This window comes from Coregonus lavaretus (genome assembly GCF_964263955.1).
Source record: "Coregonus lavaretus genome assembly, chromosome: 30".
NCBI classification, from domain to species: Eukaryota; Metazoa; Chordata; class Actinopteri; order Salmoniformes; family Salmonidae; genus Coregonus; species Coregonus lavaretus.
In genome coordinates, this window is record NC_140017.1 from 26,829,649 (window position 1) to 26,951,544 (window position 121,896).

At 42.8% G+C, this 121,896-nt stretch overlaps 4 protein-coding genes and 1 pseudogene across 8 annotated transcripts; 2 read left to right on the forward strand and 3 right to left on the reverse strand.

Annotated features, from left to right (window-relative positions):
• Positions 1-37,748: 37,748 nt before the first annotated feature.
• On the reverse strand, positions 37,749-60,049 carry LOC311106184 (annotated as a pseudogene). The gene is made up of 9 exons: positions 59,976-60,049; positions 57,529-57,608; positions 55,887-56,201; positions 48,784-49,072; positions 48,223-48,360; positions 46,480-46,504; positions 42,709-42,797; positions 42,317-42,387; positions 37,749-37,863 (listed from the first exon to the last, which is right to left on the reverse strand). The product of its transcript is annotated as an uncharacterized misc_RNA (transcript).
• Positions 60,050-60,798: 749 nt separating this feature from the next.
• Positions 60,799-71,716, reverse strand: LOC311105877 (adapter SH3BGRL-like; the record flags this gene model as incomplete). Of its 2 annotated transcripts, XM_084148100.1 has the most annotated exons (12): positions 60,799-60,819; positions 62,408-62,437; positions 63,332-63,358; positions 63,728-63,751; positions 64,522-64,548; positions 67,003-67,029; positions 67,124-67,153; positions 67,852-68,022; positions 68,884-69,102; positions 69,504-69,584; positions 69,738-69,923; positions 71,672-71,716. In XM_084148100.1, the coding sequence occupies 12 exons, from the start codon at positions 71,714-71,716 to the stop codon at positions 60,799-60,801; spliced, it is 888 nt and encodes a 295-aa protein (XP_084004226.1). The 2 variants fall into 2 exon arrangements, with proteins under 2 accessions (XP_084004226.1, XP_084004227.1); XM_084148101.1 differs by lacking the exons at positions 62,408-62,437; positions 63,332-63,358; positions 63,728-63,751; positions 67,852-68,022; positions 68,884-69,102.
• Positions 71,717-78,500: 6,784 nt separating this feature from the next.
• LOC311105878 (guided entry of tail-anchored proteins factor 1-like) lies at positions 78,501-85,626 on the reverse strand. 2 transcript variants are annotated; one of them, XM_084148102.1, is made up of 5 exons: positions 85,532-85,626; positions 83,588-83,753; positions 81,239-81,306; positions 79,374-79,488; positions 78,501-79,062 (listed from the first exon to the last, which is right to left on the reverse strand). In XM_084148102.1, exons 1-5 carry the CDS (start codon positions 85,619-85,621, stop codon positions 78,989-78,991), a joined length of 513 nt encoding a protein of 170 aa, XP_084004228.1. In that variant the 5' UTR covers positions 85,622-85,626; the 3' UTR covers positions 78,501-78,988. The 2 variants fall into 2 exon arrangements, with proteins under 2 accessions (XP_084004228.1, XP_084004229.1); XM_084148103.1 differs by lacking the exon at positions 85,532-85,626 and adding an exon at positions 84,149-85,522.
• A 704-nt stretch (positions 85,627-86,330) lies between these two features.
• Positions 86,331-89,570, forward strand: LOC311105879 (uncharacterized protein). The gene is made up of 6 exons (XM_084148104.1): positions 86,331-86,484; positions 87,829-87,852; positions 87,953-87,982; positions 88,100-88,144; positions 88,260-88,394; positions 88,609-89,570. The coding sequence occupies exons 1-6, from the start codon at positions 86,467-86,469 to the stop codon at positions 88,672-88,674; spliced, it is 318 nt and encodes a 105-aa protein (XP_084004230.1). The 5' UTR covers positions 86,331-86,466; the 3' UTR covers positions 88,675-89,570.
• A 3,717-nt stretch (positions 89,571-93,287) lies between these two features.
• On the forward strand, positions 93,288-112,868 carry LOC311106083 (bromodomain and WD repeat-containing protein 3-like). 2 transcript variants are annotated; one of them, XM_084148384.1, is made up of 41 exons: positions 93,288-93,481; positions 93,584-93,642; positions 93,749-93,778; positions 93,995-94,054; positions 94,996-95,146; positions 95,273-95,371; positions 95,526-95,686; positions 95,789-96,010; positions 96,321-96,421; positions 96,516-96,586; positions 96,832-96,932; positions 97,113-97,153; positions 97,247-97,348; positions 97,438-97,591; positions 97,911-98,045; positions 98,142-98,270; positions 98,368-98,593; positions 98,821-99,030; positions 99,269-99,458; positions 101,192-101,282; positions 101,385-101,528; positions 101,641-101,711; positions 105,287-105,494; positions 105,625-105,741; positions 105,994-106,101; positions 106,248-106,372; positions 106,479-106,561; positions 106,660-106,771; positions 106,876-106,937; positions 107,046-107,201; positions 107,341-107,587; positions 107,676-107,742; positions 107,829-107,876; positions 107,971-108,096; positions 108,181-108,333; positions 108,549-108,718; positions 108,826-109,118; positions 109,220-109,381; positions 109,527-109,853; positions 109,994-110,149; positions 110,249-112,868. In XM_084148384.1, the coding sequence occupies exons 1-41, from the start codon at positions 93,445-93,447 to the stop codon at positions 111,700-111,702; spliced, it is 6,759 nt and encodes a 2,252-aa protein (XP_084004510.1). In that variant the 5' UTR covers positions 93,288-93,444; the 3' UTR covers positions 111,703-112,868. The 2 variants fall into 2 exon arrangements, with proteins under 2 accessions (XP_084004510.1, XP_084004511.1); XM_084148385.1 differs by having other exon boundaries at positions 93,346-93,481; positions 98,821-99,009.
• The last annotated feature ends 9,028 nt before the right edge of the window (positions 112,869-121,896 follow it).

Consider the following 121,896-nt stretch of genomic DNA (forward strand, 5'->3'; position numbering starts at 1 on the left):
CTGCTAAATGATGTAAATGTAAATGTAAATGAATCACGTCGACAATCTACTGGCAAATCCTTTTCAATCCTTGTCATGGAGAGAAATTCTAGATAAAACGTATCGGTGCTCATCGGCCATTGGACATAAACATTACCCAACAAGTTGGAAATAGCAAATTCAACAATGAGTGGTTTGGAAGGAGTGAGAAGCTAACTGCAAGCGTTGCAAAGCAATCACTATTTTGCTTCCCCTGCCTGCTATTCGGTGGAGAAAATGTGTGGTCCAAGTCTGGGTTTAAGGATTTAAAACATCTGTATGAAAGGGGCTCTTTTCCAAGCTTAAAAGGATAAACATTCACACACAACACCATGGGCCAGAAAAGGTTGAATACATTGGCCATGCTGTCAATCCAGCATGACTTCTGCCACGTTCAAAACAACTGGAAACTCGGAACTGGGAAATCTCAGACTTCAGTGAGTTCAAGACAACTGGGAACTCTGAAAAAAACTAGCTCCAACTCAGAATTCCAAGTCGGGAACTCTGGCCGGGAACTCTGGCCTCTTTCTAGAGCTCCGACCTGAAGATCACTGATGTCATGATTCAACCTTGTTTTTTTAGAGTTCCCAGTTGTCATGAAAGCACCATAAATCCAGAAAATGCCCCACTTTAATGACAAAGTTTGATGACAAAATTTGTCCACAAGAAGGACCGCCACGCCACCTTCCTGTTCAAGTGAGCACAGCACAACAACGGTGAGTCCAAAAATGTCTTGTATGCTGCTGCATAAATTATGTAATATGCCAGGGATATATGTTTACTGTAGCTAAGAAAGTAATACTAAGTGTATGTTGTGTACTATGCTGTTAGTAGCCCATGTGCCTCAACCTAATAATTTGGCCCCTTTCCCCCTCAGAACTTAGCCTACTGTTCTGTATTGGACACATGTAGCCTATAGCCTGTTTTAGAAAAATGTAATCATCAAATATTGTATAGAGCTTTCGTTGTCTGCTTATATGCCCCCTTTATTTATCCTACGGTTCTGACTTGGTGTACAGGGAGAATACTGTAAGAACGGCCCATGTTCTGAAATATGTCACTGTACATTTCAAAAGTGCTGAACAAATAGTTATATTGACTACGTCCATCTTAGCTCGCTCATTGTGTTAATCGAAATTACGGATGGCCTCTTATCCACTAATCGTTCCCTTATGCCATAGTTTGTACATCTCAATTGTTATAGGCCTATCTAATTAGTATCTTATTCATCATTTTAGGCAATGTTGGAATTATTCCATTGTTTTGCTTGTGTTATAATTAGCTCATGTGCTTTTCTTGACGAGGAGGAGATACTATATATTATGTTGTTGGGTCTGTAACCATGTTTGCCAGTGACAGTCTCTTCCCATTCAAATATTAGTTTTCAACAAAAAGTTCAGATGTTATTGCGGGTGTAGAGAAATGCTTGTGCCTCTAGCTCCGACAGTGCAGTAATATCTAACAATTTTACAACATATACCCAATACACACAAATCTAGTAAGGAATGGAATTTAAGAATATATACATATATGGACAAGCAATGACAGAGCGGCATGGACTAAGATACAGTAGAATATTATAGAATTAAATAGAATACAGTATATACATATGAGATTAGTAGTGCAAGATATGTAAACATTATAAAAGTGACTAGTGTTCCATTTCTTAAAGTGGCCAGTGATTTCAATAGGCAGCAGCAGCCTCTAATGTGCTAGTGATGGCAACAAAATACCGCAAAGTTTCCTAAGAGTTAGTCGCGAAGTCGCCATCTTCGTCGTCGCAAGTTTCAATATAAAAGTGGATCCTCATGATTATATTTTCCTTCCTTTTTAGACCACAGAGGCCTAATAAAATAGTTCAAATGGTAGACTAACTGAGTCTCTCTCTCTCTCTCTCTCTCTCTCTCTCTCTCTCTCTCTCTGTGTTTGTGTAGTGACTTAAAGAAGAGTAAAGTTAAGGCCTCAACATCTTGCTGAATTTATCTGAACTAACGTCTATCTGAATTTCTGTCGGTGTCCATTTTGAAAGTGCTGAACGTATAGGCATACCTCGTCGCAGCTTGTTTGCTTGCACTTGCTTATACTTAGAGCTACAGTTGAAGTCGGAAGTTTACATACACTTGGGTTGGAGTCATTAAAACTTGTTTTTCAACCACTCCACAAATTTCTTATTAACAGACTATAGTTTTGGCAAGTCGGTTAGGACATCTACTTTGTGCATGACACAAGTAATTTTTCCAACAATTGTTTACAGAGATTATTTTACTTATAATTCACTGTATCACAACTCCAGTGGGTCAGAAGTTTACATACACTAAGTTGACTGTGCCTTTAAACAGCTTGGGAAATTCCAGAAAATGATGTCATGGCTTTAGAAGCTTCTGATAGGCTAATTTACATCATTTGAGTCAATTGGAGGTGTACCTGTGGATGTATTTCAAGGCCTACCTTCAAACTCAGTTCCTCTTTGCTTGACATCATGGGAAAATCAAAAGCAATCAGCCAAGACCTCAGAAAAAAATGGTAGACCTCCACAAGTCTGGTTCATCCTTGGGAGCAATTTCCAAACGCCTGAAGGCACCACGTTCATCTGTACAAACAATAGTACACAAGTATAAACACCATGGGACCACGCAGCCGTCATACCGCTCAGGAAGGAGACACGTTCTGTCTCCTAGAGATGAACGAACTTTGGTGCGAAGTGTAAACAGGTACAAAAGTATCTATATCCACAGTAAAACCAGTCCTATATCGACATAACCTGAAAGGCCACTCAGCAAGGAAGAAGCCACTGCTCCAAAACCGCCATAAAAAAGCCAGACTACGATTTGAAACTGCACATGGGGACAAAGATCATACATTTTGGAGAAATGTCCTCTGGTCTGATGAAACAAAAATAGAACTGTTCGGCCATAATGACCATCATTATGTTTGGAGGAAAAAGGGGGTCCCTTGCAAGCCGAAGAACACCATCCCAACCGTGAAGCACGGGGGTGGCAGAATCATGCTGTGGGGGTGCTTTGCTGCAGGAGGGACTGGTACACTTCACAAAATAGATGGCATCATGAGGAAGGAAAATTATGTGGATATATTGAAGCAACATCTCAAGACATCAGTCAGGAAGTTAAAGCATGGTCGCAAATGGATCTTCCAAATGGACAATGACCCCAAGCATACTTCCAAAGTTGTGGCAAAATGGCTTAAGGACAACAAAGTCAAGGTATTGGAGTGGCCATCACAAAGCCCTGACCTCAATCCTATAGAACATTTGTGGGCAGAACTGAAAAAGCGTGTGCGAGCAGGGAGGCCTACAAACCTGACTCAGTTACACCCGCTCTGTCAGGAAGAATGGGCCAAAAGTCACCCAACTTATTGTGGGAAGCTTGTGGAAGGCTACCTGAAACATTTGACCGAAGATAAACAATTTAAAGGCAATGCTACCAAATACTAATTGAGAAAGAAATAAAAGCTGAAATAAATCATTCTCTCTACTATTCATCTGATATTTCACATTCTTAAAATAAAGTGGTGATCCTAACTGACCCAAGACAGGGAATGTTTACTAGGATAAAATTTCAGTAATTGTGAAAAACTGAGGCTAAAACTGGCTAAGGTGTATGTAAACTTCCGAGTTCAACTGTAAGTGTTAATGATATACGAATAAACATTATGAATTTACTGAACATAAATGTAATAATGTTTGTGTATGGTTCAAAAGTCAAAAGTCATTTTGGCGTTCGTTATTATTGAAGAAGAATGTTGTTCTTAACGACAGTGGCTTGCGAAAGTATTCACCCCCCTTGGCATTTTTCCTATTTTGTTGCCTTACAACCTGGAATTAAAATGGATTTTGGGTGGGGTTGTATCATTCGATTTACACAACATGCCTACCACTTTGAAGATGCAAAATAAAAAAAATTGTAAAACAAACAATAAATAAGACAAAAAAACAGAAAACTTGAGCATGCATAACTATTCACCCATCATTCACTCCATCATTCCTTCAATTCTGACCAGTTTCCCAGTCCCTGCCGATGACAAACATCCCCACAGCATGATGCTGCCACCACCATGCTTCACTGTGGGGATGGTGTTCTCGGGGTGATGAGAGGTGTTGGGTTTGTGCCAGACATAGCGTTTTCCTTGATGGCCAAAAAGCTCAATTTTAGTCTCATCTGACCAGAGTACCTTCTTCCATATATTTGGGGAGTCTCCCACATGCTTTTTGGCGAACACCAAACATGTTGGCTTATTTTTTTCTTTAAGCAATGGCTTTCTTCTGGCCACTCTTCCGTAAAGCCCAGCTCTGTGGAGTGTAAGGCTTAAAGTGGTCCTATGGTACGCCAATCTCCGCTGTGGAGCTTTGCAGCTCTTTCAGGGTTATCTTTGGTCTCTTTGTTGCCTCTCTGATTAATGCCCCCCTTGCCTGGTCTGTGAGGTTTGGTGGGCGGCCCTCTCTTGGCAGGCTTGTTTTGGTGCCATATTCTTTCCATTTTTCAATAATGGATTTAATGGTGCTCCGTGGGATGTTCAAAGTTTCAGATATTTTTTTTTATAACCCAACCCTGATCTGTACTTCTCCACAACTTTGTCCCTGACCTGTTTGGAGAGCTCCTTGGTCTTCATGGTGCCTCTTATTTGGTGGTGCCCCTTGCTTAGTGGTGTTGCAGACTCTGGGGCCTTTCAGAACAGGTGTATATATACTGAGATCATGTGACAGATCATGTGACACTTAAATTGCACACAGGTGGACTTTATTTAACTAATTATGTGACTTCTGAAGGTAATTGGTTGCACCAGATCTTTTTTAGGGGCTTCATAGCAAAGGGGGTGAATACATATGCACGCACCACTTTTCCGTTATTTATTCTTTAGAATTTTTTGAAACAAGGTATTTTTTCATTTCACTTCACCAATTTGGACTATTTTGTGTATGTCCATTACATGAAATCCAAATAAAAATCCATTTAAATTACAGGTTGTAATGCAACAAAATAGGAAAAACGCCAAGGGGGATGAATACTTTTGCAAGGCACTGTACACAAATCCATAAGGAGTCAGTAATAACTACATTTGTTTAAGCAAGTCAGCCATATCAGCTATGGTTTTTTAAAAGGCAGTAAATGAGGCTGAATGAACTGTTTCGCTGCCAGACAAGGCTCCGCTGATAGCCAGGTGTAGTGGTGGTAAGGATTCACTCCATGATGCTGAAAAGAAAGCTCTGCTGTAGGGACAGCTTTCTGTAGGCCCTAACAGTTTGTGTTGTGTTGTGTTGTGTAGTGTAGTGGCTTTGGTGGCATGCATCTAAAACATATTTATTTTTTTGCCCCACCAAGATTTACATGCTAAAATTGCCACTGTGTCCGTAAACTAAATACTACTGTAATAATACTAATACTACACATGCACAGTGTAGCACAGAGGATGATAATAAAAAGACCACTGTATTGTGTTGTAGTGAGCCAAACTCTGCATGCTGACAGCTGATGTAGAGCACTGCTTTTGTGATAGCAGCCTCTTTTATGTATTCCATAAATATGGCATGCAGTCTTCTCCAACCCCTTTAGGAATCTAAATACACAAGCAGTCCATCTATTTAAATTACAAGATAAACTACACATGGATTGATGGAAAGAAAACTGGTGAAAACAGGGATATAAGGCTAATATTATTTTAAATGTTATGTGCGTACACTTTTGGGGCCCTGCTATTATGTGCTAATGTTATTACTATGTGAACACATTGTTTTAGCAGCACATGATATTTAATATGCAAGGTGTAAGAATGTATCATTCAAATAGTGTGAAATTCCCACAATAAATCAGTAGCGAAAAGAGAATGAGATTTGGTGAGAGCAGTTTAACACTTCAGACCCTATTTTTGGCACATGAAATTTCATTATAAGTATGACTTGAATGTGGTTCAAGCCTTATACAGAAGTAGGATCATCATAGACTGTTCTCTCTGCTACCGCACGGCAAGCGGTACCGATGCACCAAGTCTAGAACCAACAGGACCCTGCTAAATAGATATATAGTGTCTATAGCCAAGTTAAAAAATGTAAAATAAAAGTTATCGTTACTCATTGTGTATTTATTCTATTTATATTTTTCTCTATGCATTGTTGGGAAGGGCCCGTAAGTAAGCGTTTCACTGTTAGTCTACTCCCATTGTTTACTAAGCATGTGACAAATGCAATTTGATTTTATTTGAATTTTAGCCAGTTTTCCACAGCAGGAAAATTATCCTGCAGCAACAGGAAATGTGAATTATTATGTGGATTATATTCAATGGACATTTTTGTAGGGGCTGATACATTTTTCATAAATGCGAAAATCAAGTCTGAAATTTCAGGTGGAAATTACAAACTTCAGAAGCCTTTTTAAACCTCAAATACACCACAAGTTTTAGATTTCTTGCAGTTCAGAAAACATATCCTGCAACTGGCTGATCAAGTTAAGATCCTACATCTGTAGTTATTGACAAAGAAGAGAGTTTAATCAGTGGCATCATTAGGGGAATGCTCTTGGCTTTTCTCACGGATAAATACTTGGCTTTGATTAACCTAAATTAACCACTAATGTTATCTTCCTTTAATTCATTCACTTAGATTAGTTTATCATGGAAATGTATCTCCACTGCAAATATGGTGGGGACATTTGGTCTATAGCAATGGAATTACCTAGCTAGATCATCGATCGTGGAATGGATCTTAATGGTTGGTTGTTGTTTTTCTCATCATAATGAGAGTTTAATTTGTTTGCTTAATCGCTTTGGTTTTACTTATATGGTAATATTCAATGTTAATTCTAGATCTAATGTTATGCAGATGTTTAAAGGTCAAGGGGTAGATTAGTTACTGCTACATGCAAATATTTATTTCATTGATAATTTAACATCACATTTAAATGCTTTTTTTTTTACCTAAATGATACATTGATATAATTCTGAACATGTAAGAAAAAACATCTCCATGTGGATTGACACATACTGATGTATACAGTCCAGGCCTTATTGCTATGTCTGTCCTCCTCAATATTGGTATCTAGCTCTGGGCCAGTTTGACCGGTATTAGCTTGGTTATATGTCCATGGACTCTCTCTCTGTGCCTTCCCCCATAACCGTAAGGATGGTGCGTGGGTGTTTGTGTGCGTGCATGTGCACGTGTCTGTGTATGTCTTGTGTGTGTGCCTTAACCTTTACCCTCCCTACATAACCTCTCTCCTCTCTGTATACTGCCCTGCATACAGAGACCCTGCATCCAACACTGGTGTGCCTCTCTGTGCACTCTCCAAATAAACAATGTGTCAAAAGAGCCTGGGGACATTCTTTGTGTTTTCATGACTATGGCAGGAAACTTAATTTAATCCTGTGAGCATGGGCAATGCCAGCAAGCCCGAGACAGCTGCATAATGAAACCTCACACAGGGAAAGCCTGACAGCCCTCCCTGGGCCCTGCTGGGCCCAGAACTATTTTAAGGCTCTGCGGGCTGTCTCTGCTGTCTCTGCCGCTTGCTCTTCCTCCCTTCATCCTCGCCTGTTGTGTCTCCTAATTGCTAGTTGTTCAATCAGATAGACCCCGTTTGGACAGTGAAGCCCAAGAGTTTGTTTGGGCCAAGTCCCTTCTATGGAGAATCCTCTTCATCAGAATGTGCACAGTGATTGGCTTAACAACTGTTATTTATTTGTATTTATTTGAACCTTTATTTAGCTAGGCAAGTCAGTTAAGAACAAATTCTTATTTACAATGAAGGCCTACCCTGGCCAAACCCGGACGACGCTGGGCCAATTGTGCGCCACCATATGGGACTCCCAATCACGGCCGGTTGTGATACAGCCTGGAATCGAACCAGGGGGTCTGTAGTGACGCCTCTAGCACTGAGATGCAGTGCCTTAGACCACTGCACCACTCGGGATGTCTGTTCCTTGGCGGTGCATCCGCTCCCATTACCTCAAAGCTCATTGAAGGAAAAGTAGGGTGCCTTTAATGCGATGCAATTTGTCTTCCCTCCCGTGTTCATGATCAATACCAAGCCTATCTGTACTGTGAGCCGATGTATATTGATTGATGTGTCCAGAAATATTGGCATAAGCGGTGTATTTCCCCTATCCAAATGGCACCTGGCTCTCATTAAGTAATTCCATGCAAGAACCCTGAAATTGTAATTGGATCCATTTCATGTCGGTCATTCAGGAAATGCATCGTTATCAGGGATTATTGGTGTGTATGTCATGCGGATTGTTAATGGGGTCAATAGACATTTTCTGATTGCATTTGAGTGAGCTTCTTTGTGGTGATGATATTGAATTGCCTGATACATCCAATGAGAAAACTCAGGTCAACAAAACCCGAACAAAAGCATGCGAACAACAATTTAGAGAGACGTGATATCTAACACAGAAACTCAAAACATATCTTGTAGATATTTCAGAATCTGAATGCAGCTCGACCCACAGGGCACACACTGGTTGATTCAACGTTGTTTCCACGTCATTTCAATTAGCAACTTGCATGCTCCGCCAACCTGAGGATCTGTCTTTTTCAGACATCTATTTCCTGTGTTTGAGGGGTAAAAAAATCCACTTGTCACTTAAATCTCGCTGGATTGATTGCTTTCATTTTACACCTGCGACTCTCATACTCTTGCTTGTGCCTGTCGTTTTTTCCCATTAACGTTACGACCGTGAAATGTTTGTAATGACCTGGCAAACACACATAGCTGAAATGGGCTCAATGTTGCCTAAACATCAGACTGTTACCATGGTTACTCCATGGATATCAGTCTGAAAGAAGTCGCTGTAAAAAAGACGCAATAGTATCTACAAGCCAGTATGTTCAATACAATTATATTTGACATTACTTAAGTTACCGGTTGTACATGATGTTGGTCCTTTTGGCATTAGGAGGTGGAGATAGGGTATCCACAGCAAAGTGTTGTTTACCTGACTTTTTGTGGCATTGGTAGTTTCTGTCCCATGTATTTTTTATCTCTTGACTCATTGCACGTGATGCACAATATGTAAAAAATAGCCGAATGTAACCGAACGTAGTCGACTGAAGCACGTTTCCTCGCAATCAGCTGGAAGTGTTTGCCATTTGGTCTGTGGTTCAGTTAGGCCATATTGTGCAAGTGTTTGTCACATGCAAATTGCATCAGTATTGAAAATAAAATCCGGAAGTACAAACCGATATAGAGACCAGCGTACAGAAAGTCGAGTTAATAACACTACTCTGTTGAAATTTGATCAAATTTTTCGAGCAGCAGAAGGACAAATCACACAGACAACCGGTAGAGCAAGTATAAATGTAATTTTATTCAACATTCTGGCTTGTAAGGAACATTTACATAATTTTGCACACAAATATCTCAGGCTGTATATACCAATTAATTGTGCATTACAGCTTGATTAATCAGACTAGGCTCAATGGAATACATTGCGTTAATGTTGAATCTATAAGAACACTAAAGCTTCATCGGGGATTTAACGCATCATGTCAACACTTACATCACAAGAAAGAGAAGAAAGATTACATTATTTTGATGAGTTAAAAAAATATTGGGAATAGATTTTTTTATCATTTAATACAGTTGAAATGTTAACAAATTAGATGCGCTGAAATGAAAGCAACTTCCAAAAATGAACAATCGGATTATAGTGATATTATGTTTGATCTCGCAAACAATATAAAGTATGTTTAGATACAGAGCCTTGCAAAAGTATTCATCCCCCATGGCGTTTTTCCTATTTTGTTGCATTACAACCTGTAATTTAAATGGATTTTTATTTGGATTTCATGTAATGGACATACATAAAATAGTCCAAATTGGTGAAGTGAATTGACAAAAATAATTTGTTTCACAAAATTCGAAAAAATTAATAACGGAAAAGTGGTGCGTGCATATGTTCTGAAAGGCCCCAGAGTCTGCAACAACACTAAGCAAGGGGCACCACCAAGCAAGCGGCACCATGAAGACCAAGGAGCTCTCCAAACAGGTCAGGGACAAAGTTGTGGAGAAGTACAGATCAGGGTTGGGTTATAAAAAAATATCCGAAACATTGAACATCCAACGGAGCACCATTAAATCCATTATTAAAAAATGGAAAGAATATGGCACCACAACAAACCTGCCAAGAAAGGGCCGCCCACCAAAACTCACGGACCAGGCAAGGAGGGCATTAATCAGAGAGGCAACAAAGAGACCAAAGATAACCGTGAAAGAGCTGCAAAGCTCCACAGCGGAGATGGGAGTATCTGTCCATAGGACCACTTTAAGCTGTACACTCCACAAAGCTGGGCTTTACGGAAGAGTGGCCAGAAGAAAGCCATTGCTTAAAGAAAAAAATAAGCCAACACGTTTGGTGTTTGCCAAAAGGCATGTGGGAGACTCCCCAATATATATGGAAGAAGGTACTCTGGTCAGATGAGACTAAAATTGAGCTTTTTGGCCATCAAGGAAAACGCTATGTCTGGCACAAACCCAACACCTCTCATCACCCCGAGAACACCATCCCCACAGTGAAGCATGGTGGTGGCAGCATCATGCTGTGGGGATGTTTGTCATCGGCAGGGACTGGGAAACTGGTCAGAATTGAAGGAATGATGGATGGCGCTAAATACAGGGAAATTCTTGAGGGAAACCTGTTTCAGTCTTCCAGAGATTTGAGACTGGGACGGAGGTTCACCTTCCAGCAGGACAATGACCCTAAGCATACTGCTAAAGCAACACTCGAGTGGTTTAAGGGGAAACATTTAAATGTATTGGAATGGCCTAGTCAAAGCCCAGACCTCAATCCAATTGAGAATCTGTGGTATGACTTAAAGATTGCTGTACACCAGCAGAACCCATCCAACTTGAAGGAGCTGGAGCAGTTTTGCCTTGAAGAATGGGCAAAAATCCCTGTGGCTAGATGTGCCAAGTTTATAGAGACATACCCCAAGAGACTTGCAGCTGTAATTGGCTCTACAAGGTATTGACTTTGGGGGGAGTGAATAGTTATGCATGATCAAGTTTTCTGTTTTTTTGTCTTATTTCTTGTTTGTTTTACCCCCAAAAATATTTTGCATCTTCAAAGTGGTAGGCATGTTGTGTGAATCAAATGATACAACCCCACCCAAAATCCATTTTAATTCCAGGTTGTAAGGCAACAAAATAGGAAAAATGCCAAGGGGGGTGAATATTTTCGCAAGCCACTGTAGGTGTAATCTAGAGCAAAGCGTGTAGATTTTTTATCCGAAGGTATCCTGCTATTGACACACTTGTTGAATTATGCAAGAGAACGTGACAACAACAGTATTTAAAGATGCAGTCTAGACAGCGCAGGTGAGTGCAGGTAGGGTAGACAGAGCAAGTGTTTGGTAGTTGCAACCCTGTCCCACCCCTTTATTTTAATTTATTCATTTATGAATATACACCTGGTGTATTTATGCAAATTAGGCACATATCGTTTTCTTTATTTTAACACAAAATATTTTTTCAAAATACCTTATACAATAACAAAATGTATATATGAGTGCATTCTAAGAAAAAATGTGAAATTTTTACAATACATTGAATACCTGAATTCCCACTAAACTCCCTAAACTCCATTCATTATTTGTTTGTGCCAGTCAAATGTTTTATGTGCTATAATTCAGTCAATATCTGATGGATTATAAAAAAGCAAAATTTTTGGAGTATCTTCATCCATTGTCCAACTGTTACATTTACTATAATTGTTTTTAAAACCTTTGAACAATTTTGATGACCGTTGCTATTTCAATGAAATTACGATGAACAAATGTGGAATAGATGTTGAATTGACGTCTGTGCCCAGTGGGAAGGCATCATTGACCACACAATTTATGTGCATCTATCATTTAACAAAATGTGTCAAAGAAAGCCAGAAGGAGAAGGCTGTTTATTATTGTGATAGGCAAAGCAGAAAACATGTTGGGTAAGTTGAGACATTTTTCACATTCAGCATCACTACGTCAAGGGAAATATATTATTATTTCTAACAAATATGTCTACATATATATCAGGTTGTTGTGTATCCTAGAAATAATCAGAATTTATGTTAACATAACAGTTTTGAGAGCATAGCTTTTTTTTTTAAAGTGGTCTCTTGGCACAACCTACCCCAGGTATGGGGTAAATTGAGCATAGGGACAGCGTAAATTGAGCCACCTTGGGGTAAGTGGGTGATGGTGTCCTGTGGCTGATGGTGCTGGTAGGTCAAAGTTTAATTCTATCACGTTTCAGGAGAAGACCCAGATGCAGACAGTGTCAAAGTAACAAAAGTTTATTACAAAAACAGGGTGGTGTGACAAAGTACAGAACAGCAGGCAGGCTCAGGGCAGGCAGAATGGTCAAAACGGGGAAACAGGAACTTAGAGAAAGACAGGAGCAAGGGGAAAACCGCTGGTAGGCTTGAAGAAACAAACTGGCAACAGACAAACAGAGAACACAGGTATAAATACACTGGGGATAATGAGGAAGATGGGCGACACCTGGAGGGGGGTGGAGACTATCACAAAGACAGGTGAAACAGATCAGGGTGTGACAAATTCATGGCATGGGGGTGTGGTATATTGTATATCTTAAATGTATACCTACATTCAGATATAGATATATCTGTTCAATATCACTTACCCTTCCATTTCTTGACCAGTTGTCTGAGACAGGGATGTTGTTTCAATGTGCCAATTTGTAAGCAAGTTCTCTGCATTTGAGGCTACTAAGCCCATGAAACTAGTCTAAATTCTTGATAGATTTAGCAAGCTCAGACTCCATGTCATCATAGAAGACCTTGTGTGCCTTGCTATAGCCTCTCTTTCGCACAGGTAGATGTTCATTTTCCTTTTCGTCAATGTACCTCTTCAGTGTCATTCAATCAATTTTTTCATCCCTTCCTGCTGCTCGAATGGACATCTTCCCTTCTCTCACTTCCTTGGCTGCTCTCTCAAGAACCTTAAGGGGGGCTAGGCCCCTGCTTGTTTTACATTTGTATACACGGGGCATGATTAAGTCTGCACTGTAACAATAAAAATGCACTATCTTGAGTTCATATGCATGAGACATTGCAAAACTACTATGCATATTATGCATAAAACTGACCAAATGTAATCATAATTTGTATGGGGTATGGTGGCCATTGGCTCAACTTACCGCATGGCAAACATTTTGACTATATTAGTGTCACGTTCGTCTAATGACGGGTCAGACCAAGGCGCAGCGTGATATACGTACATGTTTATTTACACTGAATAAACACACGACAAAACAACAAACAAACGAAACGTGAAGTCCTAAGGTTGTACAGTGGGGGAAAAAAGTATTTAGTCAGCCACCAATTGTGCAAGTTCTCCCACTTAAAAAGATGAGAGAGGCCTGTAATTTTCATCATAGGTACACGTCAACTATGACAGACAAAATGAGGAAAAAAAATCCAGAAAATCACATTGTAGGATTTTTAATGAATTTATTTGCAAATTATGGTGGAAAATACGTATTTGGTCACCTACAAACAAGCAAGATTTCTGGCTCTCACAGACCTGTAACTTCTTCTTTAAGAGGCTCCTCTGTCCTCCACTCATTACCTGTATTAATGGCACCTGTTTGAACTTGTTATCAGTATAAAAGACACCTGTCCACAACCTCAAACAGTCACACTCCAAACTCCACTATGGCCAAGACCAAAGAGCTGTCAAAGGACACCAGAAACAAAATTGTAGACATGCACCAGGCTGGGAAGACTGAATCTGCAATAGGTAAGCAGCTTGGTTTGAAGAAATCAACTGTGGGAGCAATTATTAGGAAATGGAAGACATACAAGACCACTGATAATCTCCCTCGATCTGGGGCTCCACGCAAGATCTCACCCCGTGGGGTCAAAATGATCACAAGAACGGTGAGAAAAAATCCCAGAACCACACGGGGAGACCTAGTGAATGACCTGCAGAGAGCTGGGACCAAAGTAACAAACCCTACCATCAGTAACACACTACGCCGCCAGGGACTCAAATCCTGCAGTGCCAGACGTGTCCCCCTGCTTAAGCCAGTACATGTCCAGGCCCGTCTGAAGTTTGCTAGAGTGCATTTGGATGATCCAGAAGAGGATTGGGAGAATGTCATATGGTCAGATGAAACCAAAATATAACTTTTTGGTAAAAACTCAACTCATTGTGTTTGGAGGACAAAGAATGCTGAGTTGCATCCAAAGAACACCATACCTACTGGGAAGCATGGGGGTGGAAACATCATGCTTTGGGGCTGTTTTTCTGCAAAGGGACCAGGACGACTGATCCGTGTAAAGGAAAGAATGAATGGGGCCATGTATCGTGAGATTTTGAGTGAAAACCTCCTTCCATCAGCAAGGGCATTGAAGATGAAACGTGGCTGGGTCTTTCAGCATGACAATGATCCCAAACACACCGCCCGGGCAACGAAGGAGTGGCTTCGTAAGAAGCATTTCAAGGTCCTGGAGTGGCCTAGCCAGTCTCCAGATCTCAACCCCATAGAAAATCTTTGGAGGGAGTTGAAAGTCTGTGTTGCCCAGCGACAGCCCCAAAACATCACTGCTCTAGAGGAGATCTGCATGGAGGAATGGGCCAAAATACCTGCAACAGTGTATGAAAACCTTGTGAAGACTTACAGAAAACGTTTGACCTGTGTCATTGCCAACAAAGGGTATATAACAAAGTATTGAGAAACTTTTGTTATTGACCAAGTACTTATTTTCCACCATAATTTGCAAATAAATTCATTAAAAATCCTACAATGTGATTTTCTGGATTTTATTTTCTCATTTTGTCTGTCATAGTTGACATGTACCTATGATGAAAATTACAGGCCTCTCTCATCTTTTTAAGTGGGAGAACTTTCACATTTGGTGGCTGACTAAATACTTTTTTTCCCCACTGTACATACAACGAACCTTACCCGGAACAAGATCCCACAACCCACTAGTGCCAATAGGCTGCCTAAGTATGATCCCCAATCAGAGACAACGAGCGACAGCTGCCTCTGATTGGGAACCACACCGGCCAACATAGAACTACACATACTAGAAAAACACCCACTGAATAAACACCACAAAGAATATACACACCCTGACTCAACATATAAGAGTCCCCTGAGTCAGGGCGTGACAATTAGCCCACACAGCTACAAGGATGCACTTTAATGCTAGGTTTAGGACCTCATATTGTAGATTATAGAGACCCCAACTGATGTATAAAACAACCTTAAATCGACCTACTTTGGTTTAGATACAAGCATCATGAAACCTATAACACAAAATTCATTTGACTTGGTGAAAATCAGTTTTTTGGACCTAAATTACCACTTTTTCCATTTGGTTTCTTCCTCCACACAATCCATGAAATGATGACATCTTCCTAAATATTTGGTCACATGATTAATTTTGTGTATGGTTTCCTAGAAACAAGGGGTGAGTGAACTTACCCCACTCTCCCCTATAGTTCTCCCTCTAAATGAAATGCATTATGCATACTCCAACAGCACTGATAATTGTCTGCATAAATCAGCCCCTACATTATGTTCCCTTTAGATGTAAACAAACACCCGCCACTGTTGAGTCTCCGGGCAGCTTTAAAGTACCACAATAGCGAAATTCCAGCTGAAAGACCATACCCAGAGCTTGATGTTGCACAACTATTTAAGTCAATAAGTCATTGTTTTAGTCAAAGTATGATATATTTGGGCTTGAAGTGGGAAATTCATGGAAATCTGTGTCAATCATGTGTGTTTCCCCAATGAGATGACGTGCAAATACTTTATAGACTACGTTTCTTTTCAGGCCTGGGTTTTATTTGAATGTTACCACCCACCAGCATGGCATTGTTTATTAATCAGAAACACCTGCAAAGTTCTTCCCCTTTGCAAGTCGTGACTGAGCCAAAGCTTTTTATAACTAAACCAAGATAGACCACATTCTGTCGTTTCCAATAGGAACAAATTAGTCATAGTGGGCAGAACAAGCAAGGAGGTGGGCAGAGCCAAGCACGAGCTAGTGAGATCCTATTGGCAGCATCTGCATATTTCCGTTAGGGAACGCCTACTCTGTGAAGTGTGCATGTGCGACAACTCAATTCGCCTTTGCACTCCTTCTAAACAACACGATTTAATAAAACTTAGTCCGCTCTGTTCATAACAGTTTTAGTTTTGGGAACAGAAAACTTTATTGAGATCAAATGTTTAATCGATGAGAAAATTTGCAGAATGTTGGACAAAATCTATCTCGCTCCATCTTCTCGCACTGCTGGCCTGTGGGTTTCCTCTCACTACCATTTTTGGTAGTGAGTGGAAACGCCAAGCGGATGCTTCACATTTATACATCCGGTGATATATCTGTCTCATTGTTCTATCTGTGACTGAGCCGAGCCAAACAGCCTTTTGAAGTCCACTTTGGCGTATGAGCCCTGGAGTTGATTAAAATGTATCGGATCATCAAGAACTTCAAGGAGAGAGGTTAAATTGTTGTGAAGAAGGCTTCAGGGCACCCAAGAAAGTCCAGCAAGCGCCAGGACCGTCTCCTAATGTTGATTCAGCTGCGGGATCGGGGCACCACCAGTGCAGAGATTGCTCAGGAATGGCAGCAGGCAGGTGTGAGTGCATCTGCACGCACAGTGAGGCGAAGACTTTTGGAGGATGGCCTGGTGTCAAGAAGGGCAGCGAGGAAGCCACTTCTCTCCAGGAAAAACATCAGGGACAGACTGATACTCTGCAAAAGGTACAGGGATTGGACTGCTGAGGACTGGGGTAAAGTCATTTTCTCTGATGAATCCCCTTTCCGATTGTTTGGGGCATCCGGAAAACACCTTGTCCGGAGAAGACAAGGTGAGCGCTACCATCAGTCCTGTGTCATGCCAACAGTAAAGCATCCTGAGACCATTCATGTGTGGGGTTGCTTCTCAGCCAAGGGAGTGGGCTTACTCACAATTTTGCCTAAGAACACAGCCATGAATAAAGAATGGTACCAACACATCCTCCGAGAGCAACTTCTCCCAACCATCCAAGAACAGTTTGATGATGAACAATGCCCTTTCCAGCATGATGGAGCACCTTGCCATAAGGCAAAAGGGATAACTAAGTGGCTCGGAGAACAAAACATCAAAATGTTGGGTCCATGGCCAGGAAACTCCCCAGACCTTAATCCCATTGAGAACTTGTGGTCAATCCTCAAGAGGCAGGTGGACAAACAAAAACCCACAAATTCTGACAAACTCCAAGCATTGATTATGCAAGAATGGGCTGCCATCAGTCAGGATGTGGCCCAGAAGTTAATTGACAGCATGCCAGGGCGGATTGCAGAGGTCTTGAAAAAGAAGGGACAACACTGCAAATATTGACTCTTTGCATAAACGTAATGTAATTGTCAATAAAAGCCTTTGACACTTATGGAATGCTTGTAATTATACTTCGGTATACCATAGTAACATCTGACAAAAATATCTAAAAACACTGAAGCAGCAAACTTTGTGAAGACCAATACTTGTGTCATTCTCAAAACGTTTGACCACGACTGTAGATGTTGAAGTGGATGGTCCAGGCAGAGTAGCTATGGAGGGGTGCTATCAAGTTATCACCAGAGAGAGAAGGAAATAGATGGAGAGAAGAAACCACAGACACTCTACCTGTCTCATCCTCCTACTTCTAGTTCTGGTAGAGCTAAACACAAAGCCCATGCAGTGCTGACAGAGAGAAGCAATAACTGCCATCTCCCAGTCAGCATAATGAGATCAAAGGGAAAGATGGGTCAATGCTTAATTACTGCGCAGCCAGAAGACCTTGGGTTTCTTCATTATCCCAATAATCAGGCCTTTATGGTAGAGTGGCCAGATGGAAGCCACTCCTCAGTAAAAGGCACATGACAGCCCGCTTGGAGTTTGCCAAAAGTCACCTAAAGACTCTCATACCATAAGAAACTAGATTCTCTGGTCTGATGAAACCAAGAAACCAAGCGTCACGCCTGGAGGAAAACTGGCACCATCCCTAAGGTGAAGAATGGGGGTGGCAGCATCATGCTGTGGGGATGTTTTTCAGCGGCAGGGACTGGGAGACTAGTCAGGGTTGAGGAAAAGATGAACGGAGCAAAGTACTAAGAGATCCTTGATGAAAACCTGCTCCAGAGCGCTCAGGACCTCAGACTGGGGTGAAGGTTCACCTTCCAACAGGACAATGACCCTAAGCACACTGCCAAGACAATGCAGGAGTGGCTTCGGGACAAGTCTCTGAATGTCCTTGAGTGGCCCAGCCAGAGCCCGGACTTGAACCCGATCTAACATTTACATTTACATTTTAGTCATTTAGCAGACGCTCTTATCCAGAGCGACATACAGTTAGTGAGTGCATACATTATTATTATATATATATATGTTTTCATACTGGCCCCCTGTGGGAAACGAACCCACAACCCTGGCGTTGCAAGCACCTTGCTCTACCAACTGAGCTACACGGGACTACATTTGCACACACTGTATCTAGATTTTCTATTGTGTTCTTGACTGTAAGTTTTGTTTATCCCATATGTAACTCTGTGTTGCTGTTGTTTTTAATCGCACTGCTCTGCTCCATCTTGGCCAGGTCGCAGCTGCAAATGAGAACTTGTTCTCAACTGACCCACCTGGTCAAATAAAGGTGGAACAAAAAACAATCATAATAATAATAATAATAATGGATTCACAATTCTTCACAATTTCTCAAAGTAGTAAAAAATAAAATAAGTGATTCATTTAATTCATATGAATTGATTATATTTAAACAATTATTTTTGACTAACTGAGTGATGTGCTTCGCCATTGTAGTAGTTGGGGTTTGGTTAAATCGTGGTGAATCGAATCATGGGAATCAAAATAATCATTTGTGAATAGCAAACAGGAAAAGGAAAGAATTTAGCTGTAGCCTTCCTTTCAAATTGTGTCGCTGCAAAACTCATTTTGTAGATACTTTAAGTTGATTTGGAAATTGCAATTCAATAGGTGCTAGTAGTAAGCCTGAAGTAAACACATCTAAAGGTAAGATATATATAGCCTATCGGCTCTATAAAATCCGCTATGCATTCTGAAAGTCATTTTCAAAAGGTTTTTCCCAAAAAACCTTTACAATTAAATGTTGACTGCAAAGTAGGCCTACCTGGCAGAATGATATCATGATGATTTGTATCAAATCGGGTGCACCTTTGTTTAGCATACTCTGCCATCATATGTGCAGTTCAAAAACCTGACAGGAGCACCGCTAGCCTAAAACAAATGAACTGTGACTAAAACTCAGCTGGGACATGCTTTCAATGGTGCTCTCCAACACCTGACACCAATGTAGTGGATTAGGAGGGTAGCCTGACTGGGCATCAAACCCTAGTCCCTGTGACTGTCATTCCTAAACCATTATACTGTCACAATCATCGCTATATGAGCCATGATACAATTCCTACCAAGTGGGTTAACCCTATTGGCACGATGCATAGGGTGTTTGCCTTTCACGCCAGTGACCCAGTTTTACTTACTGGTCCTGCTACATTGGTGTCAGAAGTGGGAATACCAAAAGGCTAAAATCTCTTGGTGAGGTTATTTGTTATACAGGTAATTACATTTGTATGGCCTTGGGGACAATACAATTATCCTACCTAGACTAGCCTACAACACCACAATGCAATGAATATTGCATTATTGTTTCAAGTGAGTACAATTGAGTACAATTCTACTCTAGGCTGTAAACTGCAGTAAAAATGGCATTTGAATAATGGCGCAAAAGCCCTGTTATTTGAACGTTTCATTCCATTTGGGTCAGTTGGGGGTCTACTCTAGACAGATTATAAATTCTAGAAAGGTACAGTATAGGACGGTCTGGCTGTATTTTTACTTCTGATACGGATCATCATTCTCCCATAGTCCTATGCTCCAAGCAGGCCCAGTTATTCAGGAAAGCTTAACATGCCTCCTTTCCTATCCGAGCGGCTATTCCTCGACCTCGAAACGTCAATATAACCCTAAATATTTGTGATTTAACTTTTAAAATGTATTACCTTTTATGTGTGGCATAAACACGACCAGTCACATTGTTTTAATCTGATTAGGCTACTTCAAAAGGCTCCTGTAGGCATGTTCATCCACTACACCTTCAGAAACCATTCAGACCTCTTGACTTTTTCCACATCTTGCTAGGTTACAACCCCATTCCAAAATTGATTAAATTGTTAGTTTTTTTCCAATCAATCTACACACAATACCTCCTAATGACAAAGCAAAAAACATGTGCTACAAGCTTGGCACACCTGTATTTGGGGAGTTTCTCCCATTCTTCTCTGCAGATCCTCTCAAGCTCTGTCAGCTTGGAACTCAGTCAGAGTGATCTGGAGAGACCTGAAAATAGTTGTGCAGTGACGCTCCCCATTCAACCTGACGGAGCTAGAGAGGATCTGCAGAGGAGAATGGGAGAAACTGCCCAAATACAGGTGTGCCAAGCTTGAATCATCATACCCAAGAAGACTTGAGGCTGTAATCGCTGCCAAAGGTGTTTCAACAAAGTACTGAGTAAAGGGACTTATGTAAATGTGATATTTCCACACAAAAAATCTTCATAAATGTGAAACAATTTCTATAAACCTGTTTTTATCAGAACTCAGGATAAGACCCAGATGCAGACAGTTTGAATCACAGACGTTTATTTACAAAACAGGGGTCAGGCAAACGACAGGTCAAGAGCAGGCTGTGGTCCGTAATCCAGGGCAGTGTCAGTAAGGTACAGAACGGCAGGCAGGCTCAGGGTCAGGGCAGGCAGAGGTCCGTAATCCAGGGCAGTGTTAGAAAGGTACAGAACGGCAGGCAGGCTCAGGGTCAGGGCAGGCAGAATGGTCAAAACCGGAAGAACTAGAACAGGGACTAGACAGAGCAGGAGTATGGGAAAAAACACGGTGGCAGTCTTGACGAGACAAGACGAACTGGCAACAGACAAACTGAAAACACAGGTATAAATGCACAGGGGATAATGGGGAAAATGGGTGACACCTGGAGTGGGGTGGAGACAAGCACAAGACAGGTGAAACAGATCAGGGTGTGACAATTGTCATTATGGGGTATTATGTGTAGATTGATGAGGATTTTATTTTTTTAATCCATTTTAGAATAAGGCTGTAACGTAACAAAATGTGGATCAAGTCAAGGGGTCTGAATACTTTCCGAATGCACTGTACGTACTGGAAACAAGGTTAGTCTACTTAGCCCGCATGAGACCTCAGACGGTAAAAGGAGCAACACGGAGAATCAATGGCTCCAGTGGGAGTCAATCATATCCTCCTTGCCCCATTGCTCAGCCCCTGTCTTCAATAGCTCTGTCCGCTCATCTGTGGAAGAAAGGCTATAGGGTTGCATGTCTTCAGAGCCAGGGCTGACACATAGCATAGGAGCCAGAGATGATGCTAAAGGGACAGGCTTCAACTAAGGTACTCACCCCTGGAATCCAGTCTGATGCATACAAATTGTCTATTTAACTATATGATAATAATTGAGGCCAATGATTAACTGTGGAGTGGGATTCACCCAGGGGTGATGCTTTCTATCTCTCTTTCTGTCTGCTAATGGCTAGAGATGGGATGACCCCAGCACCTCCCCTGCAGCCTCACACTTAGGCTGATCCTTGATGATGGTCTGCATAGCATAGGGAAGGTGTATTGAAACCAATACCTACACCAAAAATGTCAAATTGACTTCGACAGCAATTGATCAACTCTCTCTGGTTAGTGCAATAGGTAACTACTGGATCAACTATACATTTCCAATATATAACTCTTATTTTATTTGTATTTCTTATATATTTTTAATGTTTTATTTTATTTTATTTTGTTTAATTTAATGTCCTTGTCTCTAAATGTTCTGTACTTTGTAATGTATTTGTACATTTTATGTGGACCCAAGGAAGAGTAGCTGCTGCATTTGCATATCGATTGCCAATCTTGGTCACTGACATTTTGTAAATGGATAAGAGGAGTAGCTTTGGTTCTCCCTGAAGGTAAGATAGATCCCTAATGTAAATACATGTTCTGCATACAAAGAGGGAGACAATTTCTACAGTAAGCGACTGTACATAAAAACTAATATTGTTTACTACTGAAAGGAATCAAATCAAACAATTGTATTTCCACTTCAGGCAAATACTGTTCTTATGGCATTTTGTAGAATATTTGTCAAATTAGGGCTGCAGGATGTTGCTTGCCAAAAGTGGTTAAAAAATGAAATATTAGGAGATTGACAAGTTGTGACAACAAATAAGGGTGCTATGGCAATAACCCTTCCTGTCACCAGTCATGAATATATTTGTCACTACACTGTCATTTATTGGTGTGTTTGAGTTAAGCAGAAAGAACTGCTCAATAGCACTGGGATTTGGAGTTTTGGAGACTTCGGAGAGCCATGGCATATTGATGATTAAGCAGTGTTAAGAAAAACCTTTACACACTAATTCCACACAGCCTTGCGGTTTGACAATACTTGTGCTTTCTGTCATTGATAAACCCATGCAGATTACTCAAAGTGCAAGGCTTTGACATTATGATTTGCAATGATGATCATTCAGATCAGGGATTTAAAGATTGTTTAATGGCACCTCTAGTCCAGAGGTTAGGCTGCTGAACCAAAACAAATGCTTCATTTTAGCGGACCAGACAAATGTACATTTACAGCTACAGTAGATGCACTTCAAATGAAGTATTGGTGTTGGTGTGCAGAAGTGTGGTTCCGGTCTAACGCACTAACCTTGCGGTGTGGGGGGGGGGGGGTGGGGACTGTAAAATATTTTAACCTTGGCTTTGGGTTTTGACAAACTTGAATTTTGGGCATGTGCTGCTCAAGTGGAGAGCAGAGAGGATCATCAAAAAGGACAGCTGTGTCTGTTGATAAAATACTGCCCATTGCTAAGCTCTGCTTGCATGTTGTGATAAACCTGGAAAGCTTCTTTCAGAAACATCTAAATGTTCCAGACCAGTGTGCACCTTTTAAAATACCTGACACAGCACTTGAAGTGAACATAGAGGAAATTCATCAAAAAAGCTTGAAAACTGCCACCTCGAATGGTACCCTATGTACTTTACTGGCATGTATGCATCCTTATCTTGACATAGCTTTACAGGGGGTGTCCAGCCCAGCTGCCTTCACGGTTTCATTTCGGTTTGATGTGATAGAACACAGTCTGTGAGAGAGGTTCACCCATTGGTTTTAGTCTGCATCCTGCTGACAGTGCAGCTACAGTAGCTGTGCAGCGTCGCTCCCCATCCAACCTGACAGGCTTGAGAGGATCCGCAGAGAAGAATGGGAGAAACTCCCCAAATACAGGTGTGCCAAGCTTGTAGCGTCATACCCAAGAAGACTCGAGGCTGTAATCGCTGCCAAAGGTGCTTCAACAAAGTACTGAGTAAAGGGTCTGAATACTTATGTAAATGTGATATTTCAGTTTCTTATGTTGAATACGTTTGCAAAAATTTCTAAAAACGTGTTTTTGCTTTGTCATTATGGGGTATTGTGTGTAGATTGATGAGGAAAATAAACAATCTAATCCATTTTAGAATAAGGCTGTAACGTAACAAAATGTGGAAAAGTGAAGGGGACTGAATACTTTCCAAATGCACTGTATGTGTCCAGGTCTAAATCCATGGGAAATATCTCATCAGATGGTCACAGAGAAACCACGTCACCACCGCTATTACAAAAGGTCCCTCCAATATCGCAGCTCTCTGAAAATACCAAAGTCTGTTCTTTCTTTCATACCATTGAGCACACCTTAGATTTTTTCCCCTCCTCTTTTGAAGCACACAGATGTTGGCTCCAACACTCCAGGCAGATGGTGTGCGTGGGTGACTTTCCTCGCAGAGCCAGAGGTGAACTCTCTCATAACCTACTGTAAGGCATCCTTCATCTTCTGGGTCTCTCTGGAGATTAGAAATAATTGAATCCTGGTCCAAAAAAAGAAGAGGCCCAAGTGCTGGATGCCTACATACAGTACTGTAGAGTACAACACAGAAGCTATATCTGCTGGCCATCTCAAAATAATACAAAAACAGCTAAGAGATGGCTTTATGAAGAGTTTTTCAACTCACCTTAACAAAACAGTTTTTTGAAATTTTAACTCTGGGATAGTACTAATAATTCCAATCCAGGTATAGGTATGTGCCATTACTGGTCATGGTATGTGTCTCTAATCTGTTGCTCATGGGCTAATACCGGAGTTAGCAAACTAATCCACACATACTGTATGAGGTCAAAACATCCTACCTAATGCTGTAGGTCTCCGTTTGGGAGTTGTTTTACTAAGCTACATCTGTGATGTGGAGTGAGCAACGATGAGTCAATGCAGATTTGTTATGAAGAGCCTTTCTATTAGGGGCTCTAGTGTTGCATAAGTATTTTGCCTATTGCCCAGTGACGGCTGGGTGCCATTTATCAGGACAAGAGCTGTCAGCCCCCTTTCTGCCAAAGCCCCTGCCATCTGAGCCCAGCAGTGACAGATGAGCAGGTTGGGACATATGGAAATGGGTCTGCAGAATCTGCAGAGTTTATCGGAGCAACTCTGGGTGGACTCAGTGTAAGGATGATGAAGTGTCCATGCACCCAATCTAACCGTGTTAATATTCAAATACATACAGGGTAATAAAAAAATATACAATAGACTGGACATCAGGAGATAACAACATCTGTTAGATAAAATATGTTCTTATTTGTCCAAAATGGGTGCAATTGAAGTGATAAAAAACTACAGAAAAATGTGAATCAAATGCAGTCTACACTGATAAAAAAAATTGATCCATCCTTGGTTGGCTGGTGATATAATCGATTCTACACCCTGGTTTGAAACAGCAGGGTGCCCTTAGCAACACACTACAAAGCAATTCCCCAAATCAAGGGCCTGTATTTATTTTCTATTTTTGTCTCCAGAAACAAAATACTTCTCTCCAGTTTACTTATGCTTCCCAGAGAATCACCAGGGGTAATATAAAGACATGCTGCCCAAAAAAATTAAAAAGCTTTCACTCTTGAAGAAATGAACCAGAAAATATTTGACTGCAAATAATTATTTGAGTGCACATGACATGAATCGTCCCCAAGGCTTAACTTGTACCACATAAGTCGAATAGCGCTTTCTTGCCAGCTACCATTCAGTCATTAATGTGATTACAGTCTGTTGACACATAGGAAAAGGGGAAAAACAAAGCTAAGATGTAAGAGTTGTCATGCAATGATTATGCTATGATTTCGCAATGCACCATTAGATTATAGGGAACACCATACTGTATAATAATATTCTTCCTAGAATGGCTAAAAGGTGACCTTGATGTTCATCCCATGCTCTTTCAAGATGCATCCCACTAGAGGGCTTGTTGTTTTTATTCTGGTGATAACCCTCGTGCAGCTAAAAATGTGTTTCTGGCTACAGCTAATGTTAATGATAAGATATGAAATTGAATCTGACTGAAAGCACTGTGAGTCAGAGACACATACTGGATAGAGAGGGAAGGCTGGGCAGGATTGGAGACGCCTCAGAGGCCATCCCTTGACCCTGCTCCAAATTCAGCCACAACCAGTTAAAGTGATGTTCCAGAGCTTTTGTATAATTTCAGCCAGTAGTTTTGTTAGCCAAAATGTGTCCTTTTATTTATTATTTATTTTTACTGTTTTTGCAATTCGTATGATATGTTACGAATTCCTAAGTGCTTAAGATCCCGGACTTCGTCTTCAATCAGCCACTGGGGCCTGGAGCGAAACGAAGAGACGTGTACCGCTCTGCCTCTCACAGAGATCTCTCATAGAGAATTGACCACCACATGCAGCTCTCACTCTCTTGCACTCTGGTAAAGGGCTGCCACATCTATTTCTAAATTGCATTAATCAGCTAATTAAGAGAGCCTTGATTATGTTAACAGGGTCACGTCAAGGATGTTTTGCTTCAGTTGCCTTTAATAACCCAGACACATAATACAGTAGCAAAGGGTTGGTTTGGAAGCCCTTCACTCGTGCCCAGGCCAGTGAAAGATGCACTTGAGAGCATTGGCTTTCAATAACGAGAGGGAGGTCGTGCTAAGTTATTCATCAGCATTGGCTCTGAGAGGCACAAACCGAACACAATTGTTTTATTTGCCCTGACCAATGCCAAGAGGCCCCATTTAATTCAAGTCAATTATATCAACTCAAGACCCCTCCTGAAGAGACAAAATATTTTATGTCGCTGGGGTCTAATATGCATGAATACATATTTATAGAAATGGTGAAGAGCTCTCAGGCTTTACATCCTATTATTATATTAATATTATGTTCATATTGGAGTGACTGAGTTGCACTCATATCTACATTCATGGGTCAATGAGGAGAGATGAATCTGGTGCCACCTTGCCTTGTATTGACTCAATAGAATAATCTGTGTTGCTATATCTGTGCAAGCCATGTTTCTCTCCGGCACCAGCAGTTCAAGATTAAGGAGATACTTACTGTATGCACACTGTTTAAATTGGCCTGAAATAGCTGTAAGCACAGCTCTAAATGGTACTGTGGCATTTTGAGGTCAGCTATCTCTGTTTTTCTGTTGCATCAGTGCTCTGCTCCCTCTCCTCTTCCCTCCTCACTGACTGAGTCCTCCATAATGGACACAGCAGTCCTATAGGAAGTAGAAGTTCCACATAACAAGCCACTAGAGAGAACCTAAAAAGCTCCAGAGAGCCATTAGCAAAGGCTCCATTTATTTATTCATACATTAGGAAAGGGCTTGGGCACCCTGGATAATTGCGAGGGCAAGCCATGAAAGGTACCTGGGAGCTGAAACCTTATCACTGCTTCTCCTCATTGGTCTCTTTTAATTGTGGAACATCTGCTGAGATCTCCTGTGTTCTGTTCGAGAAGGAGGAAAAAAACACCCTGCCGAAACGACAGAAGCCCTTTGAAGAAAGGAGTGTTTATTACGCAAGAGCTGCCCCTAAAGGCTGAGAGACGGGACGGCACCTGAGAGAGACTGTGCAATGTGGCCGCTGCCTTACACAAGAAGCTGAGCAGGTGGAGAGCTAAGAAAGGAAGGAGGAGAGATGGAGAATGAGTGAAGGAGAGACAGAGATGGCTTAAGAGACCGCCAAGACGTTGATGCTGGAAAGGCACACCTTGCCTGGCAAACTCTTGGGGTTTTAGATGACTTGCAGCGATATGAATACACCGTTTGTGAAGGGTAACTGAAAACCTTGGAGCTCAAGTGAGCTCCAGAGAGGGTAACGTTAGTCTGGAAAACAAAACACAGAACAGGGTCATGTAATAGGCCTCTCATCTCACACCTCTCTTTGTGAACCCACTGGAGGATGTTTAATTTATTTAATAGCCACCGCTTTGACGGCACGGCAGGCGTTTGGTGCGGAACAACAGAAGGACAATGAAAGCAGGAGAGGACAAACACGCTAGGGCTAGGCCACTTTCCTCTCATGTGATTTATGAGATGGAGAAGATCTGTACTATCACTAATCTGGTGAAATAGAATTGCAGTGAACAAAATGCTATTTCAAATCAAATCACATTTTATTTGCACCGAATACAACAGGCACCGGTGTCAAGGCGTCAGTGTAATGCGGTAGGACGGAGTCAGGCGCAGGACACAGAGCTAATCGAAAAACGTACTTTACTCGTAGGTATCTTAATGAACATACCTCCACGCAGGGAGGAACAAACCCGCTCACATACGACAACCAAAACATGAACAAACACGCACAACACACAGTGTGAGCCAGAGGGTTAAATAGGGAATACATAATTACATGATGGGAAACAGGTGAGACCAATACAGACAAAACCAGTAGAACATAGAAACATGGATCGGTAGCAGCTAGTACTCCGGTGACGACGAACGCCGAAGCCTGCCCGAGCAAGGAGGAGGGGCAGCCTCGGCTGAATTCGTGACAACCAGGTACAACCTTACCGCGAAATGCTTACTTACAAGCCCTTAACCAACAATGCAGTTCAAGAAATAGAGTTAAGAAAATATTTACTAAATAAAATAAAGTCAAAAATAAAATAAAACGTAACACAATAAAATAACAATAACGAGGCTATATACAGAGTCAATGTACGGGGGTATAGGTTAGTCAAGGTAATTTGTACATGTAGGTAGGAGTAAAGTGACTATGCATAGATAATAAACAGCGAGTAGTAACAGTGTCAGTGTAAATACTCCGGGAGGGGACAATAGGAGGGGACTACGCACGCACCTCTGAGGGGCCCCGTGTTGAGGATCAGCGTGGCAGATGTGTTGTTGCCTACCCTTATCACCTGGGGGCGGCCCATCAGGAAGTTCAGGATCCAGTTGCAGAGGGAGGTGTTTCGTCCCATGGTCCTTAGCTTAGTGATGAGCTTTGTGGGCACTATGGTGTTGAACGCTGAGCTGTAGTCAATGAACAGCATTCACATAGGTGTTCCTTTTGTCCAGATGGGAAAGGGCAGTGTGGAGTGCGATCGAGATAGCGTCATCTGTGGATCTGTTGGGGCAGTACGCGAATTGGAGTGGGTCTAGGGTTTCCGGGATGATGGTGTTGATGTGAGCCATGACCAGCATTTCAAAGTACTTCATGGTTACCGATGTGAGTGCTACGGGGCAGTAGTCATTTAGGCAGGTTACCTTCGCTTTCTTGGGCACAGGGACTATGGTGGTCTGCTTGAAACATGTAGGTATTACAGACTCGGTCAGGGAGAGGTTGAAAATGTCAGTGAAGACACTTGCCAGTTGGTCCCCACATGCTCTGAGTACACGTCCTGGTAATCCGTCTGGCCCCGCGGCCTTGTGAATGTTGACCTGTTTAAAGGTCTTGCTCACATCGGCTACTGAGAGTGTGATCACACAGTCGTCCGGAACAGCTGGTGCTCTCATGCATGCTTCAGTGTTGCTTGCCTCTAAGCGAGCATAAAAGGCATTTAGACCGTCTGGTAGGCTCGCGTCACTGGGCAGCTCACGGCTGGGTTTCCCTTTGTAGTCACTAATAGTTTGCAAGCCCTACCACATCCGTATGGTCATTGTGGGAACAACGTCGTCGATGCACTTATTGATGAAGCCAGTGACTGAGGTGGTATACTCCTCAATGCCATTGGATGAATCCCGGAACATATTCCAGTCTGTGCTAGCAAAACAGTCCTGTAGCGTAGCATCCGCATCATCTGACCACTTCCGTATTGAGTGAGTCACTGGTACTTCCTGCTTTAGTTTTTGCTTGTAGGCAGGAATCAGGAGGATAGAATGATGGTCAGAATTGCCAAATGGAAGGAGAGGGAGAGCTTTGTACGCGTCTCTGTGTATGGAGGAAAGGGGGTCTTTTTTCTCTGGTTGCACATGTGACATGCCGGTAGAAATTAGGTAAAATTGATTTAAATTGGCCTGCATTAAAGTCCCCGGCCACTAGGAGCACTGCTTCTGGATGAGCATTTTCTTGTTTGCTTATGGCCTTATACAGCTCGTTGAGTGTGGTCTTCGTGCCAGCATCGGTTTGTGGTGATAAATAGATGGCTACGATTGGTAGATAGTGTGGTCTACAGCTTATCATGAGGTACTCTACCTCAGGCGAGCAATACCTCAAGACTTCCTTAATATTACACATCGCGCACCAGCTGTTATTGACAAACAGACACACACCACCTGCATTAAAGACAGAGGTACATGGGGCGGAGATCGGGGTGTCCTGTGAGCAGCAACAGTATGTACAAAATATGTTACAAACACACAAAATAGCACAGTTGGTTAGGAGCCCGTAAAACGGCAGCCATCCGCTCCGGCGCCATTGTCACATCCTTATTGGGTGGCGTCTGAGTGAATATGTTTCAATAATGCAATAGATGTTGGCCCTGCATAATTAACAATAGGGGAAAGATATTCCCTCAGACACCACCCAATAAGGATGTTATGTCTTTCATTTACTTTCTATTAAAAGTTCTCACTCACTCTCTGACAGCAAGTGTAATCTTCCAGCTGCAGGCTGCACATATACAATTACTGTACCATTTACAGATAGACAAATTAGACTAGAAAACCACATCATCTGCATATAAAGAGGTATTAAGGTCAGGGCCCTAAACATTTAACTTTGTGGCGTTTTTATGTCCCATTGTGGTAGCACTTACAATTTCATATTACGCCAATCACCAAAGGTTTCAGGCCCCTTGTTCTCCACCAAGGTCACAGACACTGATAAGTCAAATAAATGTGCTAAACAGGTCTATAAGAATGCTTACATACACTGAGATGTCAGTGTATTTTCTATTCACAAAGCATAAGACACTGATTGCATTCCTTGCCACTTTCTGCCCCCATACTGTTAAAAGATTTAGCAAATCAAGCGCCTCTACCTCTGAGATAGAAGTCATAGGCATGTCATTATTTTTATGCATGCCGACTCTGTAAATGACAGTAATGCATGTGTGACTATAAAATTGCTATGACAGGTTCATATACCTACACCACTCGCGACTATTCTCCTTTACCATTGGAAAATGTTATATCATCCCTTCTGTAAGAATATCCACTTTCCAATGCATTGCTGAGCCTCTCTCTCACATGAGCAGCAGCAGCATACCACTCCAAGCTTTTCCATGGCTGTTGTAGCCGTTTCCTCTCCTGATAAGATAATTAATTTAGTTAGAGATATAAGGAGGCGGGGGGAGAGGTGCTGACACATATTGGATTACGGTTTAGTTGTAAAAAAATATTATATGAAGCAAAGGGAAGAGGGGGGAACAATGTTCTCTGACTAGCTATTGTTGGTGAAAATGGCTCTTTCGGCTTAAACGTTTTATGACACTCTGGTTCCTCCTCATTTAATTTGTGAGGGACACTGACTGACCAACCACTGTGGCTCTGCAAGTTAACTGGGGTTTGGTTGCTCCTTGGTTGCTTAGCTCTATTCAGGGGTAGATAGAGACAGTGAATGGTCTTCCTAGTCATGCCAGTATTGTGTATTGAATACATTTTTGAGTTCCAGCATGGTCATATTGTGTAACACAGCTTCTTTCATATAATATAGGACATGCTTTATTTTTTATGTTTATATCATAAGCAGCTTTTGAAGAGCAAGTCTACATATTGCATGTAATAAAAAGCTATTTCTGTCTTCCTTTTTGTTGAATGTCACTTGCATCCGCTTTCAATGGAAGGGATAGCATACAATATTAATGTTGGCATCATTCATCGATGAACACAAGAAGGTATCCCTATCCTATATCACCTCAACTGCAGGAAAATACCACTAGAATACCTGCTGTCACTCACTTCCCAGGCCTTGTCATTGACCATTGTGATGATTGGTCAATACAGATAACTTGCCGGGATAACTTCTACTTACGAGGAGGTCTTGGGACCATGCCACTACATTGCCGAAAATTGTCCCATGCTTTATCTTTTCCGATCCCTGTCACCTATGAGAATGTGAAACCTAGCTGAGCATTGTGATGATGGTGAGTTGGCCATGTAACTGTTGACAGGAGGATTAACATAGGCTTACAGATCTCAATGATGAACCCATTACTCAGTGGGTTCCAGGCTATTGGGTTTCTTAATCCATATCACTATAGCCAGTGGATGGGGGTGTGATGTGGTGATTTAAAGGAGTCAGGCGCAGGAGAGTAAATCACAGAATAACAGGATTTATTCTGGAATACAGAGTTACGCAATAAAGCATCAAAACAGTCCAGTGCGCAAAACAGGCGCACTGAAACCAAGAAGGCACACGGGAAAATAACCTGGTGATACAAAATACAAGGAGCTCCACCGAGCTTCACTAATCTCACAATATACAATCACACACAAAGACAAGGGGGCAGAGGGAACACTTATACAGGTACTGATGACGGGATATGAACCTGGTGTGTGTAATAAACAAGACAAAACAAATGGAATGATGAGATGAGGAGCGACAGTGGCTAGAAGGCCGGTGACGACGAACGCCAAAGCCTGCCCGAACAAGGAGAGGAGTTAATACGATAATCTGGAGGAAGAAATAACCTATAAGTAATCTCGTTTATTCTTCTCAGGACTTTGAAGGGCCCCACAAACCGCGGGCTCAGCATCCGGCAGGGCAGGCGGAGGGCCAGATTCCGGGTCGAGAGCCAGACCCGATCACCCAGTACGAAGACCGGGGCCTCACTGCCCCGGTGGTGGTCAGCGTTGGCCTTCTGGCGACGCACGGCACGTTGGAGGTGGACGTGGGCAGCGTTCCACATCTCCTCTGCGCACTGAAACCAGTCATCCACCGCAGGAGCCTCGGTCTGGCTCTGATGCCACGGTGCCAGAACCAGCTGATAACCTAAAACACATTGAAATTGCGTTAATTTGTGGAGGAGTGGCGGAGAGAGTTCTGAGCATATTCGGCCCATGGCAAGAACACCGACCACTCCCCCGGCCGGACCTGACAGTAGGACCGCAGGAACCTACCACACATCCTGATTCACCCGTTCTACCTGCCCATTAGACTTGGGGTTTAAACCAGAGGTCAGGCTGACCGAGACCCCCAGATGTTCCATGAACGCCTTCCAGACCCTGGATGTGAACTGGGGACCCCGGTCAGACACTATGTCCTCTTGTACCCCGAAGTGCCGGAAGACGTGTGTAAACAGGGCCTCCGCAGTCTGCAGGGCCGTGGGGAGACCGGGCAGAGGAAGGAGGCGGCAGGCTTTGGAAAAGCAGTCCACAACGACCAGGATGGTGGTGTTACCTTGAGAGAGGGGAAGATCAGTAAGGAAGTCAATACAGTGGGACCATGGCCGTTGTGAAACTGGTAATGGCTGTAACTTACCCGCTGGGAGGTGCCTAGGTGCCCTACTCTGGGCGCACACAGAGCAGGAGGAGACATGCATTTGAAGTCGGAAGTTTACATACACTTAGGTTGGAGTCATTAAAACTTGTTTTGCAACCACTCCACAAATTTCTTGTTAACCAACTATAGTTTTGGCAAGTCGGTTAGGACATCTACTTTGTGCATGACACAAGTCATTTTTCCAACAATTGTTTACAGACAGATTATTTCACTTATAATTCACTGTATCACAATTCCAGTGGGTCAGAAGATTACATACACTAAGTTGACTGTGCCTTTAAACAGCTTGGAAAATTCCAGAAAATGATGTCATGGCTTTAGAAGCTTCTGATAGGCTAATTGACATCATTTGAGTCAATTGGAGGTGTACCTGTGGATGTATTTCAAGGCCTACCTTCAAACTCAGTGCCTCTTTGCTTGACATCATGGGAAAATCAAAAGAAATCAGCCAAGACCTCAGAAAAAAAGGTAGGACCTTGTGAAGATGCTGGAGGAAACAGGTACAAAAGTATATATATCCACAGTAAAACCAGTCCTATATCGACATAACCTGAAAGGCCGCTCAGCAAGGAAGAAGCCACTGCTCCAAAACTGCCATAAAAAAGCCAGACTACGGTTTGCAACTGCACATGGGAACAAATACTTTTTGGAGAAATGTCCTCTGGTCTGATGAAACAAAAATAGAACTGTTTGGCCATAATGACCATCATTACGTTTGGAGGAAAAAGGGGAAGCCGAAGAACACCATCCCAACCGTGAAGCACGGGGGTGGCAGCATCATGCTGTGGGGGTGCTCCCCCAACTTATTGTGGGAAGCTTGTGGAAGGCTACCTGAAACGTTTGACCCAAGTTAAACAATTTAAAGGCAATGCTACCAAATACTACTTGAGTGTATGTAAACTTCTGACCCACTGGGAATGTGATGAAATAAATAAATGCTGAAATAAATCATTCTCTCTACTATTATTCTGACATTTCACATTCTTAAAATAAAGTGGTGATCCTAACTGACCTAAGACAGGGAATTATTACTAGGATTAAATGTCAGGAATTGTGAAAAACAGAGTTTAAATGTATTTGGCTAAGGTGTATGTAAACTTCTGACTTCAACTGTACATACACCCTCACGTCCTTAGCCAAGGTAGGCCACCAATACTTTCCGGTCAGGCAGCACACTGTACGACCGATACCTGGGTGATCAGAGGAGGGGGACATGTGTGCCCAATAGATCAGATGGTCACGGCCAAGAGAAGGCACCTACTGCAGCCCAGCTGGACACTGAGGTGAAGATGGCTCTGTGCGTAACGCCCGCTCTATGTCCGCGTCCATCGCCCATACTACCGGCGCCAGAATGCAGGAGGCCAGGAGTATGGGTCGTACAGCCGTGACAGTGCGTCTGCCTTCACATTCTTCGTACCCGGGATGTAAGATAGCGTAAAGTCAAACCGGGTGAAGAATAGGGCCCAGCTGGCCTGGCGAGGGTTCAGCCTCCTCGCTGTCCGGATGTGGTCCGTCCAGACGAGGAAAGGGTGTTTCGCCCCCTCAAGCCAGTGCCTCCACACGATCAGGGCTTGGACAACAGACAACAGCGTCGTAGTTCTGCTCCGCCGGGCTGAGCTTCTTGGAAAAGAAGGCACAGGGGCAGAGCTTGGGTGGCGTGCCCGAGCGTTGAGATAGGACAGTGCCTATCCCTACCTCGGACGCATCCACCTCCACTACGAATGGTAATGATGGATCGGGATGGGCCAGTACCGGGGCTGAGGTGAACAGAACCCTCAGGTTACTGAAGGCCCTGTCAGCCTCAGCAGACCAGCGGAGCAGGGATGGCCCACCCTTCAACAGTGATGTGATGGGAGCTGCGACCTTGCCAAAGCCCCGGATAAACCTCAGATAGTAGTTGGAGTCGGCCAATTACGCACGGCTGAAATGCGATCTCCCTCCATCTCCACACCTGAGGTGGTAATGCGGTATCCGAGGAAGGAGATGGACTATTGGAAAAACAGACACTTTTCTGCCTTGGCATGAAGGTGATTTTCCAACAGTCGGACCAGCAGTTTGTGAACCAGGGACACATGCTCGGGCGCGCAGCGGAATACACCAAAATGTCATCGATGTAGACCACTACACCTCAACCAAGCATGTCCCGAAACACCTCGTTCACAAAGGACTGGAAGACGGATGGAGCATTCATCAAACCGTAAGGCATCACCAGGTATTCGTACTGCCCCGTGGTGGTGCTGAATGCTGTCTTCCTCTCGGACACGCACCAGGTTGTACGCACTCCGGAGATCTAATTTGTGAAGAAGCGCGCACCATGCATTGACTCAATCACAGATGGAATGAGGGGTAGAGGATAACTATAATGTACTGTCCCATGTTCAGTGCTCGGTAATCAATGCAAGGACGCAGACCTCCGTCTTTCTTCTTCACAAAAAATAAACTTGAGGAGGCGGGTGAAGTGGAGGGACGTATGAACCCCTGGCGCAGGGACTCGGAGACGTATGTCTCCATAGGGGATACACATGACTCCGGGGAGGCACAGCGTCTACCCGGAGGTTTATCGCGCTCCCCTGCCCGATGAAGTGGTAATTTGGTGTCCTGCGTTTTGGAAAACGCGTGCGCCAAATCGAGGTATTCGGGCGAATGTGCACGGTGGAGGTACTGTCTGGACTTTCCACCGTGGTTGCACCAACAGAAACACCTAGACACCTACCCTGACACTCTCGCGACCACCCCGTGAGAACCCTATGTGGCCATGAAAAGGTGGGGTTGTGTAGTGCTAAGCAGGGATCTTATAACACAAAACAAGGAAATCAGGAGACTCAATCATAAAAAAAACTGAATTGCTCTCGATGAGTCTCGTGCGTAACCATAGTGACTGGTGCTGTAACTTTTCTAATGAACCCGGACCCTAATGGTCGACTGTCAAGTGCTCTAATGGGGAGTGGAATGGATAGGGGAACCAATGTAATGCCTAGACTATGTGAAAATGACCTGTCCATAAAGTTCCCAGCTGCGCCTGAATCGACCAGCGCCTTACACTGAGGAACTACAATGTAATCAGGAAAGTGGAAGGGTAGGGTACAGTGCGCTGCAGAGGGCTCTAAACGAGTGTGGGTGTTCGATACCTGGGGTGACGCGAGAGTGCCCTGCCTACCGCCTCCAGACCCAAAAGAACGCTGAAAACATAGTGAAGGAGAATTTCCTCTCGCACCATGAGAGTGACACTGGCGCTGTCGTCCTCTGCTCTCCTGGATCGCCGCTCCACCCATCTCCATCATCTCGTGATCCGGGTTGGGGAGGGTGGAATGGGCAGGCCCCTTCCAGGACGTCCTCTAGCAGCCAGCAGGTTGTCTAACTGGATGGCCATGTCCACCAGTTGGTTGACGGACAACATGGTGTCCCGGCAGGCTAGCTCCCTTCGGACGTCCTCTCGCAGATGGCACCGGAAGTAGTCGATGAGGGCCCGCTCGTTCCCCCCGGACCCAGCCACTAGAGTCCGAAACTCCAGGGCGAAGTCCTGCGCGGTCGTCGTCCCCTGTCTCAGGCGGACTAGCCGCTCGCCCACCTCTCTACCCTCGGGCGGGTGGTCGAAGACTGCCCGGAAGAGGCGAGCGAACTCCCCGTAGTTGTCCAACACGGCTCTTCCTTCACTCCAAACTGCGTTGGCCCACTCCAGGGCTTTCCCCGAGAGACAGGAGACTAGGGCGGACACCTTCTCCCGCTCCGATGGAGCCGGGCTGATGTTTGAATAATATAGCTCCAGTTGTAGGATGAATCCCTGGTAGAGAGCAGCTGCCCCGTCGAAATCCCGTGGTCGGGAGATATGGATCCCTCTGGGTGCTGGGGTGTGGGTGGCTGGATCCGGTCCAAACATTGGACGACCTGGAGAACCCGATCCATCGCTTCTCCCAAGCTGGCTAGCATCGTCGAATGCTCCCGGACCCGTGCCACGACTCCAGGCACGTGCTGCTCTCCTGCTGACTCCATGGCTGGTGTGTGATTCTTTGATGTGGTGATTTGAAGGAGTCAGGCGCAGGAGAGTAAATCACAGAATAACAGGATTTATTCCGGAATACAGAGTTACGCAATAAAGCGTCAAAACAGTCCAGTGCACAAAACAGGCGCACTGAAACCAAGAAGGCACACGGGGAAAATAACCCGGTGATACAAAATACAAGGAGCTCCACCGAGCTTCACTAATCTCACAATATACAATCACACACAAAGACAAGGGGGCAGAGGGAACACTTATACAGGTACTGATGACGGGATATGAACCAGGTGTGTGTAATAAACAAGACAAAACAAATGGAATGATGAGATGAGGAGCGGCAGTGGCTAGAAGGCCGGTGACGACGAACGCCGAAGCCTGCCCGAACAAGGAGAGGAGGCAGCCTCGGAGGAAGTCGTGACAGGGGGTTAACTCTGGAAGAATATGTGAGTGAGAACAAAGATGTATGAGAGAGTCAGTCATCTGATGCCTTGGTCTGTGTGAACACAAAAACCCGCAAACAAGCAATGTGTTGAGAGTTAATTCTATGGGATTAGGTATCCTCAATATGCAGTGACAGTACAAAAATGTAAAAATAGTTTACATCAAGCGAATATACCTAAAGTATGGTCCTCTGTAGCTCAGCTGGTAGAGCACGGCACTTGTAACGCCAAGGTAGTGGGTTCGATCCCCGGGACCACCCATACACAAAAATGTATGCACGCATGACTGTAAGTCGCTTTGGATAAAAGCGTCTGCTAAATGGCATATTATATAATTATTATATTATAAAGTATGTACAATAATGTCTTAGATAAAAGTGTGATACATTCCATGTCATGAAAAGCATGTTGTGTAGGATAATTGGCAATGATACACAAATGTAACAGCAAAATCAAGCATATCTTGTTTGGACCCGATACGACGATCACACCATAGTCACTCTTCTGATGGTCTTGGAGCCATCTCCACTGTGGTCTGTTGGGACATTACTCTGACTAGTGTTTAGCAAATAAGTTACTGGAAGAGACAACTTCTGGGATCTGGAATATAGAACAAAAGGTGGATTCATCACTTTAATATTTTGTGACAGTTGAACTTTTGACCTTGTGCAAAGTTACTTGAAGGACAAGGCAAGGGGGCAAAAGAAACTCAGCACCAATCTAAGGACAGTGTGGTTGCCATGTCATTCTCCCATCACCATTAGTGATCATGCAACAACTCTGAACATTCCTTTGATCAATATGCCAATCAGTTACTGGTGTTATTTCTTAACAATCTTTACAAGAGCATCTAAGAAGCTCCATTAGCTCATCAACATTGATGAACTAATATCCAATATATTATTGACTAACTAACTTTAATTTATACAGTACCATTCAAGGGTTTTTCTTTATTTTTACTATTTTCTACATTGTAGAATAGTGAAGACATCAAAACTATGAAATAACACATATGGAATGATGTAGTAACCAAAAAAGTGTTAAATAATTCAAAAATATTTTATATTTTAGATTCTTCAAAGTAGCCACCCTTTGCCTTGATGACAGATTTGCACACTCTTGGCATTCTCTCAACCAGCTTCATGAGGAATGCTTTTCCAACAGTCTTGAAGGAGTTCCCACATATGCTGAGCACTTGTTGGCTGCTTTTCCTTCACTCTGCGGTCCAACTCATCCCAAACCATCTCAATTGGGTTGAGGTCGGATGATTGCGGAGGTCAGGTCATCTGATGCAGCACTCCATCACTCTCCTTCTTGGTCAAATAGCCCTTACACAGCCTGGAGGTGTGTTTTGGGTCATTGTCCTGTTGAAAAACAGGACCAACCAGATGGGATGGCGTATCACTGCAGAATGCTGTGGTAGCCATGCTGGTTAAGTGTGCCTTGAATTCTAACTAAATCACAGACAGTGTCACCAGCAAAGTACACCCACACCATCACACCTCCTCCTCCATGCTTCATGGTGGGTACCACACATGCGGAGATCATCCGTTCACCTACTCTGCATCTCACAAAGACACAGCGGTTGGAACCAAAAATCCCAAATTTGGACTCATCAGACCAAAGGACACATTTCCACTAGTTTAATGTCCATTGCTCGTGTTTCTTGGCCCAAGCAAGTCTATTCTTCTTATTGGTGTTCTTTAGTAGTGGTTTCTTTGCAGCAATTCGACCATGAAGGCCTGATTCACGCAGTCTCCTCTGAACAGTTGATGTTGAGATGTGTCTGTTACTTGAACTCTGTGAAGCATTTATTTGAGCCGCAATCTGAGGTGCAATTAACTCTAATGAACGTATCCTCTGCAGCAGAGGTAACTCTGGGTCTTCCTTTCCTGTGGCGGTCCTCATGAGAGCCAGTTTCTTCATAGCGCTTGATGGTTTTTGCGACTACACTTGAAGAAAATTTCAAAGTTCTTTAAATTTTCCGGATTGACTGACCTTCATGTCTTAAAGTAATGATGGACTGTAATTTCTCTTTGCTTATTTGAGCTGTTCTTGCCATAATATGGACTTGGTCCTTTACCAAATAGGGCTATCTTCTGTATACCACCCCTACCTTGTCACAACACAACTGATTGGGTCAAACGCATTGAGAAGGAAAGAAATTCGACAAGTTAACTTTTAACAAGGCACACCTGTGAATTGAAATGCATTCCAGGTGACTGCCTCATGAAGCTGGTTGCCAAGAGTGTGCAAAGCTGTCATCAAGGCAAAGGGTGGCTACTTTGAAGAATCTCAAATATAAAATATATTTTGATTTGTGTAACACTTTATTGGTTACTACATGATTCCATGTGTGTTATTTCATAGTTTTGATGTTTTCACTGTTATTATACAATGTAGAAAATAGTAAAACTAAAGAAAAACCGTTGAATGAGTAGGTGTGTCCAAACTTTTGATTGGTACTGTATATCCAGCAAATCACATTTTGAACAGTCAGTTAGTTAGTCTGTTAATATATACAGTACAGTAGGTGTATTTGTATTTGTATTTATTTGGGATTCCATACACATTAAGGCACTTACATTACATATCAAACAAATAATAAAACAGTACATCATATAACATTATTACACCACTAGATATCTACAATACTAAATGTATAATACCACCATACAACAATATTACAATTTCCGTGTGTGTAGAGTGCGTGTGCTAGCGCTTCTGTGCGTATGCGTGTGTCTGTCCCTGTGTGTGTGTCTCTTCACAGTCCCCGTTGTTCCATAAGGTGTATTTTTACCCGTTTTTAAAAATCTGATTTTACTGCTTGCATCAGTTACCTGATATGGAATAGAGTTCCATGTAGTCATGGCTCTATGTAGTACTGTGCACCTCCCATAGTCTGTTCTGGACTTGGGGATTGTGAAGAGACCTCTGGTGGCATGTCTTGTGAGGTATGCATGGGTGTCCAAGCTGTGTGCTAGTAGTTTAAACAAACAGCTCGGTACATTCAGCTTGTCAACACTTCTCACAAAAACAAGTAGTGATGAAGTCAATCTCTCTTCCACTTTGAGCCATGAGAGATTGACATGCATATAATTAATGTTAGCTCCCAATGTACTTTTAAGGGCCAGCCATGCTGCCCTGTTCTGAGCTAATTGTAATTTTCCTAAGTCTCTCTTTGTGGCACCTGACCACACTACTGAACAGTAGTCCAGGTGCGACCAAACTAGGGCCTGTTGGACCTGCCTTGTTGATAGTGTTGTTAAGAAGGCAGAGCAGCGCTTTATTATAGACAGACTTCACCCCATTTTAGCTACTGTTGTATCAATATGTTTTGACCATGACAGTTTACAATCTAGGGTTACTCCAAGCAGGTTAATCACCTCAACTTCCTAAATGTCCACATTATTCATTACAAGATTTAGTTGAGGTTTAGGGTTTAGTGAATGATTTGTCCCAAATACAATGCTTTTAGTTTTGGAAATATGTAGGACTAACTTATTCCTTGCCACCCATTCTGAAATTAACTGTAGCTCTTTGTTAAGTGTTGCAGTCATTTCAGTCGCTGCAGTAGCTGACGTGTATAGTGTTGAGTCATCTGCATACATAGACACACTGGCTTTACTCAAAGCCAGTGGCATGTTGTTAGTAAATATTGAAAAAGGTAGGGGGCCTAAACAGCTGCCCTGGGGAATTCCTGATTCTACCTGGATTATGTTGGAGAGGCTTCCATTAAAGAACACCCTCTGTGTTCTGTTAGACAGGTAACTCTTTATCCAAAATATAGCAGGGGGTGTAAAGCCATAACTCATACGTTTTTCCAGCAGCAGACTATGATCAATAATGTCAAAAGCCGCAATGAAGTCTAACAAAACAGCCCCCAGAATATTTTATCATCAATTTCTCTCAGCCAATCATCAGTCATTTGTGCTGTGCTTGTTGAATGTTCTTCCCTATAAGCGTGCTGAAAGTCTGTTGTCAATTTTTTACTGTAAAATAGCATTGGATCTGGTCAAACACAATTTTTTACAAAAGTTTACTGAGGGTTGGTAACAGGCTGATTGGTCAGCTATTTCAGCAAGTAAAAGGGGCTTTACTATTCTTGGGTAGCGGAATGACTTTTGCTTCCCTCCAGGCCTGAGGGCACACACTTTCTAGTAGGCTTAAATTGAAGATATGGCAAATAGGAGTGGCAATATCATCCACTATTATCCTCAGTAATTTTCCATCCAGGTTGTCAGACCCCGGTGGCTTGTCATTCTTGATAGACAACAATCATTTTTTCACCTCTTCCACACTCACTTTACGGAATTCAAGAGTACAGATATAGTTGGACAGATATAGTTGGATGTGTAGTGTCAGCGTTTGTTGCTGGCACGTCATGCCTAAGTTTCCTAATCTTGCCAATTAAAAAATAATTAAAGTAGTTGGCAATATCAGTGGGTTTTGTGAAGAATGAGCCATCTGATTCAATGAATGATGGAGCTGAGTTTGCCTTTATGGCCAAAATGTAATTTAAGGTGCTCCAAAGCTTTTTACGATCATTCTTTATATCATTTATTTTTGTTTCATAGTATAGTTTATTTTTATTTAGTTTAGTCACATGATTTCTCAATTTGCAGTATGTATGCCAATCGGTTGTGTTGTCAGACTTATTGGCCATACCTTTTGCCTCATCCCTCTCAACCATACCATTTTTCAATTCCTCATCAATCCAAGGGGATTTAACCGTTTTTACAGTCATTTTCTTAATGGGTGCATGCTTATTAGTACCTGGAATAAGCAATTTCATAAATGTGTCAAGTGCAGCATTATGAGTGACTCATGGGCCCTGGTCAAAACTAGTGCACTGCACAGTGAATAGGATCCCATTTCGAATGCAGCCATTAAGAGTTAACTGTCCCCCGGCCGGGGGAGGAGGATCTTGGCAGTCCCTGCAGTCCCCGTCAATGTGAGAGCCTGGGAGGTGTCAGGGGCTCCGGCTGCAGTATGGAGACTGACTGACTGCATTATTCAGCTGCGGTAAGTTTCTCTCTCTCTCTCTCCTTACCTTGTGAGTGCTGATGGAGCTCATCTGGCTGGGGGTTCCCCCAGTGACGAAGAGGTCACTGCGGCCAGCGTCTGTCGAGTGAGAAACAGGCGTTTACCTGACCTGACATCCCTTCTGACCATTTCACTGTACCACACTGTATGCTCAGGGGAGGAAGTATAGTACAGCGGCTCCAACATAGAACATGGCATTGTGATTACATCATAGTCAATTATAGCCTCTAATGCTATTAGTAGTCTGTAATACTTTTAACAAATAAAATAAATCACAGATAAAATAAAATAGCCTATCCATTCTGATTTTCCATGCCAACATACCTCACTGATCTCATTAGATGTTGAAGATAATGTGTCCTAATGAGGAGCAGGGGTATTTGTCACCCTGACTCTCACCTGAGTGGCCCTCTGTTGTGTATCCCAGGTTGACCTTACCCCCTGTTGTCTCAGGAATAGAGCTTCTCCCACTCTGTGATTCATCTATCCTGTGGAAACCCAGAGGAACAGTCCAATGGAAAATATGACCAATTCCTACAGATGTAGGATCTTAAATTGAGCCAGTCACCTACAGCAGGAAAATAGTGCAACCTTGAAAGAAGCAACAGTTTTGTGAGCTTTATGTTATGTTGGTACTATCAATTGTCTTGCCAGTCTACAGGTTATAGTGTTTTTTTCAATGTAATGCGCTGATACTTATGAAAAACCATTATCATTATTCAATTCATTTAGACTTAACCACTCTTAAGTCAGTGTGTTCACTGCTTCAATAGTAAAATGGTATCATTAGGGACATTAAAACTGCTGACAAATGGTATAAAACTTGATCTACTAGCTACAGTTGAAGTCGGAAGTTTACATACTCCTTAGCCAAATACATTTAAACTCAGTTTTTCACAATTCCTGACATTTAATCCTAGTAAAAATTCCCTGTCTTAGGTCAGTTAGGATCACCATTTTATTTTAAGAATGTGAAATGTCAGAATAATAGTAGAGAGAATGATTTATTTCAGCTTTTATTTATTTCATCACATTCCCAGTGGGTCAGAAGTTTACATACACTCAATTAGTATTTGGTAGCATTGCCTTCAAATTGTTTAACTTGGGTCAATCGTTTCAGGTAGCCTTCCACAAGCTTCCCACAATATGTTGGGTACATTTTAGCCCATTCCTCCTGACAGAGCTGGTGTAACTGAGTCAGGTTTGTAGGCCTCCTTGCTCGCACACGCTTTTTCAGTTCTGCCCAAATATTTTCTATAGGCTTGAGGTCAGGGCTTTGTGATGGCCACTCCAGTACCTTGACTTTGTTGTCCTTAAGCCATTTTGCCACAACTTTGGAAGTACAGTGGGGAAAAAAAGTATTTAGTCAGCCACCAATTGTGCAAGTTCTCCCACTTAAAAAGATGAGAGAGGCCTGTAATTTTCATCATAGGTACACGTCAACTATGACAGACAAAATGAGAAATTCACATTGTAGGATTTTTAATGAATTTATTTGCAAATTATGGTGGAAAATAAGTATTTGGTCAATAACAAAAGTTTCTCAATACTTTGTTATATACCCTTTGTTGGCAATGACACAGGTCAAACGTTTTCTGTAAGTCTTCACAAGGTTTTCACACACTGTTGCTGGTATTTTGGCCCATTCCTTCATGCAGATCTCCTCTAGAGCAGTGATGTTTTGGGGCTGTCGCTGGGCAACACGGACTTTCAACTCCCTCCAAAGATTTTCTATGGGGTTGAGATCTGGAGACTGGCTAGGCCACTCCAGGACCTTGAAATGCTTCTTACGAAGCCACTCCTTCGTTGCCCGGGCGGTGTGTTTGGGATCATTGTCATGCTGAAAGACCCAGCCACGTTTCATCTTCAATGCCCTTGCTGATGGAAGGAGGTTTTCACAAAAAATCTCACGATACATGGCCCCATTCATTATTTCCTTTACGCGGAAATTCTCTCAATTTGTCTGTCATAGTTGACGTGTACCTATGATGAAAATTACAGGCCTCTCTCATCTTTTTAAGTGGGAGAACTTGCACAATTGGTGGCTGACTAAATACATTTTTTCCCCACTGTATGCTTGGGGTCATTGTTCATTTGGAAGACCCATTTGCGACCAAGCTTTAACATCCTGACTGATGTCTTGAGATGTTGCTTCAATATATCCACATAATTTTCCTTCCTCATGATGCCATCTATTTTGTGAAGTGCACCAGTCCCTCCTGCAGCAAAGCACCCCCACAGCATGATGCTGCCACCCCCGTGCTTCACGGTTGGGATGGTGTTCTTCGGCTTGCAAGCCTTCCCCTTTTTCCTCCAAACATAACGATGGTCATTATGGCGAAACAGTTCTATTTTTGTTTCATCAGACCAGAGGACATTTCTCAAAAGAGTACGATCTTTGTCCCCATGTGCAGTTGCAAACCGTAGTCTGGCTTTTTTATGGCGGTTTTGGAGCAGTGGCTTCTTCCTTGCTGAGTGGCCTTTCAGGTTATGTCGATATAGGACTTGTTTTACTGTGGATATAGATACTTTTGTAGCTGTTTCCTCCAGCATCTTCACAAGGTCCTTTGCTGTTGTTCTGGGATTGATTTTCACTTTTCGCACCAAAGTACGTTCATCTCTAGGAGACAGAACGCTTCTCCTTCCTGAGCGGTATGACGGCTGCGTGGTCCCATGGTGTAAATACTGCATACTATTGTTTGTACAGATGAACGTGGTACCTTCAGGCGTTTGGAAATTGCTCCCAAGGATGAACCAGACTTGTGGAGGTCTACAATTCTTTTTCTGAGGTCTTGGCTGATTTCTTTTGATTCTCCCATGATGTCAAGCAAAGAGGCACTGAGTTTGGTAGGCCTTGAAATACATCCACAGGTACACCTCCAATTGACTCAAATGATGTCAATTAGCCTATCAGAAGCTTCTAAAGCCATGACATCATTTTCTGGAATTTTCCAAGCTGTTTAAAGGCACAGTCAACTTAGTGTATGTAAACTTCTGACCCACTGGAATTGTGATACAGTGAATTATAAGTGAAATAATCTGTCTGTAAACAATTGTTGGAAAAATTACTTGTGTCATGCACAAAGTAGACGTTCTAACCGACTTGCCAAAACTATAGTTTGTTAACAAGAAATGTATGGAGTGGTTGAAAAACAAGTTTTAATGACTCCAACCTAAGTGTATGTAAACTTCCGACTTCATCTTTATGTTCGACCCTGCCTGGAGTATGCCGCACCAGCTTGGCACAGCTCCTTGACTCAAGCCCTCTGAACAACTCGAGAGCATACAGAATTGTGCTTGCAGAATCATCGTTGGCACAGCATATCCTGGATACAACAATGCTCTGATGTCAATATCACTGCCCTCACTTCATGAGAGAATAGACAAACTGTGCTTGGACTTTGCTTCAAGTCCCCCTTCAGAGACTGGTTACCTGCCTGCTGGGGACAAGTGTTAGGAAGCTCCACCCACAGTATACACCTGCTTTCAATTCCACAGGCCAGGACTGAGAGATTTAAAAAGTCGCCCATTCCATACCTATGCAAATGTATTTGATTCTCCTGAATGTACTGTACATATTGTCATGAATTTCACTTGTTTTTACTGATATCCACATGGCAATCAATGCAGTCAATGAAACAGAAATACATGGATATTACGACACATACACAATAACAAATTCAAGTTGAAATCACATCATTATTTTGTAAACTAGAATTTCAATCTTAATGTGGATGTTATAATCTAATAACCATCTAATGTTCCAAATTATTATTCTCAATTCTTTATTTTAATTAACTATAAAATCCCAGTATCTTTCTCAGACACAAGGCAGACTCAGAGCCATATAAATACATGTCTTTGGGTAGACTTATTTACTAAGATTTATGCCGAGTCCCAGCAGTAACTTGTGTAAAGGACTAATGGAATTTTGAATCAATAGGATGAGGCTGTATTAGTTCCCTCTCACAAATGTTTCCCATAAATCGTTTCATGGATGGTTAGTCACATCCTCTGAAGTAGCTACACTTGATCCTGGATCTTCATTCGTCAGCTCTTGCCAATACAAAAACCGCCAAGGTCTGTACCTTTTCAAACATTGTATAATCCCACATTAACAAGCAGGTTGAGAGGTTAGAAAGAACGGCACTAAGAGCATCAAACTCTCACCTTTTTGTCTCTGGTTGGCTTGATTCTGAAAGACAACCAAATACAGAAAATTACAACAGTCATGATCTTATGTGATTTTATATTATGGCTATCGTACAGGATTTTCACTGTCTCAATGTTCAATCTAGACCAATACAGTAATCCTGACCTTGCTTATGGTTGCATAGACCATAGCATCATTTAGTTTGCTTTGTGTCTGAAGCTCCAAAATACACTCTCCCCATAAGATAACCCTTTTTGGTTCCAGGTTAAACCCTTTTTGGTTTCAGGTAGAACCCTTTTGGGTTCCATTTAGAAAGGGTTCTACCTGCAACCAAAAAGGGTTCTTCAAAGGGTTCTTCTATGGGGACAGCCGAAGAACCCTTTAAGGTTCTAGAAAGCAAACATTTTTCTAAGCACACACTCACTCAAGCCTGAGGTCACTTTAGAAATGTTAGAGTGAAAGCCTGAGCTGATTGTTAATGAATCTTATCACACAGCATCATTACCTTTCTTAGCCCAAGGCCCTGGCCAGAGCCAAAACTATTCTATAACAATGGTGGTACAGACGGTGCCGGCCCAGGAGAAGGATAAACCAGACTCATTTACAGGAGGAGAAATTGCCACACTGTCCAACTTTATTAAGGTGAATATATTTAATCCCCATTCTATCCGAATAATTGCAATGCATACATTACTCTTAAGTGTGTTGGATTAGCCCACAGAGAGCAGTACTGAATTGGAGCCATGCCATTTTGTTAAATGTGAAAAATCCTGATTATATTGATTTGACGCTTTGCTGCCTGGGATTTATAGTAAGGAAAGCGGGGAAAGGAACTGGACCAAATCAAGGACAGTGAAAAAGATATCAGACTATTGGGTGAATACTGTAAATGTACTAAGGAGGGCACACCTGCCTTATTAAAATAATCCTACAGCTCCCAAATCATGGCCCTGATTTGCACTGGTCTGCAATCAGTCACAGGGATTAGAGCAGTCTAATGCATGACTCAGGGGCAGGTTTTGTTATCACACACAAACAGCCAGACGGCCGCCTCGTCGCCCACAACAACGATCCCCTCTGAGATGGCTCTCCAGAAACTCCTCACCAACCGTCTCTACTCCGAAAGCCGCCAAAGACTCACAAAACCTTCTATTCACTGTCTGCTGGTAACCCAGTAAGACATTAATCCCAGGAGTAGGAAGTTTAAGATTTTTTGGGGTCACTTCAGAGACATGTTTGTGGGTTGTGGCCCCAATTAGAGTCATTATGAATCTGTCTTGGTATTTGTAACACCAGATCATAAGAGTGTTGATGATTGACATAACTCTCAGATTATTCAACGTAGCAAATGGAAAATAAACTGAATACGATAGGTTAATTACTGCCTAATGTAATTAAGTATGTCTACCTGTGTTACTTAGTGACAGAGTAACTGCATTTTCATAGAGTGACCACCAGGAGGTGCTATGTCCAGTGTGTCTCTCCTGGACAACTGTCTCTCCATGGTGGTGCTCCTGTGTTTTATGGACAGGTAGGGGGTTAGGCCAAGCCAAAGCCAGCACTAGAGCATTCTGCTGACAGCTGAAGTTCTGTATACGTTCAAAAACCCATGCCCTTGCCGATGCAGGCGTGGGACACATTGCAGAATCACTGCGTGTGACCGCCTAACTCCTTCATTATACTTTAATCATTGTTCCCGTGAGGGTGGGGGGTTGGACATTTTTCACTGAGGGGTACAAAAAGAAAAGAAAGGTGCTTACTTGCTCTTCTCCTCCGTCTGTAACAGAGGACAATGCAGATGCTCAGTAGCAGGAGCAGGAGGACGGTGGACACTGAGGCTGTTACTGTGATTAGAACAATGCAGTCGTCGCATACATTCTCCACCAGCACCTCTGCAACTAAACAAATAAGTTAATTTAGGAGGTTTAGTCCCAAAGAAGCCAACATTTTTTATTATTCAATTAATATTTTAATCGACAAAATCTACTATCAGGGTTTGCTGTGATTGTGGCAGGGATAGTGTTTTGTCTTTTGTTAACACTATTGAATATATTTCAAGATTACCCAAACCACAGATGGGAAACTCAGTATGCAACATAACACAGTGAGAGAACCAAATCCTGCAGCTCCCAATACTCTATTTATGTAGGATGACTTCAATGGTGATAAAAGCCGTGTCTATCCTGCAATGCCTTTCTTGTCATTCCTCTCATCAACAATAACAAACCCCCACAGTCTGCTTCCACTGATGAATATGAGCACATATACAAATCCCAGCTCCGAGTAGAGGGAGAGAGAGAGAGAGATTTTGTGTTTCTCACCCACGGTCAGACGCACACTGCTGGCCTGGAGCGTGGGGAGGTCAGAAACAGAGACATGAGAGCTCTCTGCTGGCCTGGACGCTGAGATCACTGGTCAGGTTGTAGAGCCCATCCACATCAACAGGCCCTTCAGTGCTGATGTTGTACTGACCCTGGTCCACCTCTCTGCTGTTCAACAGCCAAGTCAGACTGGGCTCTGGGTACCAGCCTACAGCCAGGCACTGGAACAAGACCTCTTCTCCCTTCAGCACAGTCACGTTCCCCTCTGTGATGGCCACGTTACCCCTCTCTGGAAAGAAAAGAGAAAGAGTTTTGGGATACTGTATGTATTTTTGACAGTTTGCCAGGTCATTCTAGTCCATTGTGCTATTTTGCAAGATTGTGTGTAGTGTTTAGCTGGTCCGGTCACATGCATGACTGTGTGTTTATGGATTAGAGGAAGGCGCTGTGTGCAGTACGCCGTATGCGTGTATACTGTATGGATGCCAAGTGTATCCTGAGACGGATAGGGATTCTCTGATCGCAATTGACATGCTCATTTAGAGACTTCTTACTCTTCCTAAATGATTGATCGTGTGCCTCGAGGTCTCAAAAGGCTGATGGGAGAATGCCTCTTTTCCCATATCTCATACACAGGCAGCCAAATAAGCCACTTAGACTGGGTGATATCTTCTGTGAAGTCTATTGTCTGGCAGAGTGAAAGGCAGAGGGTGCAGCAGAGAATTGCTATAGATAGACAGATAATTACTGAAGCTTTGTCGCTTTGTCTAACCAAATTACATGTCTATGTTGATTCAGGATCAAAGCCCTCAATGTACAATGACGGCTCCCCCGTTCCTCATAGGCTGCGTCTTGATATTTGATTTGGTGTCATATAAGTTGATATTTAACTTTGATTACACTGTCTCCCCATTGAAAAGGCTGTAAAAGGAAGTCATTTAAAGCTCTTATCAAATCTCAGCAGTGCAATAAAGTAGTGAGGATCAGAAGAAGGAAACAGTATCTCTTCCATGGACTAATAAACTACAGCAACTAATCATGGATGGAAGATTGATACATTTGAGGAAAGATAGTCAGTCCCTTACAACGTGAGGCTCCTCCCCCATCATTCCAGTCTAAGTGATCTCTGAAATAAGGTTTCATAAGGTTCATTAATCACAGTAAGCCTAGCCATCTAAGACAGGCTTTGTGACTGTTTCCTGAGAAGATGCTGGTGAGGAGTACAGCTCTTATTAATTCCTGTGATTTTTCAACAGGGCCCTTGGCAAGGAAATTGCCACTCTGAGGGACAGCCTTTAATCTGGAAGAAGTATGGGCACCTTCTGCTCGGATGAGCAGTATTGTATGTCTCCAACAGCACTAGTAGTTGTGCATGTGTTTGTCAGTGTGTGTGTGTGTGTGTATCTGTGTGTGTCTGTATGTGTTTGGGAATTTATTCTGATGAACAGCACGCTGGGCCTCTCCAGCCCAATCACCAAAGGCACGCTCACTCGTCTCTGATTTAAATCAAAGTGGCCTCTTCCTCTGCTTTAGCCCTTACAGCACTTTCTGTTCATATTCAACAACCCCATACAGCCATATATATTTTTTAATGTAAGAAGTGTGTCTACGTGTGTGTGTCTGCATGTGTGTGTGTGTGTGTGTGTGTGTGTGTGTGTGTGTGTGTGTGTGTGTGTGTGTGTGTGTGTGTGTGTGTGTGTGTCTGCAAGCAGTATGTGTGTATATGTTCTGTGTCGGCGTGTTTGCATCACATTCATATTGGACAATTAGAACGAAGGGGTGAGGAGAGAAGAGGGCCAGTCTCTAGTGTAGATTTGTGGCTCTCCTCCAATGGTATATTTGGACAAATCACCAGCAGAGTTGCTGACGGTGAACTGGAAAACGCCTAGATCACCATTAATTGAAAGGCTCTGAGATCCTCTGCATCTACACTGGAGGGCTTGATCCACCATGCAAATCATGGTGGATCAAGCCCTCCAGCCGCCAAACAATCTGCCCACTTGACCCTATCCCCTCCTCTCTTCTCCAGACCATTTCCGGAGACCTTCTCCCTTACCTCACCTCGCTCATCAACTCATCCCTTCCGTCTTCAAGAGAGCGAGAGTTGCACCCCTCCTCAAAAAACCTACACTCGATACCTCCGATGTCAACAACTACAGACCAGAATCCCTTCTTTCTTTTCTCTCCAAAACTCTTGAGCGTGCCGTCTCTAACCAACCCTCCTGCTATCTCTCTCAGAATGACCTTCTTGATCCAAACCAGTCAGGTTTCAAGACTGGTCATTCAACTGAGACTGCTCTTCTCTGTGTCACGGAGGCTCTCCGCACTGCTAAAGCTAACTCTCTCTCCTCTGCTCTTATCCTTCTAGACCTATCTGCTGCCTTTGATACTGTGAACCATCAGATCCTCCTCTCCACCCTCTCCGAGTTGGGCATCTCCGGCGCTGCTCACTCTTGGATTGCGTCCTACCTGACAGATCGCTCCTACCAGGTGGCGTGGCGAGAATTTTGTCTCTGCACCACATGCTCTCACCACTGGTGTCCCCCAGGGCTCAGTTTTAGGCCCTCTCCTATTCTCTCTATACACCAAGTCACTTGGCTCTGTTATATCCTCACATGGTCTCTCCTATCATTGCTACGCAGATGACACACAATTAATCTTCTCCTTTCCCCCTTCTGATAACCAGGTGGCGAATCGCATCTCTGCATGTCTGGCAGACATATCAGTGTGGATGTCGGATCACCACCTCAAGCTGAACCTCGGCAAGACAGAGCTGCTCTTCCTCCCGGGGAAGGACTGCCCGCTCCATGATCTCGCCATCACGGTTGACAACTCCATTGTGTCCTCCTCCCAGAGTGCAAAGAACCTTGGCGTGACCCTGGACAACACCCTGTCGTTCTCCGCTAACATGCTAAAACGTTCCAGAGTAAGCATCATTAATACAATATTTATGTTTTTATCGCAAAATGAATGATTAATTTCTCAGTTTGTCTTGTTTACAACCCATTTGTCTTTGGTCCAACTTTCCAATATGAGTGGAGTTTATAATAAGATGATATGAAAAATGTAGAGGAGATATCAGCAGCACCTCCTAGCATTGCTACTGTCAATAACAGCTTATCAGTTTTGGTGAATTCTGGCCCAGAGTATGGGTTGTAATCATTCTTCATCTTTCTTAATTTCTAGTTGAGTATTCTCTGTGGTATTTCTTTGCCATGCAGGGCATCCCCAGCAAACTCTCTGAGATGATTCACTGGAATACTTTTGGCTTGGAGAGATAACGATTTCAGTAAAAACTGCGGAGGAGCTCTGATTCTTATCCTGCCCTGACTTTTGAACACTATTCAATATTTGTGCCACTGAATCTCTCCACACCTTCACCCCTGGGGAACAGAGTCTATCTGCATACTTGAAATCAGAGAAATGCACTGTGGTTACAGTGGGGCAAAGCACTGCATCAACAATAAGAAATTGAATAACAAAAAGGAAAACAGTAATGTCCTCAAGATCCAAATAAAAGTTAATGAAGAGTATTTTCAGTCATTCATGCACTTGCTCCAAATATATAAACAGAGTAAATCTGAACAAGATAACCAATAGTTCAAAGCACAGACAGTGATACTTTGTAAACCATGCCTGACTAGGAAATCCATTATGTGAAACACCAGCCTTATAACTTGGAAGTTGACAGTGGTTTAAATCCTCCCAATGGAGCAAAAGGATGGATGCAGGGATAAATGAATAGAGGGAAACAGGGACAGAGGGATAGAGGGAAACAGGAACAGAGGGATAGAGGGAAACAGGGACAGAGGGATAGAGGGAAACAGGGTCTGAGGGAAACAGGAACAGAGGGATAGAGGGAAATAGGAACAGAGGGATAGAGGGAAACAGGAACAGAGGGATAGAGGGAAACAGAGCAGAGGGATAGAGGGAAACAGGAACAGAGGGATAGAGGGAAACAGGGACAGAGGGATAGAGGGAAACAGGGACTGAGGGAAACAGGGACAGAGGGATAGAGGGAAACAGGTACAGAGGGAAACAGACCCAGAGGGATAGAGGGAAACAGACCCAGAGGGATAGAGGGAAACAGGGACAGAGGGATAGAGGGAAACAGGGACAGAGGGATCGAGGGAAACAGGGACAGAGGGATAGAGGGAAACAGGGACAGAGGGATAGAGGGAAACATGGACAGAGGGATAGAGGGAAACAGAAAAATAGGGAAACAGGAGAAAATAGGGATAGAGGGAAACAGGGACAGAGGGATAGAGGGAAACAGGAACAGAGGGATAGAGGGAAACAGGGAAGGAGGGATAGAGGGAAACAGGTACCGAGGGAAACAGGGACAGATGGATAGAGGGAAACAGGGACAGAGGGAAACAGACCCAGAGGGATAGAGGGAAACAGGGACAGAGGGATCGAGGGAAACAGGGACAGAGGGATAGAGGGAAACAGGTAAGGGGGGAACAGGGACAGAGGGATAGAGGGAAACAGGAACAGAGGGATAGAGGGAAACAGGGATAGAGGGATAGAGGGAAACAGGGACAGAGGGATAGAGGGAAACAGGGACAGAGGGATAGAGGGAAACAGGGACAGAGGGATAGAGGGAAACAGAGACAGAGGGATAGAGGGATAGAGGGGAACAGGCACTGAGGGATAGAGGGATACAGGGCCAGAGGGAAAGAGGGACAGAGGGAAAGAGGGAAACAGGAACCGAGGGAAACAGGGTAAGAGGGATAGAGGGAAACAGGGACCGAGGGAAACAGGGACAGAGGGATAGAGGGAAACAGGAACAGAGGGATAGAGGGAAACAGGGACAGAGGGATAGAGGGAAACAGGGTCTGAGGGAAACAGGAACAGAGGGATAGAGGGAAACAGGAACAGAGGGATAGAGGGAAACAGGAACAGAGGGATAGAGGGAAACAGAGAAGAGGGATAGAGGGAAACAGGAACAGAGGGATAGAGGGAAACAGGGACAGAGGGATAGAGGGAAACAGGGACTGAGGGAAACAGGGACAGAGGGATAGAGGGAAACAGGTACAGAGGGAAACAGACCCAGAGGGATAGAGGGAAACAGACCCAGAGGGATAGAGGGAAACAGGGGCGGAGGGATAGAGGGAAACAGGGACAGAGGGATCGAGGGAAACAGGGACAGAGGGATAGAGGGAAACAGGGACAGAGGGATAGAGGGAAACATGGACAGAGGGATAGAGGGAAACAGAAAAATAGGGAAACAGGAGAAAATAGGGATAGAGGGAAACAGGGACAGAGGGATAGAGGGAAACAGGAACAGAGGGATAGAGGGAAACAGGGAAGGAGGGATAGAGGGAAACAGGTACCGAGGGAAACAGGGACAGATGGATAGAGGGAAATAGGGACAGAGGGAAACAGACCCAGAGGGATAGAGGGAAACAGGGACAGAGGGATCGAGGGAAACAGGGACAGAGGGATAGAGGGAAACAGGGAAGGGGGGAACAGGGACAGAGGGATAGAGGGAAACAGGAACAGAGGGATAGAGGGAAACAGGGATAGAGGGATAGAGGGAAACAGGGACAGAGGGATAGAGGGAAACAGGGACAGAGGGATAGAGGGAAACAGGGACAGAGGGATAGAGGGAAACAGAGACAGAGGGATAGAGGGATAGAGGGGAACAGGCACTGAGGGATAGAGGGATACAGGGCCAGAGGGAAAGAGGGACAGAGGGAAAGAGGGAAACAGGAACCGAGGGAAACAGGGTAAGAGGGATAGAGGGAAACAGGGACCGAGGGAAACAGGGACAGAGGGATACAGGGAAACAGGGACAGAGGGATAGAGGGAAACATGGACAGAGGGATAGAGGGAAACATGGACAGAGGGATAGAGGGAAACAGGGCCAGATGGAAACATGGTAGAGGGATAGAGGGAAACAGGGGAAGAGGGATAGAGGGAAACAGGGTCAGAGGGAAACAGAGACAGAGGGATAGAGGGAAACAGGGACCGAGGGAAACAGGGACAGATGGATAGAGGGAAACAGGGACAGAGGGATAGAGGGAAACAGGGACAGAGGGAAACAGGGTCAGAGGGATAGAGGGAAACAGAGCCGAGGGAAACAGGGACAGAGGGATAGAGGGAAACAGGGACAGAGGGATAGCGGGGGAAAGGGAAAGTCAGTTACACAAATGAATGCATTCAACCGAAATGTGTCTTCCACATTTAACCCAACCCCTCTGAATCAGATAGGTGCGGGGGGAGGGGGGGGGGCTGCCTTAAACGGCATCCAGGGATAGAGGAAGATATGGAAAGAGAGATAGAGGGGGAAAAGGGAAACAGGAATAGAAGGAAACAGGCAAAAATAAGGATAGAGCAATAGAGAAATAGAGGGATATAGGGAGGGCGTATTAGGTGAGGGATGACAGACTCTAAATCCCGGCTGGTGTATGACTGGTGCTCAGGAGAGTGTCCTCCACCCTGTATTTATAACTGGCCCAATCGATTCCCATCCCACACCCTCCAACCCTGGCATCAACAATGTCATACAGCCCATCAAAACAGCCACTGCAGCAGTCCTCCTCTTTGATATACACCTGGATCAATGCCCAACAACTAAATCAGCTGCTTTGAGAAAAACTTGAGAAAATCTGCTGCATGCATGAAACCCCAAACAAATTCAAACAAAGGCTTTAAATTAAAACAACAAGCCAATATGGCTTAGGAAAACATCGAGTTTTTGTCTCTAGTGTCAGGGAGTGTGTGGGTGGCATCATCATGGATGAGGTTCAACTTTTTGTTTATTCTGCTTTTCTTCTCCTAGTCAAGGTTAATTTAATCCTTTCTGTCTTCTTTCATTCTGCCATTGTTTTCAAAAGGGGTTCCACCTGTTTTGTTTTCTTTGTGTGTGTATGCGCATGTACACGTGAGTGTGTGAACATGTGTGAGAGACAAGGAGAGAGAGAGAGAATCCATAAGAAACGAAAATCCCACTTCACAGCTGGCCTTTGAAATCATCGCTTGAAAATCTTGTGCAGTACTGTAACTGTGGCTCCTTTGTTTCTCTGCCATACTGAATACTGTCAGCCTGCCAGTAGGCAGTCACCTCAACGACAGCCAAATGAGAAAAGCATACAAACCTTGAACAAACAGATCAGCAGTTTGCCTCTGGATGTTTTGGAGGTCACAGGTCACCTGTCCCTGGTAGCTGCGCTGGACTCTCTTGAGGACAAATTCCCAGCTGGAGACTTGATTGGTGGAGCGGTGGTTCACGGCAGTCACATTGGGGTTGTTTGAGAGAATACCATACTGGGCAGAGATGGTCAACACAGAGCCACCGTTGAGGATCCACACCATCACCTGCCAGGGCTCAGCCGTGCTGCAGATCAGCCGGGCCGGGTCACCTCGCAGCACCGTGATGGTTCTGGGCTCCAGCTGCACCCGGGCCTCCAGCACTGACAGGGACAGACACAGAGACATGGGCATCAGAAGCATGGGGATCAGGGAATGTGGGTTACATTGGGGTGTTGTGATAAAATCATGATTGAGTTATAATGGAAACCAATGACACATTTCCATTTAACCTAAAGGGGTAGTAAAGTGTTTGAATTCCACTGAATCACTCTCTGGTATGGTACATGAGGTGTGACTGTCTTCGTTGATTGTGAAGCTGTTAGAAACATGCACGATCTGACTGTAAAATTCATCCTCTAAAAAACGTTGCATAAAACTGAGTCGAAAAGGATTTTGAAATGTGACCTACTCAAGCTTATCTCTCTCTGTCTTACCCCAAATCTGTGTATAAATCTGTTTTGAATGCAGACAGAGGTAAAACATGAGTCACATGCTTGTGAGCTCCAGACAAACACATGTTAAACCAGTGGGTCCAAATGAGGAGAGCGACTCTAAATCTGTGCTGAGCTGTCCAGATGGCGAGCAAGATTTGGCTCGGGCAACCAGGATTTACAGAGTAGAGTACAGACAAAAAGGACCGTGTAAATTAGGGCCCATAGCAGCAGCAGGCAGTGGATGGGCCCTCTATAACTGGGATGGGTAAACAAACACATTAACGGCTGAAGTGCCATGTTAGATTTAACAACCCACAAGACCGTGTACCTGATTAAGAACAGATAGACTGTATAGTTTGTGAGGAGGGAAGCTCTATACCTTGCTGTGAGGCATTTTTATTGCTCTCCTCCTTTAGAAAAGTCATCCCCCAATTGAATTTCAGTGGTGCTTCACAGAGCTTAATTCCATTGATAGATGAAGGTGTAAAGGGGAGAATATTAATGGGTCAGGTGCAATTTTGTAATATGAAATAATATGCTCATTTCCAAGTAATCTGGGTGATGTATAAATTGTTTGTGCAGTGCTAACTGTGTTAGCCGAAATGGCCTGTGTGGAGTCATAAATGATGTATCCGTTTAATAAATGAGGTCTGAGAAATATCTAGGGCAGTTTATATAGCTCATACTTTTCCTCCGAATGGGAGAATGAATGAAGCAATGAACATTTTCATGCTCTAATTTGAGATGGGATTCAGTGACACTCTTGTCCCTGACCACTATATCTTCCCACTAACAAGAAAGACAGCCCTTTTGAGGAAATTAATTATGCAGAGCACATAGATCATTAGGAAGTTAATTAGTGTGACTGTGGGTTTAATACCAAGGGGTTCAATGATCAAGCACATTGTGGTAGGGGGGGATACACAGGCAAATTACTGGTTTCTGATATAAGATTCTAACCCAAGTGGAGCCCTTGTTGTTATGACAGTCTTACCGTGAGCCACACAGGCCAGAAGTATCAAGGGGATGTGGTTGCCCACACTGCCCAGGGAACAGTCAAGCCATTGTTCCAAGCTGAATGGACACAGAGACAAGAGAGTGAGATAAAAACCACATTAGTCAATGTGTGTTGATGGTAAACCTTCACTCATTACAGAATTGGATGTGGCAGTGTGTTACAGTTACAATTATGCCCACCGTTTTGGAAGTAATCTTGATTGCTTTCTTTTCTAAATTGGCAGGTAAAACAGAATTTGTTTTTTGTAATGAATGTCATTCAAATGTAATCACATACTACTACCAATAAATAAATCAGTGATTCAAACTGTTTTTCCGCTTCAGAGTTTATTCATTACATATCAATTAAATGGACTTAATTATCTCAAATAAGAAAAAACTAACATTTTAAACAACCATTTCCCCTGCAGTATAGCTCGAGAAGAAACAATCTCAGTAAAATAAGTACAGTAAGTCCCAAAAACATACTGAAGAGCTACACACCAATATACAGTAGCGGAAAAAGTACCCAATTCTAATACTTGAGTAAAAGTAAAGACACCTTAATAGAAAATAACTCAAGTAAAAGTGAAAGTCACCCAGTAAAATACTACTTGAGTAAAAGTCTAAAAGCATTTGGTTTTAAATATACTTAAGTATCAAAAGTAAAAGCATAAATAATTTCAAATTCCTTATATTAAGCAAACCAGACGGCACCATTTTCTTGTTTTTTTTATTCACGGATAGCCAGGGGCACACTCCAACACTCAGACATAATTTTCAAATGAAGAATGTGTGTTTAGTGAATCCGCCAGATCATAGGCAGTCAGGATGACCAGGGATAAGTGTGTGAATTTGACCATTTTCCTGTCCTGCTAAGCATTAAAAATGTAACGAGTACTTTTGGGTGTAAGGGAAAATGTATGGAGTAAAAAGTAGATTATTTTCTTTAGGAATGTAGCGAAGTAAATGTAAAAGTAGTCAAAAATATAGATAGTAATGTAATGTACAGATATCCAAAAAACTACTTAAGCAGTACTTTAAAGTATTTTTACTTAAGTACTTTACACCACTGGTACTATAACATTTGTATTATGTAATCTCGATGTAACTTCTCAAACTTATATGTTGTTATAATCATAGATATCATGTTATTCATTAATTACAGGATATTTATGGTAATATGCAATGTTTATCCTCCTATTGTACTGTATATGCTTAACATTGTACATTGATCTATAAAAAAAACACAATGAATTGAAAATAGAGCATAATAGACCATGGGGAGCTGTTTACACCACTCTACTTTATTGGCATTTCACTTCTCTTACATCTAGGGGGATCTTAGTCACCCACTTCCTTTTACATTCAACAAAGTGCACAGTAGATCAGCAGACAGTAATGTTCAGTGAATGGTGTCCAGTAGCTGCAAACACAGTCATAAGGCACGCTACATGAGGGTCGTCACTAGTTTCCACAGCCACAAAGTCATAATTATGGCTAAACCCATTTCTACAATTTATCTTCTTAAAATTTGATTTTAAACCTAACCACACTGCTAACCTTATGCTTAACCCTAACCTTAAAGTAAGACCAAAGTCATATTTGACTTTGTGGCTGTGGAATCTGACGTTGTGGCTATGGAAGCTAGTGGAAACCCTACATGAGGGTCTTTCTCATGTTGGACTGAGGCATAGAGAGTCACTGGGTTGCATTCACACATATAGATCTAACATATTTGCCGGCATCGAGTGAGAGGCGCTGCATTGATAGATTTGTTTCAGTCTGAGAGTCCATTCACTGGTTGCAGTTCACAATAGAGTGCTCTTCACTCAGATACTCACAGGGTTATAGCTGTCGGTCATTGACTGCTAAGGTGTCGGTGGTGGCATGCTCATCATCCTTTACAAACTGTGGTATAAAACTACCATTTTCAATTTGAAACATGAGAAGTATGTCTGAAATATTTAAATGCTTAACATATGACTGTGTATGTACAATTAGAAAAGCTGCTAAAAACTACAAACTGAGAACACTATGTAATTGAGCTACGCACTGGATGGAAGCTACCATAAACTAACAATGTTATACAAATGAAGTACAGCAATACATGTTCTCTCGTCCTAGTCCCCTACGCAATATAAACATCTGGTAAAACAGGGGGTTATCTCTGGGTGGGCCGTACAGATAGTGTGTGATTGGCAGGTTTCAGCCAGCAGGGTCCAGCAGGGGGACATGTGCGTTCCCAGTGAGCAGTTGGGGGCATCGTGGGTAGTCCGGTGGGTGGGGGGCAGTCTGAGGGGTCAGGGGGGGGTCAGGAAGGGCCGGAACATGCGGTCTCTCTAGGCTGGAAGAGAAAAGAAAGGTCACCAATGCGCCTCTGCTAGCGGCTGTGCCCAAACCATCCTGAGTGCCAGTCCCTCCCGAGGCAATTCAGTAGCTCACTTAGCTGCTTTCTCTAACCTGGGGTGACAGGTTTGGTTTTTATGAGGGGAGGGGGGTGCGGTGGGCTGTGCCATCCGATCAAAGTCTCAGGCTGTTCCCTCTCCTGCAGCGAGCAGAGCCTTTTCCTACACTACTGGAGAGGGGCGATGAGTGCGGCTTTGAAGATTACGATTATTACTATTATTATTATCATCACTGCCACAGGGAGAGAAAAGAGAATTCATGTGATATCGTTTTATACGGCTGTTCAATGGATCCTTCAGGCATTCTGTGCTCAATGAAGCTTTTTGTGTAAAGAGACTGGTGACAGTCCCTGTTAAATAGCCCAATGCTCTGTTCTCTGTAGCTTCTCTGACAGAACACTTATGAAAACACACAGCTACCAATACAGAACAGCAACACAGTGTACATTTCAGACAGGGATTATATCCTCACTTTACACTGGTTGGGTTATGTGGTTTTAGGATTTATATATGTAATCTGTATGATCTCATACAGATTATTACCTAGGTACAGTTAGGGCACTAAATAATATAATTCAATGGTTTAATAATGCCAGTATGAAGACACATTTGATAAATGGGTCAAAAAGGCACAGAGTAATACATGTACTGAATTGTTTTCTTTTTAAATTACTCTAGAAAGACATTCAGTAACAAGAAGACATGTTTATGAGTTATACGATGCAGCCATCAGTTCACTGCAAACTACCTGCTCTCATACTGCCACCCAGTGGCAGAGAAGAGAATTCTGATTAAGTAATAAAGTAGTTTATTTTACCTGGGCAGTAGTAAATGACATCCTAAACCTTTCCTGGCTGTAACTATTCATCCTCTTCTTCCTGCTGAAAAAAGAAAACTGAGTAATGACAATGTTGATGACAAGGTAAAGCAAGACATCAGATCAGAGGAGAACCAAGATATCCCACTCAGTACTATCAATATAAGAGCCAGACTGTAGTTGAACTCCATATTAGTTTATTTAAATTAAAAAAAGAGCACAGATGACTCATTTTACAGTGCTAGTTTAATAAAGAGAGCATCCAGAACAAAACTTCCATTGCCAATTAAGTGTTATCTCTCAGCTGTGCTTGATTACAGTTGAACAAGATTACTGAGGAGTGGAGCAACTGATTTCATTCAGATAAGGCAGTTATCACCATCAATAACCATAACAAAGATTCAGTAGAATATTCAGCTGGCTAATGTCTTGCTCAGATCCTTCTCAAAGTGGAACAAGAGTTTTTGCATCAAGGCGAACACTGGTGAGAACATCCGTGTGTTTGCTGGTTGATATACTACCTCTGCTTCCTCTACCTCTGTCACTTCTTCTTCTTCCTCCTTGGCATAACAAAAAAAATACAAAAAAAGATTTTTTTGGTGAAGGGAAGGGTCCAGCACAGGGGAAACGAAAAAGTAGCATGTATAGTTGGGTTAAAAGGGAGTCAAACCATATTATAATCCAGGGGAGGCATCAAGAAAACAGGTAGGAGAGATGAGATTGGGAAGACACTAGGAACACTAGGAATATATCCACTACTTAGGCCAAGGGAACAAGTTAGCCACAGGGATAGTGCACCATTCCCTTAACTGCTAGTGAAGTAGTAAGAGTAGTGTGGGCCTTTAAGCAAGGCCCTCTATGGGGTGGTGTCATATGACAACGAAACTGCAAGGCACTGCATACTTCACAAATCATCAGACCACATTCCATCCGAGGTGCATCTGTTGGGTTGAGCATGGTGTTGCGCTAATGCAATTAGCTACATTTCTACAAACGTAAATAGCCTTTACCCTATGGGCTAAATTTTAAAAAGGTGGTGAAGTGCAATTACTTAGTCCTGTGACCAATGAATTCACTGTTTTTAATGACTAAGTTTACCAGAAAACTTGCTTGTGGATATAGTGCTTGCTGTGTATTCAAGATTTGATAAATTATGTCCACGGTAACAAATTATTTAAAGAGTGTAGTCTGGTGCAACATATATGACACTGCCAAGATCTTGTTGTGGGGGATCATTGCACAATAACAAACAGTCCATTAATCTTCTGCAGTGCTTGTCCTGTCCACACTCAGTCTCAAGACTCTCCTCGCAAAGAGAAGCCATGCCAATGGCTTTTTAAACATCCCGTTTGTCATCGGGTTTTCGTCAAGTCACTAGAGATTCCTATGCAACACTGTAAGATCCAATTCACACGTAAACCAACGGACAATGACCTCATCCCAGTCACACTGCATCAAAACCCCAACCAGAGTCCAGATAATTTCCAAATTTTAAAGACAGCATACCACAGGAGGGATGCTGGCAGCCTTGTGGAATAAAAGGGTAGAGAGCTCTTCACAAACCCACACTAAATCCACATATGCCTAAGATCCGTTTACTCCACGTCAGGGGCCACACCATGCAATGGGCTGGGAGCACAGACAGAATATACCTCTGTTACCTCTGGGGCCTCTTCTTCTTCCTAAGGATGGGGATATCAGGGGTTTTGAGCATTTCCATGTCAAAGAGGGAACAAAGGCAAGAGATACAACAACCTATATTTGAGATAAGTGAAACGGCATGTCACTAAGGAGACTTCAAGAGGGAGGAAAACCCTGTGTTACTTAATGTTCTCATTATTATTATTATGATTATTATAACCATAAATATACCAAATGACCGTGTTGGAGATGTTGTGTCATGCTGCACACCATCAGTTATCTGTACCACAGAGACCACAACCCATGCAGCAGCACAGACAGACATAGAGAGATAGAGAGAGAGATCTAAGATCCACAGAAGACGCCACAAATTACAACCAGAGGAAACTCTCTTCTTGCTCCTGCAATGAAAATATAGGAGGAGGTGGAGGAGGTGGAGGAGGTGGAGGAGAGCAAGAAAGGGGAGGAAGAAGAGAGCAAAAGCAGTGAAGCTTGTGTGGAAGAGGAGGGAGGGCAGGCAGTGGCAGTTTGGAATGTTGGAGAGGCTCTGTGTGTGTGTGTGTGGGGGGTGTGTGTGTGTGTGTGTGTGTGTGTGTGTAATTTACTAAAATCAGTATGAATGACAGTGCTGGGTTTCTCTATCATGGTCTGTGTTCTGATGGCTACCAGAGTTACCATGTTGTTCATCCAACTATGTGATTGAGATTATCTGGCATGACAGAGAGGGCTAAAGAAATATAGTAAAGGCTACAGTCTGTTCAGATGCCATAGGTGAGATAGGGTCTGTTTAATCTACACAAAAAGTAGTCAAAGAGGAAATTGAAGGAACGCTGAATAAACTGTGCAAGTTGTGGAAGCAAGAAAAGCAGATAGATAGAATGGTGGAGAGGTAGAGGGGGACGAGTGTAGTTAAAAAAAAACTCGTATCAATCTACCTCAAGCTGTCGCAGCTCTTCTTCCTCCTAGAAAGGATGAGATTAAGTGTCAGTGGTGTAGATGGAGGGGTCAGAGGTGTCACCAGAGGCATGCGCTATAGGAAAAGTATGTTGTTTAAAATGGAATCTACAGGGATAGTTCAGGCTGACAGGAAGGAAGCAGCTACAGGACTAGGGAAGAAATGAGGAAGAGGAAGGCTAAAAGAGAGGGGAGACGGACAGAGGTTTGGAGGGCGTGAACACAGGCTACTGATGAGGGAACGAACAGCAGATAGATCACAAGACAAGCTCTTCCGTCCCACAACACAAAGGCTTCTGATCTCTGCCAGACAAACCCACACAGCTGGTGACTAAGGGAACAACCAGAGAAATTCACAGTCGCAGACATCCAGTTACCTCCGACCCCAAATCCTCTTCTCCCTGGAAAACCAAACCAAGAGATGGGGAAAAGGGCAAAGGGGGGAGGGGTCAATGTGTGGAGGAGGTACAAGGAGTTGCTGGAGGAGGAGACCCTCTTGCAGATAGCTTTACATGCATGATTCAACATGAACCAAGCTGGAGCCCTAAAATATTTAGTTCAGCTTAATTATCTTTATGTGACTTTATTGGATTTATTTAGACTTACTGTACTATCCTTGTTACTGTATCTGGTGTTAACTACTTATACAATATATATTTAAATGTAGACAGAGTAGCAGCTAAACGAGCATTACATTTTTCAAAATCAAATCATCAAACTATCTTATCAAATGACAAATAGGAATGTTATTGACTAGGGTATCTAATGATTATATCACTAAGGTGGCATGCCATAGAAAATATCAGTAGTGTTCTAAAACTGTGTCAAGGATTAAGATGAAATGCATCCAAACATACAGCAATCCCTCCACAGGAGACCTGTGGAAAATGAGACGGGGACAAAAACTACAAAAGAAGGAAGAGGGGTTTCAAGCATTCAATATTGCACAAGAAACGCTACACCAAAGAAGAATATGTGAGGTTAGTTGTCTGGACATTGGACACAGACCACAATCACAAGGATGCAAACAAACCACACATTAAAACTGAACACCCAAGGCCCTTAGCTCAGAAACTGAGACTACAGTATTTAATTAATTCAATTTAAGGACTGAACACTACAGCTATTGAACATCGAACACAATTCAAAGTAAATGTAAATGTAGATCTACCTCAGAAACCGGCTGATCGTCTTCTCCCTAAAACAACGAATAGTAATGATTGGCTTTGGATCAACTCACTTGCTTTCACCAGGTTACTGTAACTAGGAAATACAGATTTTAACAAATGGATTATTACTACACTGCTCAAAAAAATAAAGGGAACACTTAAACAACACAATGTAACTCCAAGTCAATCACACTTCTGTGAAATCAAACTGTCCACTTAGGAAGCAACACTGATTGACAATAAATGTCACATGCTGTTGTGCAAATGGAATAGACAACAGGTGGAAATTATAGGCAATTAGCAAGACACCCCCAATAAAGGACTGGCTTTGCAGGTGGTGACCACAGACCACTTCTCAGTTCCTATGCTTCCTGGCTGATGTTTTGGTCACTTTTGAATGCTGCCGGTGCTTTCACTCTAGTGGTAGCATGAGACGGAGTCTACAACCCACACAAGTGGCTCAGGTAGTGCAGCTCATCCAGGACGGCACAACAATGCGAGCTGTGGCAAGAAGGTTTGCTGTGTCTGTCAGCGTAGTGTCCAGAGCATGGAGGCGCTACCAGGAGACAGGCCAGTACATCAGGAGACGTGGAGGAGGCCGTAGGAGGGCAACAACCCAGCAGCAGGACTGCTACCTCCGCCTTTGTGCAAGGAGGAGCAGGAGGAGCACTGCCAGAGGCCTGCAAAATGACCTCCAGCAGGCCACAAATGTGCATGTGTCTGCTCAAACGGTCAGAAACAGACTCCATGAGGGTGGTATGAGGGCCCGACGTCCACAGGTGGGGATTGTGCTTACAATCCAACACCGTGCAGGACGTTTGGCATTTGCCAGAGAACACCAAGATTGGCAAATTCGCCACTGGCGCCCTGTGCTCTTCACAGATGAAAGCAGGTTCACACTGAGCATGTGACAGACGTGACAGAGTCTGGAGAAGCCGTGGAGAACGTTCTGCTGCCTGCAACATCCTCCAGCATGACCGGTTTGGCGGTGGGTCAGTCATGGTGTGGGGTGGCATTTCTTTGGGGCGCCGCACAGCCCTCCATGTGCTCGCCAGAGGTAGCCTGACTGCCATTAGGTACCGAGATGAGATCCTCAGACCCCTTGTGAGACCATATGCTGGTGCGGTTGGCCCTGGGTTCCTCCTAATGCAAGACAATGCTAGACCTCATGTGGCTGGAGTGTGTCAGCAGTTCCTGCAAGAGGAAGGCATTGATGCTATGGACTGGCCCGCCCGTTCCCCAGACCTGAATCCAATTGAGTACATCTGGGACATCATGTCTCGCTCCACCCACGAACGCCACGTTGCACCACAGACTGTCTAGGAGTCATCAGGAGCATGCCCAGGCGTTGTAAGGAGGTCATACAGGCACGTGGAGGCCACACACACTACTGAGCCTCATTTTGACTTGTTTTAAGGACATTACATCAAAGATGGATCAGCCTGTAGTGTGGTTTTCCACTTTAATTTTGAGGGTGACTCCAAATCCAGACCTCCATGGGTTGATAAATTTGATTTCCATTGATAATTTTTGTGTGATTTTGTTGTCAGCACATTCAACTATGTAAAGAAAAAAGTATTTAATAAGATTATTTAATTCATTCAGATCTAGGATGTGTTATTTTAGTGTTCCCTTTATTTTTTTGAGCAGTGTACAATCCAATAACATCACAAGTGCTTTGATATCTATTGACACATAAGTCTGATGGATATATTCAGTTGAACCTATTCAATAGCATATAACTTAATATCTTATCAATAACGAGTTTACAGTGGTTCACTCCGTAGTGAACAACAGTGCCCAGAGTAACACTAACACATGTCTCGGTTTACTCCGCGTCTGTTTGTTTGTGCCACAGCACATTGTATTCAACACCAGCATTCGCTTCTGAGGCACTTCTGAGCCCAGCAGAACACAACAGTGGTATGAGACATTAAAACAATGTGAAATTTGACCTTTGCTGATCAGTCAGGCTTTTGCCTTTATATAACCTTTACCATTCTCAATACAGCTTTCATGTCACAATAAAAGCATTAATTAATGAATGAAGCTGCTGGTGAGTGAGAAACTTTGCAAGTGTATATAGCATGTTATTAAGCATGTATGATGTAATCATGTTTTGGCTAGCAGACATAGCTGGGCCTGGGCATTGGCAGAGAAACTTCATAGTACTGATTTATAATCAGGGACTATGGCCAGGAAAACATAGACCTAACATCTGTATGTCCCTTTTAGACCTACATGTATATGCTTTGTTTAGAATAGTTGAATGACTAAAAAAGTTAATAATTTACTTAATTCCAGAATATTAGAGTTCAATAAAGGCACAATGTAGTATGGAACCATGTGCCAGGTCTATTGGATCCAGGCTAAAAGCGTTACTTAGTGGGGCAGATGGCACAATGCAGAGAGCAATGGCTGTTATTAATGATAATGCCCTTCATATCAGGCATTACTCCGGTGGACACAGTGTCGCCTGTTACCTTAGCCTCCTCATCCTCTACTTCTTCCTGTTTAGGATAAGAGAGAAAAACAGTGAGAAAAACATGACTCCCAAATTTCTATTTGATTTCAATACTTTTCAGAAATGTAAAAACACTTTACCTGGGCTTCTTCCTCCTTCACGGGGGCCTTCTGACAGAAAGGGTAGAAAATAGAAAAGATTGTGTATCAGTATTTTTAGAATGATAGCATGACCTCAAGGAGACATGTGGAAAACAGAGAACCTCTCCTCAAACATGGATGAGACACTTCTACATGGGAGGTCGTGCAACTTGAACAGAACTCACATATCAGGCACATTGAACAACAACATTGTGGGATTTCCAGAGGACCCCCACCAACACATACACACCTAGACATGGATGGACAGTGGAACGACACATACACACCTAGACATGGAAACACATACAACACATACACACCTAGACATGGTTGTGGAACAAAGGACATAGTACATATAAAAGAAAATCAAGACCAATGACTATGTAGCAGTCATTGAGATGACACAAAGGCTGCAAATGGAGTCAATTAAAACTAAAAAACTAAACAACAAACAAAGAGATTACAGTTAACTAATACAGAACAGAGAAGTGGTTGAACATCCAACAGATCTAAGGAACAAACAGAACAGTCAACAGTCAATAGAAACAGTTACAGAACAGTCAATTGAAACAGTTATGGGACAGTCAATATAACAGTATACAGGTGGGTTAGTATGGTCCAGAGTTGAGGAGGAGACGAGGACAACAGGAGCTCGAGGGAAACAAAACCCTGAGGTAGAGGAAAATAAAACATTAAAGAGATAGAGATGTCACGGGAGGACACAGCACAGGATTCTGGGAGACAATTACAGTGTCTTCTGCGGCTTCCTCCTCCTCCTCTGAAACCTTCTCTTCTGCGGCCTCTTCTGCTGCCTCCTCTCCTGTTTCTCCTCCCACCTCTGCTTCCATCTCCTCTGTGTGTTCATCTCCATTGCACTCCTCCATCGGAACCTCTCTTTCCTAGAGTGAAAACACCCATGTGCCGTCAAGGGGGAAAATACTATGTATTCGAATAGTAATGACTCAGCAGCTGTCATGGGCACACAAACACCAGGAGGGGAGCAGCCCTACTGCTGGAGTCACATGTTCAAAGACATCACAGAGTAAGGCATCAGCATCAGCAGCTCCTCTGAGTAAAGGAAAATGCATGAATAAATGAAGGGAAATTACATATGGTTACAAGGTGATGAATAGCAGCATATTGGTGCTGTGGAGAGAAATGAGAGGTTTGCAATGATGTATGCTGTAGCAAGGAAGACTGCATATTATCACACTGCCGGAAGCCAGCTAAATCAGTCCAGTCAACAGTACCACATCATTGCAACTTAAATGGAAAATAAACCGGCCTGGTACTCTGGATAACTGCGAAAGCAGAGGGCGGCTGAACTGTTTTCCCAGAAATACCCATGAAGCTGGTCCAGTAAAATGAACTCAATTTGCACTCTTCTTGAAACAGCACCCTCTAAAAGCCTGTGGAATTTGTTAGAGGAAGATCACAGGTTCAGCTGGGCAATACTTTCTCTGCTGTCCCTGGCCACCTCCTTGAAAAAAAATATAAAAAATAATTTCTCTGTGATGCTCATGCACCAGGTCAATCTCTTCGGTTTGGCAGCATCCCAAAGTGAGTTGAGAAGTTTGCTTAATGTACTTTTTTCTTAATATATCTCCATATAAATGTTCATATCATAATTTTTTACAACAGCATCAGACTCTTCTGTAAGAACAGTCCTATTATACAAAAAGGTTATGCTGGATGGGAGGAAACCGGGGAGAAATGGTAAAGGTGAGACAGGGACTGAGGGGATCAGAGAAAGGTATTACTAGTGTGTCATCAAGGTTCTCCTCCTCAACCTCCTCAGCTTCAAGGTTCTCTTCATCCTCAGCATCATCAGTTCCGTTCACAACGGTCTCACTCTCAACGGTTCCGTTCTCAACGGTCTCATTCTCAACAGTCCCATTTTCAACAGGCCCATTCTCAACAGTCCCATTTTCAACAGGCCTATTCTCAAGGATAAATGCCTTTTCCGCCTCTTTCGCTTCCTGCACCAAGGAAAATTGGCAGGTTGTTTAACACAGTTGCATCATCCTCAACTACGTTAGCCTACATGTCACATTGTATCCCTCTCATACAATTAACCTCACTAACTCCTACTTGCCCTCCAAAGGAATATGATATGTGGAGTGCACTCAGACATGTCTCAACCTACTAAAGGCAATTGAGCGAAAACAAATTAGGAGGACAATACATGGCTGAGCATTTCAGCTAAACAAACATTAAAACTGCCTGGCCCTGACATGGAGGTGAACCATTTTGGGGCGAGTTTATTTGCATTATAAAATCCCTTGAGTGGAAAACACGTTGTGTGGTTGTAATCTATAGCTAAAAAGCTATATAAACATAATTAAAATTTTAGAAAAGTAAGTGAAAGTTGAATTCCAACCTTGGACCCTGGAGGAGGTGGCAGACCCAGGAAGGCATACACTGCATTGTCTTCTTTGGCGTCAAAGAATGTCTCGTAGTCCTATGGTAAAAGACAAATGAGACATTTCTGTTTAGTCCCCAATCGTTTTCTCAGCCTTTGAATGGACACTTTCCCCCCACCTTTACCTGAACCATTCAGTAGGGAGTAGGCTTGTTGGTCACCACACCTTCTACATGATCTTGTTATGCTCACCCCACAGTAGCTCTCTTCGTTGAAGATCTGAGGGGGTAGGGGGATCCCGTTGGTGGGCTTTTTCTCCACAGGGACATTTTCCCTCATCCACATGCGGTTGTCCTCATTGCAGGCAATGTCCAATTGAGCGTAGTCCACTTTGAGGGCTTCCAGGAACCCAAGCACATCCTGTTGCTTCTTTTTGATCTGGACCATCACACAGGTGTACAGGCAGACAACAAACACAGTATAGATAGGTTTATTCTTTATGAGATCATGTTTGGCTGCTTTTTTCTATTATTAGGTTGGGGAGAGTAGAAGACTAATACATTAATGAAAGCTTTTCACTTCTTGTTTTATAGTTTCTGGACAAAGAACCCATTCACATATCATACACTATATATACAAAAGTATGTGGACACGCCCTTCAAATTAGTGGATTCAGCTATTTCAGCCACATCCGTTGCTGACAGGTGTATAAAATCGAGCACACAGCCATCGATCTCCATAGACAAACATTGGCAGTAGAATGGCACAGTGACTTTCAATGTGGCACCATCATAGGATGCCACCTTTCCAACAGGTCAGTTCGTCAAATGTCTGCCGTGCTAGAGCTGCCCCGGTAAGTGCTGTTATTGTGAAGTGGAAACATCTAGGAGAAACAACAGCTCACCCGCGAAGTGGTAGGCCACAAAAGCTCACAGAACGGGCCTGCAGAGTGCTGAAGCGCGTAAAAATCGTCTGTTCTCGGTTGCAACACTCACTTCCGAGTTCCAAACTGCCTCTGGAAGCAACGTCAGCACAAGAACTGTTTGTCGGGAGCTTCATGAAATGGGTTTCCATGGCCGAGCAGCTGAACACAAGCCTAAATTCACCATGTGCAATGCCAAGCGTTGGCTGGAGTGGTGTAAAGCTCGCTGCCATTGGACTCTGGAGCAGTGGAAACGCGTTCTCTGGAGTGGTGAATCACGCTTCATCATCTGGCAGTCCGACGGACGAATCTGGGTTTGGCGGATGCCAGGAGAACGCTACCTGCCCCAATGCATAGTGCCAACTGTAAAGTTTGGTGGAGGAGGAATAATGGTCTGGGGCTGTTTTTCATGGTTCGGTCTAGGCCCCTTAGTTCCAGTAAAGGGAAATCGTAAAGCTACAGCATACAATGACATTCTAGACGATTCTGTGCTTCCAGCTTTGTGTTAACAGTTTGGGGAAGGCCCTTTCCTGTTTTAGCATGACAATGCCACCATGCACAAAGCAAGGTCCATACAGAAATGGTTTGTCGAGATCCATGTGGAAGAACTTGACTGGCCTGCACAGAGCCCTGACCTCAACCCCATCGAACACCTTTGGGATGAATTGGAACGCCGACTGCGAGCCAGGCCTAATCGTCCAACATCAGTGCCCAACCTCACTAATGTAGCTGAATGGAAGCAAGTCCCTGTAGCAATGTTCCACCATCTAGTGGAAAGCCTTCCCAGAAGAGTGGAGGCTGTTATTGCAGCAAAGGTGGACCAACTCCATGTTAATGCCCATAATGTTGGAATGAGATGTTCGACGAGCAGGTGTCCACATACTTTTGGTAATGTAGTGTACATTTTCTTTGATACTGTAGATTAGGTTTGAGGTAATTCAAATATATTCCAGAAGGTTCTGCAAGTGAATGCATGGTGATTCATTTTCAACAGATTGCTGTTGCAGGTTTGGAATGTGATCTCAGCGACGGTCAAGATATATAAGGAAACTCGGGTAGTCCCAGTGCTCCTCAACTGAGAAGTTAGACCCAAATAATGGTACTAAAAGTTGACAAACCGCTAAATTGCCTATAATAATTTGAACCGATTTTAATCTGTTTGCCAGTCACATAAACGCATGAATTAAGAGCTGAACAAAAGTCGTGGGAAACCGGCCAACAAAGTTAATAGCATTTAAAAACAAAGACTCGGGTAAATGCTTACCGCTGTTGATCCAGATGAAGAAGCTAGAAATACTTTTATAACCATTTTGTTACAATGCGTTCTGTAGAATGAGGTAGTAGCGTAGGTTATTAAAGATAAAGGCTGCCTCCCCTAATAGTAGAGCGCACCCATGACATTACTCTGCGAACACAAGCCACACCACTGAGGCTATTTTTGTCCCTAAACTCTCCATCACCGCAGGATTGGTGGGCCAGGTTTCTAGGGGTGCAGCGCTAACCGAATGATTGGCAACTTCAGCTGTCTGTCGGCATGGGGACCACAAAGTTAGTTTGCAGCTACTTGCAAAGTGCATATATGGACAGAAATAGCCACTGACCAACAGAGCAACTAGTGAAAACAAAACCAAGAGTTAAAACGGGCGGTTGCAATGTATGCTGTTGGACCATGTTTATCTATAGGCCTAACAGTTTTTTTTTGTAGATCTACAGTGTGCGTGTTTATTATAGGCTAGTGTGTCGTTTTTTTTCTTGTAGTATATCCTGAAAGTTGATCAAAACAAACAATTGCGAACATGTACTATAAGTCTAATATAATTGGTTTAGTTGAAAACAATTTGAGTTTATTTACAAATTAGGATGGTGTGGTCTTTAATTCTCCCAAAAGCAGTCAGTTCAAAGAAATGTCCTATGATCAAGGAATGCAATAACATTCCTCGTCTATCATGATTTGCCCATAGAATTAGAACGTTTTCTAACGCAGTTCAGTAGCCAGACAACTACGTTTCCCATCGTCCTATTCTAGAGAACGCTTGTTTCTAGGGCAACCACAAATACATGTTCAGAGACAGCCAGCCAACAACATAATCGGTCAATGACTGTCTCTTGCTATTGAAAATAAATAATAACTAAACTGAATGCAAGTGAGTGGGGGGAGAAAAATATATTTTAATAATTGAATGTAGGGATGGCCTTGGCATGGGGAATTATTAGGCTTGGTTGTTAGTTAGCTATGTAGAATAGTTGAAGTCAGGAAAGGTTTTCAATCAAGGAATGTCTGTCACTCTCTCGGTGTCTTCAACTGGCTAGACCTAGCTAGATAACGTTAGATAGCTAGCTAAACGGATTATACTATTAATTAATGTAAGTATGCTATAGTTGAAAGTATAGATTGCTTTGATTCTTATAATTTAACATACAGTGTGGCTAAATTAACTACTTCAACTAATTGGATATCTGTCTGCTATATTACAGAAACTGGTGCAGGCTCATCTTTGGCCAGGGAGACATGTCTCTGAGTCTGAGACACCACACCAGAGGCATAGTGCAGCAGGACAATGCTAACTATGAAGTTTGTGCAGGGGATGCAGACTCAAGCTGCTCCTCAGGCCAGTCCACCCTGTCCAGGTCAAGCAGGGGATACAGCAGTAGGACAGTCAGCAGGGAAGACTCTCAGGGGTCATGCACCCAGTCAGACTACGAGGAGGAGGCTGACACTACTGCAAATAGGACCTTTGCCCTCTCACCAAGCAAGAAGCCAGGTCTTGGCACGATGACAGCCAAAGCACTTAGTATGTGATATTTCATATCTTCTCATTACTACAGACAGCCTAGCTATAATAGCCTAGCTATAATGACGTACAGTGCATTCGGAAAGTATTCAGCCCCCCTGACTTTTTCCACATTTTGTTACGTTACAGTCTTATATTAAAATTGATAAAATTGTTTTTTTCCTCATCAATCTACACACAATACCCCATAATGGCAAAGCAAAAACTGTTTTTTAGATTTTTTTGCAAATGTATTTAAAATAAAAAATGGAAATATCACATTTACATAAGTATTCAGACCCTTTACTCAGTACTTTGTTGAAGCACCTTTGGCAGCAATTACAGCTTCGAGCCTTCTTGGGTATGCTGCTACAAGCTTGGCACACCTGTATTTGGGGAGTTTCTCCCATTCTTCTCTGCAGATCCTCTCAAGCTCTGTCAGCTTGGAGAGATGTTCAAAAGGGTTCAAGTCTGGGCTCTGGCTGGGCATTCAGAGACTTGTCCCGAAGCCACTCCTGAATTTTGTCTTGGCTGTGTGCTTAAGGTCATTGTTCTGTTGGAAGGTGAACCTTCGTCCCAGTCTGAGGTCCTGAGCGCTCTGGAGCAGGTTTTCATCAAGGATCTCTCATTACTTTGCTCTGTTCATCTTTCCCTCGATCCTGACTAGTCTCCCAGTCTCTGCCGCTGAAAAACATCCCCACAGCATGATGCTGCCACCACCATGGGATTGTGCCAGGTTTCCTCCAGATGTGACGGTTGCATTCAGGCCAAAGAGTTCAATCTTGGTTTCATCAGACCAGAGAATCTTGTTTCTCATGATCTGAGAGTCCTTTACATGCATTTTGGCAAACTCCAAGCGGGCTGTCATGTGCCTTTTACTGAGGAGCGGCTTCTGTCTGGCCACTCTACCATAAAGGCCTGATTGGTGGAGTGCTGCAGAGATGATTGTCATTCTGGAAGGTTCTCCCATCTCCACAGAGGAACTCTGGAGCTCTGTCAGAGTGACCATTGGGTTCTTGGTCACCTCCCTGACCAAGGCCCTTCTCCTCCGATTGCTCCGTTTGGCTGTGTGGCCAGCTCTAGAAAGAGTATTGGTGGTTCCAAACTTCTTCCATTTAAGAATGATGGAGGCCACACTGTTGCAGACATTTTTTGGTACCCTTCCCCAGATCTGTGCCTCGACACAATCCTGTCTCGGAGCTCTACAGACAATTCCTTCGACCTCATGGCTTGGTTTTTGCTCTGACATGCACTGTCAACTGTGGGACCTAATATAGACAGGTGTGTGCCTTTCCAAATCATGTCCAATCAATTGAATTGACCACAGGTGAACTCCAATCAAGTTGTAGAAACATCTCAAGGATGATCAATGGAAACAGGATGCACCTGAGCTCAATTTCGAGTCTCATAGCAAAGGGTTTGAATACTTATGTAAATAAGGTATTTCAGTTTGTTATTTTTTATACATTTTCAAAAATTTATAAAAAACAGTTTTTGCTTTGTCATTATGGGGTATTGTGTGTAGATTGTTGAGGACAATTTTTTATTTAATCCATTTTAGAATAAGGCTGTAACGTAACAACATGTGGAAAAAGGGAAGGGGTCTGAATACTTCCCGAATGCACTGTAAGTGTAGGCCTATAGGCCAAGATGGTTTGCTGCATATTCCAATGTAAGCATCACACTTAGGTGCTTTTTTCCTCTCAGCGCAAAACAAGAGAGGGCAGTGGTGCAAAAATAAGAAAAACACTGATTCAAGGAAACGCAAGGCCCCTCTCTTCCCTCCAATCAAGCTCCTGGAGGGCCCAAACCAGCGCATCAGGTCTGCCCACAGGCACCGCATTAAGGAGCTCAACAGCCAAGTGTGGGAGCTACAGCAGCAGCTGAGTGGTGTCTCCACAGAGAACAAGCTGCTGAAGCAGCTCCAGGGCCGCCACATGCTGGCGCTACAGCACTTCCAGGATTCACAGAGTGGCCTTCCCCAGGTACGCTGCAGTTTTTCTTTCGGGCTTTAATAACTGATCTATAACAAACTCATCAGATAACAACAATCATCTGATTTTGTAGCATTGGCTAAGGTCATAATGTTTTGCACCCACCCACACCCTCAGGTCCTGGCCAAGCACGGCAGCGAGGTGCGCGGTCTGCAGGAGCTCCTGCGCAAAGCCCGCATCCGCCGCAACAGTCTGTCCAGGCATCTGAGGGGCACGGAGGAGGAGCTGCTGCGCACCAAGGATGCTCTGCATCGGCTGCAGCTGCTCAGCGAGGACCGCAGCCTGGAAGAGAGGGAAGAGCTGAGCCACAGGCTGGCCCTGATCACTGTGGACCTGAACAGGAAGAACAAGAGGATACAGGTACAGTACATGCACTCACATGGCAGGGCTGACTCCATGTTCACAGGCCAGGTGGATGTCTGTATTGAAACTAATTGGGTTTTCAACTCTGTCCATTTGTATTGGTCTTCTACGGGGAGACCAATATAGATGGACAGGGTCAATACAGTTATGTTAGATTGATACTGTACACATAGTATCACAATGTTATACCTGTAGTGAAACTTAAATATATTGTGTGTCGCAGGACTTGGAAAGAAATCTTGAGCTGAGACAGATATCCTTCAATCGCCATCTTGCCACAGAAACAAGGAAGACCAATGAGGCCAGAGAGCTGTCTGATTACCTCCAGGCACAGATCAGTTTGTCGACCAAAAAAATCAAAGTAAGTTTATAAGTACTTGAGAGCAGCAACATACACAGAGTATAAAACACATTAGGAACACCCCCCCCCCCCCCAACCTTGTCAGTCTATGTCATGGAAGGAGCAGGTGTTCATAATGTTTTGTACAATCAGTGTAGGTAAACTGTTCCAGATCTGAGTAGTTTTGGAGTGTAGTGTTGTTTGAAAGAGTGACAGTCATTTAACTCGCAGTACTGCAATGTAAACACAAGAGGGAGTCTAATACAGCTGTATTTCTGAAGGCATAATTGAAGCTAAATACTCATTTTCCCTCTTGTAAACGCTACGCCATGCCCACGGACGTTAGTTTCTTCTCAGCAATGAGCCTGGATCGGAGTACCTCCCCAATGATTTTTAGAATGCAAACACATTCTAACCGTTCTGATTGGTCCCAGAAACCGATTTGTTGGGCCAGAGTCAGAACACGCATGGGTAAGGCGGCGTTTTGAAAAATTGTCATTGGCTTTGATTCTCTAATTGGTTAGAAATTATCCAATCGCTGATTACTTTGTTTAGTACAACACCCCTCATTTTGACTTCACCACAAACTACGGCAGTCTCAGACTGAAGTATGTAGCGAACAGAAGAGCAGCAGACTAATTCAGTTTGAGTCGTCAGGCAACTGGCAACAAACATGCCTGGTAACAGATATCAGGATGATACATTTATTGTACATATTGCATTCTTGAGAAATGGCTAACTGACGCATTTAACATGAAATATAGGAAAAAGAGAGAGAATTGGAGATCCACAATATCTACTCACATAGATTTCCAAAAGGCTGGAACGGAAAAGGTACAAAGACATTATGAGCTACTTTAATTTTAACCTGTACAACCCATGATCCAGATCGGACTATTTGTTTTTACTTGAGGCTGAATATCTTTTCCCATTTACAGGGGCAAGAGAAACTAAATCTGTTCAAACAGATGACTTATCCTCTCTCCCCATCGAGGCTCCATGCCAACTTGAACTAGAATATGCCAGTTCACTTGAACATCTGGAGTTGGAGAAGCAGAAGAGTTTGAGCTGGGTACGTTCATGGATTTCGTTCTCTCTCACATTCTTTGCAGAAAGCTGTATAAATGGGTAACGGTCAATAAAACATTTATTCAATATTGACCGATAGAAGCAAAAGAGTAACTCCTTGATAAAAGTTTGTGTAGTGAGTTCCAGTGTAAAGTTGATATCTGGTTGTTTTTTTCAGGAGTCCTTTGCCATCGACTTCACAGACAGAAGTGACGCAGCAGACATGTCAGTGGATGACAGAGGATCAAACGATAATGAAGACTATGCTGGTAAGGATTTTTTAAAAACTTTACTACAGCCTATTGGGACTACCAATGAACAGATGCGAAGCTAAGTGGATATTGAGGAAATAAATGGTTAAATTACACTCTGAAGAGTCTGGTATGTACTCTCCAGTCACAGAGTATATGCAAACAAGACAGCAAACTCCCAAACATTGGGAGTAATTAAAGCTCACGTGTCATAGTAATTAACAGGACTGAAATAACCTTTCCTGTGTCATGTTATATCCACAAAAAAAGCCAGGGGATTGACAACCCTAAATGTTTTTCAAAAGTGCAAGCAACTATCATATTTATCCACAGAGGATGGAGAGTTGGATGGTGGTTCTGAGGAGGATCCACAGCTTCAGGGTGAGGAGAATTGCCTTGCAGAGAAGGCAGCGAGTTCCCCAAAGGCTTCAGGAGAGCAAACAGAGCCATTTGAAAGCCAGGTCCGGTACACTCCGGAGGACTTTCTTAATACAGAACGTGCCAACAAGGCCCTTGAATCCTCTCCCAGGACCAAGCGCCTCTACAAATTCAAAGAAACCATCCAGAACCTACACAGTGGAAAGCCTGCCTATACCAGCCATACCCACAGCCTGAGAAAGAGCCCTCCTAGATACATCAAGAGCCAGGCCAGGGTGGAGAACCTGGGGTCTGGGGCGTATGAGCCCTCCTTTGTCACTATACCAGCAGACACCACGGGCCCTCAACCGGAGGAAGGCGTAGTCCGCAGCAAGAAGAGCAGCTTGATGAAAGAGCTTTTCGGCCAGGCCCCAATCACTGATCCAATGGCCATGCAGAAAGGCAGATCCAGAGTTCAAAGCACGGACCTGGACAGAATGTCATCTTACCATACAGGAGACACTAGCCCGGTCTCACCTGGGAGAGAGACCAAGATCATTTTTGATTGACCCAAGAACAATACAAAATGATAATCTATTTTCATAAGTTGATTATTTTAATAAATCTTTCATCTGCCATGGCAACTCAACACATTAGTAAATGGAGTATTTGTATACATTATATTTATAATGATTATATACCTGGAAAGTATTGTTCAACTATTTGTTACAGAGGTCAAATTAAGCTCTCTGTTTGTGATTAGAGCATCACAAACATTCTGACACTATTGCTCATGACAAATTCCTTAACTCCCTTGAAATCAGATTGTAATGAAAGCAACATTCAATGAAGACCATTCCTATGCCACAATGGTACATTGTACAATTTTGTAACAGCCTCTGTAAAATACCCAAGATGCTAAGAACAACAAACACTTGAGGCCTTCAGTTTTAATTCTTTATTGTGTTGAAGTATGCATACTTCAACACTTCCAAAACCCAAACAGTAAACTTTGTGATATTAGTTCAGCTTTCATTCAGCAAATGAAAATGTGCCACAGACCATGCCTACAATTAACATGAATAACAATTAACAAAATTACATAACAATATTAAACAATTTTAACACTTCTTGCTCAACTCATTTCAATAAGTTGGAATGAGATTTAAATAAATGGTCATTAAAACATGCTCATACAATCATTACGCAGTGTAGCAATTTGTGAAATAACATCCGATTCCAAAGCCAACATGAGAGACCGTCAAATATGTGCAATAACACTAGCAATGTAAGGCAACGTTTGAATATGTGGTGCTTTGTAAAAGTGCTTACCAACAGTACCGATTTACACTTTAATATCAATGCGCTGAGTAACACCGCCTGACTTTATTCTCAGAGCATTTGGGGAATAAATAAGACATGAAAAGATACCATTCCTTAGCTAACAGCATGTAGACCAATAGACACCACTTTGTTGCACACCACCAGCCAGCATGTGATTCCAACACCACCTGAAAGGATACAAAGACTGGGTTCAAATAGTTATGGTCAGAGTTGGCAGTTAGTAGTATTTGATGTCAGTTTTCAAAAGAAAAGAAAGTGCAACACAGAGTTTTAAATTCCATGTTAAGAGGGGAAAAGAGTCATGTGATTCTATCTTCAGTGTTTAAAAAGACCGAATAAAAGAGACGTTCAGTAGTCGTCTATAATTAGCCAATACTAACTCTTAAACATGTTTACACATTAAACTTGATTACAATGAATTAACCCAAGTGAAAGCGAGTGGGCCTCAATTCTCAGGCGTTGTAATCACACAATGTACCTGCTACTCCAGATGGGAAAGCCACCAGCCGCTCCAGGGGGGCAATCCACTTACTGGGTACAACAGTCACTGGGTCAGCATAATACTTCCAAATCAGTGAGATCATCAGAGCAGCCTAGAGAGACAACAGAAAACAGCCTGATTCAGTGCTTCACAATCACTTGTGCATGTCTCTGTTGGTGACAACAGACATTTAAAAAAGGTATGTACAGTGGGGGAAAAAAGTATTTAGTCAGCCACCAATTGTGCAAGTTCTCCCACTTAAAAAGATGAGAGAGGCCTGTAATTTTCATCATAGGTACACGTCAACTATGACAGACAAAATGAGGGGAAAAAATCCAGAGAAATCACATTGTAGGATTTTTAATGAATGTATTTGCAAATTATGGTGGAAAATAAGTATTTGGTCAATAACAAAAGTTTCTCAATACTTTGTTATATACCCTTTGTTGGCAATGACACAGGTCAAACGTTTTCTGTAAGTCTTCACAAGGTTTTCACACACTGTTGCTGGTATTTTGGCCCATTCCTCCATGCAGATCTCCTCTAGAGCAGTGAGGTTTTGGGGCTGTCGCTGGGCAACACGGACTTTCAACTCCCTCCAAAGATTTTCTATGGGGTTGAGATCTGGAGACTGGCTAGGCCACTCCAGGACCTTGAAATGCTTCTTACGAAGCCACTCCTTCGTTGCCCGGGCGGTGTGTTTGGGATCATTGTCATGCTGAAAGACCCAGCCACGTTTCATCTTCAATGCCCTTGCTGATGGAAGGAGGTTTTCACTCAAAATCTCACGATACATGGCCCCATTCATTCTTTCCTTTACACGGATCAGTCGTCCTGGTCCCTTTGCAGAAAAACAGCCCCAAAGCATGATGTTTCCACCCCCATGCTTCACAGTAGGTATGGTGTTCTTTGGATGCAACTCAGCATTCTTTGTCCTCCAAACACGACGAGTTGAGTTTTTACCAAAAAGTTCTATTTTGGTTTCATCTGACATTCTCCAAATCCTCTTCTGGATCATCCAAATGCACACTAGCAAACTTCAGACGGGCCTGGACATGTACTGGCTTAAGCAGGGGGACATGTCTGGCACTGCAGGATTTGAGTCCCTGGCAGCGTAGTGTGTTACTGATGGTAGGCTTTGTTACTTTGGTCCCAGCTCTCTGCAGGTCATTCACTAGGTCCCCCCGTGTGGTTCTGGGATTTTTGCTCACCGTTCTTGTGATCATTTTGACCCCATGGAGTGAGATCTTGCGTGGAGCCCCAGATCGAGGGAGATTATCAGTGGTCTTGTATGTCTTCCATTTCCTAATAATTGCTCCCACAGTTGATTTCTTCAAACCAAGCTGCTTACCTATTGCAGATTCAGTCTTCCCAGCCTGGTGCAGGTCTACAATTTTGTTTCTGGTGTCCTTTGACAGCTCTTTGGTCTTGGTCATAGTGGGGTTTGGAGTGTGACTGTTTGAGGTTGTGGACAGGTGTCTTTTATACTGATAACAAGTTCAAACAGGTGCCATTAATACAGGTAACGAGTGGAGGACAGAGGAGCTTCTTAAAGAAGAAGTTACAGGTCTGTGAGAGCTAGAAATCTTGCTTGTTTGTAGGTGACCAAATACTTATTTTCCACCATAATTTGCAAATAAATTCATTAAAAATCCTACAATGTGATTTTCTGGATGTATTTTTCTCATTTTGTCTGTCATAGTTGACGTGTACCTATGATGAAAATTACAGGCCTCTCATCTTTTTTAAGTGGGAGAACTTGCACAATTGGTGGCTGACTAAATACTTTTTTCCCCCACTGTATATTTTGTACCTATTAAAGAATATAGGACATATTTCTCATTTCAATGTTTAACACTCACCTGCAGGATGTAAAAACCTATATTCACCATCCATTTCATTTTGGCTTGTTGAGCAGTTCTTGACTTGACTGTAAGAAGAAGAAAAAAAAACTGATCAATCTTATCTGCGCAGGAACCATCTAAATGAATTATTGGTATCCATTCTCTAAATATCAAATAAATATCCACTAAAATGCCTACAAACATACAGTAATGTTAGGAATTTTGACAGATCTAATAACAGTTAACTTTTGGGTGTTCTTCACAATTAATTTCAGTGTATACTACACAACATGCATTGGAATAGAACCTGCTTTTTATGGTATGGCATAAGGGAGGGGTTGGCAGGGACAAATAAGACTGATGTGTGACCAGTGTATACAGTGCATATGACTGGAGAAATACGCATGTGGTGCATTTCATTGTGAAAACGCTTTTCATTCCAAAATAGTTAAATATTCCTGTCGTTGAACAACAGGATTTGAACTTGAAGGCACGTTGGTTGATAGGCAGTGGCCCTGAACTGAGACAGCGGGGGAGCGAGTGAGAGACAGCTGTTTGGGTGTACAGTAGGGAGGCTCTAGAGACAAAAAGTTGGTTTTCTCAACGTACGAAACACCATATATCAAGGTCACCTACGTTGTGACTCATCTAAACAATGTGGTAAAGAGTGAACGTGTGGACTTTTTTGGTCATTTTGACAAATTCAAAACTAGGTATTTTCAAACCAAAACATAAAAATTGCCTTGGGGTTTTTGTCACAACCTGTATTTGCCACTGTAAAAATACTGTAACAGAACACCACTGAGGAATGTTTTCTAAACAAACCATTCTCATTCCTGAGAATTTGTCCATAACATAATTTTTCATCAACAAAGAAAATCCCCATCTGAGTATAATATTTCCCTGTTTGCTCTGTCATAACCCTTACGGTTGCAGGGCAGGCGCCATAGTGTAATGCAAAGGCTACCATTCATATAATAATGATAATATGCCATTTAGCAGACGCTTTTATCCAAAGCGACTTACAGTCATGCGTGCATACATTTTTATTTATTTTTTGTGTACGGGTGGTCCCGGGGATCGAACCCACTACCTTGGCGTTACAAGCGCTGTGCTCTACCAGCTGAGCTACAGAGGACCATATAACATTAACTCTTGGCAAATGGCTGTTGGAGACATTTGGTTGTTGTCTGATTAACTCTTGGCAAATGGCTGTTGGAGACATTTGGTTGTTGTCTGATAGTCAATGGGGTGTGTGTCTATATGACACCCACTCGTAATGGAGCTCTATACTATGCTTCCTGCCTCTGTAGAGCTCAGAGCTGTGGCCTGGACATGAAGGAGAGCAACAGGCAGCAGCTGCACCACGAGGCCCTCCAGTGAACACTCAGTCTGTTATCTAAACCCCACCTCCCACTGTCCACACGTGGTGCGTTAACATGCAAGTCCCATATAGGCAGTAGCGAGGCTGTGATTGGGAGTCCCATAGGGCGGCGCACAATTGGCCCAGCGTCGTCCGGGTTTGGCCGGTGTAGGCCGTCATTGTAAATAAGAATTTGTTCTTAACTGACTTGCCTAGTTAAATAAAGGTAAAATAAAATAAAAATAAAGAGAGCAGTTTGAAAAACCTAGAGGTATGGATCATTTGGTTTCCCACCTTTTTGCCGCTTATCGTATAGAAGATCAGAGGTTGTAAATGAGGGAGCTATAGCATCTGTATCTACATCTGCATTGCTTGCTGTTTGGGGTTTTAGGCTGGGTTTCTGTATAAGCACTTTGTGACATCTGCTGATTTGATTTGGGAGGAGCTACAGGAGGAGGGGCTCATCTTAATAGTTGTAATGGAATCAATGGAATGGTATCAAACATCCTATAGCTCCTCCCACCAGCCTCCACTGAGCTATAGTAAAAGTCTGACTTTCATCTAACCCTAACAAAGGTGTGATAATGTCTCACTTTTATCTCTATCAGGGATTTTTCTGCCATTGTAATCCTTGGGCGGGCAGCCTAAGCATTTTTTCGGCACACCTAAGTCCAAACAGTGTTAAATTAAAAAATATATAATACAAATAATTTTTGGGATGGAAAAACGTTTTCAGTGTAAACTTAAACAACTAAAACCAGATATAAAGTATGTAGAATAAATAAATAACCTTTGAGAACTAACAATAACCAAAATAAAAGCTAGAAAGTCACGGAGAATTACAAATTCCAAAAGCAATGAATTTAACAGTATTGAATTTGTTATTATGTTTGAGCATAAGAATTGCCACGCCCTCTGCCACACCCATTTTTGATCCAGAAAAAACGTCTATAAAAGTGGAAAATGTCATGCGGACATCAATTTAAATTGTGTGTCTCTCTTACCATGTGTCTTCAGCTTGTCCGTCATCTTGTTGATTTTGCGCTCTAGTCTGGCGTATCTGGCGAACTCATCCATCATGCTAACGGAGTTGTGCTCCTTCTTCATCTCCTGGATCTCAGCCCTCATATCCCTCTCCTGCTCAGCATCGTTCTGAAGGACCTTCGACAACTTCACATCCCAACAGACAAACATTTCATTGTATATTTCGCTAGAACATAGCAAACACACACTACTAGGCCTGCTGCCACCAGATGGCGCTATTATTCCATAAGTCTTGTCATTTTCAAAGGGAAATGACCAAATACGTAAGGAATGATAGCGCCATCTGCCTGCAGCAGGGCTAATACACTACAGGTTTAGCCTGGTTTCTCATAGGAGATAACTTTGGGATGGTTACCAGTTAGCCCTTGATCATGACTCTGTTTCATTACACATAAGTCATTGGACGAAGGCGTCCGACGCTCAATCTGAACATTAACACGCGTCGCTTGAGGTATGATTTTGGAAGCATAAGGACCTTACCTTTTATATCAGCGAGAAATAAAGGTTAAATTGATACACACCTTGATAGGTTTTGGGTCAGTGTTCCCACACGGCCGTATCTCCATGTTACAGCGCTTGTTTATGGAAGCCAAGAGGCGGCCACCAGTGCTAATTAGCACGCTCCGAACACCTGTGTGTAAACGTAACTCGGGAAGTGTAGTTTCGTCGGATGAAGAGAGCCATAGCTGTATGGATCTGTGCAAAACTGCTACAGTAAGTGTATATTTTTTTATTTTAAACATTCTTTCTCCCTGATGAAAGATAAAGGCCATATGTTTCGAAAGCCATATCGCAAGCGATGATTAGTGATGTTTCTAAACGTTAAAACAAAGCGTCAGGATTGTAGTTCACATGAGGTAGTCGTGGACGAAGCTAATGGCTGAAAACTGTAGGTAGAAGGCAGAATGCCGCCTAGAGTTTGAGAGCTAGTTACCAGTATATGTTACTGCAACAAAAGTGCCAAGGTATTGGAAAGTTGTATTATGTCCGGTAAACACTGTACGTCATCCTGTTAAATGTGTTGTTCTGATACAATGACGTTCATGAATTGAATTTTTTAAAAATTATCCACTCACTAACTGTACGTCGCTCTGGATAAGAGCATCTGCTAAATGACTAAAATGTAAAAATGTAATTGCATTCACATGTAGGGTACCAAATGTTTTACTCATTTAAAAGTCTATTTTCTTTGTAATTAAATTGCCTTGGCAAGTGACAAGTATGTTTCTGCCTCCTTGGGTCATTTATGGTTTACTGCATGAGAACATGTAACACCTGGTTTAGGACTGTATTGCTTAATAAGGCACGGGGGGGTGTGGTGGCCAATATACCACATCTAAGGGCTGTTCTTAAGCACAGCAGAGTGCCTGGATACAGCCCTTAGCCATGGTATGTGGGTCATATACCGTAAACCCCAGAGGTGCCTTATTGCTATTATAAACTGGTTACAAAAGTAAATAGAACATTACAAATAAATGTTTTGTCATACCAATGGTATATGGTCTCCTATACCATGGCTTTCAGCCAATCAGCATTCAGAGCTCGAACCACCCAGTTTATAACAACCCATATTCTATGCCTATATGCTAGAAATACCATCAGACCTCAGATTTATTTACATGTTATGGTTGCTATTTGAATCTGCACCCAATAGATAACTACACGGCATTATCTAACTGGCTCTGTATGGCACTGTTATCAGCCTAACACACCTTCCATGATATAATGTAACAATTTACCAACAGGATGGAATGGTTGGTTAGCTTCGTTGTTGTTTGAGGGGCGCGAGAGGTAAAATAGCAAGCTAGCTAATCCAACCTGGGCAAATCTGCCAAAACATTACATGATTTACAAGCCAACCCTGCATTTCTTACACGACCAATGTCTAAACAACCGCTACTTACGAAAGAGGAAATGGTGGGCAACAGTATTTTGAAGAGATTGCACAAAAAGACAGATCCCAACACCAGGAACCAAGCGCACCCGGCAGCCATTTTTTCTTATCAACCTTTGTTGCTGCTGCGCGCATCATAAAGGGACCCAACATCCAGGCTGAACTATGGGCTGATTTTCACATTAGGAACTCTTATTCATTCAAATACAGCATATTTTATTAACTTCAAATCATTATGAGTGTGCAAAATATATTTATAAGAAGATGTAATATCAGTTCATTGTCCACACATTTTCTAGATTACTTTATTCAATAAAAAAAATACTGACAATTCTATAAGGGTAATTTACACTGTGTACATTTGACATTTTAGTCATTTAGCAGACGCTCTTATCCAGAGCGATTTACAGTTAGTGAGTGCATACATATATTTTTTTCATACTGGCCCCCCGTGGGAAACGAACCCACAACCCTGGCGTTGCAAGCGCCATGCTCTACCAACTGAGCTACACGGGGCCCATTATTCTAATATAATATCAACGAAAATAACACATAACTTTGAATCCAGCTATTCCCACCACTTTAGTAAAAATTGAAAGTTGGAACGACTGATTGGCATACAGACCTACCCACACAGGTAACTTGCTATGGTTTAAAAATATGTTGCCTAGACCTTAAAGCCAATCAATGGCAACAAGGGGCGGAGAATAAATTGTCCGTCAGGTTGGTAGGATAAGGAATACAATATAGAGAGGGGGGATCCAATCCGGTTTCAGCTAGTTTCTGTACGTAGGCCTACTGATGGAACATTTATGTTAGTTACAGTGTGTTCTGAAGGTACTGACTGTGTTACATCGAACACATTCAGAAGCCTGCACTGAGTTTTCAGTAACTGAGAAGGCTAATTTGTGCTCTTGTTCTCTAGACAATACAAGTAAAGCAGCCATGCCGAAAAGAAGCAAAGTAAGTTGGAATGTGTACCTTTTAATTTAAACCTTATTTTACAATATATCATTTCACACAGGAAGTGTTTTATAAATACATGCAACAATTGCATGTACGCTAATATATGCTTAATACAATGTAACACTTTTGCTCTAAAGTCTGAATGTGTTTTTGTGTGTGTCTTGTTGATATGGAAGTGGCGCCTTTTTACTTAGTGCAGTAACATTTTCCATTCGATCTCACTTTCTCCTTGTAATAACCTGTACAGGATAAACTATCGCAGCTTGTGCTTTTTATACAAGTAACGTAATCATATCATTTACTTTGACGCATATATTGGGTATTTCATGAATGTAAAGTAGCTTAATAGCCTTCTCAGCAATGAGATCAGACAAAGGGGTGTAACCCACCAGCAATGTAAGTAAGCTAACGTTACATGTTGCCATTGCAGAAATGCGTGCATGAGCAAAATGATATTTTGTGAATATTGGAAGTGCTTTAATCGCCTACATATTGGGTTCACGTTTGTATTCAAATACCTTTAGTAGCCTAGTTTTAATCCTAAAAAACAGACGCTTGTGACATCCTATATTATCACTTTGTGTCCTGTGTGCAGTAAAGCGTATTGTAATGCGCGACACCCTATGGCATGGAAAGGTACAGTCTTTGGGGTGTCATGGCAGCCCTTGCAAATACGAAAGGCATCGGCAACTCAGCGACATTTATCACTTTAATGGGGTCATCGAAAAAGTAGTTATAAAGAAAAAGACCACCGGAGTTATAGGTGGTCACGCCTAAAATGTTTTGCTATTTGTTGGTGCGCATTCCCTGTCTTTGATTCGGTAACATGTTGCATTATGCAACAGCGAATTTCTGTGGACATGCACGACACCGTATACGGGTAGGCCGGGATCACAGAATTATAGATATTACTAATGGCGGGAACATACAGTAGACTGGTTGACATAGCGGGTGGATGGATGCCTTCATGTAACACGTCTCCGTGTGTTGCTGGGGGGGTGGGGGCTGCTATTTGGCCTTTATGTGTATAGGCTACTAAAGCCTAACCATAACATACTGTTTTACTTGTGGCTCTCACAGTAACTGGTCCCACAAAGGCTCCATTTTGCATCATGCCAATGGGGAAAGTCAAATGGCATAGTAATGTAAATACGTTAGCCTCCCCTCCCCCACTCACTTTCAGATTACATAATACCTCTTTAATTTGGGGTGGAGCGGTGGGGGTACAGCATGTGAGCCCATCCTCTAGCATTACACACCCTGGCCGCTCCCGACCAATGAATGTGCGATTGTTGTTCTTGGTTTTTACTAAGATTTTTTTTCTTCTCTCCCCCCTCACAGGCAAGTAATGACATTGAAGTCGAGGTTAGTATTTCATGCTGTTAAAAATGTTATATTTGTTAAATCCATTATGAATAAATTTTGTCTGCAATAACTGATTTAACTTTTTTGTTTTTCTCACCAGCCAAAGAGGCGATCCACGAGGTTGTCATCAGTAAGTTTACTATATATTATAATATTTGTTGTATAGCCTATTTATGATGTTTTCTATGAATAGATGGTATTGTGTATTTGTAATTTGACTAATTATCTAATATTCATTACATTGCAGAAACCTACTACTCCAGCTAAACCAGAGCCTAAGGCAAAGGCAAAGGTAAAAACAAATGTTGTAATTGTCAGCTTTTGCTGAAACCAAAAACTACTCAATTATTATACATACTATGCATTTGTACATTGACATGTATCTCATGTTTGTCTGTTTCTTGTAGACACCAGTCAAGGCAGCAGCCAAGCCCAAAAAGGTAAAGGAGGCAGTAGAGAAGGCCAAGCCTGAGGAGAAGACAGAAGAGCCTGAGGAAGAAGAAGCAGCACCGGCAGAAAACGGAGAGGCCAAAGCTGAGGAGGTAAGACTTGTTGGCTTAGTTTCAATTATACAATATGCCATGCCACTGAGATATATAATTCAAAATCAGGAGTATTAGGTATTACAAATAGACCAACTATTATAATTGCCATTGACAGCTTGTTTGTCCCCAACACACACAAATATTGTGTAACCAACAAGACCTAAAATAACTATCCTATAATATGAGAATGTTTTTTTTTTTCATCCTCCAGGAGGCAGCAGAAGAGGCAGATGCTGATGCAGATGAGCCTGAGAAAGAGGAGGATGAGGCAGAATAACATCCTTACCCTTTTGCCAGTGCTCCCTGTACCTCCTTTCTTGTACAATGCAGAGGAATATTTTTATCAACTATTTTCTTAAGAAAAAGCAGGTTGTGTAGTAGTAAGATTGTAGAAACACTTTTTTTTTACACCTCTGGAAGAAAAGTTATGGTCATTGTGTGTTTCCCTTTTCTTTTGTGGTCTGGGGCAGATGTCAGAGAGGGGCGGGGGGCGGCAGGTTTGCAGCAATGACATGCAATCAAGCCAATATCAGGAATTTGTTATTCAACTGGGAGAGCTTGTATGACACTAACATTCCATAGGCTTTATGAGGGACAGTTTATTTAACCTGTATTGTACAGGGAAGGGTTGGGGGGTTTATACACAATAACACTTGTTTTATTTTTGTTTATAATTTGTAGGAAGGTGGTGACTGTTTAAGCTGTGCTCTATGAATATTAACTGTTTTATGAATCCACAGTAATGGTTCATCATCATCCTCCCTAGTACATGTACTGGATTTTTCATCAGGCCTGTGCATTATGTTAAATGTTTTTTGTCTCTGTTCGGTGATGGCATTGCAATAACATTTGATATAGCTGCTGTGAAACTAAGGTTTTTTCATAATTTCGATGCAGTATGTAGGTACGTTGTGAGGATGGTTCATGTGTTTTTAGCCAAGCTAATAACATGAAATGCATTACAGTGTTAAACATACTGGTTGTAGTTAATCCTTTTGAGGATACTGATAAACATGACTGTACTTTCACTTAATCTTTCAAGTGAACATAGCAGCTGTAGCAAGATTTACATTTGGTTTTAGGATTTTATGTACAGTTTCTCTCCTTTTTTTGTAGCTGTATCTGTTATGATTGGTATAAACATGCCAATTGAATTAAAATGGTTGCAATTTCTCTTTGTTTTCTCTGTTCTCTTATTGATCACACGTGAAATAAAAACTGTAAACGCATGATATTCCTTATTCACAGACACTGTATTGATTAAATACTCTGTAATATCTCTCTTATACCATATTGGTTGAAAATGTGTGATTGTTTTTTGATACATATGTCTGCAATTCTATTATTAGGCCAGTGCCAGTGCAGCCATACACCACCTCAGTAGGCTATTCGACAAGCAGCTGCATGACAATCGCAATATTTCAGGGATCGTCAACTGGTTTGCAGCGTACACATTATTTATAATTATGTTCCGGCCCTGACCATCCGCTCAGGGAAAAAATCGCTCTGCGGCTGAATCTAGTTGATGACCCATTCTCTATTTCAACCAATGAGTTACCTATTAATAACAGAACTAATATTTTTTATGAATAACTACTCAGTTTTACCTAATTATGAAACTTTCATATCTGGTGCATCTGTTATTGTTTTTTCAATATGACTTTTTCTTATTACACAAATGACATTTGTTGTACCATAAATATTTACGGTGAGGGGAAAAAGTATTTGATCCCCTGCTGATTTTGTATGTTTGCCTACTGACAAAGAAATGATCAGTCTATAATTTTAATGGTAGGTTTATTTGAACAGTGAGAGACAGAATAACAACAAAAAAATACAGAAAAACGCATGTCAAAAATGGTATAAATTGATTAGCATTTTAATGAGGGAAATAAGTATTTGACCCCCTTTCAATCAGAAAGATTTCTGGCTCCCAGGTGTCTTTTATACAGGTAACGAGCTGAGATTAGGAGCACACTCTTAAAGAGTGCTCCTAATCTCAGTTTGTTACCTGTATAAAAGACACCTGTCCACAAAAGCAATCAATCAATCAGATTCCAAACTCTCCACCATGGCCAAGACCAATGAGCTCTCCAAGGATGTCAGGGACAAGATTGTAGACCTACACAAGGCTGGAATGGGCTACAAGACCATAGCCAAGCAGCTTGGTGAGAAGGTGACAACAGTTGGTGCGATTATTCGCAAATGGAAGAAACACAAAAGACTGTCAATCTCCCTCGGCCTGGGGCTTCATGCAAGATCTCACCTCATGGAGTTGCAATGATCATGAGAACGGTGAGGAATAAGCCCAGAACTACACGGGAGGATCTTGTCAATGATCTCAAGGCAGCTGGGACCATAGTCACCAAGAAAACAATTGGTAACACACTACGCCGTGAAGGACTGAAATCCTGCAGCGCCCGCAATGTCCCCCTGCTCAAGAAAGCACATATACAGGGCCGTCTGAAGTTTGCCAATGAACATCTGAATGATTGAGAGGAGAACTGGGTGAAAGTGTTGTGGTCAGATGAGACCAAAATGGAGCTCTTTGGCATCAACTCAACTCGCCGTGTTTGGAGGAGAAGGAATGCTGCCTATAACCCCAAGAACACCATCCCCACCGTCAAACATGGAGGTGGAAACATTATGCTTTGGGGGTGTTTTTCTGCTAAGGGGACAGGACAACTTCACCGCATCAAAGGGACGATGGCCATGTACCGTCAAATCTTTGGTGAGAACCTCCTTCCCTCAGCCAGGGCATTGAAAATGGGTCGTGGATGGGTATTCCAGCATGACAATGACCCAAAACACACGGCCAAGGCCACAAAGGAGTGGCTCAAGAAGAAGCACATTAAGGTCCTGGAGTGGCCTAGCAAGTCTCCAGACCTTAATCCCATAGAAAATCTGTGGAGGGAGCTGAAGGTTCGAGTTGCCAAACGTCAGCCTCGAAACCTTAATGACTTGGAGAAGATCTGCAAAGAGGAGTGGAACAAAATCCCTCCTGAGATGTGTGCAAACCTGGTGGCCAACTACAAGAAACGTCTGACCTCTGTGATTGCCAACAAGGGGTTTGCCACCAAGTACTAAGTCATGTTTTGGAGAGGGGTCAAATACTTATTTCCCTCATTAAAATGCAAATTAATTTATAACACTTTTGACATGTGTTTTTCTGGATGTTTTTGTTGTTATTCGTCTCTCACTGTTCAAATAAACCTACCATTAAAATTATAGACTGATCATGTCTTTGTCAGTGGGCAAACGTACAAAATCAGCAGGGGATCAAAAACTTTTTTCCCTCACTGTAGCCTGAAATGGGTCATGTCTTGAAGGGATGCCACTAATATCAGTGACATTAAAACTTGCATATTCAAATAGCGTCAGGGAGAATGTTTGCGTTTTAACTAACCTTTACCTAATTCTCCTAACCTGCTATGTTAATTCTCCTAACCTGCAGCGTAAGTTCTCCTGACCTGCTACGAAAAGTCACTTCTGACAGCGGCATATCCCATCTAGTCAAGACCCCTCAAATGCGAGTGCAGGATAGACACCAGATGGAGACTAGAGAACAATATACAGTATTTACATGATGTAAGACATTTGGGCATATCATGTCATATCTCCAGACAAATGTCAAAAAATGTAAAATAAATATTCCTGAAATTGTCATAGCACTAATAGTTTGCTTACTTGTCAATGCAATTGAAGCCTATTGAGCACTGCATAGGAGAACGCTTCCTGCCCGAATGAATAGTGCCAACTGTAAAGTTTGGTGGAGGAGGAATAATGGTCTGGGGCTGTTTTTCATGGTTGGAGCTAGGCCCCTTAGTTCCAGTGAAGGAAAATCTTAACGCTACAGCATACAATGATATTCTAGACGATTCTGTGCTTCCAACTTTGTGGTAACAGTTTGGGGAGGGCCCTTTCCTGTTTCAGCATGACAATGCCCCCGTGCACAAAGCGAGGCCCATACAGAAATGTTTTTTTCGAGAATGGTGTGGAAGAACTTGACTGGCCTGCACAGAGCCCTGACCTCAACCCCATCAAACACCTTTGGGATGAATTGGAACACCAACTGCGAGCCAGGCCTAATCGCCCAACACCAGTGCCCAACCTCACTAATGCTCTTGTGGCTGAATGGAAGCAAGTCCCCGCAGCAATGTTCCAAAATCTAGTGGAGAGCCTTCCCAGAAGAGTGGAGGCTGTTATAGCAGCAAAGGGAGGACCAACTCCATATTAATGCCCATGATTTCGGAACGAGATGTTACACGAGCAGGTGTCCACATACTTTTGGTCATGTAGTGCATTTACATGATGTAAGAAATGTGGGTCTATCATGTCATATCTCCAGACAAATGTCTAAAAATAAAAATAAACGATATTCCTGAAATTGTCATAGCACTAATATTTCGCCAACTTGTCAATGCAATTGAAGCCTATCGTGCACTGCACAGGCTAATAATGCATTGTTCTCATCAGCATAGCCTATTTGTCTATACACCACATAGGGATATTTTTCTTTATTCAGTTGAGTTATTGAAATAAAGCCTAAATAGTGTAGCTAAGTAAATGCATCAAAGACAAATTGCACCGAGTAAAATAAAATGTGACAGATTGACAAAAAATGTATCGCCATCACATGTGACGTCATCAACAAGACACTCGACCTTGCCGAAGACAACAACAATGCGGTCATTAAACTATAATTTCGCATAAATTGCTTTCTTTCATTACATTGATACAAAGGTCTCTAATACATTCAAAGAGAATATCAGTGCATTTAGCGGGCGAGCTACGCTTTGTCTTTGTTGTAGTCGAACAAAAAATAAAGACTTGTTCCCCACCCCCTATTTCCTCTGCTGTGGCGGAAGTAACTCGTATTGCTGAGGCCTCATCCTTCCAATGGCGACTGAAAGCAGGCTGATTAGAAAGCGGGAGCAACTGTGGAGGGGGTCAGAGCAGTGTAACCGAAATTAAATAAATATATCATACTCTCACTAGTCATAAAGTTAGTTTAAAATTGTACACTCACAAAATCACGGCCGATTCAATGGCCAAAAGTCGGAATATTTCGCTCCTTGAATCAGGTAAGGCGAATTTAGTTTCCTAATTCATTGCTTAAATTATAAATAAAGCTTGATTTAATTGATATCCAATTGTGTTTACTATTTTCTTCTATTCACTTACAGAGCTATATTACCTAATTTCACGTTTTCTAACAACGGGTCCATGTCAGAGAGCGGCTGAGGTAAACTGGCGTGCCTTATTGACATAATTTCTTACTATTCAAAATTGTTGGCGAATAGTTCATGAAAGCAACACATTCGAAAAACCTATTTTTGCATCTATTGCAGGTTCTAGCGAGCGAACTAGAAGAATATCAGGTGTGTATTCCGGCAGCAGCGGCGTTCTGCCGTCGGTGTATGTAGCTAGCTATCCCGATTGGACTGGAACGTAGAACTTGTCTCACTCACGAGTTTTAAGGCTTCTCTGACCGCCTCACTTGTTTGACATCACACGTTTTTACTAACTTAATTTCTGGCAGTATTTCTAGCATATTGAGTGTTGTGATTTACACTAACACGCTCCTTTTTTGATAGCTATTGCCTTGCAGATTAGACTGGCAAGGAAATGAACATCCAAGATCTTACGAACATTTGGTAAGTCTATAATCTATAGATGTAAATTAATTGTCTAATATCTGTTATTGTTGAATGACAGCCACGATGTGTGTCCATGCTTGGGCCATTTACTCTTTGTTCTATTCAGATGTAATCGTTGTTACATTCTTGTTACATAATAACCTGATTTTAACTTTTACCGGTATGTAGGATGGCTTATTTTTGTATGTCTCGAAAGCTTGACACTGTAGTATAGAAACACATTTGATAGAGCATTTATAAATGTGTCTGTTGTACTGCAGATAGGGTGGGGACTCTCGGGGTTCTGGCTACGTCAGGACACCACTGTTGACCAATCCACGTCCTAGAAAGGCTGTCGTTGCGTTATTTTCCTTGTGACCTGTGTTGTGATTCGTCGGTTGAAGAATGTGTTTTACATAAAGCGTTCTGCACACAAATAATATAGCACACTGGTGGAATGAGATCAGATGTACATGAAGAACCCAAGTTATGTCAGTGATATTTATTTGCGCCTAGAAAAAGAAAGAATTTATATTATCTTACCGTGCCATGTGCCACTGGCTGACAGTGTACAGAAATATTAGACAGAAAGACTATGATGATCTCAATAATAAATAGACAATGTGGTTGCAGTACTGTAGTTTCATGATTCCTGCTGTCATCATTATTATTATTTTTTAAATTTTAGTAATTTAGTAGATGCTCCAGAATGACTTACAGGAGCAATTAGGGTTTGCTCAAGGGCACATCGACAGATTTTTTTAACCTAGTCGGCTCGGGGATTCTAACAAGCGACATTTCGGTTACTGGCCCAATGCTCTTAATAGCTACCCAACCTATAAATGTACAAATGTTGGGATAGCTTGATTGAAGAAAGAACAAAGCATGCATAATGGTTTAACAATGAAAGTTGGATGAGTCATACTGCTCATCATCAACACTTATGTTTGATCCCATAGGTTGCAGCCAACAGACACATTTCACCTGACCATTTGCTGCAGATCTGTAAGCAGATTGGGCCGATTCTGGACAAAGAGGTGCCATCATGTGTTCCAGGTGTACATTCCCTACTGGGAACCGGGAGGCAGTCCTTACTCAGAACATCAAAGGGTGCAGAACTTTACATGTATATTGTCTGAGCGTGACTTCTAAATGTATACATCAGCAACTATTCGTTCTGAAATCGAATTGTAAAATGAAATGATTAAATTACTTACTTCTTTCCACCTCTTCCAGATTACGGCAATGTTCGGAGGAAAGGCTCATCATTTGCTGCCCTGCACAGAGGGAGACCACCAGAGATGCCTTTGACCTGCAAGGATCCTCCAAATCTAGGTATTCCCTGACACAGGATTGACATGTTCACACATTATTATTTTCTATTTATGCCGGTACTGTAAATTCAATGTGTGCGTATAACTCAACACATTCTGTGTTATTTTCTGTTAACATGTTTGGACTCTAAATCATAGTGTTTTGTCCTTCACAGTGGAGGTGTACAGAGGAAGGGAGCTAACAGGTACTCAACAGTTCAGCACTGTGAACCCTGTAAGCAACTATCAGCACATGCGGATGCACAGGAGGATTCTGGGTCATCTGTCTGCAGTCTACTGCATCGCTTTTGATCGAACCGGTCTCAGGATTTTCACAGTGAGTTTTGTCATGATAAAGATCATGTTCTTGGGGGAAATCATGTTAGGTGGTATACCCGAGGCTCATCACTTTATCTACCTTATCAAACCCAATTTCAAGGGCTCGGACGACTGCTTGGTGAAGATATGGTCTTCGTTTGACGGGAGGCTTCACTCCACCCTGCGAGGACATTCTGCTGAGATCTCAGACCTGGCTGTCAGCTTTGAGAATACCTTGATGGCGGCTGGCAGCTGTGACAAAACCATCCGAGTGTGGTGCCTTCGTACCTGTGCCCCTATGGCTGTCTTACAGGGGCACAGTGGATCCATTACCTCCCTACAGGTAGGAGCTTCCATATTCCTCCAACACCCTTATGTTTCTATCTGACATGTTAGCCGGGCAAATAGTATGTAAGCTAATGCTGTCCACAGTTTTGCAAATGTAGGACACCATGCAAAAGTGTAATGTGATAACTGCATTCAGCACTTTTTATCTCATGATGTACATACTAAACCTGATCGCTTCAGAAACTCACATTGGACTACTAGTGTGATTGCTCTCTGTACTGTAGACATCCCTCAGTATAGATGTGGGTGCATAAGTCTGTGTGTCTGGAACAGCATTTAACTTTGTGAATTACATCTGTCCTCAGTTCTCACCATTTGCCAAGGGCTCAAAGAGATACCTGGTGTCCACTGGAACTGATGCAACAATCTGCTTTTGGCAGTGGGATGTCAATAACATCAATTTCAGGTGAGTTTCAACTACTGGTAATTTGATCAAGATGATAATTGCATCCTGAAAATTACATAATAAGTCTGAAACATTTACACTCTTGTTTGGAAAGTGATCGCCCGCAGAAGTTTACAGAACGACCCAGGCCGGGAGTTCAGATGGTGTGCTCATCATTCAGTCCAGGTAACGATGTCAAGATAGCAGTTTTGTGTAAAAGAATACTTTGGATCTTTAAATGCATTTCTACAAATTGATCATACAGTACCTATTACACTAACCATAGCTGATACAATTTTCAACAGAAGTATTGATCCAACTTTTTACCTCACCAACTGTTACAAGTACAAGTTATTTTAACATGGGTATACAGAGGCTCTGAACCAAATTGAGATAAATTGATAGTTTTTTTGTTTTATTAAACATTTTAGGTGGCATGTTCTTAGCGACGGGAAGTACTGACGATGTCATCAGGATATATTACCTGGGAGGTGGGAACCCTGAAAAAATATCAGAGCTTCATGAACACACGGTAAGATCCCTTGAAAAGCAGATAACCCATCACATAGCAGCGAACAGCTGAACACAAGGAAATAATGAGTTCCTAAAACAAATAATCATTAAATCTATTCAAGCTATAATTTACAACAAATACAAACAACGTTGATGTAATATTCTAATCATTGTTGTCAATATATGTTCTCATTTTTAGGACAAGGTCGACAGCATCCAATTTTGCCACTCAGGAGAAAGGTATGATCAATGTCACCTTAACCCAACAGTTTTTCTTTAAGGATTCATGAGGATTGTCTAGAGTTCATTGTCTTGGTTTGCCTCGTCTCGTAGGTTTGTGAGTGGCAGTCGAGATGGCACAGCACGCATCTGGAGGCTGACTCAGCGTCAGCAGTGGAGGAGCCTTCTTCTCAACATGAACGCCACTCTACCAGGGTAAGGAATGAACAGCTTGACGGCACCTTTACATACACCTACACATACTTGTATCTGTTTTCCTCCTTTCATATCAACTTTCTCTTCAGCTCGGAACACGCGACCGATGAGGAAAGCTTTTTCAAGCCCAAGGTCACCATGGTAGCGTGGGATCGCCATGACAACTCAGTAATCACAGCAGTCAACAACCATATCCTCAAAGTGTGGAACTCCTACACGGGCCAGCTGCTACATATCCTTAAAGTAGGAGCAACCGCATTATCTTACATTCTATTTTCATGAACAGTGCGTTCTCACAAAGATAGCTGAGGACATTTTGTATCTGTGACTACTAGTAGTGTAGATCAATTTCTATATAAATAATTGTTGAGGGATAGTCCTAGATTCCTTGGTCAGGAGGACATTATAGTTGTTCTACTGTTTTTCCCCTTGCCACTGCTTGTCACTGTAAGCATGCTTTCCAGGAGCGTTTCCTGAAATTGTTTTGGCAAGTGACTTGGTAAAACAGCAGAATACCTTCAGACAGTGAGTTGACCTGACAGCTGTGTGATGTTCTCTGCAGGGCCACGAGGCTGAGGTGTTTGTCCTGGAGCCCCACCCCTCAGACCCCAGGATCATGCTTTCTGCTGGCCACGACGGAAACGTCTTCATCTGGGACCTCGTCCGGGGCACAAAGACACAGCACTACTTCAACATGGTGAGGAGGAGCCACGCACCACAGAAGACCTAACAGTAACATCCATTCTCTCCAACTATGACTGACTCTATCTTGGTTGCTCCGTCTCCCCTACAGATTGAGGGCCAGGGTCATGGTGCTGTCTTTGACTGCAAGTTCACTCCCGACGGCCAGCGCTTTGCCTGCACAGACTCCCACGGCCATCTGGTCATATTCGGCTTTGGGAGCTCCAAGCCATACGAGAAGGTAAGGATGGAGCTCCTACTACGTCTATACATAGGAAAGAGTCCTCTATTCAATGGTTTGAGATGACATCCCAGTGAGATTGTCTGTCTTTGTCCAGCTTCCAGATCAGGTGTTTTTCCACACTGACTATCGGCCACTGATTCGGGACGCCAACGGCTTTGTGTTGGATGAGCAGACCCAGCAGGCACCCCACCTCATGCCCCCTCCCTTCCTGGTGGATGTGGATGGGAACCCCCACCCCCCCAGATACCAGCGGCTGGTCCCCGGGAGGGAGAACATTGCAGACGAACACCTGGTGCCTCAGCTGGGATATGTCGCCACAAGTATGTGAACTAGCCTTTGAGGCAGTTGTAAGGCGGTATGATCCTGGTGTTTATTGGACCAGTACAACTCCACACTAAAAGAGCAGTTGGGCACGTGTGTTTGTGTGGATGGGTGGGTTTTGTCCATTGCAACTACCATCTGTTTCTCTGAGAATTTGTGAGTGGGTGGGTGGGTTACTTAAGACCCTTGCCACTACCTCACACTGTGTCCATGTCGTCCCCCTCAGGTGATGGCGAGGTTATGGAGCAGGTGATCAGTCAGCTGACCACGGACCACGAGGCGGCCACGGCCAGACGCAGCATTCTGGACGACACCATCAGGCAGCTGCAGGAGCAGCAGGACAGGCAGAGCAGACAAGGGACATTGGCCCCAGCACAGGCCCCAGCGTTCTCAGCCCCCAGCACCCCACGCAGAAGTACCACAACACACCCACACTGTCAGTTCTACTAGCAGTATTGTGTGGTAGCATGCAAGATAACAACATGTTCCTAGCTCTTTTCCTTTCCACAAGCTACCATTGCTCTTGGGCATCCTCAAATACTTTGTATTCCTATATGTTAATGGTCAATGACTCCATTGGAAATGGAAAATACTTTCTCATCCATTATGGTTGAATGATTGGGTCCTGGACAAGCAGTCATGTTGTGTTCCCTCCTCTCCCGCTCTGTACCCAGCGTCAGTGAATGAGCGAAGTGCAGCTGAGGTGCAGTCGTCCCCTAACGTGGGTCTGCGGCGCAGTGGGCAGGTGGAGGGGGTGAGACAGATGCACCAGAACGCCCCTCGCAGCCAGATGGCCACAGAGAGGGACCTGCAGGCCTGGAGACGCAGAGTGGTGGTACCTGAGCTCTCATCCAGCGGTTACAGGTGAGACAGCCATCCCTCTATTCCTCAAACAACAAGGGGAGATCGTCTGTATAGTTGGTTATATAAGACAAAGGATGTCATGTTCTGTGCCTTGACTTTTTCCACATTTTGTTAGGTTACGGCCTTATTCTAAAATTGATGAAATTGTTTTTTTCCCTCATCAATTTACACACAATACCCCATAATGACAAAGCAAAAACAGAAATATGACATTTACATAAGTATTGAGACCTTTTACTCAGTACTTTGTTGAAGCACCTTTGGCAGTGATTACAGCCTTGCGTCTTCTTGGGTATGACGCTACAAGCTTGGCACACCTGTATTTTTGGAGTTTCTCCCATTCTTCTCTGCAGATCCTCTCAAGCTCTGTCCGGTTGGATGGGGAGCGTTGCTGCACAGCTATTTTCAGGTGTCTCCAAAGATGTTTGATAGGGTTCAAGTCCGGGCTCTGGCTGGGCCACTCAAGGACATTCAGAGACTTGTCCCGAAGCCACTCCTGCGTTGTCTTGGCTGTGTGCTTAGGGTCATTGTCCTGTTGGAAGGTGAACCTTCGCCCCAGTCTGTGGTCCTGAGCGCTCTGGAGCAGGTTTTCATCAAGGATCTCTCTTTACTTTGCTCCGTTCATCTTTCCCTCGATAGTCTCCCAGTCCCTGCCGCTGAAGAACATCCCCACAGCATGATGATGCTGCTGCCACCACCATGCTTCACCATAGGGATGGTGCCAGGTTTCCTCCAGATGTGACGCTTTGCATTGAGGCCAAAGAGTTCAATCTTGGTTTCATCAGACCAGATAATCTTGTTTCTCATGGTCTGAGAGTCTTTAGGTGCCTTTTGGCAAACTCCAAGCTGGCTGTCCTGCCTTTTACTGAGGAGTGGCTTCCGTCTGGCCACTCTACCATAAAGGCCTGATTGGTGGAGTGCTGCAGAGATGGTTGTCCTTCTGGAAGGTTCTCCCATCTCCACAGAGGAACTCTAGAGCTCTGTCAGAGTGACCATCGGGTTCTTGGTCACCTCCCTGACCAAGGCCCTTCTCCCCCGATTGCTTAATCCTCTGAGCTCTACGGACAATTCATTTGACCCCATGGCTTGGTTTTTGCTCTGACGTGCACTGTCAACTGTGGGACCTGATATAGACAGGTGTGTGCCTTTCCAAATCATGTCCAATCAATTGAATTTACCACAGGTGGACTCCCATCAAGTTGTAGAAACATCTCAAGGATGATCAATGGAAACAGGATGCACCTGAGCTCAATTTTGAGTCTCAAAGCAAAGGGTCTGAATACTTATGTAAATAAGGTATTTCTGTATTTTGTAAAAAAAAAAAAAAAAGGGCTAACATTTCTACAAACCTGTTTTCGCTTTGTCATTATTTACATTTTAGTCATTTAGCAGACGCTCTTATCCAGAGCGACTTACAGTTAGTGAGTGCATACATTTTTCACACTGGCCCGCCGTGGGAATCGAACCCACAACCCTGGCATTGCAAGCGCCATGCTCTACCAACTGAGCTACAGGAGGCCTTATGGGGTATTGTGTGTAGATTGGTGAGGAAATTGTTTCATTTAATCCATTTTAGAATAAGGCTGTAACGTAACAAAATGTGGAAAAAAGTCAAGGGGTCTGAATACTTTCTGAAGGCACAGTATATAAACAAGCCTACTCCTAAATGGTTAATCTCTAGAACATTATTTCTGAAATGCAAGTTGAAATGAAAAGTGTAAATTATCTTATAGTTGCCAGGATGACTTCCGAATTACAAAAGGAGAGGAGGAGATTGCCTTATACAATGCAAAGAAACGACGTGTAACATATAGCAGTTGTAGAGTAAGTAGACCAATTTTTTTCATTTAAAAATCATGACTGACCACAGGAATTGTTAAATGATACTGACCTCATACCTGCATTTCTGCTTTGCTTCTGCCTCAGGATGATTCTGAAGATGAACTGCCTTGCATTAAACGAGCACAGTCCCGCATAAAGCAAAAAGTATTCCAGCAGAGCAGAGATGGCATTGTGGAGGAATTAATCGAGTTTTCCTGTGAGGAGGGAGAGGAGACCGCAACATCAGAGGTACATTCTATGTGATAAGAAATATGCTTTTGACATGTCCGTTAGAGAATAACAAGCTATTTGGTATATTGGTGAAAGTGGTAAATCTTGCGATCTCCTTCCCCTCCTCTAGGACCATGAGATGGAGGGCAGTGAACTGGATTCATCCAATGAGGAAGAGGAATGGAAAAGTGACAGTTCAAGGTACAGATGAGCTCTTTGCTTCTCTTGATTCCCTACAAGAGGTACAGTGGGGAAAAAAAGTATTTAGTCAGCCACCAATTGTGCAAGTTCTCCCACTTAAAAAGATTAGAGAGGCCTGTAATTTTCATCATAGGTACACGTCAACTATGACAGACAAATTGAGAAAAAAAAATCCAGAAAATCACATTGTAGGATTTTTAATGAATTTATTTGCAAATTATGGTGGAAAATAAGTATTTGGTCACCTACAAACAAGCAAGATTTCTGGCTCTCACAGACCTGTAACTTCTTCTTTAAGAGGCTCCTCTGTCCTCCACTCGTTACCTGTATTAATGGCACCTGTTTGAACTTGTTATCAGTATAAAAGACACCTGTCCACAACCTCAAACAGTCACACTCCAAACTCCACTATGGTCAAGACCAAAGAGCTGTCAAAGGACACCAGAAACAAAATTGTAGACCTGCACCAGGCTGGGAAGACTGAATCTGCAATAGGTAAGCAGCTTGGTTTGAAGAAATCAACTGTGGGAGCAATTATTAGGAAATGGAAGACATACAAGACCACTGATAATCTCCCTCGATCTGGGGCTCCACGCAAGATCTCACCCCGTGGGGTCAAAATGATCACAAGAACGGTGAGCAAAAATCCCAGAACCACACGGGGGGACCTAGTGAATGACCTGCAGAGAGCTGGGACCAAAGTAACAAAGCCTACCATCAGTAACACACTACTCCGCCAGGGACTCAAATCCTGCATTGCCAGACGTGTCCCCCTGCTTAAGCCAGTACATGTCCAGGCCCGTCTGAAGTTTGCTAGAGTGCATTTGGATGATCCAGAAGAGGATTGGGAGAATGTCATATGGTCAGATGAAACCAAAATATAACTTTTTGGTAAAAACTCAACTCATCGTGTTTGGAGGACAAAGAATGCTGAGTTGCATCCAAAGAACACCATACCTACTGTAATGCATGGGGGTGGAAACTTCATGCTTTGGGGCTGTTTTTCTGCAAAGGGACCAGGACGACTGATCCGTGTAAAGGAAAGAATGAATGGGGCCATCTATCGTGAGATTGTGAGTGAAAACCTCCTTCCATCAGCAAGGGCATTGAAGATGAAACGTGGCTGGGTCTTTTAGCATGACAATGATCCCAAACAGGGACGGCTTGTTCAATAGGGCGATATGGGCGACGCACTGCCAAACGGGAAAAGGAAGGGATTTTTTTTCTAATCAATTATATCACGGCAACAGCAGTTATCAGTGTTCACGTCTGATCTGCCAGCCACTAAATGTCAAATCAGGCTAAAGTCGTGCTTCAAATGGCCCCGCCCGTTTTTGGGGCGATTTCAGTCAAGTTGAAAATCGCCCAGAAGTCTCTCATAGCCTGTCATGTAAAATCTATTTTTTTCACATTTCAAAGCTTTCAATACATTCTCTATGGGTGTCTGTGGGCTTGCACCTACGCGCTTTCGTCATACGTGACGTAACGTTGAACGTAACTAAGACAATGGCGGCTAGAAGCGTCTCTGTTGCGACCTGCAGTGCGGCGTTATTTTATGTTTTTAATTTGTAGACTTAGTTTACAAACATTCTGCCAACCATGGATTTCCAGTGGTTGGTTTTGGACTGATCTTGTTGATCGTGTACATACCCGCTACGAACGGACTAAATAATGAAAACGCTGCAGGCAGCTGAATCCCAATACAGCTGGGAGACTTGGCTGGATGAGTCCCGGACAGAGAAGTGGAGCCGGCCACCTTCACCCTGGTCAGAGCGGACCGCGATCCTGGTAAGAGAGCGACTCTGTACCCCGACATTGAACTGCTTTCTGTGTCATTGCGACCTTACTATCAATTCAATTCAATTTAAGGGCTTTATTGGCATGGGAAACGTGTGTTAACATTGCCAAAGCAAGGGAAGTAGATAGTAAACAAAAGTGAAATAAACAATAAATATTAACAGTAAACATTACACTCAGAAGTTTCAAAAGAATAAAGACATTTCAAATGTCATATTATGTATATATACAGTGTTGTTACAATGTGCAAATAGTTAAAGTACAAATGGGAAAATAAATAAACATAAATATGGGTTGTATTTACAATGGTGTTTGTTCTTCACTGGTTGCCCTTTTCTTGTGGCAACAGGTCACAAATCTTGCAGCTGTGATGGCACACTGTGGTTTTTCACCCAGTAGATAAGGGAGTTTATCAAAATTGGGTTTGTTTTCGAATTCTTTGTGGATCGCTGTAATCTGAGGGAAATATGTGTCTCTAATATGGTCATACATTTGGCAGGAGGTTAGGAAGTGCAGCTCAGTTTCCACCTCATTTTGTGGGCAGTGTGCACATAGCCTGTCTTCTCTTGAGAGCCAGGTCTGCCTACGGCGGCCTTTCTCAATAGCAAGGCTATGGTCACTGAGTCTGTACATAGTCAAAGCTTTCATTAAGTTTGGGTCAGTCACAGTGGTCAGGTATTCTGCCACTGTGTACTCTCTGTTTAGGGCCAAATAGCATTCTAGTTTGCTCTGTTTTTTTGTTTGTTCTTTCCAATGTGTCAAGTAATTCTCTTTTTGTTTTCTCATGATTTGGTTGGGTCTAATTGTGTTGTTGTTGTTGTTGTCCTGGGGCTGTGTGGGGTCTGTTTGTGTTTGTGAACAGAGGCCCAGGACAAGCTTACTTAGGGGACTCTTCTCCAAGTTCATCTCTCTGTAGGTGATGGCTTTGTTATGGAAGGTTTGGGAATCGCTTCCTTTTAAGTGGTTACTATCTGCCCCGTGAGTTCCCCCAATTGTTTGTTACCGTTGTGTACTGTTGATAATCACAAGTTTACTGGAGAACTGAGACCAAGTAGAGACTTTGGACAGGGTGGATATGGTATAATAAAGGCAGTTTATTCAGAGGTAAAGATATCTGGAATCGCGTGCACGGACTCGTGCACGTGTGTAGGTCACCTAAATCATCAGAAAAATTGCCCCTCCTGAGAAGTTTTTCAGGAGCCGCCACTGATCCCAAACACACCTCCCGGGCAACGAAGGAGTGGCTTCGTAAGAAGCATTTCAAGGTCCTGGAGTGGCCTAGCCAGTCTCCAGATCTCAACCCCATAGAAAATCTTTGGAGGGAGTTGAAAGTCCGTGTTGCCCAGCGACAGCCCCAAAACATCACTACTCTAGAGGAGATCTGCATGGAGGAATGGGCCAAAATACCAGCAACAGTGTGTGAAAACCTTGTGAAGACTTACAGAAAACGTTTGACCTGTGTCATTGCCAACAAGGGGTATATAACAAAGTATTGAGAAACTTTTGTTATTGACCAAATACTTATTTTCCACCATAATTTGCAAATAAATTCATAAAAATCCTACAATGTGATTTTCTGGAATTTATTTTCTCATTTTGTCTGTCATAGTTGACATGTACCTATGATGAAAATTACAGGCCTCTCTCATCTTTTTAAGTGGGAGAACTTGCACAATTGGTGGCTGACTAAATACTTTTTTTCCCCACTCTACATGACGTATGTCATATTGTTGTTTCCCTTGGTTTAATGCTAACATAACTTACGTTGCCCATGACAGCCACTCGTCCAGTGAGTACTCTGACTGGACAGCGGACGCTGGGATTAACCTGCAGCCCTCCACTCCCGTGTCATCACGGAAACGAGTTCGCCGCCAGCTTAGCAGCTCGGAGGAGGAGGAAGAGGAGAAGCAGCAGCAAAGTGAGGATGAAGAACGACCTCAGACTAGCAAGCAGAAATCCAAGAAGCCCAAAAGCAAGACAACCAAGGTTATCCGCTGTACTAACCTGCATATTTTGTTTGTCAATGCTTGCATCCTGCTATGGTATGACAAAATGTAGTTTCACTTCCCTATTGAATATTAAATAAATCTTACGTAATTGTTCATTTGTATCACAGCGGCCTAAAGCCAGGCCGTCGATCAACAGAGAAGTCTCCAACGAGTTCAGACCGTCAACGTGGATCACTGATGTCATTCCCAGGAAGTCTCCCTTCGTTCCCCAGATGGGTGATGAGGTACGTGGCTCTGTCTGGACCATATGTCTCCCCTACTGTGTTGTGTGCATCTCTGGGGTCTAAATCAGAGGAGGCTGGTGGGAGGAGCTATAGTAATGGCTGAATGGAATAAATGGAACATTATCAAACATATGGAAACCACGTTTGACTCTGTTCCATTTATTCCATTCCAGCAATTTCAATGAGCCCGTCCTCTTATAGCTCCTCCCACCAGCCTCTGGTCTAATTACTGTTACCCTCTCTCTCCCTCAGGTCATCTATTTCCGCCAGGGTCACGAGGCGTATGTGGAGGCGGTGAACAGGAACAACTTGTACCCCATTAACATGGAGAAACAGCCCTGGAGGAAGATGGAGCTGAGGGTAAGAACATCATGTCCACTCCAAACTAGGAAATTGATGAATCTGTCTTCCACTGATGCAGTAGAAAATGGGTTAGTGTGTTAAGATGACCTGTGTCTAAAAGGACATTGTTGAAGAGTAACTTGAAGCTCTCCTTCTCTCTACAGGACCAAGAATTTGTTAAAATAACTGGGATCAAGTATGAAGTGTGCCCTCCGACACTGTGCCGCCTGAAACTGACGCTCATTGACCACGGCACGGGCAAAATCACAGACAAATCATTTTATGTAAAGTAAGTGATGCAACCGCTTCAAAGTGTCTATAACATTGAAGATACATGTACACAGATATTACCAGAGACATTTGGTAACTTTGGACTTCTGTACGCCTCCCCTCAGGTACCATGACATGCCGGATGTGATTGACTTCCTCGTGCTTCGGCAGAGTTATGATGAAGCAAGCAGTAGAGTCTGGCAGCCAAGTAAGTTAACAATGCATCTCTCTTCAGGGGTTCCTCACACTACTCAAGGTCCAGTAACACATTTCCTCCACCTAAAATGGTAATATTCCTCACTGCAGATGACAGATTCCGGTCAGTAATAGATGATGCCTGGTGGTTTGGGATCATTGTCTGTCAGGAGCCATATCAGCTTGAATATCCTGACAGTCATTTCCAATGCTTCAAAGTCAGGTGAGAATGTGTTAAAGTGCTAGTATGATTGGGTCTGCAATGTTGGAAACCAGTGAAACCAGCGGTTGATTGCATGCTTCTAACCTGCTTGGTTTTGTTGTCAGATGGGACAATGGCGAAACGGAGAAGCTAAGTCCATGGGATGTGGAAGCTATTCCAGAGGATGGTAATTTAACAGACTCTGTTGTTGTAAATGGGACATTCTAGGACTTAGTACAGTATTTGGTAATGGACTGTATGGTAACAATAGTGTGTGTTTGTGTGTGCTCTTCAGCCCAGCAACCTGAGTCTGTAGGTGGAGGGGTTCCAGTGACGGCAGAGGAGATGAGAGAGGTCATGTATAAACCCCAGACAGGAGAGTGGGGTGAGAGGAGCAGAGACGACGAGTGTGAACGCATCATAGCAGGCATTGACCAACTCATCACTGTCGGTAAGCACACTCACCTCACCACTGTACTTTGGTACTACTTCCTCCTCAGCAGACCTCGCATTGTATACCATTCCTAGATGGGATAGTGAGGTTTAGAATGTTTCATTCACAGTACTTCTGTTTTTTTTCTCATTGACAGATATTGTAGCCCCATTCTCTGGCCCTGTGGACATAGTTCAATACCCAACCTACTGCACGGTGATAGCCTTCCCCACAGACCTGGGCACAATCAGACTGAGACTGATGAATAGGTTCTACAGGCGACTGTCCGCTTTAGTTTGGGATGCCAGATACATTGTGCACAATGCCCGGACTTTCAATGAGCCAAGGAGCAAGATAGCCCATTCAGCAAAACTTATAACAGATGTCCTGCTAAAATTTATCAAGTGAGTTGTCCAAGTGTTATTGAGCTCAAACTTATACAGGTAAATGTATCTGTATTTAACAACTTATGTTGCCTTTTTATTTCCTCAGTCGACCTAGCTGTACAGATATCATGGAGATCTACAATGCTATTGAAGACATGGACTATACAGATGAGGTAAATCAGGTTTGATCATCAAATCATTCAAACCTTGCTGTGTAACATTTGGGATGAACTGATGTTGATTTAAATGTCTTTCCCAGGAACTGGAAGAGGCACCAGGCCCCTCTTCTGGACACAGACTGCGCCAGGTAAGTAATGAAAGGTCATGTAAAATCAGCAATGAAAATTGAGGGAAGTGGCTGGGATGTTATCTTATGTCTTATGTGTCTTCCTTTATCCCAGCGCTCTGTGGAGACGGTATCTGACCGGGACTCCTGGAAGGGGCAGTGCAAGCGCCTGATGAACTATGTCTTTGAGTGTGAGGACTCCGAGCCCTTCAGAAAGCCTGTGGATCCTACCTCCTACCCAGTAAGAGAACACAGAGTTCTACTGTAATAATGACTCTGGCTTTGACAGAACTGTTGATCGAATGTGACTCATGTCTGGTTGCAGGACTACCTTAGCATCATTGACACTCCCATTGACTTTGGGATGGTGAAGGGGACCCTTGAGGAGGACCGCTATGAAAACCCCATGGAGCTCTGCAAAGACGCACGTCTGATATTTGCCAACGCTAAAGCCTTCACGCCAAACAAACGCTCAAAGGTATTTCAGCTCTTGCATTTCCAAACCATACAAGCGATTCCAGTGTAAGAAATCCTTATACCTTAATCAAAAACTAGAATTCAGCAATCTTATATTAAGTTGATTTTTCATTTACAATTTGACATTGGTCAGGTTCTGGTTTGTCATCAATCTAGTGACTAGGACCTGATGCCAAGTTGCTGTGCTCTACAGATTTCTATCTCCTCTGTCCCCAGATCTACAGTATGACTTTGCGGCTCTCTGCATTCTTCGAAGAGCGAATCAGAACAATCATATCGCAATACAAAACTGCCATCAAGAGCAGCGAGAAGCTCCGCCGCAGCCAGAGGTTCCGGAAGAAGCTTCAGCACCACGAGTCTGCTGCACCCAGCACTGACACCACTAGGTAGGCCTCACTTCTACTGCCAACAGACCTCATTGGGCTTAGGGAAATGTACTTGTGTGGTCCACAGGACATACAGCACTTCTAATGATATTGTTCTTTCCCTTCAGTCAAAAGAGGACTGCTCTAAAAACTCAGGAAAAAGAAGCGGCGTCGACGACCAAATCTACCTCAGCCAAAGTGTCTGCTCCTGAGAGAACCAGGAGGAGGAGCCACAGCAGTGACAGCTCAGGCCACAGCTCTTCTGAAGCCTCCTCAGGGTCAGACTCTGAGATTGACAGTGAGTTATATATGAGTGACTCTGAAGAGGAGAAACGACTGGGGTCCTCACGGCACCATCACAGCAGAGAGACCAGGGGAACCAGAAGAGTCACCAGGAACAATGGGGCAAAGAAGAAAAAAAGTGAGGATTTCACATCATTTCGGCAGAAGGCAGCTAGCGAGACATCCCTTAATAGCTGTCCCTCTAATAAAATCCCTGTTTTTGATCCCCCTTTATTTCAGTTGCTGAGAGCAAGAGTGAGGAGGAGTCCTCCAATGAGGGGGAGGAGAGTGAGGACGGTGAGAAGTCGTCCAACACTATGTCTCGCCGATTCCCCAGCAGGTCCAGCACCAGGCTAACCAGGAACAATGCTGCTGCCTATAGGAAGCATACTAAACGGCCAGGTAAACACCATCACACCATAGAAGAAAAGGGGCAGATAACTGCCCTTATGGTCAAAGGTCTGAGCTGTCTGTACAGAGCAGATCTTTTTTTAGTTATTATGATTATTAGCCGTTAAAGTGTTGTTGCTGCTCTGTGTGTGTCCAGAGAGGGGTGCCCTGATGAACGGTCACAGCAGAACATTTGGGCGAGAGAGGCAGCGAGGCAGCGACTCTGAGAGATCACCATCCCAGGGTACAGACACTTACAGGGATGAGGAGGAGAATGTGGGCCGCAGGACACTGAAAAGGAAGACTGCCAGGGCAGCTGTGAACAAGATGAAGCTTCTGGAAGCCTCTGAGGAAGACTATGGTTCAGCCTCTGAGGATGAGGACAAGCATAGGAGGAAAAGCAGCCGCCATGCGACCCGAGCCAGCAAACGCACTGCCGTGATCCAGAGCAGCTCTGAATCAGAGGATCAGTCATCAGCACAGAGTGAGCACCCAATGTCAGCTTAGACTGGTTTGGATCAACTATTATTGTTCAAGGATCTATTGTACCAGAGCCACAAAAGGGGGCATTCTTTGAGAACAAATTTCAACACTGTTAGGTAACATACGCTTTCTCTCACCTAGGTTCTAAAAAAGGCAAGGATTCATCGGGTGATTGGGAGAACAATGAGGACAGTATTGAGAGTGAAGCGTCATCCTCTCGTTGCCATCAGAATGGAGAGCGGAAGAACTCCAGCAGCCGCAGGACAACCAGACAAGCTGCAGGGACAGTGGGTAAGGGTAAGAGCTACAGGCATACTGTAAATGCTTTCAGTCATGGCTACTCACTCAATTCATTCATTTGTTGCTGTAGTGTTAATGTTTGTCTCTCTCTTTCAGATGATTTGTCTCATGTAAATGGGCACAGCACAAAACATCAACAGGCTGACAGTAACTCTGAGAAAGAGGAGGAGGAGGAGGAGGAGAGCTCTGACAGTGAAGAAGAGGAGGAAGAAAAAGAGGAAGAAGCTATTGTGTGTCAGAAGTCTTCCAGAAGCACGTCAATTGCTGCAGTGAGCAAAAGTAGAACTTGCATTACCAGTAATGTGGCGGAAGAGAAGTCTGGCTCCAGAAAGAGACAACACACAACACGAGACCACAATGCTCAAAAGCACCCTCACCAAAATGGGAGAAAGGTGGAGAAAGAACATCCTAAAGACTCTGAGAAAAATAGTAAATTACCATCAAAAAGCAAAGAACAGACATCTGCCTTAACCCACAAACAGGATGGCCCTGAATCAGAGGAACTCAGTGACACTCCAAAGAGATCACGCTCTCGCAAGAAAAGAGTGAAGTCTGAAGAGGAGGAGGAGGAAGAGGAGGAAGACGAAGCTGACAGCAACCACTCAGATGATGAATCTGAGGGAGAATCCAATAAAAAACCTCTGTTGCAAAACAACAAACCCAAAAGACAGAGTCGCAATGACTCTGATTCAGAGAGCGAGGAGGAGGAAGTTGTACCCAACAGGAGAGCAAGGAGGAAACTGCATGCTTCCTCAGAGGAAGAATCTGATGGGAAGGAGAAGCATAGCCCTAGCAGGCGGCCTTGCCTTCGAGCCCAACCAAAAAAGAAATACATCAATGAAGACTCTGAGGAGGACTTGAACTCTGAGATGCAAGGCAGTTGTAAGAATGGGAAGAGCAATGCTGTTTCAGATAAAGGATATCAACGCAACCGAAGAAAAGCCTCCCCAGTTGCTACAAAACAACAGTCCTCTTCCAAGAGAAAACGCATTTACACCTCAGACTCCTCAGACAACCCTGATGAAAAGAAACAGTGCATGCCCAAGGCTAAGAGCTACTGTGAAGGTCAGGACGAGAGGGAGACAAAAAGATCAAGCTCCAAGCATCCCAAGAAGGAATCTCGATCCAAGTCTGAACCCGAGGACGGTAATAGTCAGGAAGACGCCTCTTCCCAAGGGTCAGAAGATGAGAAGGAGGTTGAGTGTCCGAGGTGGAAGAGACATTTGGCGCGACAGAAACGCAAGCGAAAGGAAAGCTGCAGCAGCAGTTCCCACAGTTCTGCTTCTGAAAGCGAGGAGGAGGAAGAGTCCTCTGCCTCTGAGAAGTCCTCTGCCAGCTCAGGGTCCCAGAGCAGTCCAAAGAGAAAAAGCCACAAGAGGTCATGGGTCAGTGAAAAGGGTGCCGCCCACCACTCTCGACAACACCGGAGGAACGCCTCTGAGGCAGACAGTGACCAGTCGTACAGGGAACCCCAGAGAGGAGCGTGTGGAACGCGTATCAAGACCCGAAACCGTGGTAAACGGACGGTGACGTATCATGACAGCGAATGAAGTACTTGGCGCAGCAGGCTTAGCCAGAGAGAGAGAGACCTTGAACTGGAGACCTTGAAGACACTTGATCGCCACATTAAGGTAGTAGCACTGGAGCCCTTTCAAAAGGAAATGCTGTGAATCTGTTTCATTCAGGGATATTTATATTTTCTATGGAAAAAGTTTATAAAATGTATGAATACAAGCATTTGAACAGCTGGTTTTCACAAGTGTATATAGAGCAAACCACCTCCCATAATGCTTTTGTGATTTGGCCAGCTAAATAACTGTTTGGGGGAGCATTGTCAGCTTGGGTGCTATCTTAATATACCTCTGTTTAATCAAGCATATTTTGCTGGCTTGCACTAAGAAACACACTGTAAAGGAGGTATTTCATACACTAGTTTTGCATTAGGAACTCAGGGGTCAACTAAGTTTACCGTAGTCTCAGACATGCAGTCTTGGTAGGTAAGGACAAGAAACATTTCCAGGATGGTGGTTTCAGTCCAAGCACACTCACTGAGACAACTAATCAACTTCACCCTCCTTTGACTTCAACACTCCTTTGTAAATCCACATGAATTATCCTTTACTGTATTGTGAGGTGACTTGTTGATATGAGCCAAAATGTACAAATTTGAATTCCTATTCTTCCTGTTTTGTCTTCATTGTTTATTTTTGAATATTTTTTGTTGTGTATTCTAGTCATGGAATGAGGTGTAAATATATGAGATTGAGAATGAGATCTTTTGAAAGGTTTGAGGATCACTCTGTAGCAAAACATTGCTTATTTAAATTTGAGCATTCATTTTCCCTTTTGTATGACATTACAATGCATTGTCTTGCCACATGTCACAAATTGGTACCCATTTGCCAAGTACAGGAAACCTAAAAGTACTTATTGCAAAATACTGTGATTTCTCATATTGGGAAGACATTCTAGTGTTCTGTGTTATGTACGCTCAGTATTAAATTCCTTTTCTGAGATTTTTGCCAGTCACATCATTTAGTTGTGTGTGTTGAGGGGTCTTGAACTGCAATTACATTGACATTTTTGCTTAATGTTTTTCATACTCTTTGATACAAACAGATTTCACAGGGAAAAGTTACTGGTACTCAGTATGGTTGTGGAGTGCAAGAGGGCTGTTTTTTTCTTTCCTGGTTAATAAAGACGTCAATTCAAGGCTCACTTTGTATGTGTTATCAATTTCACAGTGCTGTAGTACTCTCTCGGTGTCGGACAAATTTGTACTCGGTCTTGACTCGGTCTGGGACAGTGAGGATTCGTAATTTCTTCCCGAGACCAGCAGAGTAAAAATAACTCATCAGCTTACAATTCAATCGGCGCATAAAACCGCTTCGCCAGGCCAAATATATACAATTCTATCTTCAAACATTTAATACAGTATCATAACTGCATATATATATATATATATACATAATGTGTGTGTGGCGAATTTAATACTTGCGCACTCATGTAGAAGCGTGCATTTTTTTGTTGTTGTAAAACACAAAAGGCCCAGTGGTGTAGTGGAGGGTGTTCGGAGGTATAAACCGTATACCCACTTTTTTTCAGTGGGCATTGCGTATACTTACGCATCAGTAGGGATTAAAAATTATCAAAGTAGTGTAGTGCAGGTATACGATTTATTTACTATGTAGTACAATAGAGAAATCATGCACAAAGTAGCCTACGCAATCGCAAAGCACGTGAAATGTATTCACATGCCCGCGGCGCACATAGCCTAGTTTCATCGGAATATCATCTGCAGGGCAGGCAGCAAGAGTGTGCAGCTCTCAACTGGTTTTGGCATGGAGCAGCTCACAGAAGAATGACATCGGTAGCCGGTAGGGTAGTAAAGACGTTTCAACTTCTATCTACCAGTAAATGCTAACTAAGGCAACAATCGGTATGCAAACCAGGTATTGAAAAAGTTTAGACCGAAGTGTTGGTTAGTAGGCTATTAGTGATGCGTAATTGTCATCATGCACTGTTTGCATCAGGGGTGTAGACATGGATGGGCCCACTGGGGTGATGTGGTTTAAGCGTTGTGGATTTAGACCATCACATTTTTGTATTTTTTTCTCTTAAAAAAAGTTTGAGTTTGAAATCTGAAAAATCTATAGGAAATCTCATTAAAAATAATAATAGGAAAACATGATTTTTCACACAGGGTGCCTTACCTTCGCTGGGGCGTTTGGGAACGTTTTGGCAAAATCTGAGTATACCCACTTCTCCAGACACCACTGCATAGGGCCGATGGAAAGACAGCAGTCACATACAGCATGATGTTAAAGGTTAAGCAGTCCATAAACTCAGACATAATAACCCAGTAGGTCCCAATCATAAGAATACAAAAACACAACCATTAAGCATTTCCCAATCAAAATGTACAACCATTACTTCCCATTGCAAAAAAAACATTAACGTTTACCACACAAAGTAACCAGTGACCTAATGTTTGAAGTGGAACTGACAGCGTTTTAACTACTTTGCAGATATGAAACAGACAATCATAATATCAGTCAAAAATATAAAATTCCCAATTTATGCTACAAAATCAACTTTATAAGAGGTTTTAAAAATAGGTTATATTTGACTCAGCATTTCATGACATACACTAAGGAATTGTTGGCAGAATAGATGGGTGCAGTTCACTGCATGATTAATATAATTCACCGATACCTTCCTTGGTAGTCCAAGAAATATTGCTATCAGGTTGTAAATCACAGCTGGCCTGGTACATTGATTGCTGCCTCCATTCGGTGCTCTGTTTCAGTTTCAATGACTCACTATTCTGGACAAAAACGGACGAATGTAACTAAGGCTGGGAATGTCAATACAATCAAACTAGCAAGGGCAATGATCACAAGTCAGTCATAACGTGGCTAATAGGCTAGCGTATCTATTTATGTAGCAAGCTAAAAACACGGAGCCTAACGTTAGCTAGATAGGTAGCTAGCTGCTAGGAGGATGTCATGTAATTCCATTGAAGGAGTGGGTGAGTGACTGACTTTTCCCCCTCATATCGTTTTTCGGTGGCTATACACAGCTAGAGATGTAGGTGTCATTTGGTTAGCTAGAAAGAACATGAACGACTGTTATCCAATTAGCATATCTCTTGCATTCGCAAATTCATTCTGGCTATCTACTCTGATTTCATAGCACTCTCGTCTGAGTGTGCCAAAGCGCAGAACAACTGATGAATTTACTAACACGCAACACCCGCTGAATATGACCAGTGTCAGTAAACGTAGACAAAAAAATAACAGTTATTCAAGAACGCTTTAGATAACATGTAAACAGCCTAACCAGTTCTGCTACGGCGAGTAAAATGGTCAGTGAGGTGCTCATTTGTGTCTGGAAGTAGCTAGCTATCAAGCTAGCCAACTTTAGCCAGTTAGCTTGGATGCTTGGTTGGGACAAGCATGCATTGGCAGGCAAGCTGCAGAAGGACGAGGAGGCTACAATTCCCCATCGTTTATCAGTGCAATTTTGACGGCCAACTAGATGAAAAGGTTTGAGAGGGTTTATCTAAAGTTCCTTCGTTAGATTTTTAGCTCATCTTGCTCTGGCTAGCATTAGTTGTTGATCTCATGATTGATCAATAGGACTGTAAAGTTCCCAAATGTAAGAGGACTCCCGTGGTGATCATTAGATCGCATTCGCCAAAAGCCACAAAATAGTGTAAGAGGACTCCCGTGGTGATCATTAGATCGCATTCGCCAAAAGCCACAAAATAGACCTGAATGGATTTCTGGTGTATTTTGTGGCTTTTGGCAAATGCGGTCTAATGATCCAAAGTTGCACTGTTGCAACTGCCTGTAAACATACAGTCCAGTTCAAAGTAAATTATGTCAGGCCCTTGTGGCAGATTACTTGTTTGTCTAAAGGCCAACTGTAGCTCTGATTGGCTATAGCACACTGGTCTGTGTAGACTCCGGTCCTGGACAAGACAGATGTTTTTATTTGGTTTTATTTACTGCAGAGTCTATTAATTGTCCAAACGCACTGCCTCTTTCACGCTCTATATTGCTATAGAATTTTCACAAATGCCTTAGTATACTGTAGGTAATTCCCAAACATTCTAAGAATTTATGAAAACATGAAAATTACCATATTTACATAAAAAAAAAAAGTTTAGTCATTTAGCAGACGCTCTTATCCAGAGCGACTTACAGTTAGATAGTGCATACATTTTCATACAGGCCCCCTGTGGGAAACAAACCCACAACCCTGGCGTTGCAAGCGCCATGCTCTACCAACTGAGCTACAGGGGGTCATGTCCCCAAATTCAGAAATTGCATATTGTCCCCTAGATTTAGGACCACGCGGACACCACAGGCTGTGCGAAGGCAAAGCTTCTGAAAGGCTGGCTGGACCAGCACGGGAGAGTTGAGCATAGTTCAGTGTGTATGTGTTGTACTCTTTCACCGAGTTGAAAAAGCAAGCAGAGCAGAAACTGGCTACTCTTTAGTTCACTGATGTAGCTGGCAAGGTAATTGCTGTTTAACTTAACAGAACCCCCCCGAACCTAGTGTTTATTTGCAGTGCTGAGCTAGTATTGTAACTGACATGTAACGTTAGCTAATGTTTCATCCCCTCTCGGCTGAGGTGAATGAATAAGCTACGCTAGCTAGTAACTACCACACCAGGTCAGCTCTTGCCTCTGTCAGATAGCGAAATGAGGTGGCTATTATTACTATCTAACAGCTGTTGTTTATATGGAAATGTTTTGTAGCCTTTGTTTTGTCCTGTTTCAAAAGTAAATGAACTTGGCTAGCTTTCGGCAGGTGATGTACCGTTAAGAGAGAGAGCTGGCCAAAAGTTGGCTAACGTTAGCTATTCTTTTTACATCAATCACACTAGACCTGAATCAAACAATGAAACCATCGGCCAAACATTTTAAGATTGATATTCGGACGTTTTTTCAGTGCAATGTGAGTTTTATTAGTCAGTATGACAATGTAACGTTATTGATCTGTCAGTTTCCCTAGTTAATTCCCTACTTTTTACACTGACACAGTAACAAACAGCTCTAACATTACAGGCTTCCCTGTCATGGTGCACAGTAGTAGAGGTCTGCACAGGATCGATTTCTTCATCCCTCTCCCGCCCGCAGCCGCTGGCTTTCTATTCGACTCCCACCTGCTACTGCAAGAACTGGTCCCAAACCCAACCGCAGTCCCGCAATGTTATTTTAGACTTATGTGAAGCAGCTCACTTGCCAGCCATAGTCCCAGCTATTTTGCGCACTACAGCCAATATCAAATGTGCAAAAATAACTTAAGAAATAAGTTAAATTACCAGAGATTCTCACATGGCCCTTATATTGTATTACTGGGCTATATCAGGCAATATGCTAGATGTAGTTTGAAGAGTGCAGAGTTGGATAGACTTGCACATTCTCATTAGTAATTTTTTCAGACGGAGAAATATGGGTAATCAATATTTAGGTCTATTTCTAGGCAATGTAGTAAACAATAGCCTAATCATAGGCCTATTTATGAAGTACATTTCCTTAGAAAGATAACTTCCCCGTGCTTCTCAGCCCATGCATAGGCTATAGCCTACTCTATTTAATTGAGAACACACGCGCACCTGATCTCGCAGGTATGGCTACTGAACTGGAAGCAGCAAGAATGATAACAGCAACACTTGCTACGTTTTGCATAGACCTATAGGATATAGCCTACCTTTTAGGAGGATGATTTGCAGGCAAAGCCAAATAAATGGGTAATAAATACTTATTGAAAATGAAAAGGTGCAACGCTCGCTCACCATAGGAGCCTAACCTATGTGCGCATTGTGCCTTTTCCTTTTCAATGATAATTACATTTTTTGATTGCACTTCAACTCACGTTGGTTGAGCACCCTCCACTTCTTTCCATTATCAACATTTATTTACAGACACTGTAGTAAACTACATTTTACATTTTAGTCATTTAGCAGACGCTCTTATCCAGAGCGACTTACAGTTAGTGAGTGCGTACATTTTCCATACTGGCCCCCCATGGGAATCGAACCCACAACCCTGGCGTTGCAAGCGCCATGCTCTACCAACTGAGCTACAGTCTAATCATATTTAAGTCAGTTTCATATTTAAGTTAACTGCCATGTGATTCTCCGTTCATGTATGCAGCCTACTCTATTTCAATGAGACCACGCAGACTAGGCACACTTGAACTCTCATGCCCAACTAGGAGAGATAAGCTACTGAAGTTGAAGCAGCGAATTTTGAGGATATGAAAAATTCGAAAAATATGTGCTTTTAATACAATAGGTAGGCTAACGCATATAAAGCAGAAAGAGGACCTTTTCCAAATAATCTGTGGGACAACCAAAATATTTTCATCCAGTAGTTGTCTGTCTGACCGCTCCCACCCCAGTGCCCCAATGATCTCCCGCTGGAATGCAGCTCTAGTGCAGTCAGTACACAACACAATGCTCATCATGTCCTAGCAGGATCTGACAGCCAGGGAAGACCAGTCTACGGAGCTCAGGTGAATTTTGCAGTATATTAGCAATATCAGTGAATGAGACAAAGTTCCATCTTGAAGACCTACAGTAGCTACAGGACAGCAGCTTAAGTTTAAAGCTACAGTCTGGGATCTGGGAGCAATGGTCATTTAAATTATTGAACCACTGATTCTATTCAATCAATCAATCAAATGTATTTATAAAGCCATTTTTACATCAGCAGATGTCACAAAATGCTATACAGAAACCCAGCCTAAAACCCCAAACAGCAAGCAATGCAGAAGTAGAAGCACGGTGGCTAGGAAAAACTCCCTAGAAAGGCAGGAACCTAAGAAGAAACCTAGAGCGGAACCAGGCTCTGAGAGGTGGGCAGTCCTCTTCTGGCTGTGCCGGGTGGAGATTATAAGAGTACGTGGCCATTCTATTCTTGGATAATATAATGTATAAATATAAACCAAGGTCATTCTTTGTCATGCCTCCTTTTAGGAGGATCAGATGGTGACAGGGGTCTCAGCAGGGTCAGGCAGCCAGGGAAGACCAGTCTGACGGAGGTGAGGTGAATTTTTGCAGATACAACACTTTATTCTCTCTGCCCAGCAAACACTGGACAAACCAGATGCTATTTTAAAGCAGTCTGACAAACCTCCAAAGTTGATTTACAAACTGTATCAAGGGTTGATAGAGGCTTTTCCCAATGACACAACACGTCAAACAAAAATGTGAGGAAGACCTGGTAGAAGCTATTGATGATGATAAATGGATCATCTCAGACATAAATTACTGCAGTTTAAGACCATCCATAGAACGTACTATATGCCAGTGAAACTGAATTACATGCACTCAGAAATGTCATTCCTCTGCTGGAGGTGTAAAACACAAAAGGGGACATATTTGCATGTGTTATGGTCTTGTGAAGGCTGGCTGAATTCTGGCAGAGAGTATGTTCTTTTATCTCAGCATGTCTACAGATTCTCCTTTCTCCCTGTTTTTGTTTGCTTGGAAATGTTGATACTGGAGACTGTTATCTGAAGAAACTGTGTAACCAAGCATTTATAGCGGCTCAGTAATGCATTGCCATTCATTCGAAGGTTGGTTATCCTCCCACAATGTCAAGTTATGTATCACTCGTTTTGATTTATAACAAGATTTAAGGGTATACTGGGCAACTTTCATAAGGTCTGGATGCCTTAAATGGAACACAGTACGACTAAAGGAGTCTTTATTGAAAACATGCCCACGTCAGGGGAGATGCCTATTTAGGCAATTCCTAGCTGCTGGGCTGCTCAGTCCTGGCCCTGTGGGTCTGCCGTCCTGTGGGTTGTCACTCTGGCCTTGGCCTAACACACCCGAAACCAATAATGAATGTTTCATTAAGATCCTAAAACTGAGTGGGGTGTGTTGGGGTGGGGCGCTGACCCCTAGGGACAGGGCGACCCAGCTATATTGTGTGCAAGTAAAAAGAGCCTATGAGATTCATTATATGGAGGATTTGCTGTTTCTGTGTGTTAATGTATATATGAGGTGGTGTATGTGGGCTGGCTGGTCGGTCTGGCTGAAATTTTATATAGAGGATGTCTTAATAAAGACAATCAAAAGACTTTGCATTTTTTCAAGTGTTGTTCATTTGTTAGGCTATTGGTGCAACACAATATTTATTATTAAATTACCTTTCATCTAGTTCAGTCTTATTAATCACTTAAACATATTTAATAATGATCTCTTACCTAGCTTGATGACTGTGGGCATTTTTGCTAAGTTTTTGTTCTAAATAGAGACGGCATAGTGTATTGTGTAAAAATGCAGGAAATGAGCTTTAGATGCCCCAAAACATTATGGGGGAGGACCCCTAGACTCCCACCCAGGTTATGTCCCCCGCCCCAATTCTAAAACCAAAGTGGCGCCCCTGCTGAAAATAATAATATCATTATTATTATAATCATTATTTTATAAATGCTTAGCCCTCTGAAGGCCTAGAAGGCCCATTGTTCCCCACTGTGTTTGGGTTAGTAATAATTTGTAGAGTGGCTCTATTTTCCCTCAGCATGCATTTTTTCACTATTTTGAATGTCTGAAGAATCTATATGTTGTTCGGAAATATGAACACAGAAAAACTGGACTATGAGTAGGAAACAGGGAAACAACGAGTCCCAGACAGTTCGTAATAGAACATACCAGAGGAGGCGTCGTTTACTAGGCTGCCTAAATTATTGGGATCATTGGTTACCACAAGTTTTTGGAATACATTGAGCTCGTTGACAAAACAGACCATGGAACACCTTTTCACACGAAGGTCCGTGGTGGGTCTGTGTAAATTATGCGATTATATTGGAGCCAGGTTTATAGCGGTGAATGTCGTCTATTAATTTAATCTTATAATATTTCTAAGTAGAACCCATATTAGCCATGGAAACTAATTGTTCTCACTTTGGGATAGAACATTCTGATTTGTCTGCCTGAGTGTGGGGCTCTATACCTGAATGATTTTGTTGTGATCACAACAAAACTACGTATTTTGATCAAATAGAGATATAATTAAATTGTATTTTCTTTTTTTAAATGGGCCTGGCTGAGAATAGAACATTCCGTTTTCTGCCTGAGTGTGGCGATGTTTACCGCAATTTTCTGTTTTATCTTGTGACCAGAACAAAACTACTTATTTTACTCAACTAGAGATTTAAATAAATAGTGTTTCTTTAAAAAGATGGGTCTGGCTGATATGGACTGTTTCCTCACCTTATTCTCCTTGTGGTTATCCATGGGTGTTGGTTATTTACCAGGTAACAAGAAGTGACTCCTCACTCAACTAGATATTGAAATAAATGGCGTTTCTTTGAAAAGATGGGCCTGGCAGACATAAAAAATACATTAAGGTGAAAGGATCCAAAGACACAAAGGCTGATTATCTTTCTGCACATCACTTTATTTACAATGCTGGCTGCCATGGTTAACACAATTGCAGGAATTGACTCAAAAAAGTAACATAAGTAGGCCTACAGTATCACAGTGAGGTCAAACAGGTGTGTGTGTCAGTCAGATTATCCAGTGTCCACAGCAACACTATTGATTATTCTCTACCCCCAGTATATGTGGTGTACTATGGTTTTAGCCATGCTCTCACTAACCCTCATATTTTCTCTTGGACCACGACTGAGGACACCCTGGCCTGACACCTGGACGCGCCTGGCCCAATCCCACCTTGCCCCTCTCTACCAGCCTATTGCTACCTCCATTGATTCTTTCTCCCCCTCAAGTCACTGACCCACTCCCCACACACTCAGAAACGTGTTCATTACTTACCATATGACGCCCCGTGTAGCTCAGTGTAGCTCAGTTGGTAGAGCATGGCGCTTGCAACGCCAGGGTTGTGGGTTCGTTTCCCACGGGGGGCCAGTATGAAAATGTATGCACTCACTAACTGTAAGTTGCTCTGGGTAAGAGCGTCTGCTAAATGACTAAAATGTAAATGTAAAATGACTTTATGAAAAGCCATCTGTTCATAGGGTCTTGAAGTGTGAGTACTTTCTCTATAGTCATTATGTATATTGTCTGAGCCTGCTGGCCATTAATACTGGTATTGCCCTTTCCTTATTGAAATGGTGAATAAAGTAAGAATGCTTTCATTTTCAATTAAAACACATTGTTAGATTGAATGTATGCTTTTATACTGTCTGTATCTCTGTATTACAGCAAATCAAATAAAGATTTGTGCAAACTGGAAGTGTGACTTCTTTCCC

Excerpts from the sequence above, each read along its gene's own strand:
- LOC311105878 (XM_084148103.1), bottom strand. The coding sequence starts at position 84,400 with ATGGCCTTTATCTTTCATCAGGGAGAAAGAATGTTTAAAATAAAAAAA. Across the intron at positions 81,307-83,587 it reads GGACAAGCTGAAGACACATG|TCAAGTCAAGAACTGCTCAA; the intron begins GTAAGAGAGACA and ends TTCTTCTTACAG. Across the intron at positions 79,063-79,373 it reads TTTCCCATCTGGAGTAGCAG|GTGGTGTTGGAATCACATGC; the intron begins GTACATTGTGTG and ends GTATCCTTTCAG.
- LOC311106083 (XM_084148384.1), top strand. The coding sequence starts at position 93,445 with ATGGCCAAAAGTCGGAATATTTCGCTCCTTGAATCAG. Across the intron at positions 96,422-96,515 it reads GTCAATAACATCAATTTCAG|TGATCGCCCGCAGAAGTTTA; the intron begins GTGAGTTTCAAC and ends TTGTTTGGAAAG. Across the intron at positions 98,594-98,820 it reads GCTGGGATATGTCGCCACAA|GTGATGGCGAGGTTATGGAG; the intron begins GTATGTGAACTA and ends CGTCCCCCTCAG.
- LOC311105879 (XM_084148104.1), top strand. Across the intron at positions 88,145-88,259 it reads AGCCTAAGGCAAAGGCAAAG|ACACCAGTCAAGGCAGCAGC; the intron begins GTAAAAACAAAT and ends TGTTTCTTGTAG. Across the intron at positions 88,395-88,608 it reads GAGAGGCCAAAGCTGAGGAG|GAGGCAGCAGAAGAGGCAGA; the intron begins GTAAGACTTGTT and ends TTCATCCTCCAG.